At 45.7% G+C, this 138844-nt stretch overlaps 13 protein-coding genes, 1 long non-coding RNA gene, 1 other non-coding gene and 2 pseudogenes across 30 annotated transcripts in view; 7 read left to right on the top strand and 10 right to left on the bottom strand.

Annotated features, from left to right (window-relative positions):
• Positions 1-1007, top strand: part of LOC101782986 (GDSL esterase/lipase At4g10955) — a 3148-nt gene extending 2141 nt beyond the window's left edge. The window contains exon 4 of the mRNA XM_004969406.2: positions 1-1007. This exon is cut by the window's left edge and continues 211 nt beyond it. Coding sequence (XP_004969463.2) covers positions 1-831 — 831 coding nt within the window. The 3' untranslated portion in view covers positions 832-1007.
• A 135-nt stretch (positions 1008-1142) lies between these two features.
• TRNAR-ACG lies at positions 1143-1215 on the bottom strand. Its single transcript has one exon. It is a non-coding gene; the product is annotated as a tRNA-Arg (tRNA).
• A 246-nt stretch (positions 1216-1461) lies between these two features.
• LOC101782169 (high mobility group B protein 14) lies at positions 1462-4180 on the bottom strand. The gene is made up of 5 exons (XM_004969404.3): positions 3812-4180; positions 2947-3004; positions 2831-2875; positions 1835-1915; positions 1462-1760 (listed from the first exon to the last, which is right to left on the bottom strand). The coding sequence occupies exons 1-5, from the start codon at positions 4162-4164 to the stop codon at positions 1722-1724; spliced, it is 576 nt and encodes a 191-aa protein (XP_004969461.3). The 5' UTR covers positions 4165-4180; the 3' UTR covers positions 1462-1721.
• A 1117-nt stretch (positions 4181-5297) lies between these two features.
• LOC105914419 lies at positions 5298-6640 on the bottom strand (annotated as a pseudogene).
• Positions 6641-7592: 952 nt separating this feature from the next.
• On the top strand, positions 7593-11002 carry LOC101781369 (lipid phosphate phosphatase 2). The gene is made up of 7 exons (XM_004969403.3): positions 7593-8094; positions 8220-8307; positions 8457-8566; positions 8665-8758; positions 9961-10149; positions 10284-10343; positions 10681-11002. Exons 1-7 carry the CDS (start codon positions 7657-7659, stop codon positions 10815-10817), a joined length of 1116 nt encoding a protein of 371 aa, XP_004969460.1. The 5' UTR covers positions 7593-7656; the 3' UTR covers positions 10818-11002.
• Positions 11003-13400: 2398 nt separating this feature from the next.
• Positions 13401-14242, bottom strand: LOC101780959. The gene has a single exon (XM_004969402.3). The coding sequence runs from the start codon at positions 14023-14025 to the stop codon at positions 13555-13557; it is 471 nt and encodes a 156-aa protein (XP_004969459.1). The 5' UTR covers positions 14026-14242; the 3' UTR covers positions 13401-13554.
• Positions 14243-25161: 10919 nt separating this feature from the next.
• LOC101780554 lies at positions 25162-25544 on the top strand (annotated as a pseudogene).
• Positions 25545-51122: 25578 nt separating this feature from the next.
• LOC101779888 (probable WRKY transcription factor 48) lies at positions 51123-54074 on the top strand. Its single transcript, XM_004969400.4, has 3 exons — positions 51123-51869; positions 52862-53014; positions 53160-54074. The coding sequence occupies exons 1-3, from the start codon at positions 51385-51387 to the stop codon at positions 53677-53679; spliced, it is 1158 nt and encodes a 385-aa protein (XP_004969457.1). The 5' UTR covers positions 51123-51384; the 3' UTR covers positions 53680-54074.
• A 4046-nt stretch (positions 54075-58120) lies between these two features.
• Positions 58121-63512, bottom strand: LOC101779497 (ribokinase). Its single transcript, XM_004969399.2, has 5 exons — positions 62877-63512; positions 60298-60483; positions 59011-59206; positions 58776-58926; positions 58121-58402 (listed from the first exon to the last, which is right to left on the bottom strand). Exons 1-4 carry the CDS (start codon positions 63477-63479, stop codon positions 58826-58828), a joined length of 1086 nt encoding a protein of 361 aa, XP_004969456.1. The 5' UTR covers positions 63480-63512; the 3' UTR covers positions 58121-58402; positions 58776-58825.
• Positions 63513-64555: 1043 nt separating this feature from the next.
• LOC101779093 lies at positions 64556-67458 on the bottom strand. Of its 4 annotated transcripts, XR_002677565.1 has the most exons (5): positions 66870-67458; positions 66714-66789; positions 65734-65790; positions 65329-65624; positions 64556-65250 (listed from the first exon to the last, which is right to left on the bottom strand). It is a non-coding gene; the product is annotated as an uncharacterized LOC101779093 (long non-coding RNA). The 4 variants fall into 4 exon arrangements; XR_001164010.2 differs by having other exon boundaries at positions 64556-64925; positions 65175-65250; positions 65329-66789; XR_002677564.1 differs by having other exon boundaries at positions 65734-66789.
• A 9727-nt stretch (positions 67459-77185) lies between these two features.
• LOC101777600 (CTD small phosphatase-like protein 2-A) lies at positions 77186-82695 on the top strand. Of its 5 annotated transcripts, none has more exons than XM_012846468.3 (8): positions 77191-77338; positions 78281-78409; positions 78792-78956; positions 79376-79476; positions 80168-80273; positions 81128-81586; positions 81682-82019; positions 82280-82695. In XM_012846468.3, exons 3-8 carry the CDS (start codon positions 78800-78802, stop codon positions 82445-82447), a joined length of 1329 nt encoding a protein of 442 aa, XP_012701922.1. In that variant the 5' UTR covers positions 77191-77338; positions 78281-78409; positions 78792-78799; the 3' UTR covers positions 82448-82695. The 5 variants fall into 5 exon arrangements, with proteins under 5 accessions (XP_004969454.1, XP_012701922.1, XP_004969453.1 ...); XM_004969396.4 differs by having other exon boundaries at positions 78753-78956; XM_022826912.1 differs by having other exon boundaries at positions 77220-77338; positions 78294-78409; positions 78753-78956.
• Positions 82696-85191: 2496 nt separating this feature from the next.
• On the bottom strand, positions 85192-91302 carry LOC101776916 (mitogen-activated protein kinase 8). 2 transcript variants are annotated; one of them, XM_004969392.4, is made up of 10 exons: positions 90902-91302; positions 88942-89350; positions 88347-88474; positions 88205-88264; positions 87498-87647; positions 87270-87425; positions 86932-87143; positions 86711-86818; positions 86325-86395; positions 85192-86241 (listed from the first exon to the last, which is right to left on the bottom strand). In XM_004969392.4, the coding sequence occupies exons 1-10, from the start codon at positions 90941-90943 to the stop codon at positions 85808-85810; spliced, it is 1770 nt and encodes a 589-aa protein (XP_004969449.1). In that variant the 5' UTR covers positions 90944-91302; the 3' UTR covers positions 85192-85807. The 2 variants fall into 2 exon arrangements, with proteins under 2 accessions (XP_004969449.1, XP_004969450.1); XM_004969393.4 differs by lacking the exon at positions 90902-91302 and adding an exon at positions 90525-90658 and having other exon boundaries at positions 85808-86241.
• An 18579-nt stretch (positions 91303-109881) lies between these two features.
• Positions 109882-112048, bottom strand: LOC101776511 (eukaryotic translation initiation factor 3 subunit D). The gene has a single exon (XM_004969391.4). It carries the CDS (start codon positions 111927-111929, stop codon positions 110178-110180), a length of 1752 nt encoding a protein of 583 aa, XP_004969448.1. The 5' UTR covers positions 111930-112048; the 3' UTR covers positions 109882-110177.
• Positions 112049-118830: 6782 nt separating this feature from the next.
• Positions 118831-122395, top strand: LOC101776107 (probable receptor-like protein kinase At2g42960). The gene is made up of 8 exons (XM_004969390.4): positions 118831-119174; positions 119565-120325; positions 120398-120502; positions 120845-120964; positions 121066-121236; positions 121338-121467; positions 121546-121755; positions 121869-122395. Exons 2-8 carry the CDS (start codon positions 119670-119672, stop codon positions 121953-121955), a joined length of 1479 nt encoding a protein of 492 aa, XP_004969447.1. The 5' UTR covers positions 118831-119174; positions 119565-119669; the 3' UTR covers positions 121956-122395.
• An 861-nt stretch (positions 122396-123256) lies between these two features.
• LOC101774615 lies at positions 123257-127918 on the bottom strand. 7 transcript variants are annotated; one of them, XM_012846600.2, is made up of 9 exons: positions 127770-127918; positions 127576-127694; positions 126436-127139; positions 125393-125581; positions 125234-125325; positions 125029-125088; positions 124883-124952; positions 124011-124214; positions 123257-123901 (listed from the first exon to the last, which is right to left on the bottom strand). In XM_012846600.2, exons 3-9 carry the CDS (start codon positions 127114-127116, stop codon positions 123521-123523), a joined length of 1677 nt encoding a protein of 558 aa, XP_012702054.1. In that variant the 5' UTR covers positions 127117-127139; positions 127576-127694; positions 127770-127918; the 3' UTR covers positions 123257-123520. The 7 variants fall into 7 exon arrangements, with proteins under 7 accessions (XP_012702054.1, XP_022682946.1, XP_004969445.1 ...); XM_022827211.1 differs by having other exon boundaries at positions 127612-127694; XM_004969388.3 differs by having other exon boundaries at positions 127576-127657; positions 127770-127917.
• Positions 127919-129371: 1453 nt separating this feature from the next.
• Positions 129372-135243, bottom strand: LOC101774210 (carboxyl-terminal-processing peptidase 1, chloroplastic). The gene is made up of 13 exons (XM_004969384.4): positions 134785-135243; positions 134488-134607; positions 133886-134023; positions 133034-133138; positions 132767-132935; positions 132208-132284; positions 131815-131859; positions 131050-131133; positions 130605-130643; positions 130463-130525; positions 130225-130354; positions 130050-130137; positions 129372-129733 (listed from the first exon to the last, which is right to left on the bottom strand). Exons 1-12 carry the CDS (start codon positions 135130-135132, stop codon positions 130082-130084), a joined length of 1374 nt encoding a protein of 457 aa, XP_004969441.1. The 5' UTR covers positions 135133-135243; the 3' UTR covers positions 129372-129733; positions 130050-130081.
• A 2577-nt stretch (positions 135244-137820) lies between these two features.
• LOC101773535 overlaps positions 137821-138844 on the top strand; it is a 7802-nt gene continuing 6778 nt past the window's right edge. For both annotated transcript variants that reach the window (XM_004969383.3, XM_004969382.3), the window contains exon 1: positions 137821-138237. In XM_004969383.3, coding sequence (XP_004969440.1) covers positions 138054-138237 — 184 coding nt within the window. In that variant the 5' untranslated portion in view covers positions 137821-138053. The remainder of the gene's footprint in view (positions 138238-138844) is intronic.

Genomic DNA, 138844 nt, shown 5'->3' with positions numbered 1-138844 from the left:
CTCGCCGGCTACGCCCCGTTCCGCCCCGCCGGCGCGCCGGCCGCCGTCGTGGCGCTCCGGGGCACGCTCCTGAGCGGGGCCACGTTCCGGCGCGACGTCACGGACGACCTCCGGTTCCTCGCCTGGGACAGCCTCAAGGGTTCCGTGCGCTTCGCGGGGGCGCTGGCCGCGCTGCGCGCCGCGGCGCGCAGGCACGGCGCCCGCGGCGTGTGCGTGGGGGGACACTCGCTGGGCGCCGGGTTCGCACTGCAGGTGGGCAAGGCGCTGGCCAAGGAGGGCGTGTGCGTGGAGTGCCACGTCTTCAACCCGCCGTCCGTGTCGCTGGCCACGAGCCTCAGGGGGTTCGCCGAGACGGCCGGCGAGATGTGGGGCCGCGTGCGCGCATGGCTGCCCTACGTGGGCTCCACCGCGGCTGCGCAGCCCGCGGCGGAAGCGGGCGGCGGCGAGGCGGCGAAGGCGCCGACGACGCTGGAGCGCGCCGGGACGGCCAAGTGGCTGCCGCACCTGTACATCAACACCAACGACTACATCTGCTGCTACTACACCGACGCGACGGCCGGGACGGCGACGGTGACGGCCAGAGGAGGCGGCGGAGGAGGGAGCGGTAACACGGTGACGGCGGGAGGGGGCAACGGCATGGGCACGGGCAGGGCGGGGCTGGCGAGGATGGTGCTGGTGTCCAAGGGGCCGACCAAGTTCCTGGACGCGCACGGGCTGCAGCAGTGGTGGGCCGACGACGTCGAGCTGCAGGTGGCGCTCAACCACAGCAAGCTCATCGACCGCCAGCTCAGGTCGCTCTACGCGCCGCCGCCGGCCGCGCCGCAGATGTGAGGCTGTTGCAGTTTGACATTGACAAGGCTTTAGAGTTTGGGCAATAAAGACACGCCATTGGTGATGCTGATCTGAGCACACGGATGATGACTGATGAGCCCGTCCTGATTGAATGTTAGCATTCCAAATGCAAAATAGTTGTGTGCCAATGGTTGTGGCCAATTGAAATTCACATACAAGCTCGTGCACACCCCCAAAAATGCTTTAAAAAAAGGAATGGAAGACCCGCAGCAGCGCTGCTGGTGTGTTTGGTTCCGCAACGAATCACCCCCAAAACGATACAGAAGAAAAAGGTTAAAATAAATAAGAAACGACTCCGCTGGGGATCGAACCCAGAATCTCTGGTTCCGTAGACCAGCGCCTTATCCATTGGGCCACGGAGTCGTTGCTGAGATGAGTAATTGAGAAAACTATATAAACGTAATCAAATCAAACCTACCAGGCAACCATAATTTTTTTTTCTCAAACATCAAGAATATTATGTTACAGAAAAGAGGGCTAAAAAGAAAATCCCTCCCAAGCGCAACCGACACACAACCTTTAAGACACATTAGAACAGGACAATCGCGACAAACCCTATGCCCAAACACATACTAGGCAACCATCAAGCTGCAACTGCGATACGGTAGCTCAGATTTCTGGATAGGCTATACTTTGTGAAGTGTGAACAAATCGAGCAGTTGGCAAATTCTGTCCAGACTAGAACCACCAGTGACTCGGTGTCAGTTAAATACAACCAGTCTATTACAGATGATACAATTGTGCATGAACTGAAGGCTACTACTAGTACCTACAAATTGCCTTACAAATCACAGTTCTGTAATATACAATTCATTGATTCAACTAGTAATGGTGAACCATCTGGAATTGGAATAGCAAAATCTTCAGCTCTAGCCCGAATCTGAATCCTCAAATATTTCTCCACTTTCCTGATAGAAAAACAAAACAAACATGAGGATGTGGAAGATGATTATGATTTCACCCATAAGAAATGGGATTTCACCTTTTTCTTGTTATATTCAATCATCGCCTTCTCAAATTCTGCACGTTTCTCAGTAGCTATATCATAATACTTCACCTTTTCCTGTAAATGAATCAAGTGAAAACTAATATTTTCAAAAAGTCAAATTTCATAACCATATAGGAGCACTCAATATTTTTGGCTTGAAAGAATTCATAGGTTATCTTTATATTAGCAATCATACGGCTCATTGATGCAGTGTATAACATTGATGTTCTTATACTCTATCTACCAAAAATGAAAGGCAGAGCTTCCTGTCACTTTGCTTACCAAAAAAGAAAAAACAATCGCATTGTTTTTATTTTCCTTGTGGTCTGCTAGCATGCACATTAAGAGAATAGCTCGATTGCATCAAAGCAAGGTTGAGTAAACAATGTCTGCTCACAAGTGGGGAGCTCAAATACTGAGACAGGAACTAGCAACTATACACCACTTGACCAATACAAAATAACAGCAAACATGCCATAGTCCAACTGAATCAAAGCTACAGTGCCCAGAAAATTCATTTTGAGAATGTAGGTAAGGAAAGTTGACAGTTCAGACAATCCATGCCAACATCATATTCTCTAAAGTATAAACTCAACAATTAATTTGCTATACCTAGAGCAAATTAAACAATGAAATTAGTTCTACCACTTGGCCTATAGACAAGAAATACTTTAAATAAGAGATGGGCGCCAATGAAATTTGCTTCTTCACCATTCAAGGGAAAAAAAAAGGCAATAGCTTATGCTCTTTAAATTTTAAGCTGGATGTGAACCAAATTAAATATAATAAAGAGATTTTCTGATCCCCAAGTATTGTTTTCTGTAAACTGATCCATCAGGGAAAAAAATTATATGCGAAACATATCCACTCCACAGTGTTCAAATACGCACCACCATGATGGTGTTACTAACCAACTTACACCAGCAGGCAGCATTCTGTGTAAATACCTAATGCATCACTATTATCAGGCTGTAAGGAGGAAATACTGACCTCAAATGCCATTGTATTCCATTTTTCACCACATGCCTTCCCTATCTGCAGTGCAAGATATATTACTAGAAGACTACAAAGTTTAAAGATCCAACACTAAAGTGATGGAAACTTACTTCCTGCATTGACTTTACACTTGGATTTTCTTGCTTGTAAGTCTTCCGAAAATCCTCCCTTCAACACAACATACAGCTTCATTAAAAATTGGCATAGCGCACAAAGGCAAACAACAGAAAGAACTTTCACATTTGTGTTACACCTAAGGATATGTAAGAAACCTTGAGGAGGTGGATGGATGCAGCATAAAGACTTTAGGTTAAACAAATCGAATGCAATTATTGCCGTTATCTTCAGCAGCAACTTAAAACTCTGCAACCATAAAAAATTCTGCTAGCAACAACATATATGATTTTATTTATAAATCACTGATAAAGTCGACCAGTTCCCAGTATACTTTGGATTAAGTATAAAAGGCTGATTTCAATGGCAAGTCAGATGTTCTTCACATCAGAAAGACGGGCTGTGTCCATCTGAAATGGTGCCGTCTGGAAACGTCACTAATCTGATATTATCCAATAATCTCAGCTCTGAATTTCTGAAGCTGAGAGACGGAATCTCAAAAACTAAAACCTGCCTCTAGCCGATCTATGGCTAAGAGGCGAACTCTGACCAAGCACCAGGAGGATTCAAACTGCATGACCAAATAAAAGCTTCCAGTATCCTAAGTTCCTAACCTCCCAGCATCCCAAATCAAATGCAAGCAATTACAAATCGCCATCAGAGGGTAGCGAATAAACACATAGCACTAACATACACTTAGCTCTTACTGAGAGGTAAGTGCTGCAGAAAATCGCCATACTGTCAGCTTTCAAGAAAGCCCCTAATACCGCGAACCAGTCAATCCCTGAGCCGCGGGCAGAGCAGTAACACGCGCAGGTACAGAAGGGAAGAGACGGGATGCAGACGCAGCGGGGTACATACATGAAGTAGAAGAAGGCGGTGGGGGGCTTCTTGGGCGCCCGGGGGTCGCCCTTCCCCACCGGCTTCGGCCTCGGCCTCGGCCTCCGCTTGGGGCTGCCGGGCCTGGGCGCCAGCGCCACCATCTTGAGGGGCTTCGGCGCCGTCTGCGACCTCGTCTTCATCCCGCGGAGGCAAATCCCTTCCCCTCCGCGACGCGGGGGCTGGGGTTTACGCGAGGTTTGGAGCTCGAGGAGTGGAGAACGGCAGCCAGATGAAAGGAAGAGGCGAACGGGAAGAGGCGCACGGGGAAAGGTGGGGAGAACTGGAGAAGACGACTGAACGCTGGCTGAGCTCTCAGCCTCGCAACCTCTCATGGGCCAGACGCATCACCAGCCCATGGCACTTCTGACTGGGCTCTCAGTTGCAGCACGGAAGCCCAAATAAATGGTTGCGGGAATAGCCGATGGTTGTGCGGCCGATGGAGCGATGGTTTCGTTGAATTGTACCACATCGGCTAGCGAGGACGGGCGAGGGAGGGATTAGGGAATAAGAAGAGGGGTCAGGGCACGAAGAGAAACCATCTTTGCGCTTGGGGCAATGACGCAGCTAGTGAGGTCATACCGAGGCGCGTCAATTGCTGGTTGAAAACTATTTCCAAACCCCCTCTTTGGCCCTCTGGGCCACTGAGAATTTCTGGAAGGGCTCCACCTTTTCGAAGGAGGGAAAGCCCTACAATACCGAAGCAAAAATTTCTTCTGTGAAGTTATCTTGTCTTCATCCTCTTACTCGGCGTAACGTGAGAAGTGATTCAGTTTTTTTCAGTCTCTACACGTGCGTCCGTGGGTTGCTGCTCACCGACGGTAGAAGCGTTACGCGGTGTGTGTGTGTGTGGTGGTGGGGCGGGGGGGTGCCGACGGTAGAAGCGTTACGCGGTGTGCGTGCGCGCGCGTGCGCGTGTGCGTGCGCGTGCGCGTGTGCGTGCGCGCGCGGGCGATCAGGAGATTAATTAGGAGAAGTGGATCTTAGATTAATTAGGAGAACTTAGATTAATTAGGAGAACTAAATATTGGAGATTAGATCATGTCACATTGAATTTTTGGAGATTAATATGTCACATTGAATTTTTGGAGATTAATTAGGAGAACTAAATATTGAAGATTAATTAGGAGAACTATACGATTCTATTAAGTCTAATTAATTCATGACTAAGCTTAATTAATTCATGACTAAACATTATAGAATCAATTATACAGGTAGAAGCTAATTCGCGAGACGACTCTATTAAGCCTAATTCTCGCATCTATTAAGCCTAATTAATTCATGATTAAACATTATAGAGACTAATTAGCATATGTTTACCGTAGCATCACATTGTCAAATCACGGACTAATTAGGTTTAATAGATTCGTCTCGCAAAATAGCCTCCATCTGTGCAATTGGTTTTATAATTAATCTATGCTTAATACTCCTAATTAGTATTCGACGTGACAGGAATTTTAGTCCGGACTAAAGAACCAAACACCCCTGAGATTAGTGTTTGTTCGTTGTTACGTGCAAAAGCACAAACTTCGAAAATACACATCAGCGTCCTTAAACTTGCTAATGAGTTCACGTGAGGTCCAATCTCCATAATCTGTGTTAAATTGCAAGTATAGCATCAGCATCGTTAAACTTGCTAATAAGTTCACGTGATATCCAAATCTCCATCTCCATATTAAATTGCAAGCATAGCATGCTGACTTAGATATGACATGTGGACCTCATGTGAGGTCCACCAACCTTCTCCTCACCCACTTCTCACCTCGATCTCTTGCCGGCAGCGTAAGCGCACACATTTCCGCAGGACATTCAGTACCCTGTGTCGACGCCGAATGCGAACTAGCAGCCGCCACCGCCACCAGGGGCCGCATCCACGGCAACGTCGCCGCTGCTGTAAAACTCGTCAAAGTTGACGGCGTCGCGGCCGAACGAGCCCACGCCGTCGCCATCGAGCTGCAGCCTGGCCTGCTTCTCGCCGCCCTCCACAGTGGCCGGCTCGCCGGTGCCAGGCGCGACCCGGCCGCCCGGCCCGTGCCCGTCGCCGATGAGGCGGTGCAGCCTATCGCGGTCGTCGACGACCTCAGGAAGGCGAGCATCTGCTTGGGCCAGCGCTCGGTCTCCTGCTCGAGGCCACCCGGTCGTTGATGGTGCACTGCTTCTGCTTGAGGCGCACCACCTCCGTCGCGCACCATAGCCATGTCATCCGCAGAGGGCTCAGTGGACGCGGCGGCGTCCTTCCTCTTGCCGCCACCGCCTCCCGCGACGTTGCTGCCAGCTGCCGCGGCGGACGATGTTATGCAGGAGGTGGCCGCCGCTGTCATCCCCCCGCTGAGCCGCTGTCTTTTCTTCATCGTGAAGCCTTCTTCTTCTAACATAAACAACAGCGTGCAGCTCCTTGCCCCTCTGATCTCCATCTCCAATCGACCAAGCAAGCAAGCAGTGTAGCGGGAACCCATCTCTCCTCTGATTCCACTCCACCGTGCAAGCAAGCCATTAATTTCCCTCACGCATCTCTGTGATTTCTCTCCAATCTCTGAATTCCTCCACCGTAGGAATCAATCGACCACATCTAGCTGATTTCTCCCTCCTCTCGTTTCTCCATCACAAGAAAAGCAAACCAGCAGCTTGAGCATCCCCTTCCTCTGTTCTCTTTCCCTGAAATCCCGCGAAGGGCCACCGTCGACGTCCCTCCCGCCGCCGCCAGCTCCACCCGCGCCGAGGCATGGCCGCCGCCATGCGCCTGAGCAGAGCCACCGCCATCGTCCGCTCCACCCACGTGGGGTCGCGCGCGGCCGCCGCTGTCCCCCGCATCGGGCCGCCGTCTGCTCCACTGGCGCGGGTCCGCCGCCATCGTCGTGTGCCTGCGACAAGTCCGCCACCGACCCCTCGCGCTGCTTCAAGTGAGCGCCCCCACCCCGTACTCATGTTGTGGGAGACGAGGAAGAGGAGATAAGAGCGGACGAGAGGGTCAGGAGGTCCCACCTAGCTCCACGTCAGCCAGACATGTGGACATTTAATCTAAGTAACTGTGATTTGACCAACAAGTTTAAAGGTTTCAATGTGCATTTTAAAGTTCGGGAAACTGGATAACTACCGCCCATACATTTTACTGCCTGCAAAACGAACACCGGCAGGCTTACCAGCATATTTACCAGCCTAGGAAGAGGAAATTGGCCAACTGTTGCTCCGGATATGGACATATGGCCCTTGTTTACTTCCTAAGTTGGGAGGTGCCAAATTGGCATTTTGCCATAAATGCGACACTGTAGCGTTTCGTTTGTATTTGTGAATTATTGTTCAAATATTGACTAATTAGGCTCAAAAGATTCGTCTCGCAAAGTACAACAAAACTGTGCAATTAGTTTTTGATTTCGTCTACATTTAGTACTCCATGCATGTACCGCAAATTTAATGTGATGGGGAATCTTCTTTTTGCATAGTGTTAAAGTTGGGAGTTTGGAGGGAAGTAAACAAGGGGATGGTTGGAATCTGCCCGCTTTAGGGTTTGAAGCGACCTTTCCAAATATTTGAAACGACCTCTTGACCGTGGGAAGACTTGGGAGGGACAAGTCAATGCCCTGAAATTTCTTAGAAATTTGAGGCTGCCTTTCGAAGCACTCCTGCGTCCGGTCCTATCATACTGTACACACACTCTCCCGTGGACATGTGGTGGGCAGCGGCCACGCGCCCGAAACACGGCACAAACGCGTCGCGGACGCGGTGCTGCACTGGGCCGGAGCCAAAGCCAACTCGGCAGTAACATGCAGATGCTATCAATAGTAGTCAGGCCTTTATGAAGAGAGAAACTCCCCAGCAATCCCCCTCAAATGATGCCCATCGCCGCACCTGCGATCATCGTTTTCCGATCTCGTGCCCCTATAAAATATGGTATGATGCCGATTAGCCCAACAGATCGATCCGCCGCCAGCAAGAAGAAGAAGAGGAGCAGCCCGCCGAGGAGGACAGAAGCGCCGTTCGGTTGTGTTCGGTATTGCCAGATCGGGAGCGCGTCGGCGGCGATGGCATCGAACGAGGCAATGTGGGGCTCGACGAGCTCGGGCGGCGCCGCGGGGCCGTGCGCGTTCCCGACGGTGCCGAGGCTGCTGCGGTCGCACGTGTGTGACTGGATCGCGCTGTTCCTCCTGGTCGCCGTCGACGGGGCGCTCAACCTCGTCGAGCCGTTCCACCGCTTCGTGGGGGCCGGCATGATGGCCGACCTCAGATACCCCATGAAGACCAACACCGTCCCCGTCTGGGCCGTGCCGGTGCGGCAAACGATCTCACCTCTTTCCTCGCAATTTCTCGTTGATTAAGAACGAATGATATTCTTGAGGACGTACGGTGGCCCAATCGTGTTATTTTATATTTGTCGCCATGAATATATATGCAGCTCATTGCCGTCATTGGGCCCGTGGTCATCTTCCTAATGGTCTACATAAGGCGGAGGAACGTGTACGATCTGCACCATGCGATTCTAGGTAACTTCATTTTATTAGTACTTCCTCCAGGGTCAATGTGTACATTGTCACCGCTCCTTTTTATTACAGTGCTCATTGTATTGGGCTTTCAAAAAAGAGAGAGAAGTAATAGTGCTCATTGTATTACGGCATGGTGATCGCCGGAGCAGGTATCCTATTTGCCGTGGTGATAACCGGAGTCCTGACCGATGCGATCAAGGACGCCGTCGGCCGGCCGCGCCCAAACTTCTTCTGGCGCTGCTTCCCCGATGGAAAAGCGGTAACAAATAAATCTCACCTCGATCGCATGCTGCCGATTTCCACTAAAAAAATGCACTCGTTTTCCACCCAAAGTGAGTCCCTCTTGATGTCTACTAGGTGTACGACAACGTCACCACAGGAGTGATATGCCACGGCGATCCAAGCGCGATCAAGGAAGGGCACAAGAGTTTCCCGAGTGGCCACACCTCATGTGAGTCACAATCACACTCGACATATCAACCAGTGGATCCCCAAAATAGTCATCCTCTTTACTAAAACGATAAGAACACATTCTAAGAACCTCAAGAATCAAGCGATAAACAATAAAAAAACAACCTATAGCCAAGCATTTAAAGTAACTAGCCACCAGTTATAGGTCTTACAAAAATACAGTAGGGGGCCGATAGAAAATAAGGCTCCGTTTGGATACACAATGCTAAACTTTAGCACAGTGTTAAAATTAACACCCTCATATGGAGTGCTAAAGTTTAGCACTTGGGGTTGTTTGGATACAGTGCTAAAGTTTAGCACCTTGGGTGAGAAATGACTACATTGCCCTCATTTATGACTGGCTTGGGGAAAAGTGGAGAGGAGAGAGGGGGGCAACTAGGGAAAAAGGGTTTAGGGTACCACTTTTAGCACCCATTAACACCTTTTAGCACCCCTTGGGTGTGCTAAAAAAACAAGGGTGCTAAACTTTAGCACTCACCTTTTAGTACCTCTGTTTGGAAGTTCAAGTGTTAAAAGTGTGTTAAAAGTAAGGTGCTAAAGTTTAGCACCTCCTTCCAAACACCCCCTAAGTACACCGCATAAAAGTCTTTGTCTGTCTTCTGGGTTTGGAAAAGTGCCAATTTTAAGAACGTGAATCTTATGATATGGTGGGAATCTATTAGGATAATCATCCAAGCCTTAAACATATCCCAATGCTAGAAAGTTGGATAGGATGGCCCTTACATAAGGATTATATAACCACCAATTTCTATGAAATAATATAAGATGCTTTTAGAATAATAATAAATGCATGCTCACTTATATTAACACAACTCCAAATTTTATGCAAGTTAAGGAATATTTTGAAGTTCTGTTTCTAGACGAAACGCAATACCTATTACATTAGAACGAATTCCTATCATACAAAAGGGTCTGGATAGTCTGAGGCTCCGAGAAAAAAGGGAGATGACGATCTGCACTTCTTGCGGCCGCAGAAGAAGACGATTTGCACATTGAGGAACCTTTGTCAATGCAACATCATGAGGGGCTCGAACCCGAGTCCGGACATCCCACTCAAACCAAACGACCATCATCATTGGCAGCGGGAGGGACACTGAGAAATAGATTATGATCTACTACGGAGTAGTCCCTTGCTCGAGTGCAATAATGGCTAATCAACATTTTCGTGTTCCCTGTCATCAGGGTCATTTGCCGGCCTGGGGTTCCTGTCATGGTACCTCGCCGGGAAGATCACCGTGTTCGACCGTCGGGGGCACGTTGCCAAGCTCTGCGTTGTCCTCCTGCCTCTGGTCTTGGCGGCGATGGTTGCCATCTCGCGGGTGGATGACTACTGGCACCACTGGCAAGATGTCTGCGCCGGCGGCGTCCTCGGTTGGTGTTTCTCGAGCCATACCATACCATTGCGCTAGCTTACCAGCAGGCCCTTCGGTCACTGCTCTGAAACTCCCTTGATCGTCTTTCCTTGGTGCTGATGGGTCTGTCAACTGTCATGTACGTTCATGTAGGATTGGTGGTTGCTTCAGTTTGCTACCTCCAGTTCTTCCCAGCTCCGTCAGACGAGAAAGGTATACCTCATTTCCCTTTGCCTCAGTGCAGTCGCACATCGCACGTATCCTTGCGAGGTGCTGCATTGATGAGGATACTCTGATGAAAAAAGGGCTAAAACTAGAACAAGACATCTGATTGAACTCTGAAAACACGCCGAATCTTGAGGCTCTGCATGCGCCTGCCATATAATACAACATCATAACGAGCGCTACGATGCAAAATGTAGCAGAATTCTGAAATTTCAGCACAATAATGCTTCCAGACGCACGCCCGCACGTCCATTTGTTTGCCCTGCCATGGGTGAAAACAAGGTAGTAAACCAAACGCGTGCCCTGACTGTCTGCGTGATGGCAGGTTCGTGGCCGCACGCGCACTTCAGGTTCATCACCGAGCAGGAGGAGGAGAGCCGAACGCAGGTACCCACAGAAATGGGAGCGCCCACGAGCCACGAACTGGTTGCGTTGGAAGCCGGCCGGAGAGGCCAGTTGTAGCAGGAACAATATGGTGTACAGAAGTCCCCGTAGCTTTGTGTGACTACGTTAATTTGCAGGTCATCACTGACGAAGACTACTGACGTGATCCTCCCACGCATGCTCTGAAACTCCAGTTGTGAATATCTGTATTATTCTTTGGAATCTGTATATATTCGATTTTATGTGCAGCAGTTGAAATTTAATAAATGGTGTTTTTCCTACAAACCGCCACCGGATGGGTTTTTGTGCTGACCATATGGGCAGCTGCGTCTGACACGCTGCTCCAGTTTTTCAGCGTCTTCCAGATTTCCAATCTTGACTGCCCGTAGACCACTACTGCACCCCCGGCTGACCTGCTCGCTGATGACACCTCGCGCACCCTACCGGCCGACGGCCGTTGCCCAGCCTATAGTTTTCCCGTACGCTCGACCACCAGCTCTGCTCCTTCGGTTCCATCGCTGCTGATCGTACGCTTGTTATCCTTCTAGCCTCCTCTTCTCCCGCGCGGTGTTGGAAAGGGAAATGACTGCAGATAAGACCCCCTTTTTATCCCCACTAGCAAGAAGCCATGCTCCCATTCGTGATCTAGCTGAGCAAAAACAAGCCGGGGAGTTCCTCGATTTTCAGGTGCCCCGATGTGGACTCCACTACTGCAGGATATCTTAACCGCGCTGGCCGCGGTGGATATTTCGGTAGCGCACGGAGAAAACGACGTGAATTTGTAAACTACTGATTCCTCCGTTCCTGCCGATTTGATTCGACACACGGTAAAGGACGGTTTCGTTTCACCAGGGCGCCGGCCGCCGGGCATCAGCCCGGTTACAAATATCACGGGAGGGATGCGCTTTTTTTGCTGTGAAGACAAATACTGTGCTTCGGAGTCGGAATCACTTCGGTGAAGACAAACATGGTGAAAGTGAAAGCAGTATATGCATCACTATATCTTGGGCTACACTTAATGTTTTCTCTAGTCGATATTAACTCTGGCATAAACATCCCTAATCCCCCATGTAAAATAGAAATAATATCTTTTGATTTAAGTTTAACATTTCGCCTTTGGTATACGTTTAACGTACGTTTCGACTTTGGCCTTTAAGAATTGAAAAGGTTTCAATTAAAACTCTGTCCTAAACCCACCTTACAACCATCAGATCCTCTAAACTGCAATCCGGTCTTCTTTGAAGCCACTTGTGTGCACCCTAGGTTAAATTGTTTCTAACATGTCATGTTTTTCAAATTATATTTGTTACAACTCAACAAATGTAACAAAATATATAGACAACCTTTTTTTGCCGGACATGTGGGTTTAGAATACCGTTATCCCTATCGCTCCCTCAATTATTTGATTACTGTTTGGTACAACTTTATATTTGTATCAATAATTTATGTACTGATTCAAAAAATTCAAAAGATGGTTCTATAAAATAATTTTCTTTTAGCAAATTGTTCAGGAACATGGAGATATTAACATTGAAAGTTTAGAAAAGTTTAATTCTTTTCTAACAAAAATATGAAAGTTTTATGACACAACTAATAAAGAAAAAGGGGTAGTTTCAATGCTTGTGTTGACCAATCTTTCAATATCAGCAATTAGAATGTCATGTCGTGTCTATGTAGGCCTCATTGCCCCCTTATTGGCTCAATATTCGCCACCATAACTATGTTTTGTATGAGACTCAAGATATAGTTGAGGATTTAAACATGGTTGTATATGACTTAGAGTATAGTTGAGTGTTAAAATTTTATCTAGTTTATAAAAATATAAGGAATATATGATGATCAAAACTAAGAGGACATATGCCCCCACCCACCATAAATAGATTGATTTTGTTATGTTATTATGAAAACAGATGATATAGATTCTACACATTTGAATTGATGGACACATCACTCTGCAAAATCATGTGTTTCACTCTTGTTTTTCTTACAAGCTCAAATGCACGAGAAAAGAAATATTTCAGACTTTAGAGTCATATATCGTAAATATCAGACAAAATCTAAACAAAGTTGAAATAAAATTCAAACAAATTTAAACAAAGTTCAATGAAATATGGTAAACCTTGTACTCCCTCCATTCCAAATAATAAGTCATTCCAATTTTCTTGGAGAGTCAAAGCATCTCAAGTTTGACCAAATTTATACAATAAAGCACTAACATTCATGATACCAAATAAGGACAATTAGTTTCTTAATTAAATATATTTTATAGTATATTTATTCGGTGCCATAAATATTTGTGATTCTATCTATAATTTTGGTCAAATACAAAATGGTTTGACCCTTCAAGAAAGTTGGAATAACTTATAATTTGGAACGGAGGGAGTATATAATTTTTTACTAACGAAATACTTAGCGCTGAAAATTTCCCCCGCTGCCAATTGCAGAGATATCCGCCATAACGGCGGCGCAATCGTTGCTAGCGCAGCAGGCCATGGTGATCGGCAAACGTACTGACATACACCGTGTTCGCAGGCGGCGGCGCCGCCTTGGCAAATGTCGGACGCGTTATGCAAGCAAGCCCGGCCGTTCGCGCCCCGGAAGCAACGCGCGGTCCACGCCGCCGTTCTTTTTCATCCAAGAACGTTCGAAGGACGCATCAAGTAAATCGATGTCGCGAATGGAAATTTCAAGGATGCGAAACTTTACACCGTAATGAAAACAGCAAACAATAATTAGAGAGACCAGGCGAAAATTACATGCCCACCCATCGGCGGATCGGAAGAAGGCGAGCAAGAAGGGCGGCTGCGCGGTGCTATCATATCTGGCAGCCGCAGCAGCAGAAGAAGCAGGAGAGCGCGAGGCCGAGCACGACGGCCTCCACCACGTACATGACGCGGAACGCGGCGGCGTCGAGCAGCGCCGACGCGCAGCCTCCTCCGACGGACAGCCGCCTCGGCATCCGCTTCCACCGCGGGAGCCCGGCCGCCAGCCTCGACGGCGCGCCGCTCAGCAGCTTCCACCGCCGCCGCAGCGCGTGCTCCCGCGGCACCAGCCGACGCAGCCACCCGCCCCGCCGCGGCTTCCTCGCCACGCCGCCATCGTCGTCCGCAGCGGCGTCCACGGCAGCCGTCACCGCCCCCTGCTCGCGCTCGGCGACGCCCACGGGCGAGTACATCCGCCGGAGCCACCACCTGCGCTGCCGCACCGCCGCGCCGGTGGCGGCCGCCGGGGAGGTGCCCTCGGCCGGCGCTATGTCCATCTGATGATGATGCACGGCCATGGCCATGGACGCCGGGAAGTCGGGAGTCGGAGGAGTCGTCGGTGAAGGAGATTCTTTGACGGGACGGGAGAAGTGGGAGAGGCGACGTGCAGCGGTGCAGCTGCAGGGGACGGCGGGCGGGCCGTGCGGAGACCGGGGACGTCACGACTGGGGTTATAAAGGAAACCGGTTTCGCGCCGAGTCCCGGAGGCCGGAGTCCTCTGCTCTCGCGGCGGTTTGCATTTTGCACCCTGGGGCAGGGGTTTATACTTTATACGTACTCCGCTCCGTGTGTTGTACAAGGAGAGTACAGCTCATCGTTTATTGGCATGTTGCTGGCTTGGTTTCGAACCGTTGGTATCGCGACGGCAAACTGACCGATACGTATTTCTCCTGGAGATATGTATACGTGCAGTAACTCGGAGACATAAATTCGTGACCTTCCAGAAGCTAAACAATATCTCGTGAAAACGAAACCTCATTCGAGAAGGTAGAGTTTCAAACCGAATTTTAAAAAAGGAAAATCTTCAAGCGATTGCTGGCCGTCAAGCAAGAATCAAAAGAGGTCTGAAGTCGTGCAGTTCTAGACTTTTAAGTGTTTGATTAATTTTCGTTACTCTTTTCCTCTTGGTTCCCTTTGCCTCTGACTGATGCGAAAAAAGAACGTGAGGATGTATCTGAACGAAACAGGGCGTGCAGAACGGTCAGGTAGCAGTCAGCGGAAGTTTTTACAGGTGTTCGATGATTCGCAGGCACGAGCGCTGGCTGGGCCGGGATGCGCCAGGCTGGAGCCGAACTGGCTGGGAAGGATGGCATTCCGTGCCCACTTTGTTCGCTCTCGGCCGCCGCACGTTTTGTCACGGTTTTCCGACCTGGGGGGCGGCACGACGGAGCGGGATTGGAGAGGGAGTGGCCGGTAAGGATGGGAATGGTTTGGTCAGATACGAACGTTTGTTTTTGATCTTTTGGTGAGCGGGGATAATCCGATTTCGGATGGATCCGACGTACAACGACCAATAGGGGTGCTATGCCTTAGCGACAGCTACAACGGCTCTAATTTATTGTTGTTCTTATCGTGCTAAGAACAATTTTGAACTCACAAGCAAATCAAAAAACCAGCAAGAACAAGTGGACAAGCAAATAATGCACAGACCTTGCCCAAGAGATGAATATGATACACTCGAATTTGAGGTTCTGAATCAAGCAAATCGGATGGTCTAATCAACACACGTTTACAAGGAAATAGCAATAGCTAAACTTTCATCTAAACAAAATCCAACTATTTTTTGTGGCGGCTAAGGGGTATATGAACGTAGAAGGACGACCATCAGGGTGTTGGGGTCATGCTCCAACCCTAGGATGCGTCATTAATGGACCCAACTTGATACACTACCCATTGGGCCAAAATAAGATGACACAACACCATAAAGGCCTCTGTAGTAAAAACAATGATTGCTGCCGCCTCAGAAGAGATATGGACATGAGTCCGGATCCATATGAAAATAAACTTGATAAGGTTTCCATGAAATACTTGAACGTCCAAATCCGAGTACGTATACGACTGTGGTGACTGTCGTAATTTGGTGTTGTTCTGCAGTCTGAATCCAACTCCGAAACGTGTTGGATTTGATCTCTTTCTTTCCTTGGGCCAAAGTGACGTGGTGGCCTAGTGAGGAACGCTGGGAATTCTTGGACTTGGTCCCCAATCAATTTCTTTGGACCTCCATGCCTTCCATGTGTGTTTAACACTCTTTTTAATCCATGTGTGTATTTCTAAAAATGACAATGAACACACATCATGGTGCATCATCAATTCATCAAATGTATCAAATACAATCATGACAAAGAATTATTTCACCTTTGAATCAAAAGTTGCTAATATGGTTGCATCCGAGCAGGTGATGTCCTCATCATTCTCCCCTTCTTGGTTGCAAGTCGTCCTCGACTTACTCCAATGGTATTCAAAGGTGCTTGCTTTGATGTTGGAACATGGAGCGACGGCTATGCTGCACGGCCACAACCAGCAATGCTCCCCTTCTTCGGGCTGACCCTGTTGCACAGAGGAAAAATTGGGAAAACTTTGCAAGATATTATTAGTGTTAGTGCAGCTCCCTATTTGATCATGGTATTGCAGCTCAAAAGGATATTTGAGATTAGAGAAAAAAATAAACTTTATGCACCAAATATTCTCCTTTGTTGTTATATTTGCCAATTGCATGAAGCAAACAATGATTAAAACTTGGCAAATTAGAATCAAATTTAAGTTTCTCTTTTAGACAATTTAGATAGCACATAATATCAAATTCATTATAACCCAAAGTATTTAAAGTGGACAACAATTTTAGTTCATCTTGTGCAAAAGTAATAGGATGAAAAACTTATCTTCAGCACATGTGTATGGTTCCAAACTAATGTATCATATTTATTTACTACTTGTGATATAGGAGTAAAAGAATCATCAGTACACAAGTCCTTTTTATTACAAGGAACAGTAAGTAATTCATCTTGTAACAAAGGTAAATCAGCAGCGGGTTCTACTATTTGTTGCTCTTGATTAGCATATAAAGTGGACAAATTTGGAACATTATGGGTCACATCATTCTTGCAAGTATTCACAGATAATAGAATCTTCTTTTCAGCATTGAGAGCGAGATAAAATAATTGACGAATATTGCTATAAGAATTGCTAATCAACAAGGTTCGAATTTTAGAATTGAGCCCTCTCATGAACCTATTCATAACATATTCCATACATTCATCTAATCCACCATACATGATAGAAATTTTAAAATCATGTTCACAATCTTACTACCTTGTTTTAGTTTTTCCAGTTTGTTAAGCAAATGAACAACATAATATGAGGGAATATATGCATCTCGAAAAAGTATTTTAAAATCTTTCCAAGTTGGTGGAACTTTGTCGTGCCTACAAATATGTTTTCATTTAGTCAAAATATATTTCATTAAAGCACTTGCAGCAACTAAAATCATTTGATGTTCAGAAAAATCATAATTATCAAATTCATCATCTATCTTAAGCTTCCAATTAATGTATGCACGAGGGTCATCCCTCAAAAGAATGTAGAACATTACTGACTTCAGTTAGAACATCATCATGAACCTTCAGTGGGTGTGCTCCCATATGTTGTCGAGGTCGTGAACACTCATGGTGTAGGCTCCGAGCTCCCACGTGTTTTGTTGGGCCTGCCATTGTTAGCGGACAGTAGAAAAATTCACAAGAAGTTGCCTACCAACTAAAGAAAATAGGTAGTGGAGGATTGCTCCATTCAAAAGGTGTTGGCATCCGACAAGAACACAAATGGTAACACAAGCGCACCCCTATGATGTAGTAGATAATATGTGGAGCTATAGGTGGCTGCAAGTAAAATCAAGGAATATCTAGAGCCACATTAATCAAAACAAACTAAATAATCGTTCAACAATGGTACTATGCTGGTCCTAGGCTAAACCATGCTAGAGACGTGAGCCTAGGCACAAAGGTAGCCACTGAAAAAGAAAAGCTAGTACGGCACTAATAAAACAACAGATTCAAACTTAATGCACAAACATAACTAGCATAAGTCGTGCAAAATTTTAGAAACCAAGATTATGCTTCGAGGCTTGCCTTCTTGTCTAAGTTAGCCTTGGGCTCTTCCAAACTTTAGTTCGGGCCTTGGTTCATCTCGATCACGTTCAGCTCCGCGAGAGGGTATCCTTCTTCACATTCCGGGTCGAGCTCGTATGTTCTGTCAGCGAGGTTAGCTTCTACACGAGATGTATATGCATAAGATTTCATTTATAACCGTTCATGATGTAGATTGCATTTTGTAAACATTATAAAAGCTCACGGTGCACTTCGAACACATTCATCTAGACAAGCGTATAAACATTTCTTTTCTTCACACAACGAGTTTGGTTGGAAAGACAACATGGCTTTTATTTGATGGTGATTGTATACACATATAAAGTTTTAGTAACTTAGAATTCATCAAAGAAAGGTGGCAGCTATTTTGGTGTCGTTCATCATCCATTTGGATTTGGAAAGTTATTCTGTTTCTAAATTTTTAAATAGCATAACTAATCATTCACTATTTTACCCTTTATAACTAGAAGTTGTTATCATGCATTTAGCTAGCTATTAAACTTGATAAAATGCTTCTGGAAGCATTAGGTAAGATATGGTTCTGAAATTTTTGCAGAAGCTTCATTAACACTAACAGAGGCTACTGTAAATTTTTCAAAGTTTATTGAGCATGAAAACTATTTGTCATATTTTAAGTGTATTCAACCATATGCATTTATTTAAACAAGATAAAACATGTAGCATATAGAAGCTAGTATTTTTCCTAGTGAGACAGATGCATCAGGAACCTATCAAAAGTGATCTTGCATATTTATCCATTTTCTTCCATTTATAGTTCCAATAACAAGATTCAACTAGCATTTAGGCCTTTGACCCTAAAACAACATGAACATCACCTAGATTAGTAGCACAAGTTTTAGATCTTAAACATGCATGTCACAAGTGAACTAACAAAAGTGGTTTCACAATTTTTAAAGCACTATGTGTTTTATAAGGCACTTAATGGCTTTCACACAAAATAAATCATAGCTCCTACTGCAGAATAGTAACATGCACAAAAATCATTTTTGAAATAAACTAGATATCACAAGGAATCCAACAAAACAACAGATTCAACCCCTTCTTTCTTCTCTTTCTCTTCTTATCTTTTTTTCTTTCTTTTTTTCTTTTTCTTTTTTTTATGTTTCCTTCTTTCTTCCCCTCTTTTTTTTAAGAGGACTAAACTCTTTTGCTCAGTATCAAGACAAATTAAAATAAAAGGCTTACTGCACACAACCCCTTTGAATTAAATTTAACAACTCTAGTTTTAGACAACAGATCGTAAATCTTCAGCACAGTTGCGAAACGCTCAAAAGGAATTTGGAGGCATGGACAGATCCGTTAGAAAGAACACAAGATAAGCTTTACATATTGTATTTAAACGCAACAGAGATGTATATGGTGGTGGTGGATCTCATGGTGACCAAAACGTGAAATAACTCAAAACTCTAAAGGATTAAACACTAAGATCAACAGTTCTACACATTAAATGCAACCGAAAACTCAACAAGCAAAGATTAAGAAGAATAGCAAAGGCACAATCTTGTTGTCGGGAATTTAAGATCTAACCTATTTTTGGGGATTTTTGGACTGCAGGTAAAATAAAATGGGTAAATCAGTCACCAAAAAATCTCGCTCTGATTACCACATGATATGAACATGCTTGGGTTTGTTCCCGATCTTTTGTTGAGTGAAGGATAACTCGATTTGGGGTGGATCCGACATTGTGCTACCCGACTACAACGACCAATAGGGGTGCTGCGTCTTAGCGACAGTTACACCAGCTCCAATTTGTTGCTATTCTTGTCGTGCTAAGAACAACCTTGAACCTGCAAGCAAATCAAAGAACAAGCAAACAATGCACAGATCTTACCCCAAGAGATGAATATGATAAAGTCGAATTTGGGGTTCTAAATCAACAAATCAGGTGGTCTAATCGACACACGTGTTTACAACGAAGTAGCAATAGCTAAACTTTAATCTAAACAAAATCCAATTATTCTTGGTGGTGGCTAAGGGGTATATAAATGTGGGAGGATGACCACCAGGGTGTTGGGGTTGTGCTCCAACCCTAGGATGCGTCCTTAATGGACCCAACTTGATGCACGACCCATTGGGCCAAAATAAGGTGACGCATCACCATTGATAGAAAAAGGTCTCTGTAGTAAAACGACGTTTGCGGCCGCCTCAAAAAAGATATGGACATGAGTCCAAATTCATATGAAAATAGACTTGATAAGATTTTCATCAAGTACTTAAACACCCCAATCCGAGTACGTATGCGATCATGGTGACCGTCACAATTTGGTATCGTTCTGCAGTTTGAATCCAACTCCGAAACGTGTTGGATTTGATCTCTTTCTTTCCTTGGACCAAAAGTGACATGGTGGCCTGGTGGAAAACACTGGGAATTCTTGGACTTAGTCCCCAATCAATTTCTTTAGACCTCCATACCTTCCATATGTGTTTAACACTCTTTTTGATCCATGTATGTATTTTTAAAAATGACGATGAACACACATCAGGGTGCATCATCAATTCATCAAATGTATCAAATACAATAATGACTATGAATCATTTCACCTTTGAATCAAAAGTTGCTAATATGGTTGTATCCGAGCAGGTGATGTCCTCATCATGGTCTCAAACTAGTTTTAGTGGTTTGGTTTTCTTAATTGGTGTTGGTTAGTTTGGTGGACAATGAGGTGACATATATAATGGTTGGGTTTGGTTTAACAATTGTAATAGTTTGGGCGGTTGGAATTGGTTTGACTAATTCAAAATATTCAATAATAGTAAAATTAGTATGTCTATATGTGTGACCTAGTCAAAAGCTGGATCTAAAATTTAAATCTCGCGTTTACACCTAAAATTTTTAGCAAAATTGACTGAAATTTGTTTGAGATATCTCAGAATCATAGTCAGCTACTTCGTGCATATTGTCGTGGCTAGATCTACACGTGGGTCCCATGTCGAAAGTCGGACCCTAAAACTAAAACCTCGCGTTCACACCTTAAATTTTAAGCGAATTTGACTGAAATTTGTTGGAGATGTCTCATAATGATAGTCAGCTACTTTGTTTGTGCAGATTAGCATGCCTAGATCTACACGTGGATCCCACGTCGAAAGTCAGACGCTAAAACTAAAATCTCAATTTCACACCTTAAAATTTTAACAAAAATTTGACTGAAATTTGTTAGAGATGTCTCAAAATGACAGTCAGTTACTTCGTGCAAATTGGTACTACTAGATCTATATGTGGGTCCATGTTGAAAGCTAACTATAATATATATATATATATATATATATATATATATATAATAGATTTTAAGTGGCTTAGAACCAGTTTGAGATATGGGTTTGGTTTCATTTGTAGTTTTTTACACCACTTAGGGGCTGTTTGGCAATAGGGTGTTAAAATTTAACACCCGTCACATCGGATGTTTGGATGCTAATTAGGAGTATTAAATATAGGCTAATTACAAAACTAATTGCACAGATGGAGTGTAATTCGCGAGACGAATCTATTAAGCCTAATTAGTCCATGATTTGACAATGTGGTGCTACAGTAACCATTTGCTAATGATGGATTAATTAGGCTTAATAGATTCGTCTCATGAATTAGCACAAGTTTCTACAATTAGTTTTATAATTAGCTCATGTTTAGTTCTCCTAATTAACATCCGAACATCCGATGTGACACTGCTAAAGTTTAGCATCTCGAATCCAAACGTCCCTTTAGTTGGTTTGGTTTAGATATATAAGAGTAATAGGTTGGTTGATGTGGTTTGAAATTAATTTTCTATATATATATATATATATATATATATATATATATATATATATATATATATATATATATAGTTTGATCTAGTTTTGGGACGGTTCTCGGACCGTTAGTAGCCTTAGTGGCCGGTTCGAAATTTGAAGTCCCCTGACCGGGGCGCTGTTTGGTTGGTGGCCTCGAGCAGCGACGAGAACCGCTGGTCAAGGGCTCGAGGCTCAACCGCTCAACACACCTGTGTTTTGGGAGCAGTTGCCTGCCCATGGCTGTCGGCTCCTTCTGCTTTGGGCGGCAGTTTCTGCACGCCTGAAAAAATTTGTAGAGGTCACTAACCACGACCGCGGAAGGTCCAGCAAAACGGAGGCAATTGGCATTACCACCAACTTGTACAGTGCCGTTCATGATTCAGACCGTTGCCCAGCGCTGGAAGTTCGTTACACCTGCACGCCGGCGACCGGTGTGCGATCACTAAACCTGTGCAGCTGGGCGGCGGCAATCTCGCTCGGGCCCCAAACTCCCAAAGCCGATCGATGAGCACGACCACGAGTAGTGCAGCGCGCACAAAACTCGCGTCCGGTCGCATGAAACGAGGGCCGGTCACATGGCTAGCTAGCTGCATGGATGCACGGACACCACACACCAGCACCACCTACTACCCGCCTCCGATTCAATCACGCAGCTAGCGCTGTCCGTCCCCGAATAAGCTGCTGAAAAACACTGGCACGACGCCGACGTCTCTTTCAGCTCGGACTTATTTGGACGGGCACCATGCGTTTGTGATGGACGGATGGCTCGATCGGCAGCTGGAGCCAACAATTGAATGGCGTGTGTGATTTCTGGAACCGGGCGGGTTATTAGGCATGCGTTCTTCATTCCGTCTGTGTTTTTGCCGTCTGGGATGACGATCAGGCGACTGTAACCTGTCTAGATCGCTCTGTCTCCATCTGTGTATCCTCTCGGTTCACGTACGTACGCTTAAAACTGACTAGCGCAGCGGTGTTACGCATGAGAAAACTAATTAACTCACTGTGGAGTGTAGCACAACAATGCCAAATGGACCCTTGATTCTGGATGCAGGATAGTAGTCAATAGCCATGCTGTGTATTAATTACCTCATGTGCGCCCAGCTAACGGTCAGTAAGGTAAGGGCGGATAATTGCAGTCCACGACGATACAGAAGATCATTCAATTCTAATCGCACAGAGGAAGACAACATCTGCAAACGTCCAAGGCACGATCGATGCAAACCTGCTTCTGCTCCAAATGATAAGTCATAGCATAAAAGGTGCCCTATAATCAGTTTGTTTAATTTCCTGATGGTGGAGAGCTAGGTGACCAGACGAATAGGCCTCAAATTTACTCAAATGATTCTAAATCATTAGTAGAGGCTTCTTAGGAAGAAAAAAAAAAGAATCGCTGTCCCTCATTCAGATGATGTATGACGCCAGCCACCCCTCCCAAGCCGGGAACTTGGAGCTTAAGCAAAACCGTTAGCTGTCAACTAATCAGCGGTAGCCAAAGGTTCTGGGAGCAAAGCAAAGCAAGATCAATTCGACCGCGAACCAGCCGTCCGTCCCAATCATTTGAACGCGGTGCAGCCGTGTACAGCACCGAAGAATCTGGGGCCAGGCGGTCGATCGGGTCAAACCGGACGTGCGCTCAACGGCCGGCTCCTCTTCTCAGGGCTCGTGGTGGCTGCGGTAACGTTCCAACACACAGGCAGCTTCCCGAACGGAACTTTCAGAATCGTTTAGTTTCGTGAACGCGGCGAACCCCGATGGCGATGCGCATCGCGCTTTGGTCTGCCGGGCCGGGAGCGAGAGCCACGGCGTCCGCGGATGACGGTCCAGCTCGTGCCATCGTTAGGCACGGAGCATAACCGTTCGTTTTCAGTGCACTTCACCTGCTGTTGCAGCATCACCAGCTGCAGCTGAGAGCGAAGCCAACGCCCTGTGCGCGATGAGCAAATGGCACGCAAAAGTATGTCATGATGAAACCGACCTGTCGGGTCGAATATATGCGGGTATGGATCTCACAGGTCAGGTCACAGCGTACGCGCTCGGCACCGCGGAGATCCCTGCGCTGGAGATGACCACGCGTTGTTCTTCCTGTCTTCTCTGATTTGACGTTGTTCTGCAGAACCATGGGTGAGGACTGAGGGCGTGCATGTTTCTTTTCTCCTCCACATGCGTGACTGTTTCGGGCATTTGGGCCCCGTAGTTTTGATCCTTTTGGATCATCGGCCTGCCTGCGTTCTTCTCTCTCTATTGAACTAGAAAATTTGTGTTGGTAACACAGATTTGGCTCACGGATTCTCTCGGTGTGACGGGGGTAGGTCGGTTGAGTTTGAGTAAGCCCAGCCCACGCATATACCACCATGCTAAGTTTCGTTTCTTTCAGGCCTCAAATTTCTAACAAGCCCGCTCATCAACTTCATCAGGCCAACAAAATCGGATCCAACTTGGACCGGGCTCAGACTCAGGCTAGCTCGCCCATCATTTTTTAGTACAAATATAATTCATTTTTTAGTACAAATATAATTCATTTTAAGCTTATCGGTCCAAATTTTATTAGACCGCCAAAATGAGCAGCGCCACGCCTGCCTCTACAGCTTAAAAAAAGCAAAACCGAGTCAAAACGTCGTACGTCGGGTCCTCCGCTCAGTTTCGGTCCGCCCTCCCGCCAATGACCACCTCCGTCAGCGTGAGTCGCAGCGAGGGGAGCTCCGGCGCCCTCCGATCGAAGGAGAGGACCCCACCCGCACCCACGAACGTCTCTCCCCTTCGATCGTCCCGTTCCTTCTCACATCTTTCCCCACGCACTGCCTCTCCTCACTTTGATCCCCTCCGCCACCGCCGCGGCGCCGCCCGTCCACCACACCATCCACACAAAGTCGCGCCCTAAATCGCCACCTTGACGCCCTCCTCAATCGCCATCTCGACGTCATCCTCAATCGCCCCCGTTGTTCCCGTCGATCGGCTATCGTCCATCGCTTGACCGCAGCAACATCGCTTGACCGCAGCAAGGAGAAAGGTGCTTCGCCGCGGCCATCGTCCATCGCTTCACTGCGGCAAAGAGAAGGTTCCTTCGCCGCTGCCGTCATCCATCACTCCACCGCGGCCATCGTCCATTGCTTCACCACGTGTGGCCAGGAGAAGGGGTTTGTCATCCGTCTATCGTCCATCACCCCTTCTGCCTCCGTCTCCAATTCACCTCCCACGTACAGCCAATGCATCTGTTGTTTTGTCCTTCCTGCATGATCGCATAATTAATAGTTAGCGCTGGTGTTGTGCAGGCATACTCGTGATCGGAAAAAATTCCAGCTGATAACCATGAAGGAACTAGGTAAGGTTTTGCACATGAAACATGGTGTTTTTTGTGCTACCTTGGAATTCTCCAAAACTATATTGTATAGCTCATTGATGAACCCAGGTTGAATTAGAAAGCATCTAGAAGACAAAGTTACCTAGGAAACCATTCTTGTAGTAATGTAATACCATGGCATTTGATTAATCTGCAACATGTGCCTTATTATTAAAACTAATTGCATTAATTAATTTTGGTTTTGGGGTTTTCTCGTTTTGTTGATTTCAGCCCTTAAACTTCTTTAGAGCCTATGTGAAGAAAATCAGTTAAATGTGTAATTGCATTAAAAAAATATCACTTAACATGAACTAAACACCATACAACTTGAGTATATTGGTGAGATGGGCAAAGATTACATATATGCTGTCAGTCCCTTGCTCGAAGATGCTCTCATGGACAGAGACCTTGTTCACCGGCAGACTGCTGCATCTGCTACTAAGCACATCGCTCTAGGTGTTGCTGGCCTGGGTTGTGAGGTTGCTCTTGTCCATTGCTTAACTTTGTCTGGCCCAACATATTTGAGACATCTCCCCATGTCATAAATGCTGTCATGGAGGCAATTGAGGGGATGAGAGTCGCATTAGGTGCTGCTGTGATTTTGAACTATTGTCTCCAGGGCCTTTTCCATCCAGCAAAGAAAGTGCGTGAAGTTTACTGGAAGATCTACAACTCACTGTATATTGGTGCACAAGATGCACTTGTTGCTGCTTATCCTGCCTTGGAGGATGATGGGGATAATATCTTCAGCCGACCTGAGCTGACAATGTTTGTATGATCAATGTGAGTGTTGCTTATTTCATAGTCCCAACTTACATTGTGCAGTAATTATTCATATATCTTCAGTTATAAATTTGTAAGTTTAGATCATGCAGCATAAATTTGTTGTTTAAGTGTTTATTATTATAGTAGCAAGCCCTTATTCATCTATTGCACCGTCCGAATGATTCCTTTAGTTTGCTTCTTTGTGTTTCCATTCCACAATTTCTCTAAATGCCCTCTCTTGTATGATTCCTTAAGTTCTCCTTTTTGAAAAGTGTTTCATCATCCTGTACCATCCCTTTATAAATGATCATCTTCATGATGCACATGCTATTAGACCCTGAGATGACTATGGGACATGATGTTTAATTATACAAGGATGTCAAATTATGGACTTAAATAGCAGTTTTGACAACATCATCCTTGTCCTGCTAAAGATGTCAGTTTACTGGACCTAATGTCAGGGGTAGCAGTTATTCTGTGCTCTGTACTTTTTGTCTGTTCTTTGTTTGGTTGCAAAGGTCTGACATTGAAATGAATTGGCAGGCTGGGTGCCCATGTCCATGTATCGTCATTCGTATTCATGTGAAATTAACTGGGTAGTATTCGAGTTAAAGCTTGTAATTGACTTATTTGGTGTTACTGTTACATCTGTGATGATTATTATTGAAGTTTCACCTTTTTTGTATTTGCAGGATTCCTTCTGAAGGGGGTTGCATAATTACGAATTATTTTTCTTGTTTACTCTTGTTTTTCAATGTTTAAGAATTACTTTTTGGGTTTACTCTAATGCTAAAGTGTTGTATTTTCTGTCATTATCTGATGTACTAAGCATGTTGAAATTTCTGTTTTCAAGATTCTGGACCTGGTTTCTAAAGAGTTTCACTGGTTTTATAGACAACCTGAGGATAGGATGCCTTCTTGCCCGCAGCATGTCAACTTTGGCAACCTGGTGAAATGTTATGGCATGTCAGATGCTTCCCTTATGATATGCAAACTCACTATGCTTTGTAGGATGTTACATAATGTGATAAATCATTGACAATGTACTTCTCTGTGTTTTATCACCTGCACTGTTGGCATGCCTGGAAAAGTTGGGTTACTCATTTATTGTCTTTCTCATCATCTCATGCAGCGTGCCATGATCTTATCACTATTGTATCTTGCACTACACTATCACTGTGCTTGTCTCGTCCCTCCTGGTCGCTGAAGATTTTTTTTTAACGAACTGGTACAAGAATGTGGCCATTTCATATAATAGAGAAGAGTATGGTTGCTGAAGATTGTTGAATATATTTTTTTTTCGTGCTTTAAGATGATGAATAGTTGAAAAGCGTCGTCTAGCAGGGATGAATACCATATCATAGTTGATATGTGTGAATGGGGTAGTTATACAGCTACGAAATGGCAGAGCTAATTTTACATAGACAATTTACCCTTTGCACTGTGTTCTTACTTGCAAAATGTTCGTGGATGTTTGCTTGTTTCTAAATGGTTCCAACTTCACAGGATTGACTGCATGTTCTGATTCAAATGGCAACTGTGAATAGTGGATGTGTGACCCATGGCCTTTGCCATCAAGCAAGAAGAGGGCTGTCAAATGCGTCAGTTATGGGGCCTCATTACTTAGAAATAGTAAGCAGTATATACATCAGTTATAAGGTTGTACAGTACATCGAAGCAAAGAAAAACAGAAAGTCCATGACTGAAATGCAAAAAAAGAATCAGCACGATCAGGTTGTTTGCTGTTCTGATTTTCTCTCCTGTGGTTATTACTTCAATTCCCATCAATGCTAAAAACTAGTTTAAACTATCTGAATATTCAGTAGTTTATTCTGGAAAAAATTTTGTGGCCTGCTTTGTTGAACTTGCCATTTGCAATTTTCTTAATATTTGGTCTGAGATGGTTCTAGTAAGAGTTTTTTGTTTCTTCCTGAGCCTCTTTATATCTTTTAACCATATTCCAAATTTGGGAAACCCTCTTAGGCATGTTGGACATCTGAATTATGAAACTCTTATTGTTAATGCAGGTGGCTGGTGTGCTTTAGTCAGCTTCGAAATAAAAAAGAAAATGTGCTCTAGTCTTCGTTTTTCTCTTTCAACATTTCATCTCACTTTCCTTCATGTTTATTGGTGGGATAAACCTAATCTTGTTGCCATTTTTCACTCCTTGCATCTGACTGCTTTGTCCCTTTTGCCGGAATTATTAGGGGTGTTTGGATCCATAGACTAATTTTTAGTTCGGGTCACATCGGATGTTTGGATACCAATTAGAAAGACTAAACATGAACTAATTATAAAACTAATTGCATAAATGAGGGCTAATTCGCGAGACGAATCTATTAAACCTAATTAATCCATAATTAGCACATCCTTACTGTAGCATCACATGGACCAATCATAGACTAATTATGCTTAATAGATTCGTCTCGCGAATTAGCCTCATTTATGCAATTAGTTTTATCATTAGACTATATTTGATACTCCTAATTAGTGTACAAACATCTGATGTGATAGGCCTAAAGTTTAGTCTGAGGTATCAAACACCCTCTGATATTCATGCCACTTCTGTGGCAACAGTTTTCAGTGTTTTGGCGTCAAGCCTTTGATATCTGTAGATGTTCGTCACTGTATGCTTGTGGACAGTGGACTGATGAGCGACAAGGCATGGCTTGATGAACATCTGTTACCTATCTAGCAAAAGTCATACACAAGCAAAGCGCACGAGCTCTGCTTCCGGGTTTGCCCTAGTAGTTGGAGAAGATATTGCAATGTTTCTTCTCTGTTAACCTGCCGTCAGATACACTATTTTGCTCTACTACAGTGCTACCTGGATGATGCTCGCTCGCTCTGTCTCGGTATTAGAATGCTCTTTGCCCTTTTCGTTTTCCTTTTTTTTTTTCTTTCACAGAGTTTTTTTATCGCTTCTTTATGGGCCTGTATTTCGCCTTTACTTGTTGGGCCGAGTAATTTGGGCCTATGGTATCAAATACGTGCGTGGCACGGTCCAGTTACTAAATGAAGATCGACCTGGCTTCTGGCCTCATAAACATTGTTGTTTGATTGTTTCTTTTCTTTTGTTGATTGACAAGGGCATATCGAAAAGCGACACTGTTCGCTCGACATGCTTCAGGTACAAATTTCCAGGGCCAAACACGCCCGAGTTGAACCCTCAGGTTTCTAACTGCAATAGCTAGTCAGCTAATCGCACTTGTACGCAGACACCGAATCAGATCAGGGTTCAGGGGCACCGATAATTTTGCAGCACACACACATATCGGTAAGTAGTTCTTGACTCAAAACGCGATTAGCCCATTACGTATCGGTAAACTGAAGCCAAGACCGGAATTACCGCCGTAACAACCAGCGCTCTTTTTTTTACATGCCATCTTCCCCATTCAAAACAGTGAAACACCGACCTTCCTGCGAACGACAAGAACCCCTTACCAGTTTTCCTCGAAATGCCGGTTACAACTTGGGAGTTCCAGGCGCTAGACAAAACGGCGACCAAGCGTGACATGGCCTAAAATACTCGGGCGTTTGACTTTGTGCGCTACAGCTTCGATCTCCATACCCAAATGCAGTATATCCCGTTGCCCATACCCATCGATCTGGGGAAACAAAATATACTATGCTGCAGTCCACGAGCAGCAGCAGCCGTGGGCTTTGCTGATGGAGCCGACGGTTCGATCGACAGGATACACCCGCGGCTGCAGACACCGATGCTGCAGCCGCAGGCTAGCGGGCAAGCAGAATCATGGGCGCCACCACGAATCACGCGGGGAGCGCAGGCAGAGGCACCAACTCAGAGGCCGGCGAATCTCAGGCAGCCGGACAGACATCTCCCTCCCTCTGACCCTCTTCTCTCTTTTTGTCTGTTCGCACGGGCATCCATCGCGGCCTAGCTAGCGGACGCTACGCTACGCTCCAACAGGCGCCCGATCGAGATCGAAAGCTCGCGGGGCCAGGGCGTTGACATCTTCGCCTCGATCGCCTGTCCCCGCGCGCTGGCCGCAGGCGTCGCGTGGCAGCGCATAGCCATAGCATAGCATTGCGCGCCCTGACGCGATGGAACAGCGCATCCCGCAGCCGGCCGGCACGTCATGTGCCCGCCGCGTCCGCAGTACGTACACGCGTGTATCCCCGCGCCCCGGGACGCGCTTTCGCGTCGGTCCAGGCGGCTGCTGCCGTGCCTGCTGCCTGGCGTCTGCGCGCGGGCGCGGGGGGAGCCCATCCGTGCGCGAGCGGGCAGGTGCACACTGCGCTGCGCACGCATGGACGCATGGTTCGGCAGCCCAAGCGCACCGGCGCTGTTCGTTGCGCGAGTGGAGTGTCAACCAGGGTTTTGGCCGGGGGTTCCCGGCTTCCGGCCCGAGCTCGACCGGCGGTCCGATGACGAGCTGGGGATTGTGGAAGTGGGGAGTGGATGGTTGGTACGAGACAGGTGGGAAGGATTGCAGGTGGTTTCCGTATCACCGCGGTCGCTTTTGACGGCGACCGGACGCTGGTAAAAGTCCGGTCGTCAGTGCGAGATGGCTGATGGCCGATGGGATCTATCAGTGGGCGGCAGAACGGGGATGTGTTCCTGCCGTCGTGTCGAACTGGATGCCACCAGGTCCCTTTAGCTGTTTGTTTGAGTTGAAACAGATGGGTCTTGGGTTGTATGCTTTCTCCAATCAGGCAGGCTGCAGGCATACGGCGATCCCTGACTTCTTGTTGCACGTACAATGTGTAAAGTTTAGTAGAACGTGGCTGCCTACCTTAACTTACCACGTCTGTGTGTTAACTTACCACGTCTGTGTGTTGATTTATATAGGCAAGTACCCAAAGAGATTACATCAGAGTTTGTTTACAGAATAGTTGAACTCGAGTTACAACTCTATCTCTAAGAGAATCTATCTCAACCGAGTCCAGCCAAATCTAATTCATGGACGCAGCCATGTTTGTTACATTGTAGATTACAGATATTATTTAACACCCCCCAATCTAAACTACTTCTTCTTGCCAAGGTTTAGATTGTGTTTAAAGTCTTCAAACTTCTAAACCGAGAGAGCCTTTGTAAATCCGTCAGCAAGTTGATCTTTAGAAGGAATAAACTGAACCTCTAACTGCTTGTTGGTGACTCGTTCGCGAACAAAGTGAAAGTCTACTTCAATGTGCTTTGCCCTAGCATGAAAAACTAGGTTAACTGATAGATATGTTGCTCCTAAATTGTCACACCATAAGCAGGGTGGTCGATAAAGACGAACACCAAGTTCAGCCAATAGAGATTCCAACCAGATTACTTCAGCTGTCGCATTTGCCATTGATTTGTATTCTGCCTCTGTACTTGATCTAGAAACTATAAACAATAGCATGTTTTCTTGCACTCCAGGACACCAAGTTTGGACAAAAAATATTACAAAACCTCCTGTAGATCTCCTATCATCAATGCTATCAACCCAATCAGCATCTGAGAATGCACTTAGTAATGTAGAACTTGACTTTTGTATTATTAGCCCAACATCAAGAGAGTACTTAATATATCTCAGAATCCTCTTTGTTGAAGACCAGTGAACAGTAGTTGGTGCATACAAGAATTGGCAAACTTTATTTACAGCAAAGGCAAGATCAGGACATGTCAAGGTAAGGAATTGAAGAGCCCTCACGATACTTCTATACCTTGTACTTTGTTCTGGATTTAATTGCTCTCCTTCAAACTGAGAAAGCTTCTCTGAAGCTGAGAGAGGAGTAGGCGAGAGCTTACATGTCATCATACCTGATCGAGTGAGAATATCTCTAGCATGCTTCTCTTGAGATAGTACCACATGGTCTCCTTGTCTTACAACCTTTATCCCAAGAAAGTAATGTAAATCACCTAGATCTTTAAGAGCAAATTCCTCACCAAGAGCATGAAGTAGACGAGTGATTGCACTTTGAGAAGAACTGGTAACAATTATATCATCTACATAAATGAGCATATAGATTGTCACCTTTTCCTTGAGAAAAATAAGGAGTGAAGTTGGGAGTCTACGAGTTCATACTCAATGTACTGGCTCTTGAACTGCTCCCGAAGTTCATACTCAATTTGCCCCTCCGACTACTTCTGTATGGTCCATCCGGGGTTGGAGCTTCACTCTGAAGAACTTCCTGAATAACCAGAAGTGGGGCTGAACGCTCAGGAATGCCTCGCAGAGGTGCACAAATATCGCAATGTGCAAAATGGATTTGGGGTTGAGGTGGACTAGCTCCAGATTGTAGTACCTCAAAAGGCTCAGAAAGAAGTCGGATGACGGCAAACCCAATCCGCGCTCAATGAAATGCACGAAGATGACTGTCTCATCGGGGTAGCTTTCCAAAGGCTAGGGATTGCCGGCTGCTTCCCTCCAATCAATGAACTCCTTCTCTTGGAGTAGATCTGCATCCACCAGTGCTTGGACGTCTGCATCTTTCAAGACAGATTTCTTCCAAGCACAGGTCTGATTCGGCGGCACCATCTGGTCGGTCTTCCCATAATTGGGCGCCGGTAGCCAGATCTCTTTCTCCTTCTGGGCGGCCTTGCGTTTCTTCGTCTCCGCCACCTTGCTCGAGGATGCCTTCTTCGGTGCCATTGCTCCGATGGTCTTCTAGCGCATGATCTGGAGGGCTAGAGAGTGGGGGGTGGCGGCGCTCGAGCTTGGGAATGGCAGGTGGCGGCACTAGGGCTATAGTGCAGGAGGTGAACGGGCGCACTAGCTTGGGTGAAATGGAAGGGGATAACTCCCTCTGATATTTATAACCGCGGTACAGTTAACCGAGAGGCAAAAATTATGAGGAATATTCCATTTTTAAAGCCCTCAGTTATCACCGGAATGGTTTCCAATTTTTTTGAAGAGATAAGATTTCTGAAGGTGAACGGTCACGATGACCAGTGGTTGACCCTTATACCCAAACTAGTCGTGTAATGGCTCGGAGGATGTGTGCCACGTGCCCGTTGGACAAAAAGTTTTTTCTTTGGGTTTTAAGGGGAAAAAGATGTGACCCTTAGCCTGATTCTTTGATTCAACCTAAGGCTCGGGGGCTACTCCATATGGAGTGCGATTTTCATCGCACTTCCATATAAAATTCAAGATTTAAGATTCAAGAGCAAGTTAAATGAGGCTTGAGCATCTTCTAGCCGTATAGTAGTACTCGAGCACATTTGAAGAATCAATCCGTTGGAGTACTCAAAAGAAGCACCACAAACTAGTCGGAGATATTTACAAAAGTACTTGACTGCTGCATTTGACTAAAAAGTACTCGGGGGTTTGTCGACCATACAACTATGGGCCCACTGGGACGCTTGGGCGGTCCTAGATACGGGGTTGTACACCAAGACGTGTTAGACATGGAGACTACGGTGCAGGACGGCGTGGTCTACGTGGAGGAAAAGGACTAGTTGAGGATTAGGAAACTACTCATCGCAATTAGAGTAGGACTCTCTAGTCGAATCCGACTAGTACTCTTGTACAACATGACCTATAACCCAACCCCCGGCAATATAAGGCGAGGCAGGGACCCCCTCCAAACAATCATCAATCAATACAAATCCAACCAACAGACAGGATGTAGGGTATTACGCGACATAAGTGGTCCGATCCTGTCTAAATCGTGTGTTCGAGTTTACCTTTGAGTTTCTGGTCTTCGACAAACCCCACGCATAAAGCACTACCTCGGGTACCTTCTCGGTAGGTTGCCGGGTCTGAATACCGACGGAGGTTTACATGAAAAGGAAGCGAGGCATCCAACCAAAAGATACTAATTCCTCCTAAAATTCCTAACACATCGAATGTTTAGATACTAATTAGGAGTATTAAACATAGATTAATTACAAAACCAATTGCACAGATGGAGACTAATTGGCGAGACGAATCTATTAAGCCTAATTAATCCATAATTTGACAATGTGATGCTACAGTAAACATGTGCTAATGATGGATTAATTGGGCTTAATAGATTCATCTCGCGAATTAGCCTCCATCTGTGTAATTAGTTTTATAATTAAGCTCATGTTTAGTTCTTCTAATTGGCCTCCGAATATTTTCCTCACATAAGGACTTCGAAAACACCAAATTTAACTGAATAAGTAAAGAAAATGGGTTTATTAATTATTTTTGTACTTGTTGTTTTATTTTCCAATTATTTCTTCAACTGAGAGAAAGAAAAAGAGTAGTAATAATTCTCTTATCCCATTTGGAAGGATGGGACGTTAATTTTAGTCCGGATTATCCAAACACATCTGACAGAACTGTCACAGTGCCCGTATTCTCCCGTCCCGAACTTTATGAGCTCAGCACAGGTAATCATTGGAGCTAGGGCCCTCCCGAGCCCGAGCCCCAAGTGGAGAGGTGTGAACGGACCTGAATGAAGTCTTTTGGGAGAAGATTCTCTGCGGCCCCCGAAGGAGAAAGAGAGAGTAATAAAAAAATAAAAAGGCTTTATGTGTATAAAAACACTGCCTCCCCTCCTCGATCTACCCAACTGGTCAGGACTCAGGAGTGCAAGTCAAAGGGGCCCCAAGATGGTCAGTGGTAATAAACACCATGCACCTGCCACGCGTATCTATAAACAAACTCTGCAGGCAAATGGTCAGTGGTCAGTCCACTCCTGTAACGATCTTTGACAAGCACCAGTACTCTTGTCCTGCAAGGCTCTGATGAAAGAACCATTTTTTTTAAAAAAAAAGACAGGAAGAAGAAGCATCTTCCAAGTTAAGTGTAGCTTTTTTACTTGGTAAACCATGGTCACTTTGTGCAATTGATGAATTCAAAAGATCGTGCAAGGAGGAAATATTTCTGTGCATTACCTTTCTAGAATTTTTCCAAAAAAACGATAGTAGAGGACTAGAGGTACCATGCTATATCTTTTATAAGGAATAATTATGAATAACAATAAAGTAGTACATTGTAGGATTATTAGGTAGGAGTACCATCCAGCAGAGGAAGGGGCATCTGGCCGGTAGATTGCATGTATACCTGATGTAACTGAAATGCCAATCTGCCACCATAAATTATGGGATGGATCAGAGGGTTTTCTAAAGTAGCAGAGACAGGCCGATCACATGACGTTGAACCTGATTGAAAGCTTTCCCCGTCGATTGGCTGCTGGTCCAAAGGGAGCGAGTAAACAATGAGGCAAGTGGCTGTGGATCGCCACAGAATTTGCCCCTTGCCCCCTTGGACCATGCACGTTCCGTGACTTGTTTGACCAGATCAAATAAAACACTCACATGATCTGAGTAAGCTAATAAGCTTGCTAGTGCTAACAAAGCAGCCTGTTTCCATTCTCACTGTTGTGTACAACGTAGTATGAACCAGAAGCCGGGAAAGAGATCCGGGTAAATCCTGTGCCAAAAGCTGAGAGAGCCTAGCTAAAGGGGAATGTAGGCATGAGCGAACAGCAGTTCCAACTCCCAACTCAAACCCAGATGATCACATCACTTTCAGGATAAAACGTAAAGGGAAGTTGCCCATGGGCCATCCTTTTTCCACACCATCTTATCTGAGTGGGGGGCATGGAAACGAGGGGGCCTCCCGGCCTATGAGACCTCTCCACTTGCATGGCTGCATGCACTCCTTTCCTTCGCTTTGCCTTGCTTTGCCTGCCCGTGGCCATCAGAGCATACTACAGGAGGCCATGGTCAGGATTACGACCCGGTCAAATTGGTGGCTGGGTGATCTAGTCGGAAAAGTGAGAGGCATGCATGGCGAAACCGAGACATTTCAGCTTTCAGCTTTTTGGAGGAGTTTTGGATTCTTTTGACGGGATCAAAACGTGCTCGTTTAGTTTGGAAAAGGAGGGTTACCGGTAAGACCGTAAGACTATTAGACTAATGTCTGGCTGCTGTTAATCGTTATCGCACGAACACTGTTCGTGCACAGGTGACACATATCTGCAGGACTGAGTCTCTTTGAGCAAGAACAAGGTCCAAAATGACCCCAAAATATCAAAATTATTATATTTGTGGGGTGTATTTAATTTTTTTTATCAGGGAGCAGAGTGGTTATTTATGTGTAGTGATGTTTTTGTTAAAACAAACTGATAGGCATGAAAACAGAATGATCATTTACTAGTGCTACGACTATTTACAGTTAAACTAGTGCCTACACGGTGGTCGTACGTCATGCTCATGGGAGGCCGATGTCACACTGGTCCAAGCTGAGCATGTTGGCGGTCCAAGGGCAGCGTTTCACTCCTTCGACGATGGGTGGTTTGTTAGGTCTGTGAGCCTGTCTAGCTAGATCAAGTCAAGTCCATATGCAATAAACTATTCAATTCCCATGCCGTGGTTGTTCCATGCCGTGCAAGCATCAAATTCAAGTCCTCCCACGATCTACGTGCTCGGTAATAAAGCAAACTTCTCACCGTGCTTCATTCCACAAACCACAAAAAAATCTCCATTAGCTAGGCGATTAATCAAACACCTAACAAGAAAAATTAAGATACTACTAGCAGCTTGGGAACAACGCTATTATAGCTCATACATGGCAGTACGTGATCGACGGGCCAAGCTACGGATCGACACCGTACTGTTTGGTGCCGCTTTCCTGGCTCACTTTCACCCGAGTAAGTACAAGGGGTTAGAGTTGATTGCGGATGCTTTGCCGACCCCAGCAGGCAGCAGCTAGGGCTATATATGCGTTTGGCAGCCTAGCCACTTGATCACTGCTCACTCGTTCGTCGTAGGCTCGTAGCCTGAAGCCATGCCACGGCAAAGATATGTTGCGTGCACGTATACCTCCTTTCACAGGTGAGAGAAAGCTAGAGCTAGCACAGAATAAGTTGGCTCTTGGTGGCCGGCGGCTACTCATTCCGATGGAGACTGAGCATTGCTCAAACCATGCAAGTTAACATCGTGCGCATAAAAAGCGTAGTTTAATCTCGACATCTCGAGATACTCAGTGCTCTCTAGCAGCTAGGAGGAGGAGTAACTGCTAGCATCATTCTAGGTAGCCGTCTCTAGAGTCTCTAGGCTGTGTGCTGATTTCGTCGCGAGAGATACATGATCGAACTGATCCTGCGGTGGAGTAGTAGGTAGTAAGGCGTTGTTTAGTTCACCGTCAAATCCCAACTTTGACACTATACAAAAAGAAAATTTCCCATCACATCAAACTTGCAGTACATGCATGAAGTATTAAATGTAGACGAAATTAAAAACTAATTACACAGTTTTGTTGTACTTTGCGAGACGAATCTTTTGAGCCTAATTAGTCAATGTTTGGATAATAATTCATAAATACAAACGAAATGCTACAGCGTGCTACAGTGCTGGTACAGTGATTTTGACACTTCAAAATTGAGCAACTAAACATGGCCTAAACCTTTTTGGGGTACGGTTCGGCGCATGTCACGGTCGGTGGCTGCCTAGCCGTGCAAGGCTGATCGAACTGACGGCGGATTGCTGGCGCGCGCGGCGTCGGGGAGAACCACGTGTTCGCTCCCGCCCCCGCCGATGGATCAATCAGCGGCACGTCGTCTCCGGCCGCTTGCGTCCCCGCGCATGTCATCGTGCGTAAGCCGTGGCGAGGGGTGGTGCGCGCGCGCGCGAGCGAGCGAGAGAGCGAGAGAAATGGCAACGTGCCCAATGGGAGGTATTAGCGGGAGGCGTCTGCGGCGCGAACCGCGGACCAGCACGCTCGGTGCGGGGGCGTGCGTGTCCGCACGCGGGTGGTCCGCTCCGCCCGGCGCGCGCGCGACGAGGATGGGTGATGGATGGATGGATGGGCCGGTCGATGGCGACGTCGACGGGCGGGGGCGCCGCCGAGAGGGACGTGCGGCTGCTACCCGCGCCGGTCGATCCGTTTCGTTGGTCATGGGATCAGGCCGGACTTGGAGGTCCCGATCCTCGCCATGGGATTCGATTCGTGGGTGGGCAGCTTGAATCCACCGCGCGCAGCAACTGAGGGCGGCATTACTACTGTTACTAGGTCAACGTTGTCATGCTATCTAGTAGCTGCTACCTTACCTCTTGTCGAGACACAAACACTGCAGAAACGTACGCTGCTCGTGACAGTACACGCATAATACGTGTCGCCAGGGCCCAGGGATCGCTCCAGTTTGAATCAATCACCTGCCATATATCGGAGTAGATGCTCTGCTAATGTTGGGTAGATTCCCCACACGCGCCGAAACCTCGTCTCGAAAAGCAAACGCACGGTAAAAAGAAAAAAACTATGTCCAAAAATATGTGCATGAACCAAACAAAACAAAGCAGCCGCTCGGCGCGCATGCAATGCACCGGAATCTTTTCGTACGTGATGATGTACCGGAACGCCGCCGTGTCTCCCCGGCGACGCATTTTCAAACGCAAATATTCTCCGCAGTCGCGGCCCGGCAGGTCCAGCAACGTTCCATCGATGTGGAGCAGGTGAGACCACGCCATATTCTAAGTGATTTGATCTAAAGAAACAGGCGGATCCGACGTTTTCTAACGTTCTCTAGATTCGACGATCTCTATAATTTTCTTCCCGGAATGATACAACATCAGATTGTTATCATTCAATAATGTTTAAGACTAAGAACTAGAAGAAGAGACTTTGGAACAAGTCAAACCATGAGAGGGATTAGGTCGCTGGGACAGTAACATGAGTCACACTCACATGTCACAGGGGCGCGCTGCAGAGCGAGAGAGATTATAAAAGGATTGGACCCGGGCCAACTTGCTTGCTTGCTTGGGGGGCGGCGTCGTCTGAGGCTGATGAGCATAGGATACGCTGATTAGCGGTTGGTTTCTCTGCCTCCTCCGTTGACGGGTCTGCTGCGTGCTCCTATAGGATCATCGGCTGATAATCTATATGGGGGCGAAAGCGTCCTGCATCATGTGGCGCTTGTTCGCTTGCGCGCCTTCAGATTTACGATTTTGACCTTGGGCTTGGACGTTTCCCCAAGTTTAACTTCAGTTGTCAAAGCATCTACCGGATAATAGTGACATCCCTCCTACCGCCATAAACGCGCGCGGCTCTCTTGTTATCTTTTTGGGTTCTCTCTCTCTCTCTCTCTCTCTCTCTCTCTTTTTAATGATTTTTTTTAATGAAGGATGATCTTTGGTTCACAGTATAATCCATGGCTCTTGTGAATGAAGTAGTATGTGGTGATATCTAGCAAACATCGCATTCAATGTTTGAAATTGCAAAAACGACTAGAACTGCTACTAGTGGTGTTTTAAGATTGGACGAAACCATGACAAAAATAAAATCAATACAATTAAGCGTGGAACGAGCACTTGCCATGCCCAAAAAAATCATAGACTCGCTGTTCACGACAAGATCCAAGTTTTGGAGCTGGGGGGGCCCTGCGTCATGCTACTACTTTTCTTAGGCGGAACAAGCGGCAGCTTTCAAGTCCAAAATAGAGGCTACACATGCAGTCACGCATGCCAGGCCTCGTCTAAGAAAGGCCTTTTTTCCATGGACCGGACCAGCGTGGGGTGGACAACATGGCGGTGATCGGGAGTCACGTTTTTGCAGCTATGTACCACTAGCTAAAAGGAGGATAGATACCAGTTTCCCCATGTCAGCTCGGTCTTTTCTAGATGGCGTGGCTATAGTCGGCTAAGCACCCCAGTTTAGACCAGGGGTTGATGTGGTTTCACCCCCCTGCTCCCATGCCAAACTCGTACCGACTCCTTTCTGCACCCGGTTGGCCTTTCCCAAGGCGCAAGCTACACGTCTAGCTAGATATATCTGCCGGTGTAGATAGTGATACTAGTAGCAATCTCGATGGGTTTTGTGACGATCACCCACTCATCCTTTGCGCGAAAGATTGTTGAGATCATGTTATATTCCGGGCGCAGTGTGAACATTCTTCACTGCATAGTGTGATTAGTTTACCCGATGCCATCAGGTTATAATAATAAACTACCCCAGTCATACATGCTTAGTACTCATTTTGTTCCAAATTGTAGGTCGTTATATCTTTTCTAGGTTATCTACAAAAGCTAAAACGACCTACAATTTGGAATGGAGGGGGTATGTATTAACGTACTCCTACATGATAAAACTTCAAGTAGATCGGAGAGATCATACGGTCAAATTCTTCTTCTCTGTTTTTTTAGAAAGGTATAATACGGTAAAATTCGCCAGATGTCATCCATATTCAGGTCTACCATAATGTCGCGAGCCCAATTTCGCCACGCCCATACGTACGTTCGGTGTATTCAGAAAACAGCCAAAAACCGCACACCGGTCGCCCAATGAAGTAGCAGCTCTGTCGATGGGGGTGGATCGATCTAGGAATCGACGGCAGGAGTAGCCGCGCGGTTAAACAAAGCGGCCAGCCAATCAACGAGAGTCGAGAGACCTAGCCGATCGAAGCACGGAGCCGCAGGCGTGGGCGACCGACGTGGCCTGGTTGGCGCGCAACCGGCCAGTGGCTGGATCGGGGTACGGTAACGGTTGGACCCCGCGACCAGGGACCGACCAGCGCCCGTCGCCGTCCCCGGCTGGACCGGGCTTTCCGAGACAAAAAGCAGGCGCGCACCCACCAAACCACCCTTTCTCCTCTCCACCGCCCCGTCACCTGCCGCCTGCGTGAGCCCGCGCCTTAAATGCGGGCGCGCCGCAGGGGCCAGCCAGGGCCACACCACCTCACGTACGCCGCAGGCGCCATCGGCAGGCAGGCAGGGCCGCGCGCTGCCGATCCGCAACGGCCGCCCCCCGCCCCAGATCCGGAGCCGGCACGTACGCTGGTCGGTCGATCGGCGTCGGCCCCGCGCCCACCCGGCCGCGTGAACAACAGGTGCTCGTACTCCCCGGCCGGCGCGCTCGATCGATCGAGCCGAAACGAGCGCGGGATTCACATCGCGTCGCACCCTTGCACCCGGTCCGCGATCACACGGCGCGCGCGCCACGTTACGGCGCGGCGCCGGCCGCATTCAGACGCCTGCGGCGTTTTGTTAATTCGCTGCGGTCGGGAGGACACGGTTTTGTTTTCTGGGACGCCGAGGCTACGCTGCCTGGCCTGCCTGCCTCGCGGTGCTCCGCGTTTCACACCGGCAGTTGAGCGCCGCGTGCAGAGCTGGCGGGGGGCTGCGCGTTTGTTGTCTGGCCGTTTTGCCGGCCGCTGGCTTTGGCGGTGCGCTCGTGCTCGGCTGATGAGGCAACGAACAACGAGCGACCGACACACGAGCTGCCTGACCGCCATTTGGGGGTAGGGTAACACGTGATTCTTTGGATCGGATCGGATTTACACGCCTGGTACTCTCTTATTAGCGGCCCCGAGGCTTTTGACTCGAATTCTCGGACGGACGGACGGACGCGGCGTAACTCTGTGTGCACGTACAGTACCCAAAGGCCAAAGACATGTTTTCTACGCTGTTACGGCTTCCATTTCCTCTCTCCGGAGAATGGTCCGGTCCGAAGTGATAGACTGGTCGATCGTGGCCATGCATAGCCGTACCAGCGCTGTAGATCTCAACAGTTGGGTTCTGCGGCCAGAGGACCTACAAACAACAGACGAGCGGCTCGAAACTTTATGGGCTAGGAGTAGGAATTTGCTAAGATATTCCTAATTGATAATTATGTACCCATCCCGTTTGGATCCTTGAATTGAATTCTAATAATTATAATTTAGACACAAATTAATTAAGCTAATATAGTTGTATGTGGAATATATTTATATATTATTGTTGGCCATATGGGAAAGATACTTATGTGCTGCACTTTTGCTATAAGGAAGCGAGTCGAAGAGCGTGCTATAAGTTGCACATTAGAAACATAGCATGAGGATCTATAGAATCAATTTCCATCTCCCACCCCTATGAATTTAAGATAAGCTTATATCTAAACTTTGGAAAGTTGTGGAATGCCACATTCCAAGACAAATAGCCTACTCCATTAAGTAGATTCCAATTCCTTCAAAATGAAGGGATCCAAACGGTGCCTAAGAGATCTGTTCCACCTACATCTACTGTCTCTCGTGTGTTCTTCGTGTGTGCCGTGCTTGGGATTGGGAAGGGAGACGGGTCATCTACCATCTTCTCCATGCCTCATCTATTGCCGGGAAGGGAAAACGGATCAGGGGATTCGCAACGACCCCTACAACTTAACACGTTATCATTACCTCTACCATTCAAGGCATGTCGTTCGTGATCCTCGCCGAATCCTCCTCAGTAGACGGATTTAGATGATCGGTAGAACTTGTGGTTCTTAATTGCATAGGTTTTCAGCCCTTGTTGATTTTTCCCAGCATGTACATCTGCCATCTAGCATGCTTATTTAATAGATGCGTTCTATACGTGGATCCCGTAGCAAGCTTTTAGGGTGTTCGTGCTAATCTAGATTGCCAGTTCTTTGTAGATCGGTTCGTTGCATCTTTTTCTTTCACCATCTAGCTTGTGTAGAACCTTTGTAGATCGGTTCTTGTGCTCAAATATTCATTACTAGAGAAATGGTTTCCGTAGCGGTTGGGAACCCCCTTTAGTACCGGTTTCGCAACCGGTATTGTCAAGCGGTACTAAAGGGGTATTAAAAAATAAAATAAATTGAAATCCACCCGCCGGCCCCCGCCCCGCTGCCAGCCTCCCGTCGCCCACCATCGCCGCCGCCGCCTCACCTCGCCGCGCTGCTGCTCCTCACTGCCGGTGAGGGGCGAGCGGAAGGGGGATGGGAGGGGAAGCAAAGGAGGAGAGGAAGGTACCGGTGAGGGTGCTGAGAGAGAGAGAGAGAGAGAGAGAGAGAGGGAGGGAGGGGAGAGATAGAGATAGAGGAGGGGGGAGGAGACGGGATAAGAAGGATAGGACTGCCGGGAGCGGGTAGGGGGGAATGGATGGATAAGGTGGCGGACGGGAGTTTTTAGTACCAGGTGGGAGCTCCACCCGGTACTAAAGGTCACCTATTAGTACTGAGTGGAGCTTCCACCCGATACTAATGGGACTTAGGGCTTTTAGTACCGGGGTGGAGCTCTCACCCGGTACTAAAAGGGGTCACGAGGGGCATCTCGGGAACTATCCGTTAGGTCCGGTACTAATGCTCACATTAGTACCGGGTCTAATTGCAACTGATACTAAGGTGCTGGACGAAAGGTCATTCCCTAATAGTGATTGTTTCTGTCCTGGATGTTCCATCTAGTGCGGCTTAATTCTTTTAATAGATGCATTTGTTTTTCGGTGGCAAAATCTTTTTCTGCCATTAATCAAGGAACGCACCGCTTCATGTGGCTGTTGCTGGCTATCCCATCAAGTACTACGTGAACGCTAGCGGTTAATCATTCTTACGGCACTGGCCACCCCAACACGCATGCCCTTTGCCCGCTGCTTGTACGCCGACACCTTTACAATTGTGATCTTGCTGTCGAGCAAACTAGCCCTGTTCATGGTCCGGTTTGAAACCGGTGAAACCGTGAGACCAACCCGGATAAAACTAGTAGCAAAGTCATAGCGGCTCCGGTTTGGTTTGGTTGGAAACTGTCTAACCCGTTGACCACAGCGCATCATCGCCTTCGTCTTCCGATCCACACCTCCATTGCTCGTCCAAGGTATGCTTCCACCTCGGCTTAATGGAGGATGTGGTGGTGCTTCTCCAAACCGGCCACCACCTCCTCCTTGGCGGTGTTGCAAGAGTGTGGGTCAGAGGACAGTCTCTTCCCTTTTTTTAATATATACTTCTCCCTGTTTCCCTTCCCGGTAATGCCGATCTATTAGTTTGAACTCTAAAGAATATGCGGAGATGTTGCAATCCTCGATTCGTGCCACTTGACTTTGATGATGGAGGACAAGTAAAGGCTATGTAATTGCATTGCAATCTTAGAATTGGGCTGCCAGAGCCGGAGTCGGAGCTTCCCGTCCTCCATGCTTGTATAGATTAGAATGCCACCTCCGCTAGGACGCTAGTATGTAGACCGTGACGTCGCTGCCGCCGCCCTCACCTTCTCCCACGATGAGGCCTCGCCGTCCTCTGCCTCCTGAGTTAGCGGCACGGTGGGAACTCCCACACGTTCTTAGCCGAGTCGAAAGATGCCATGGATATGTCGGGGAGCTCGCCTAGAACGAGGACCACGCGGTACAGGGAGCCGTACATGGCGATAGCCTACAGTGCACCTACCGTGCTACAAGTAGGAAACCGACGCTCCGTCTGGTGACCCACCATCATCGGCCCCGGTGCCACTCCAGGCATGCCCAACCGACGCTCCATCCCCGCTAACGCTGCCACAGGGCGTGTGCAGAGATCTGTAGAGTTGAGTCCCATGGCGACGGTGCCCATGAGCAATCATTGTGCATAGCTAGTAAGGTCCCGTTTGGATACACAGTGCTAAAGTTGCGGTGCTAAACTTTAGCACAACCCTTTTCATTAGCACACCCAAGGGGTGCTAAAGGGGCCAACTTATGCTAAAAGTGGTCCCCAACTCCTCCTTTTATCCGATTGCCCTCGCTATCTCTCTCCTCCCTACCGCTTACCCTCGCTCTCTCTCTCCTTCCTCCCGCAGCGTCTCCCTCCCACAGCTTACCTTCCGCCGCCGCCATCTCCTCCCGCCGCGCAATACTCCAGCCGCCATCCCCGTCCTGCCCGTCCTCCCCTCCAATCCTCCCCTCTCTCTGGTCCTCCGCGTAGCGCCAGCCATCCCCTACCTTTCGCCGCTGCCTTCACCTCTCGCCCGCCCTCCCCTCCTGCCGCCATTCCCGTTGGAAGCTCCTTCCCCTCCCGACGCCTTTCCCTCCCGGTCATCTAGCCTTACCGCCGCCCGCAGATCCTCCTCTCCCCGTCCGCAGGTCCTCATCTCGGCGCTCGCACATCCACCTCTCCCCGCCCGCAGATCTCGTTTCTTTGATCCCCACACCGCCCCCTAGATCCACAAGTTTCTCACCGCCAGTAGTATGCCGGCGTGCCCCCAAAGTACCCCCAGTTTCTCATGGATGGCCACGACGATGATGGATTCAAGGACTTGTTTCCCCAGGCCGATCCACAATCCCCCCCCCCGGGCGGCTTCAATTTCTTCTCTCAGTCCGAATCTTCCCTTCCTCCCCATCAGACACCCGCGTAGGAGCTACGCGCCAGCAAAAAGGAGTGGTACTACAGGGGTAGTTAAGAGGAGTAAATGGGGGGTAAAGTTGATATTTTTCCTCTAAGGTGCTAAAGATTGGCACCCCATCAGTCAGGGATACATCCCAATACCCGCAAGGAAGGAAGAAGTCAAACTCCTACTAGGATTCCCCTGTAATCCTACTAGGACTCATCCCGTGTAATCGTACTAGGACTCATCCCGTGTAATTCTTCTAGGACTCCTCCTTGTAATCCGACTATTACTCTGCCCCTGGAGTATATAAAGGAGGGCAGGGGTACCTAGCTCGGCAAGGTCACATCTCAACACACAAGCGCAGGGCGCAATATACAAACACCCCTAAATAGGACGTAGGGTATTACGCTACTCTAGCGGCCCGAACCTGTCTAAATCCATGTCTCGTGTCCTCGCTTTTACCTTCAAGTTCCAGGTCCGGCGATCCCCCGGTATACATTCTGCTACCTCGGGTACCCCTTGGTAGACGGCCGGTATAAATCACCGACACCATCCAAACAACCTTGTACTAAAGTTTAGCACTTCCTATTTGAGGGTGCTAAAGTTTAGCACAGTGCTAAATTTTAGCACTTGCTATCCAAACGGGACCTAAATCAGGAAAACTGTTGAACCCGCCGGTTTCAAAACCGCACGACTGACTCCCTCGCGGCTTGGTCCGGGTTTTAACCAAAACCCGGTAAAATCGGACCACGTAGAGGGCTAGAGCAAACTAGCATAGATTAAGTGTCTATCTTGATCAGCATGTTAGCATGGAACCTCTGTAGATTGGTTTCATGACTAGTGTTACTTGATCGTACGACTGCTGCATGCGCAAAACTGCATTGCTGCCTGGAGTTGGCCTTGCAGTGTACTGCCTCCTATCAGTACTGCTTCGAGGCCATGCACCCTGCTACGTGCCTCCATGCACTGCCAATAGCCAGATGTGCTACGTGTTCAACCGCCTGTTGCCGGTTCGATCGCATTTTCGCGGCCGCTGCTTGTCGCAGACTAGGCTGTTGTATCTTCATCGTGAGCCGCCCGTCGCCGGCCTCACCATTTGCCGCTGTTGCGGCAACCGTCCACAAGGACCTCGCACCTGAAGTTGTTAATTCTTTTGCAGTATATGTTTCTGTTATCGTTTACATCTTAATAAACCCTGGAGTGTTTGTTAGTCACATGTTTTTAAGCAGCGATAAACTGGCAATGCAGTATAGTGTACATGTGACATTTTTTTTCTTGAAGCAGTTAACCCTGTTATATGTGTGGCTAGCGCATAATAGGTCCTAAAGTACATTACATATTTATACGATCGTTCTAAACATGGGTTTTCACATAACTGTTTTTAAATTGTTGCTGTATCCACGTGCTTCCATAATATATGGTTATTTGCGGTACCTTTTCATGGAAGCTTATGTGTTGCTCCCTTGCATTTATAACGTTGTTGTTTTTCTTGGCTTAATATAATGTTTATATTTTGCTTTGATCGTTATAATGCATGAACAACCAGTAGATTACATATCCCATTAAACTGACTAATCTAAGTTATATTCATGTATACTTACCTGAAGTGTATCACATGATCATATAGGCAATGGGTGACATCGCGGCAGGACAATTTGATTGGGATATTTAACTATTTGACATCCTTACGGATGGCACTTCTCCATTTGCTATCCTTACGGATGCGCTTACATATTTACCATCCCTCTACAAACGAAGCAACACATTTGCCATTTTCGCTGATGTGGCGCGCCAACTCACCCGTGCCAGCATGGATCGAGATGGGAAAAGACCAAAACACCCCTGCCTTATCCCTATCCCCGTCGTTGTGCCCCCTCGCCCGCGACTGGCGCCGCCAGTCGCTCGCGCGTGCCGCCAGGCGCCGGCTGCCCATGCTCCTCGCCCACGACCGGCGCCGCCAGGCGCCCGCGACCATCGTCCCCTCGCCCACGCACGCCGCCTGGCGCCAGCCCCTTGCTCCCATGGCCGGCGCTAGCCCTAGTGGCCGCCGCTCACCCCCGTGGCTAGCGCTAGCTAGGGCCGTCCGCCGCCGCTCATCCTTGTGGCCGGCACTCATCAGGGGCCGACCGTCGCCGCTCGTTCCTATGGCCAGCGCTCGCCGGGCTCCAGCCTCTGGTCCCGTGGTCGGAGCTCGACGGGGCTGGCCACCGCTCGCCGAGCGGCCGCCACTTGCCCGCCCCCCCCCTCGGGGCAGACTCTTCGCAGTCGTTGGCATGCGAGCTCGGTGGATCGAGAGGTTGAAGATGACTTGACGCATGGGTCCCACATGTCAGTGGCACGAGAGAGGGAAAGGGATGGGTAACAGGATAAAGGCAGGGGTATTTTGGTCTTTTCCCATCCTGATTCACGCTGGCACAAGTGAGTTGGCACGCCACGTCAGCGAAAATGGCAAATGTGTTGCTTCATTTGTAGAGGGATGGCAAATATGTATGTAAGGATGGCAAATAGTTAAATGCCCCAGTTTGACTGCCTCATGCTGAATGGCAAGAACTACAACCTGGGTTGTGGACTGTCGTTTCCACCTGGCAGCTATGCAGTTGACTCACACAATCACTCCATGTGCTGAAGCTGCTCCTGCTGTTCCACAGCATGAGAGTGCAAAGGCTTCGATACTCCTCAGGCACCACGTTGTTGTCGTTTGCTATTGACATACTTTTAGTGCCATTTAACTAGTGTTTTCATGCATATTCTTATACTAACCCACCACTTTGGCATCTGAAATAACCCTTTTTTGCATATGCAAGATATTTTGGAGGATATTCTGTTTTCGCAGGAAATTGGGCTAAATATACATTTTTTTGGATAAAGCCATGAACAAGCAGTGGACCAGAGAAAAACAAAGACCAGGAGGCACAAAAAGGGCCCATGCCGATCGACCTGGGGTATTCTAGCCTCCACCAATGCTCATTTTCTGCAAGTAATCCTCCAAGATGACTTAAGGGCTAAGTTTGTGAAGATATGGCAAGGATCACTTCAGGATCAAGGAGAAATAAAAAAAGATCAAGCAGAAATTTGGAAAGTTATTGAAGATCAATCTCATCCCAAAGGTACTGACGTGCCAGGACCACATGCATACAAAAATAAGGTTCCAAAACATTGAAAAAGACTTGGTGACGAAGCTGGACACGAGGGGGTAAAAGGAAGGGCCAGGTCGATCGGCCTACCCCTTTCCTTCGCACGTTCGCCTTCCAATTTAACCCACCTGTTCGCCTTCCAATTTAACCCACGGGCTCTCCAGAATATAAATACCCCGAAAATTCACCGAGCCTGGGGATCAATCCATCAGAAGTCGGCGAAACCAAGGGAGACACACCATAGGGAGCTGAGGGCCGTGCAAGTCTTTGAGGTTGTCTAGGAGATAGCTTAGGCTAGACCCTAGCCACCATGTTCGTCCCTGCGCGGCGAAGTCATGGTGGAGTTTCGGAGCCGAGCCTTGTGATCATCAAGGCTTATGTACACATGATGGTGATATCAATCTAATCTTGTCTTTACTTTGATCTACTATGATGAATGCTTATTCTCATATGTTCAGCTAGCATATGTTCTTAATATGAATAGATGTAATTATGGTGATTAGTCTATATCTTGCGGATACATATTAGTAGTGCTAGAAAGTCGGTGTGATTACTCTTGTGTGGTGACAGCATGCAGGAGGAAAAGGCCGAACGATTGCGTAATGTTGAGTAGGATTGATGGCGAGTATTGTGGGAGTCGTTGCAGCAGCTATCAAGAAGGAGAGCTTCGGATAAGAGCGCTTGATGGTTGTTTGAGGTAAAGCTTTAGGAAACCGGAGGCGTCAACACACACCTCGCAGTGGCGTCCATAAGAAAGTAGGCCGCTTGCGAGCCGCCTTTCTAAGAGATGACTCTTCATCAAGGTACGAGATAGATTGGTTACCACTTTGGCTGGAGCTACAACAACAAGACGATAGGCACATGCTACCCTTGGTTGTGTTACCACATATATACATGGATGCGATCTATTTATCCTATCTATAATGCTTATATCATGATTGGGTATATGTCAGATCCTCGTGATGTTAAATCTCAAACTCGTTTTGTATTTCTCTGTGGTGGTACAGCTATCTCATGGCGGTCATGTAAACAGACTTTGGTAGCAACATCTTCAAATCATTTGGAAATCATAGTGCTTTATGAAGCCACACGTGAGTGTGTTTGGCTACGACATATGATTAACCATATCCAGAAGTCCTGTGGCTTTAGGGGGTGTTTGGGAACACCATGCTAAACTTTAGTACCTGTCACATCGGGATGTTTGGATACTAATTAGGAGTATTAAACATAGTCTAATTGCAAAATTAATTGCACAGATGGAGTCTAATTCGCGAGACGAATCTATTAAGTCTAATTAGTCCATGATTTGACAATGATGGATTAATTAGCCTTAATAGATTCATCTCGCGAATTAGACTCCATCTGTGCAATTAATTTTGTAATTAGCTCATGTTTAGTCCTTCTAATTAGCATCCGAATATCCGATGTGACCCTGCTAAAGTTTAGCACCTCGTATCCAAACACCCCCTTAATATACCTGGTGCCCCACGGTTATCTACGAAGATAATGCAGCATGTGTTACACAAATGCAAACGGTTTATGTGAAGAGCAATTTAACAATATATAGCTCCTAAGTTTTTTTTATCCTCACGACGTCTAGAAGCAAGGTGAGATAAAAATACTGCAAGCCAGGTCATGTGACAATTTGTTCACTAAATCTCTTCCTGCCACTACGTTTAGAAAATTTGTTCGAGGAATTAGTATGAGATTTTTAAAAGACTTGCAGTGTTCAGGGGAGAACAACCCTGAATATTTACCAGATCCTGAAGATCCTGAACAGTAGCAGATTATATTATATCCTGAAGACATATGTTGTACTCCTTTTCCCTCTAGTGAGTTTCATGAAGTTTCTCACATAGAGTTTTTAACGAGGCAACAAGTGTAATATATTAGGCAGCAATCATGTACTCTTTTCTCCGTTCCTTTTTTCCCATTGGGTTTTTGGAAGGAGTTTTTAATGAGGCATGAACTAGTCGCGGTATTCGTCCAAGGAGGAGTGTTAAGATATCCCTTTGATTAGGGATAATTATGGGCTTATACCGAAGATACTCAAGGGTTGACCCTATATAATAGAATGTACCCATCCATTATTTAATAAGAGATCTGTTCCACCTACATCTACTGTCTCTCGTGTGTTCTTCGTGTGTGCTATGCTTGAGATTGGGAAGGGAGACCGGTCATCTATCATCTTCTCCACGCCTCATCTGCTGCCGGGAAGGGAACGCGGATCAACGCAATGAACACCTAAAACTTAACAGAATTCTCTATCCCAAAATAGCATGCATTCTACTGCTACCACTGTGCATCCGTCCAGTCCACATGCTCCCTGCGCTGCACCAAACATTTGAATGCGGTCGCAACAAAACAGAAACAAAGAAAAAGAAAAAGAAGGCGGATGGGTCGCTCAGACATGCGTTTCGCGCACTTTTCCATGATTGTTCGTGCTCGAAATAAATCCCGCGCTGAAAGAATCGGGGCCAGACCGAACAGCTTAGGTCCCCTGTCACCGCGACGCCTTTTCCATGATTGGATTTGCTGCTGCCGTGGTACGAGTCCTACTCCTACTACAAATCTCCTTCCAGAAACGAGAAACGGAGCCCTTTCCCGATGCCCCCTGACGTGCAGCGCCAGCGCCACGCACCGTCCGCGGAAGGAAACCCGTGCGGGCCCCGCCGGCCAGACGCCTTGACCGGAGGACCGGACCCCCGCGATGCGACTGCGAATGCCTCTGCCGTCTGCCTCGCCGCGCCGCGCCGCACATGTTTCTCTCTCTCTCTCCGGCTCTCGATCTCGCGGTCTCGCCTTCCAGCTGCAGGCAAGCATCAGCGGGCCGTCGGCTGGGGATCGGACGGGGGCTGAGGCCGGGCGGCGTCACGCTAGCGTCAGGGCAGGCTGGCCCGCCCGAAAGCGGGGCCACCAGGCGCGCGGGGTTGGGCCCGGTCAAACCGGCCACCGCCACGTGTCGGTGTGAACGGTCTGACCGCGGCGCGGCCGTTTGACCCGACGTGACCGGTTGCCGCCGGTGGCGCGCCCGCTGACTCATGGCCCGCGCCCGCCCCGTGACCGTGGACCGTTCCCTCCTCCCGCGCCGCGCCATTACTGTTGCTTCTTCTGCTGCTAATCCTGCATTATTACTATTGCTGACTGGTGTGGTGTGTGTGTGGTCTAGCCTAGAGAGAGAGGGTGAGGTCTAACCCACCGATAATTGTTGTGTCTTGCGATGGAAACAAGCGCATAACTCCAGGGGAGGGGAAAGAGGCCGGGAAATGGACATGTCGTTTGGGCCTAATCAATTAGTACTACTATTAGTTTCTGTCACAAAAGCTGGATCAATTAAATAAAAAGCCAACCCCAAAAGATGCTGGTAAGAGAGAAGGAGAAACAAAACAAAAAAAAAAATCCTCCCACCCAACCATCCATCCATCAATCTCTCTCCTCTCTCCCCATCACGGCGTCACCCCCATCCATCTCTCTCTAGCAGTATATCTGTAGGTACGCGCATCAGCTCGCTACACACCTAGTTATAGCCGTGCTCTCTTCGGCGCACACACATCACGTACACACAAACACCACCCCAATACCTTTCGTTCCGCTCGCCTCACTGCGTCCCCACTACCATATAGCCGTATACGCTCGCTTCCTTCCATTCCATCATCCCTTGGCCATCTTGATCCCTCCTCTCCCTCCCTCCCTGGCTCCCTCGCCCTTGATAAGTGAGCGAGCGCCAAGAACCAGCAGCAGCGGCGCGCCTTCTTCCACGCACGCGCGGCGCCCCCCATGTCGTCGGGAGAGTTCCACTTCCACGACGAGCTGGCGTCACTGTTCGCGCAGCGGCCGGCGCCGGGGCCGGGGGAGATGATGACGCAGCAGCAGCAGGCGCCGCCGGCGTCGTGGTTCGCGGACTACCTGCACGCGGGAGCGCCCGGCGCGGGCGGGATGGACTACGACCTGCTGTGCCGCGCGCTGGACCTGCCGGTGCCGGGGGACGACGTCGTCAAGAGGGAGATGCTGGTGGTGGACACGGGCGGGGGAGGCTTCGGCGCGCCCACGCCCACGCCCAGCGGGGGCGGCACGGCGCCGGTCACGCCCAACACCACGTCGTCGATGTCGTCGTCCTCCAGCGAGGCGGCGGGCGGCGGCGGCGGCGGAGCCGGTGGCTTCGGCGCCGGGGAGGAGGACTCGCTCAAGAAGGAGGAAGGGGAAGGGGAGGAGAGCAAGGAGCTTGGAAAGGGGGAGGACGACGCTGACAAGAGCAAGAAAGGGTAAGTAGTCTATGAGCTGGAATTCTTGTTCGTCAGTTTCTTGAGATTATTGCTGCTGCTTTGTCTTGCAAATATTGGGAACCTTCTTTCTAGCCTTTTTGCAGCTTCTCGCTAGATCTTTCGGCTAATCGGAACCTATCCTATCTATCTAGTGCTTTTGGGTGATCCTGCATCAAGATTAGGCGTCAGTTTCTGCGGCTTAGATTCTGCTTCCTTGCTTTGCCTGCTGGCCATTCAGTCATCCATTCCTCTTCTATTAAGTCTTTGTTCCTTCCTTTTGTTCTTGGTTTCTTTTTTTAAGGTAGCGGCAAGGCGAAGGTGTGAACCTGGGCTAGGGTTTCACACTCGCATGTCATAAGAAAACAAATACGGAAAAAAAAGTCGGTCAGTGTATTATATAGCATAATCTGCTAGCTGCATACCCCTCTCTCTTCTCTTTCCCTTTTGCTTTATGGATTTCATGCTACGCCTAGCATGAACATGCATCTTCTTCCACTTGGCCAAAAGATTTGCACCCTGAATTTTTTGTTCATTTATGGCTCCCTCCTTTTACTCTTTTGGTTCATCCCTTTTTACAAGGATCATACCCAAAAAAACCCAAAGATCTCTTCTGAATGGTCCGGTCTAAAAGCTGCAGCCCCCCCTTGCAGGCCAAGAGATATTCCTCCCCCTCAACTATAGGGATTTGCACAGCTCCCTTTCTGGTGCAATCTAGCATATGGCACGATCTCGATCGATACAAATCGGCCGCAGAGGCGGAAAAGGTGCGCTAGCAGAGGAAAAGGGGGTGTGCACACAGTGTGAACCTGTTAAAACCATGTGCACTACTCTAGCCTCGCTGATTCGCACGCCCAGGCTGCCAAGAGTTCGCCAACAACCGCGTTTGAACGGCTCGCAATCGTAGTATGAACGAAATCCGCGCCGATCCCTTTCCGCGCTGACCCGGCCGGCGGATGATGGAGGAGCTGACGAGATTGGTTGTTGTTCTGCAGGGCGGCGGCGGGGAAGGCCAAGGGCAAGGGCGAGAAGCGGCAGCGGCAGCCGCGGTTCGCGTTCATGACCAAGAGCGAGGTCGACCACCTCGAGGACGGCTACCGGTGGCGCAAGTACGGCCAGAAGGCCGTCAAGAACAGCCCATACCCCAGGTATGTAGTGTACACATTGGTATTATATTCATGCACGTATTTGTGCAGTACACTTGTTCATCTACCTGCACTGCACCACTGCTGCACCTGAATGGTAGCTAGACATGGTCTAATAATGGAGTGTGTGTGCACGCAACGGCTGCAGGAGCTACTACCGGTGCACGACGCAGAAGTGCCCCGTGAAGAAGCGGGTGGAGCGGTCGTTCCAGGACCCGGCGGTGGTGATTACCACGTACGAGGGCAAGCACACGCACCCCATCCCGGCCACGCTCCGCGGCAGCACCCACCTCCTCGCCGCGCAGCTGCACCACCACCACCACGCCGGCGCAGGCGGCCACCACCTCGGTGGCGTCTTTCCGCCGCCACCGCTGCCGCAGATGGGCGCGCCGCCGTTCGGGCGGGCCGGCGTCCTCGACGTGCTGGGCCTCCTGCCGCCCCGCGGCGCCCACCACGGCCACACCGTGCCGCCGGCGATAGGCCTCGCGTCGTCCCGCGGCATGAGCGGCCCGATGAGCACCGTCGCGGGCGCGACCACCGCCAACGCCTCGTCGTCTCCCCCGTCGCTCCAGATGCAGCACTTCATGGCGCAGGACTACGGGCTCCTGCAGGACATGCTGCCGCCGCCACCCTTCGTCCACAGCAACGGCGGCAACATTCAGCCCTGAATGAATTGATGGTCACCACCGCCACAGGCAAGCTAATGGAGAAGGAAGCTAGATAAGAGATAGTAGTACTTAATTTGGTTCTTGTTAATGCTTAACCTCTTTAATCTCCTCTTTTTTCACCGATTTAATCCTCTAGATATGATCGATGGATCGGTTCTTGATTTGTTTTTTTCCTTCCCTCCTGTGCTGCGAGACACATGGCGCTACAGAGGTTTTCTGGCGCCTGGTCTCGTACCATTTCTATGATCATCATCTAGCTAGTCCTTGCTGATAGTACTAGCGGTTCTTGTACATGTACCTAATCAACCAACAGCTCATGCATTGCACTCTAGCTATGCTGCTGCAGTACTGGCCATGGGCTATGATAATTTTATGCTAGCTCCTCTTTGCATTCCTCCTCTCTATCTCCATTAATACGACACTACTACATCTGGACACATGTTTGGTAGCCTCATTTCTCATTGCTCAAGCAGAGGCCATCATGGACAAATTACAACAAGCTTTTTAATTTCTTCAGATTTGCCAGATGATAATCGTGCATCGATTGATGAACGTCCTTAATCGCCTCTTGATGGCAGTAAGATGTACTGCATGAATCGATGGCAAGTAGCTATTTGTCATGCATGATGGGGTGCTGTTCGTGTGGTTGGTACAAAGTGAGAGTTGTTATGGAAAAGCAGCGAGCGTCATTTTGCTCCTTGTTTTATTTCGTGCAAGTACTAGTAGCTAGCAGCGGCCAGGTCGTTCCAAGAGCTAGTACTGGTACTACCCATGCATATAGTGATGTGAACCTGCCTACCTAGAACTAGAATGGCCGTGCGCCAGCGTATATGATTGATCAAGGATTTGGACGGGCCTGCACGTACGCTTTCAATTCAAGCGCGCGACACCAGATCGAGAGGTCGATTGATCCATCGTCGTGTCACACGGTCTGTGTTTTTTTGCTAGAATTGTGGCTGAAATAGCGAGAGGTAGGAGCTAGCTAGAGAAACGCCTAATTCTGAACATGGTAGAGAATAGAGATGTTTGGGGTTGGGACCTTTTACATCATGCATACTCTCCTTACTGTTCAATGATGTGTGCCGCTCGTTCTCGCGCAAGTTGTGTATGTGATGTGAAGCAGTCAATGAATTCTGCTCTTTCGTTCTAGCTCGATCGGTCACTCGAATTATATAATTCTCGACTTTTTGTTTGTCTCATGCAAGGAGATGTGTCGTTTGCACCGGTCAAACAGTACGCAGCATGAAATATGACAAAGATTTTGGGTGTACATGGAGTAAGTCAATAGGTGTGGTGACATGTGGCCTATTTTGCCTCGAAATGCATAATATCCATTTTTCTCAACATTGACTTCATGCCTTTCTCACGAAGCATCATGACCCATATCCCCTATACAATAGCTTTAAGATATTTTATATTGTTCGACTGAAAACAAAAAGAAATATTCAGACCAACAACATGAAATCGATACGCTTATCAACAGATCTCGCTAATGTTGAGCTTCAGTTTCTACTATGAACACACCGCGTTGCTAGAGACTCATCGTCAAATTGGGCCTAAATTTCGACAAGTGTGTGAATGGGCAGACCATTAGTAGTATAATCGTAATAAAAAAGTTCCAATATTCCAGCTTCACTGCATAATTTGCTCTCACGTCGTGCCGCGAGGACAAGAGTACGATATGTAGCAAACGTTTCTTATTTGGATAGTATCTAATTCCCCTGGATAAGTGTACTTCGTCAAACCAGTCAAGGAAGGATAACATTAACACACATGTGACAGAATTCACCTTTGTTTAATTAAAGGCTCTCGGCTCCTGATCAAGAGCAAATCTACACTTTGGTGACCATCCCATTAATTGGTGCGAGGCAAAAGCTATCTAGATGCCCTTCCACACAGTGCATGCGATTGTACTTTCAGAGACCGGAATCGTCAAGCAAGCAGGGCAATTATGCTTCTAGCTACTACAGCTGCCTTTGTTTTACAAGTAGCAGCACTAATCAGGGATTCTGATGGACCATTCATCGATCGATCAACCAAGCTTGACACGTTCTTGTCGAGTGGAGTAGCTTTAAGCCTTTGCTGCATGTAGCTTTATCACGCCTTTTGGCTAGCTCGTTCCTTCGAATTCGTACGTACCTTTTTGTACTGGCCGGTGCAACAGCAACTCATCTCATCGGAGAGGCCAGTCCATCTACATGAGATAGCACACTGTTCCTGTTTGTCTGAATGATGCATATCTAATTATTATGTAAATGCTGTACAGACTACACATAATCAAACTACAGAGAGACTAACTTTTAATTAAATCTTTTATTACTATAGCTGGATAATTACAAAGTGACGGTGATGGCCGGGTAAAGCCGTGGGAGATGAAGATGAGAGATGGAGGATGAGCGACATGGTTGGAAGTCCGGGGACGCAAGCAACATGCCCAATGGGGGGCTGCTGCTGATAGCTACCGGAACCGGACTACTAGAAGGTCAAAAGCATTAAAAAGCACAGCGCGAGGTGTGCACCAACTTGCTGCCCCAGCCCATCGAGCGAGGTACCGTACGTCCGCGTCTCTTTTCCTCTCCGGCACCAAAAAAAAATAATTAAGGTAAGCAAATTAAATACTCCGGCGTAGACCCGTGTTCAAAGTCCACGCGGAATATGTACATATACATACTTGTACGTCAAGGCTACAATAATAAATAAAGAAAATATTCAATGGAAACCACATCTATCGACCTTCCTTTTGCGAACACTTTATTTTGCTTTGGATTGATATTATTTGCCCACTTATTGCTTTGAAATGGTATATATTTTTCCAGAAGCTTACTACCAATTTTCTATGACTTGTTGGGCTAGGATGGTACCAAAATCTGAGTATTATTGTGTCCTGATAATGGATTCCAGCTTTACAGTCCCCAATTGCTCTTTCTGTACCCTCCTGTTCAGCACTGGTTTGCCGATCTAGCTAACCTGACATGAGTACCGGCATTGGCAGTGCTACCACGGATGCAGTTCGATCTGCTCAGTTCAGTACTCCTGAAGGGCACGCACGCAGTAACGGCACTATTTTGGATTGGTATCCTGTGTGGCAAAGCTTTAAGATATTTTTTTAATTGAACGAAAGATACGTTTAAGCTCGCCCTTTAACACCGGCGGTGGCAGCCGTTGCGTCGCCCATTAATTAGCAGGCAGCTCCAACAAAATAGCAGCTCGAGTGGTCGACCCTTGACTTTGAACGCAAGCCAACGCAGGTCAAGCCCACCGCTATAACTCCTGAAGGGCACCAGCAATCCGCTCGAGCACGTCCAGCTCCGAAGTCCGAACCCCTCCTCCTCCGCCTGGCTGCTAACCATCATCGGCAGATGCCATGGAAGCTTGACCGGCCAGGCGTGCTGGTCAGATAGGTAGCGGTCTCGCATCAGCGGCAAGACCAAGAGAGAGACAGAGGAGAGAGTCGCAGAAGAGGCTGCACAGGAGCAGAGAAGTTGCATGTGTTTTGTGCAACCTCTCTCTACGGCCAAGTATGCTGCCAGCGCCTGTCACGCTCAGGGCCCATACGCGCACGCCGCTGTCTGTCGCTGCGAGCACAACAGCCTCGCGGGCGCGTACACGACCTGGCCTGCTCTACGCTAGCTAAGCTTGGCCGCGCCTACACGTATCCGTCGTGGCGACGGGTTCCATAAATAGATATCGGTGCGACGTGACCGCGGGCAATTAACAAATCAATCGGAACCGATGGTGTTCGGAGGAAGCTGGATTGCTAAGCCATCTGCGACAGCGACGTCGCCGATCGCCTCGCCCCGCCTGCCGGTTCAACGCACCGATCAGACCATGCCTGCCTGGGGAGCCCCGGGGGGCGGCAGGAGGAAACGCCCTCAACCTCAAGAGCTTAATTTTAGCCTTGCGAAAGACTCAAAGTGGCCGCTGCGCGCGCCATCAGCCCATCAGAACAGACCAAACCCGCAGGAGGAGAGGCTGTAGCGCGGCGGGCAGCGGCAGGGTGGTGGTGGTACCCGTCGGGGGGCTTAATTGCGCGCGGCCGTGCGATGGCTCCGTCACAACAGTCGCCGGATTTAAACCCAGGCAGCCCGTATCCCCGTCCGGTCAAATCTTGGGCGGCCGGATGGGGAGCAGCCGCCGGCGTCGTACCCACCACCACGGCGGAGCGAAGCGTCGTGCGTCGGGTTTGGGCGATCGCGGCGCGAGCGAAGCCACAGGTCCTGGTGACGACCTGCCCGAGAGACGGATCGAGCCGGCCGTGCGCCGCTGCTCCCTCGGGCAGCGACAGGGGGGGGAGTCAGGGACGACCTTTTCACGGGTCAGATTACGCGAGCCGGGCGGCAGAACGGACGGTGATCCGCGGCGAGACACGACAGCCGGTGCTGACTGAAATCGACAGGGACGGGCTCGTTTCCGCGGCAGCATTCGAGTATCATCAGCAGGGTTGGGAGAGATCACGCATTGACTTGGGCCAGAGTAAATAACAGCGTCACCATCCGAGACAAGCTCCCGGGGAAAGGCAGTGTGAAACTGTTCATTGCGTTCACGAAACCAGGAGGATGTATTGGAAACGGTCGTGTGGCCTTGTTTTGTTTACTACCCTGGGCGGCACCGGGAAATGCGTTTCCGTTTGGAGATCACATTAGCATTATTCGGGGAGCACGCACGTGAAGGGGCGGCGAGACGCTTCATGGATCCCACGAATTCCGCGTACTGGAGAAGGGCCCTGCAATGATAATAAATGTAGGTGATGGTTAGATTTGGAGGTGGAAAACGACGTCCCACTAACTCCTCACTGCACCAGCAGTGTTTCCCAACAAATGGATACTGAAACTGACAGGGTTCCACAGAAATTCACTCTCCGGGCGCAGGATTGCGCGGTTTAATGGGATCGGCGTTGTTTTTGAATAGTAAATGTATGGCTCGAAACAGGAAAGGCTATAATAAACCTGACAAAAGACTAGAACTTATCAATCAGTGTTTCTATTAGGTACTTAGAAGCAGTACTGTTTTATCTTGTTTTTCTATACTGCTATCACACTACAAGACTCCAAATGTACACCAGAGAATGAGTTGTCAAGGAGCATGAAGGTGCTCACATTATCGCCGATGAATGAGGTCGGCTTTGAACGATCAACGCATTCTGCGGTTACTCAACTTGCACAGATTCCAGCAGCTTCATCACTGATTTTCTGTCAGGCATGCTGGGTATAGCCCCCTTCACTCGAACACACAAAGAGGCAGCAGCAGCTGGAGTTCAACAAAATATGAAGCCTCAAATCAAAACGTCAGCAAACAATTGATCAAATATTGAAGAGGACGCGCTTTTCGTACCAGCAAATCTCATGCACTCCTTCTTAGGCTTCCCCTCAACCAGAGCTACAGCAAAAGCTGAGGTGAAAGTGTCACCAGCCCCCGTGGTATCAATAACTTCTGTGGCAGGAATAATCGGCTGTCTGATTGGCTCCTCCCCCTCAACAAACAAAGCAGATCCTTGTGATCCAAGCTTTACTAGTACTTCTTTCACGCCCTGCACAAGGAAAAGATTAATAGTGTCTTAATCTGCTTAAGGTGATTACAGCCTCTGCGGGTGAACTGAATCCCTGTAAACGCTTGTGTCTCTGACAGAATGCTTAAAACAAAAGAAGTACTCACCTTTGGAGTCAGAAGACATTTAATTTGAACAAGTTATAGTAAAGATACAAAAATCACGATGACATGAAGCAATTAACAAGAAAACATTCCGTTGAAGGACTAAATCCGTACATTGGCAGCTTAAAGTGGAATAGGCAAATGCTGTTGAAGGCTAGCAGCATAAGAGCATAGTGACAACTGACTACAGCAGGTCTGATTCTATTAACAAAAGCTAAGGCAGTGATATACCGACAGAAAGATGTATTTCTCAATATATGGTGCTTTCATATGTTCAAACCAGATCAATCCTAGCACAAAAATTGCGAGCCTTCACAAATCTGTTTTTACACCAAGATCTAATTTACTATTTTATCATATATTTACAGCTATGCCCAGCAGTCTAGTTACAAAGCATATCAGGCTGAAGAAGAACCTTCCTGATTCAGAAGTTAAGAGCACATGCATTATGCATTCCAAATTTGAATATGAACATCTGCCAATTTCATGACCAGATGCTGTGCAAAAGCTCTACGGACACTAAGTACTGGTTAGGCCACCTAGATAGTGCAAATGGGAAAAGCGGTCAGAAGATCCTACTAAACCATGATTGTTAGCACGCATGTATCACTGGAAACCTTGATTCCCATGCATTCATTAAATACAAACAATAGAGTTTTCATAAATCTAACAAATCCATATAATGTTCACAGCCTATCTTGCAAATACATTAATCTAGATTTACAATCGACGCCTTTGAAAACATGCATACACCGATGTCAGTCCTACAAACCATACATGATACACATGTACATATACAAAATGGTAATGAAAGGAGTGCAATGCATTTCCTATAGATGCAGATACTTATTATCAGATAGCGTCACTGCACAGTATTATCAAAAGGAGTAGTATTTGAACCCAGAGGCTATGCCAGCTAAATTAGAAGCTACACTTGAATACAAAGGAAATCCAATTCAGACAACTCACCATTTTGTGGCATTGTCCTGCAGCTTGGTTGATCTGTTCAAATGATTCAGTAGGTAGACCAGTCAAACGTGCTAATTCTGTTTCATTTGGACTAAAAATGTCGACGAGTCTGAGTAGTTCTCCGGGGACAGGAGCATCCATTCCACCAGCATCCATGATAACAGGCACACCGGCACTTTTTGCAGCCTGGCAAAAATTTTATATATCAGTAATGGGCCGCTGCACACTTAGCAAACATAAAGACAAAAGGTTTTTGCATTTCCTATTCAGGAAAAGGTTTGGGTTTCTTACTGTACATGCTAATCTTAGAAATGTATAACAGGAGGAAACTATGATAAATATTTGGTTTATTCTGATGATAGACTGAGTCTTAAGTTACAGAGATGTTAACACAGGATCTGACATTCAGATAACAGGTGACTGTACCAAACGGAACCTCAAGGATGTTAATCTTCCTTGAATTGCTGAAATGAGACCAAAGTACATGTTGCAGTGTGTAAAGAGATTGGCTCATTGTACATGTGCATGGAAGCATGCTCCAGACTCTAGATATAAGGGCTTTTTTAAAGATATGCTTATATCTGCACCACTAGATCTCTTCCTGCTGTTTTTTCAGACAAAACATATGCATCTATCAAAAGCACCTTCATGACTTTGATTATAAAAGGTGGCGCCTACAGGTTATGAAAATGCCCGACACTGTTATGCATACGACCGGCATGTCCAACTCCCATCCAACAACATTCACAGCAAGGCAGTGGGCCCCACTAGCACAGAGCAAACACACACTTAATGGTACAGGAATCAGAAAGGACATGTATCAATTTCCTAAACACTAATACCAGAAATACGCCATGTACATTTATGATTTATTTCATTAATGACAAAAATGCTTGGGAGTCTGAAAGTTTCGAATTAATATCTAATGAAGGTGCAGTTGCTAGAGCTAAAAACATTTGTTTCTTCCAACTGTCATGTGGGAGGCAGATGTTACGAATCAACATTTGCCCCAATTAAGGAAAGAGATTGTGGATGGCAATGTCGTCAACAAAGTTGAGCTATATGTAACTAGGTTGCAGAGATGCAGTTATCAAAGATGACGCGAGGTCCTCCTGGCTGGCTAAGCTTACAAAATAACCAGAGCAGTCTGCTCTGGTGGTCATCCAGGTGAGAAAAGAAGATTGAGGCCGCAAATACATTTCAGAGAAAATGACAGGAGAGTAAAAACTCAAAGTCGCTGTTGTCAATATTGAACATAAGAAAAAAAAAACTAAACCAGGCCCAAAGACAGTCTGAATGTACACGAATATATACCATAATATACAATAGTCATTTCACAAACAGCAACATATAAGGTATTACTACTGAACTCCCAAATAATTTGTTACCATAAGCACAACATGGTCAACATCAATGTATGGCCAATCTGTTATTTTTTTTTACCAAACTGTTAAATACAAAGCAAGACTAGAAATATGACTGTCAATAAAGCAGGAAGGAAATTCACTGGAGAACAAGGTGCACCCTGAATAGTGAGCACCTCGTGAACCAAATGTTTATTTTCTTCCCTATAATACAATTAAGTGTTTCTGAGCTATCCCCTTCAAACCTCACACCAAATTGAAAAGCAGAGCAATAAAACATCAGAACATCCGCAAGTCAACCTAATAAATGTAGACTAATGTGTTAATTACCTGAGGAGATCACTATGAAAATTGCTATATCTGTATCCGAAGAGATGCAATGAAATGTTCGCCCATTAATAATGCGAAAAACGCTGCCATTGGCAAATGCCCTTATGTTGACTAAATGATGTCTAGTTATGCTAAAAAGACCTAGTATTCATCTCCCTAAATTGCAAATACTAAATGAAAAGGCAACCAACCTAACAAGCAAATAATTCTTCAGTAACCCTCTATTCTTTCTCTCTCAAACAGCACCTAGCACAGTATGGAACATTATCATTGCAGTGGAAATGATGAAAGTCACCAAAAGCACTTATCCCCTTTATGAGTGGTTCTTGTTGGCGTTTCATCTCTAGGTCACCCGCTTGGAGCTAATAGGCTTTGCTGTCGTTTCATGGTACTGTCCAACATATACTTGAGTAAAAAGAATAGAACCCGAGCTTTTCTCTCAATGTTGTTGCCAAAAACATTACCAAGCTACTTCCTCCGTCCCAAATTGCAGGTCCATTTGGCTTTTCTAGGTGCATAGTTTTTGCTATGCACCTAAATATAGTGTATGTCTAGATGCATACAAACATCTATCAACCTAGAAAAACCAAAACGACCTACAATTTGAAACGGAGGGAGTATATGTTATTAGCAATTTACTTGCATTGACTAAACAACACCTAACTATGCTAAAAATACTATCTTCTCTCCCAATTTTCAGAAACTAACTCAAAAGCATTTCACCTTACAAACAGTTATAACGATTATCAAACCCTCGCCTCTTTACGAACCAACAGTACGAAGCTAAGTATGAATTGCTACACCCTCTGATCTAATGCGATGAGAATCGTCAACAGGTACCAATTATGTTCCGAACCAATCCGAGAGATAGCTGAAGTAAAGCACCTGCGCAGCCTGCACGTTGACCCAATCGGGTATCTCCCTCTGCAGCAGCAGCACGCCTGCCTTTTGGATCAATTCCAGGTCCTCCGCGCCGATCCCCGCCGCCCAGCCCTCCATGTTGGCGCCGCCGACGATGATGATGGAGTTCTGGCCGTCGGGCATGAGCATGACGACGGCGTGTCCCGAGGGCGCGTCGGGCGCGCGCGCGACGCGGTCGGTGCGGACGCCGCCGGCGTCGGCCAGCGCGCCCTCGAGGAGCCGCCCGTTGGCGTCGTCCCCCACGCGCGCCACGAGGTAGGTGGGGCCCAGCGCGAGCCTTCCCCCGCAGGCCGCCTGGTTGGCGCCCTTCCCGCCCGCGAGGCTGCGGCCCGCGCGGGCCGCCACGGTCTCGCCGACGAGCGGGAGGCGGTCGACCTCGACGTAGATGTCGGCGTTGGCGGAGCCCACGACGACGATGGGGGCATTGGTGGCGGCGACGGCGGAGAGGGAGGCGGGGGCGCGCTTCGAGGAGAAGGGAAGGTGGGCGGGTCTTGGGTTGGAGCCCGAGAGGAAGGCGGTGGCCGGCGTTGGGCCGGCGGGAGGGAGGCGCACGCGTGCCTGAGCCATTGTGGGTTGTGTCTGTCGATCGAGTAGAGAAAACGATGGAGTCAACTGTCAATTATAAGGTCAGCCGATGCCGATGCTGACTAGGCAGACAAATTTTTGGCATAAACGGAGAGTACGTAGTTATCCATACCGATTGTAATCATAATCCCAGGTCTTGTATAAATGCTTTTAGTTAAAAACTAGTGTTTTTCCATAATTAAAAATTGTGATGGCCAGTTGGTTTCATTTGAAATGCGATGATGACGTTAAAAAATGGATAGGACTCCTTGGATCTCAGTAACATCTATGAGTCTAGCCATAATAATAAAGCAAAGGTTAGAGCTGCAGTTGATCGGTGTCACAATGGGCAAAAGGGTACAACAAAAATGCAGAATCAATACATGTTGCACATTGCTCCCCAACAAATCGGGATCATATCACGACACGACACATCTTGAATCTGGATCTTCCCAAAACGCAATAGGCAGTGCTGCACTGCCGTTACGCTTCTGCTTGGGTTGGGTTAACCGGGAGCCCGGAGCCCGGAAACTTCACGCGTTCAAGACTGAAGAAAATTCAGTGGGAACGGTTCGCAGAGTTCCTCCTGTGCGGACCCGCATTGGATGGCTGAGCGTGGATGTCCCAGCGATCCGACGATTTCTATGAACTCGACTCCCAGCATTCGGATGGACGCGGCACTAAAGAACAAGACTCGCTCGGCTCTCCAAGCGCAAATGCGATGGTTTCCCTTCCCTGCGGCTCAGCTCCTAACGCAGATGAGGGTGCACCTGCGCAGTGATACAGCTTCCATTCTCCCGCCGCCTCCTCCTTCATCCGCTGCCGCCGCAAGCGCCGCTGGCTGTGCGCTCGGTGCGCCGCTGACGCGCGTCTTGACCCTTCACCGTCGATACATGCGTGTACCCTCACCGTCGATACATGCGTGTACCCTCTCATCATTAGCAGATGTAGGAAGTAACTCCGAAGGATGTTGGAAGCAACTGAAACTCCAAATGTTCATAACGCTTCATTCAGAGTTGATGCTCCTGCTAGCTATTCTGTAAAACTAGAGTCTGGGGCACGCCTCCAGCGCCCCAATCTTCTGACCAATTATGTAAAATTTTCATTAAAATGATTGATGTTCATTAACACTTAACACAGCAAGCTAACAGAATCCAAAACGTGTACAAAGCATCTCAAATTACATGGCATATCTCTTTAGTGGCTACCTAAACGGTCTATACAAACACGGGATGATCAGCTCACAAAAATAAGGATGATCAACTATGAGTACAGGACAAATGTGCTACGACTATTGGCTGCTAGAATGTGCATCCAACTCATGCTGCGAAGGGATCCAAATTGTAGGGTCTGGACTGGTTCTCCGAGTCAGGATCTGGATTCACAGAATCTGTTGGCTAGACCAGATTGTGTGCCTGGAATGCTAATGGCCTCACCAAGTAGCATATACTGAATGTTACATAACAAAAAAAATTAAATTTATTACCACGAGGGCTGAATGTTTAATGAAACTAAGGTTGCTCATTATTCACACTATGTACACTCTGACTTCCAAAATAGTTCCCTTGAGTGCGATCAGGAGATTGAGAACAAACAACATTAGCTATGGGCATGATGTGCATCGAAGAAATAAAAACATACTGATATATGAACAACAAAAATTGTAATCAAGTTTTTAATCTAACATCTGCACCGTACCTCATGCCCATTGCTACTTCATAAATCTTGAAATTTCTGTAAAGCAACCTCGATGCTGTGAAGCCCCATACATTGCCTGCATAAATAACATGCACAATCAATTTGGATCTTTGAGACAACTCGAAATTGCAATATTTGTAACAGAGTTACCTACTTTTCTGAAGTTAATCTCTCAATAATTTCACCCTTCAACAACAAAGCTTTCTTCAGACTTCAGGTAACATCATTAAGGCACAAGACAACAAATGTCATGATTTTGATAGAAACTGGAGATCAAATATATGCAATTTATTTTAACTTAGTTAACGGATATTTCATCCAGTTGGGGAATAAAACAGTTGTTACGTTTCTCAGCCTCAAGGCGATCTTTCAACTCATATATGATCCTTGCCATATTTCGGAGTTCAAACCGGTAAGCACTGATTTTACTTTCCAAGAAATTAAGTTTCTCTGCATAAATAAACCATGAGAGTTAGTGAAAAATAGAAGATGAAAATGATCCACTAATACATATGAAAATCACAAACTGATCATGCAAGACTACAAGAAGCTGACACACCTACAAAATCTTCCTGAATCACAGTAACCCTTTGGACCTTATCCTTCAAGTCACAAACTGAAATAACAGTGAAAGGGACAATAATGCATAAAGAATACACATCAGAGAAGCATGGAAATGTAATAATCAAAATGAAGTTGCCAGATGATGGGAGAATGCAAGTGCCAGGTGTGATCATAATTGTATCTACACTTTCCTTCTCACCAACCAGACAATGCACATCACCTAGTACTTGTTTCACTGCTGGAACTTCCTTTTCTACCGAATTAAATAAAACAAGATGAGAACTCAACTTCTCTGAAATTATGGCAATCTATTTATCTTTCATCTGGATTATCCATTGCATAGACAAGTAGAGTCCTGCCTATGAACATGGTACGTGGGACAAATGTCAGTTTGTTTCCATGTCTGAAAAGAGAAGTTGAGGCCTGCCATATGACAGGTAGCAGGAAAAAAAACTTCAATGCCAAGGTTGTCAAGTATAGTTCAAACCTTTCTATCCGTAGAAGCTTAACAAAAGAACAGGAACATCAGTGCCCACACTAAAATTCCAACAGTTATCAAGGCGTGGAAAGTTTGTTAGACCAGTATATTTAACAAAAAAAATGAAAAAGCCTTCCTCAAGTAGTAGATCCAGGATACAGACCCTGTGTGACCTCAACAGCGGGGTTTCCTATCAAGTTTGATGTGTCACTAAAGAAGAAGTATTAACTTCCACAAATTGTTTTATGCCTAAACTATAGCCCACACTTACTCTCACACCCACCACATCATCCATTGATGGCCAACAATGTTCACTAAAGCCTGCAAACTTTATTTATCAGCCTCAATTTACCCACATCACAAGTATCTACCAATAGAATTTTGGACCAAATAGAAGCTCAACATTTCAACACTAATCTGTTAGGTCCAAACTTCCCTTAAATAATGTAGAACTACTATGTGATAACGTGTGCACAATTTTGGTAGACGAACCCCACCTCTCTTAACGAAGATGGTCTTCTAGGCCATGTTGGTTTGCAGTACTGCTTGCTCTCAGCATCGAACACCCAAATCCTGCAGATTAATGATAACCAGGGTCAAATCTCACCCATCCAAGCGTCACTTGCCATGGAGAGAAGCAAACAGAACCTAACCTTGGCGGCGATGGCCTGGTGCACGGAGGCGAAGAGGCCTCGAATCCCAAGAGGTCGGGAACCAGCAGCAGGTTGTGCAGCTCCCACTCATTAATGTCGATGGGGAGGCCCCTGCTGAAGATAGTGAGGACATCAGCGGCGGTGGCGGTGCGAGGTGCGTCGGCACGCGGGATGATCGTCGATGCCGGGGCTGGCCGACGCAAGTGGCCACTGCTGGTGGAATGCGTGTATGCCGGCGTCTAGGGTTCGACAGGGCTGGGTCGTGAGGAATCATAGGCAGCGAGGACGTTCGCAGGGGTTGAACAGTGGGGAGATGGAAAGCGGGAGGAGGGAGGGAGGACGAATGGAAGACGGGGGGCAGCCGTGGCGGCGGCCGAGGTCCGGGGAGGGAGATAGAGGAAAGGGAGGGGGCGGCTCGGGGTCGGGCACGTGGTGCGGCACAAGGGCGGCGAGGGTTTCCGGAACAACGAGCAGGGGAGGAAGGACGGGAGAGTGGCGGTGGCGCCGGAAGGCTTGAGCGGCGGCGGCGGCGGCGCTTGGAGCAGACGTTGGGCGAAGGAAAGAAGAGAGGGGAAGGGAAAGGGAGGAATGGGAGGGGGCGGCTGCTCGGGCCTGAGCACGCGTCGCGGGACAGAAGCGGCGGGGTGTTTTCCGCAAAAATGACGGCGGGCGTGTTTTCGCAAAATCGATGCGATTTCTGAATTTTCTTTCTTTAAGTTGAAATATTTTGGACTACAAGGGGTTTCGTGCAAGAAAAACAAACGTGTTTGCTGTTCATGAGGGACCTCCCTGGACTTGGAGTCGATTGATGAAAAGTTGAAGCGCGTGAGTGTAAAACATACCCAAAATGAATTCATACTGTTTAGAATGCTTTAGGGGGTGTTTGGATAGCAGGGGCTAAAGTTTAGCCCTGTCACATCGGATGTTCGGATGCTAATTAGGAGGACTAAACATGAGCTAATTATAAAACTAATAGCAGAACCCCTAGGCTAAATCGCGAGACGAATCTATTAAGCCTAATTAATCCATCATTAGCGAATGGTTACTGTAACACTACATTGTCAAATCATGGACTACATGTAATTAGCCTATGTTTAATACTTCTAATTAGTGTCCAAACATCCGATGTGACAGGGGCTAAAGTTTAGCCTATGCTTCCCAAACAGCCCCTTATTCAGAGTTGAGAGCATTAGGATTGTTATGCAGGGACATGGAGCCCATAACGTCAAGCATTTCGAATCAAATCAGAAGATGTGCATGTTTTGATTGGGATCTTTCTAGATGTTCAAGAGGTCTGCAGGCTTCAAGTTGGAAATCTTCTTTTTTTTTGGAAAGGATCCCTAGTCCATCTGCATTGCAATCAGGACGATCAGGCTTCAAGTTGGAAATCATGCCTCCCCTCTTCCCAAGCTGTCGCCTTTCTTTCACCTGCTTTCGCAAGGCAATAGTGTAGTGATCAAATTACTGATGTACATCTATTTTGTATTGACAGTATTAAGTGTCAATGTATTGTGCAATGACATATTTGTAGATGGTTTCACAGGTCGCCTGTACACATCATTTGCACTGTTATTGTTTTTGTCATCACTATGTTGTTGAAATGAACAACTACAGTACATGAAAAGGATCAAATATACATGAAGGTGAGCTCAAGGCTGAACTTAGTCCATCTATACATTCACAAGGTATGTATTCCGAAAAAACTGTAGAGATATGCAACAAAAGTTACTACAGCATGGAAGTCACAATGGTAGCTGTCAAGCAAATTATAAGAGTGGACAACCAAATTACAGAGTCAGGTGCAGTTCCCTTCGCATTTTCTCATCCGGGCATGGGACCGGCAAAGGCAGTGTTAAACTGCAAATGAACAAACAAACCACTTCCGACAGCTGCAAGCATGTGCATCCTGATTGCATCAGTTCAGAGTAGAATATAATGAACAGAGCCTTCTGATACCACATGATTTGGCCTTTCAAAATCAGCAGCCAATTTTTCAACTATCTGCAAATTGACTTACATAGATTGCAGATTGCTACTCTATGGGAATATGAACATTTCACCCACATCATGCATTTGGTACGGCATCCTAAATAATATTAATTGCTAAGCCTAATGTACCATGTACGAAAAATAAAACTGTACCTGATGTGATATACTCGAGAGCTTGTCGACCATACATCTATGGGCCCACCGAAAGGTTTGGATAGTCCTACAATACGGGGTTGTACACCGAGACGTGTCAAACATGGAGACTACGGTGCAGGACGGCGTGGTCTACGTGGCAGACAATAACTAGTCGAGGATTAGGAAACTACTCGTAGCAATTAGAGTAGGACTCTCTAGTCGAATCCGACTAGTACTCTTTTAAAACAACCAACCCGTAACCCTGCCCCCGACAATATAAGGCGAGGTAGGGACCCCCTCCAAACAGGTTCAATCAATACAACACACAGGACGTAGGGTATTATGCGACATAAGCGGCCCAAACCTGTCTAAATCGTGTGTTCGAGTTCACCATCGAGCTCCTGATCTTGGCAAGCCCCACGTATAAAACACTACCTTGAGTACCCTATCGGTAAGTTGCCGGGTCTAAACACCGATATATACTTCTAGATTGTTTTAAGCTATAAAGTGATCTCCAATTTCACACTATATGTGTTACATTCTTATGATTTAGGACAATAATTCATCAGGGAGTTTCATATAAATATTTGCAACTAGTGATCCTACATAAATATGCTTTCACAACATCTATTAATTTCATCAGCAAGTTCATACATGCTGCCATAGATATCAAGTAACGGAATGTGATTCCATCCATTATAGGAAAATAAGTTTCATGAAAATCGATGTCGGATCTCTATGTAAAACCTTGAGCTAATAGTCTTGCTTTATTCCTTATCATCTGGTTATTTTCGTTTATCTTTCGAATGAAAAACCCATTTATGTCATTTAGGGAATATCCCTTAGGGATTCGATCCAAATAAACTACTACTTTTGTTTTATTTACCAGAACAATTTAGCTACAATTGCTTCTTTCCACTTAGGCCAATCATAATGCTTCATGTATTTTGCTAATGATTTTGGATCGGGATCTAGATCAATTTTTCTAATCTTCTCAGCAAAATACATGTCAACTTTAGTTATTTTTCTATCATATATATTTCTTGTTTCAAAATAATTTGTTGAATTTTCCATTATTCTTTCACATTCATCCTGATAGATTGTTATATTTAAATCAAGAATTTTTGGTTTCCCAGTGTGAGCATTTTCTCTGCACATATTCTCACTGGGTTTTCCATCTTCAAGATGTTTCACTATAAGTGTACCTTCACTTTAATTCTTATTTTCATTCTGCGCTATCTTAATCCTTTAAGGACGTGTCCGTGAAGCTATTATCTGAGTAGATGCACCATTCTCTATTTTTGCATTTCTACTTTGTCTCCGCATCTTTAGGGTATGAGTCAGCGTAGATTTTACATGGAATTCCAATTCATCCACTTCTTGTAGCATTTCGATTCTTTATGTTGCGGTTTACTATAGATTCGTAAAAGTTCATAGTCTCGTTAGTATTAGTGAAGATTTCAGGTAGCTCATCTGCAATTCTTTGCAAAACTATTATACTATGAACTTCATGTTCAATTTCTTAAGTGTGAGGATCCATTAGGACCCCAGTGCTTTCCCATGTTGTTTCTCGACATTTGTCCCTAGCAAGATACTCTCCTCCTCGCTAATGTCAGGAAATTATCTTCAATAAATATATTATTAGTGAACCAAAGTATTATGGAGAACCCCAGTTAATGGCTGTAAATATTTAATTTTTTATGCACTTTCAAATCCTATAGTGAAGCCCAGTGAAGCCCCCATCGTGGTTCGTTGAGGTGATGGTATAGGAATATATACAACACATATAAATTTATGTAGATGGGAAATATTTGGTATAGAATTTTTCACAACTATATTGGTTACACTTCATGACATGCAGATGATCTTCAAGTGCACGAGTATATTGGTTACACTTCATGATATGCAGATGATCTTCAAGTGCACGAGATCCTTCTATGTCACTCAGTTGTACTATGAGAGAGAGAAAGAGAGAGACGAGAATCGATATACAAGAGTGCATACTACCGTCAAATCGCAAAGTTCCGTACGACTATAGCATGATAATTATCATAGTTGAACAATAATATTATGCTAACAGCAACATTTTCATTTAGTTACATCCGGAGCATGTTGTGATACCTTAACCAGTGTATACAAATGAAAAGCATAGGTTTAGGAGATATGTCAATGAATGCTTGTGCTATGGAAGTAGTAGTGAGGCATCATGTTGCTGATACAAAACCACACATGCAATCATCAGTGCCTTGGTCACCCATGTTTGAACTTTACATTCACAAGCACAGAGTTTTCTCAGTAGCTTCGGTGTCGCTTTAATGTTGAATAGAATATGAGTATTTGTTTTAGTGATAAAGCTTTTGAATGAATGTAGCAAAACTCACAATATGGATTGTTTGCTAAGGCGATAAATATGCTCTCATAATAAGAAATCTGCAATGCTTAGAGATAAAGAGAAAAACACATGAAAAGAATCAAAATGTGTGTTATCTCTACCTAGTACTTCTATACTTTTGGTGTTTCCGATGATTTTGATGTTGGGCTTGACATGATCTAATATAAGCTACTATGATTGCACCTTCAACAAAGAGCATTTCGATCTCATCAGGTTTTATATTTCGTTCCACGCTTAATCGCTACAACTATTGAAGTTGCAAAGCATGTCAATCTGACTTGTATACTTCCTAGATATCTGTACGCTTGGGTAAAATGGGCACCCTACACGCTATTGTATCGAACACTGCCCCTTTCACTAGATTTGCTATGAAAGTACATTACTTTTCTTCACTAAAATTTGGTGAATATATGTCTAGTGTAATTCTAATTGCTCCTACATGCATGTTAGATAGAGTATGTTTAAGATAACTTTAGTTTAGTTTAAGTCATTGCAAAATTATACCATTTGAAATATAGTCCATAAAACCATAAAAAATCTTCTCATATTATAAAAAATGTCATTTTGTTAGTAAACACTAACATGAATTGGCATCCATAGCCCACGTGTGAGATACATGTGTGCTCATAACTCCTTCCGCATCTTATTTTAGGCTCATGCATTTTCTAGAAAGTTCATTTTTGTGACAATGAGCAAAACTTGTGTAGTTCCATGGAATATGTTTAATAAGTGCGGTTATTGATATCTTATACTAGAAAAGTTATAGTTGCAAAATCCATTCTTTCAAGTAAATACTATTTCTCTATTCAACACATAAGAGTCAGAACTTGATCACACTTCTTACTAGTAGATAAGGAAGATATAATACACAAACTCTTAGTATAAATATGATTAGATTCTAAAGTATTAACCAAGCATTTTACTTCCTATGTATATGCATGCGGCATATAGGATATTGCTATGGTACTTGGAAATGAGTGTGGACCATTCATAGTTGGATCCAAAATGATTGAAAAAGGTAACCTATTGCCGCATAGGAAGTAATAGATGAATATAAGCTTTTTTTTCGAAAAAACTAGGGGGGAAAAATCTACCAATTAGATCTAACTTGTATCCATGGTCTTATTAGATCTTCATACCCTATGCTACATGACATGTGTGTTATGTGACCAGTAACATGATATTTTTCTACTATAACATTAAGAAAACCAATGTGATATATCATGAAGTACGTGATAAACTAAAAATAAAACATGTACGTGACCCTAAGCAGTTGTGAGTGCAAAAATCCGCCCGTTAGGCATTATGGATGTAGGTGTAGATAGGTGTGCCTGATCTCATCATGGGTGGATTTTTGCTCCACCACCTATTGCCATCCCTGGCAATGATTGGTTGACGTAAGGGTAGATCGATTGATGGTCTTAATTTTAAATAAAATTTTCTTTTAGATCACTCACCCTTTTAAAAATCTGTTCATAACATAGTATTAGTTTCAATTGATGTTACAAAATGATATCCAATACGTTATTTTTATTTTTAAACATTTTAATATTTTAATATATAATAAAATAGATGTGGGGTAAGTGAATGGCACAATAATTTCTAGTAAATTCCAATAGATAATTTTTGGTTTTTTAACAATGCACAAGTTGGTGAAAAGGTAAGGGAGGCAACCTGTGAGATTATTACCATCTAGACTGGGAATTGCAAAAGCTTGATTCAAAAGCTAACATGTTTGAGCCGGCTAGAGCCTTTAAAGATATACTCCCTCCGCCCCAAAAAGAATGTAACTCTCGCTTCTTGAGGTGTCGAACAGTTCCAAATTTGACCAAATTTATACAAAAAAGTACTAACATTCACGTCTCCAAATAGATTTAGTATGAAAATATATTACACGATTAATCTATTGATATTTATTTTGTACCATTAATGTTAGTAATCTATATCTATACCTAATATTAAAGCAAGTCAGGCTTCTGCCAAACTTTTTCGTACGTCGCTGATGTCATGATGACATCAGCATGACGTCGATCTGCTCAAGACCGAGCAAAGCTGAGGCGCACGCCGGCCGACTCGCAGAAGTTGATGTCCTCAACTGATCCGCTCAAGAATCTCACAGAGGCGCAGGTCGCGCAGCCCAACAACGGCTCGGGCCGAATCGAGCGGGGTCAATGCCGGCGACGCCCAGATCGGTGCCGGCAGCGAGACCTCGCCCTCCGCTTCGACCGCGGCGCCATGGATGGGGAGTAGGGAGAAGGTTTTACCGTGTCCGCGGGAGCCGGCGGTGGTGGGGTTGGATGCAGCGCCGACGGCGGCGGTCGGTGGGCCTAGGATTTGGTCCGGGTCGCACCGGGTAGATGCCAAGCCACCAGAGAGGGTAGCGATGTGGGAGGAGGGGAAAGGAGGAGGAAACGAGGCAGGTTGGGTGCACCTACGTGGAGGAAGAGGTGGCGGTGGCTGGGGCAGGGGGCGGGCGGGAGGTGGGCGAGAGGTAGCAGGAGGAGGGAGAGGTGAGACAGGAAGGAAAGAGGGAGGGAAACGGAGGCCTGGCAACATGAGCTGATAAAGCGGACGCGGCTGTCCCTCCAATTTGATGCGCGCCCTTCGCATCCGCCCGCGGCCCTCTGGAGAGTGAAGGAAAAAAGAAGTCAATTTCCAATATTTCACCATTAAATAACAACAGATTTTTTTATATAAAATCGGCACCTCTCCCACGGTCCTACTTAAATAAATTGCATAGAAAAAAAAGAGTGCAAAGGATTGAACCCATAACCTTCAACTCCGGCAGCAGCGGCGGGGCTCGAGGCGGTGGTGAGCTGGGGCCATGCACAGACCAAGAGCGAGCGGCATGCTCGAGGGTGGGAGACCGCGTGCGAGCGCACGCGCCAGCGACAGCGGCAATGGCGGGGTGCATGGGCAGCCGCCAGCCCCTCCTCTTCCTGCCTTCCTACGCCATATCCGGCGGCCGGGAGAGCACGCATGGTCGGCGGCGAGTGGTACAGCCAACAACAAATCCAGCTCGACCAGGCATGGATTCATTCAACTGGGCTTCGATTTCAATCATTCGTGAGTCAATTCATTGTATAGGCATCTGATTTATAGCCAGCACTTTTGATTTTCCATCGGTCACCAACCTCAAGGATGGCCATGAGGGCGCAACACAAGCGGCAGAGCCGAGCTCTCCATCACGGGCAGCGGCGGCGCCACCACTTCCCAACAGTAGGCCCGTAGGGAAGAAACTCCTCCCTCCCCGATGCACAACTCCGTGTCTCCGTACCTAAAGATTTTATTTTTTATCTTTATTTTTATCTTTATCTGTATATGTATCGTCCATATCTCAACCATGAATAAAATATTTAGCAATTGGCCTGCATAACTTGAAACAATTAATGATCCGCTGATAATTTGAAGAACACTTCTTTTACTCAGTTATAATGGTATGCATGAGGCCGAAACCATAAAGAATCGAATGAAACAATTAATAATTATTCTCAAATTACGACATTCTAAAATAAAAACTAATACGGCAATCACCTTTAAGTTATTCAAAATGTTCAAAAATATACATATCGGGATACACTACTACAAAATAAAATTTAACGTTGCGCATACACATTTATATTGTGATAATATATCCATATATTTTTTTGACTAAATACACATAAAATATTCTCCAGTTGCAACACACGGGCATATTTGCTAGTATTTTATATAAATCTGGTCAAATTGGTTGACTTCTTAGGAAGCGAGAGTTACAATTTTTTTTGGACGAAGGGAGTAATCCACAATATCTAGTTGATATAATCTGGCGTGCTTATAAAAGTAAGATGTACGCAAGATGTGGGCGCGTGTATTCTCATGTAAGTGTACGCCTATCTATGTGAGCGTATGTGACAATAGTGGGTTTTGAAAAAAAAAGTAGTATACAATCCAGTTAGAGAAATTAGTATCTTACCAATGACTTCTCGCGGATCCAATGTTTAGGGTGACAAAAATCTACTCTTGTTGGTGAGTGCACTATGATAAAATTCTACTTTAGTGGGTGAGTGCACTGTCTTACTCTTTTTAACGTTTGGGTGGGGCTAACACCTTGTATATTAGGTTGGATTTTGTGGGTGAGAATTTCATGAGGTTGCCATGTGAGGCTCCTCCATCTGTAAAAGATTTCCCGTTTTACAATGGTCGAAATAAATCCAGCCTCTCAAAATGGATCCTCGAACAGTTTTGTGTGTGCCAAACAGCTAAAAAAGAAATGGCTTTGCACATGAAGCACTTCGTGAAGTCATTTTGGGCTTCCACTGCGCAGGGTGTCTCTGCACAAGGGGAGTCAGAAATACGAGTGCTAATCAGCTCCTCCTCTTCAATCCTCATGTGAAGCACCTCATGAAGTCATTCTACCGAATGTTTCTCAAAACAGCTTTAGCTTCATAAAAAAGCCATTCTACCAGAGAAAATAGAGCCGAAATCTTTTTAGAAGGAGCCAAAGCTTTACCAAAGAAATCCTATGTACTACAATTGGGCAAGCCGGTGGGCCTTGAACACAATATGGGTTGGACTCACTTGGGCCCACGAAAGCAAACAACAGAGAGTACAAGAGGGAACAGCTACAACCTACAGGGAGAGGATCGTCAAACGACCACGAACTAAATCGGCGGTGGCGAGCTACGGCTCGAGGTGATCTTGGCTCGATCTGTTCCCTTCCCCTCTTCCTTCTTCCAAACCGGTAACATTATAGTAGTTTCTAGAACTCGAGTTACTGCATATATCTTTATTGGATTGTGAATCAAGCACTGGGTTGTTAACACCCTACATTTTCCGGACATTTAGGGAGTATTTAGATACGAGGTGCTAAACTTTAACAGTGTCACATCATATGTTCGGATGCTAATTAGGAGAACTAAACACGAACTAATTATAAAATTAATTGCAGAACCCTGTGCTAATTCGCGAGACGAATCTATTAAGCCTAATTAATCCACCATTAGCAAATGGTTACTGTAGCACCACATTACAAATCATGGACTAATTAGGCTTAATAGATTCGTCTCGCGAATTACACTCCAACTGTGTAATTAGTTTTGTAATTAGTCTATATTTAATACTTCTAATTAGCATCCAAACATCCGATGCGACGGGTGTTAAACTTTAACACGCGGGACTAAACAACCCTCAAACTCCGAAGTAAACAGCATTCCAAACGGCGGGTGCCCGTGCGAGCGCGACGGAGCGAGGCAACACCGCCTATCTTTCCTCGCCGGCAGAGTGCCGTGCGGAGCGAGACGACCAAACCGATGACTCAGACTCCGGTCACCTGAGCATCAACGGCTCGGATGCCGGCCACTCACCCGCGGCCTCCGATCTCGCCCGTCCACGTGCGCCCCAGCATTGACTTGACCTTCCCTCACCAAACCCGACACGCAACCTCCTCTCGTCCCAATGACATGTCGGCCCTGACAGCCCCTCCTCCTAGCCGCACGCGAGTCCCCTCACCGCCGCGATCCCTCACGCACGCGGCAGGACACAGCCTATGTCACTGACTTCATGGCCTCACAGGCTGCGGGCCCCTCTACTCAGTAAGTGTATACTAAAGCCGCCAGGTACCAGGACGGGTAGCGAAGTGTGGCACGTACGCAGGCCATCGACTCGCGGCGCTCGGCACGGCGCCGTGTTGTGAGAATGGACGGTGGGCCCTCGACCTTTAGCGGGGCCACGTGTCAGTGATTATTTAGGAGGCGGGTGAAGTGAATAGAACTATAGGAGGAATAGCGCGCTACCAAACTCGAGACCGACCCCTCATAATTCTCTCTTCCCCTCTCGCGATTTGGGTACTCTCCCCTCCGCCTCCGCGCACAGGTTTCCTCCCCCTCTCCTCTCTCCTCCTCCGCTCCAGAGAGAGAGAGAGAGAGAGGAGAGAGAGAGAGAGCTACCTGCTGCGACCTCGAGTATCATTTCGGTAAGCTTCGAGTCCCCCACGCGTTGAATTCGATCCGTTGATTTGGTCTGGCTAGATGGGGGAAGCTGTAGCAACCGGTAGCTGTGTTCGATTCGTCCAATTTCGGTTCGGGGGTTCGGCGTGCAGCGGGGTAGTCTAGTTCTTAGGGTTTTGACGGGCGATGGCGCGACGGCGTGGGGATTTGCTTCTTCTGATGTAGGGGTTTGGGTTTTCGTGATTCTTTCGGTGAATTTGAAGTTGGGGGGATGGCGATTCAGTTGGGAATATGAGTTTTTTGCTGCTTCGGGGGGCCCGCTGGGTTCAGAGTCTTGAGATCCTTGCTTGCTCCCATCGGAGGCTCTGATTTTGGGGGGTTTTGTTTTGTCCGCTTTGGGTTGCTTTGGTTTGTCTTTGCTTTGTTTTCGATGGAACTGTGCCTTGTTCGCTGTAGGGACTAGGGAGCGTGTAATTTCGAGTTAAATCTCTTAGTTGACTCGAAAGCTTGTAGGTTTCTAGGGCACGGAAGCGATCTGGGTGTTTAAGCGAGTTACTTTTGGGGCTTCTTCGCAGAAATTTCATGATGTTAGTTAAGAAAATAGTCTCGGGGGTAGCAAGTTGGGGGCAATTTGTTGGAAATGACTATCCTGGCATGAAATTATCAAATTTTACTCTCTCGTGTTGGTCTCACGTCATCTCACCTTGTTACTGAATATTTCATGGAATTTTGGGGGGTATTTGCTGCCGTTTGTTTTATAGTGTTTTGCTACAGATCTAGCTACTATCTATTGTCTGTATAGCACTTAGCACATATGATCTTGTAAGTTTACCTGGCTGTTCTGTTGCTTACATGCAGTCTCTGATACCCTTCTATGTGTCATAACAAAACACTAATAAACCTCTGCCTAATGTGTCTAGATTTGTGCGATATTTGAAATTTAGTGTACTAATTGAGCCGTTTTGCAGTTACCGCTTTTAGCTGGTAAAAGTCGACGGTTTTTGCGTATGCAGCAGGACACTTGCAGAAAGATGTGATAGAAGAGTAGAAACTGTTTGAAAAGGCTAGATCTTTGTTTAAAGGCAATGCCTTTTCGGGTAGGTTATTGTAAATTTCGCTTTTATATTCTTTCACATGTTTGGCCCTGGTCTGAATTGGCACTGGTCGTGTTGGACAAGTTTTAGGCCATTAAAATGTGGGTAGATGTAGGATGTTATAGAACTTTGATGTGGTATTTGTTGTTTAGAATGTTGGTTAGATGGTTGTGACACTTGTACTTTTGTTTACAGCATAAATGTCGCTGCCATTACTTTGTTAGTATGGGATTTTGGGTAATAAATTACTATTGGTATGGCACATAATATTAGCTTAAAAGCTAAAAATTTGGCATAAATGTCTTTACTCAAGTATGCATCAACTGACCGTTCTCTAACTTTCTAGTGAACACACAAAGAGTTCTGATTCACTGAACAAGTGCAGTGGTCAAGATGCCTGCACTGAGAATGAAGAGGATGCTCGAAGATACTGATTTTGCTAACGAGTTCAACACCAAGACCGTTAAATCCATGAAAATTTCGCATTTTCATGTCAGTGAGTTAGAGCAGTCGGCTGTGTTGAACTCGCCAGATAAAGTTCCTCAAGATGGTAAGTGATCTCATGGACATTCTATTTCTCTCTAAAAGAAGATAACTGCATGTGTATAGGCTAGCTGTCCATATCTCTTGAGAGTGTTATCGATTGCCTTTTCATTTTCCACGAAGTTTTTTTTAATTTTTTGAGGACATTTCGGTTAGTGTTTGTTGGCTCTCCTTGATGCTTATGATGTGCCTTCACTGCATATCGTTAGTTACACATTTAGAAGCTCCATTGACAGTCACACAATATATAGCTTAAGAATCTTTCTAATATTTGATAATTTGCTTTTTTTTTCGAATTGGTTTCTCACATGTAGGTTGGAAAACAACTATGTTTACACCATGCATTGTTAGTGACTAGCTTAGCAATATCATTGAGCATGTGTGTATGTGTATTTTATGGATTGACAGCATCTCTTTATTCTGCAGATTCGGACCCAACTATTCAGCTTGCTGACCAGGATATTAGGGTAATGGAAGCTTCGGGCTTGCATGATCTGCATGGAGGGAAATCCGTTGGTGTGTTCAAGGTGCTCCAGCATATTTAATCTCATATTAAGCACTTGATAACTAACTGTGCACTTGTCCTGGATTTTCTTCATAATTTCCATTTTTATTTATGCTTGTGGGTTCTTTTGTTTCAACGGTCTTAAGGATCAAATCCTTCATAGCCCTTGCAATATTGCCAAATTGATGTGCAAGTTGCGATCTGTTGCTTAGATGCTTCCTTACACACTTTGAATATTTGCTTTTATTACCGTCCAAATAGATGTAACAAATCATAATCTATCATCATTTTATATTCGGAAATGATTGCATGAATACTTTGTTCATCCTAGTCCTCACTCCTGACTAGTAAGTTTCTCAACTCTTTAAGTTTCCAACCTTGATTTCCATGTTGATTGAACCTGTGAAAAAGGGTGGGAATGATGCATAATGTATGAAACAATTGCAACCGATTGAAATATAATATAACCATTGCAATTGCCCGCTGCTTGTTATCATGTGGCCTTTAGCTTCAACTTGTTCCGAGTAAATGATTAATGTGGCTATTAGAAATCGCCTTTGTTTGGTATTGTTTGAAGTTTGATCTATAGTAAACGTTGGAGATTGGGTGCATTGCTTTATTATTGTGTTGTCTGTACTGTTTGATTTCGTTTTGGGGTCTCAAAATTTTGTATAAGCTTGTCTTGCAACCTAAGATTGTCCCTTTTATTTCAGGATTTAACATCTGGAGTGGTAGTTTCACCAAATTCAGAGGCTGATTCCTCTGCCAATTATGATGATGACGAGTCTCTGTTACATATCGTAAATTATGTTGACAAAGGTAAGTAGTAGTCATTTCCCCTATGATGATATGCATGTTAGCTTTAAATTTTAAATGTCGAATGGAGATGGGTACACAGATCTATAAAGAGAAGTTTTAGTAGCTTTCAATTTGATATGCACACTCCCATGAGTTCTGTTAGTTATGCTGTAATCAGTGCAGCATATGTGATTCGAGGTTATAGATTCTGTCATCTAGTAATTATATGAAATTCAATGCTGTCCAGATTTTTAAAATTGGACAAGTAATGAACCAAGTTATTTAGGCTATCCGACTTGCTTAGGACAAAGACTTGTCATTGCTTTTGTAATGAGTCATATTATGTCTTCAAAAGGTTTGTTATTATGCCATAGGTGCAAATTGAGCTTTGTTGTATCGTTCGCCTGTAGATATAATTTCCATATTATCTAGTTAGTCATATGCATGAGGCCTATGAATCAAATTATTTTTTCGTTTACGGTCGATTTCTTTCGGGTCATGGTGCACCAGTTGGTTGATGGTCTGTCACCAGCATCAAGTGAATTCTTTATCATTAAATTTATGCTTGTGCATGGTTTGGTGATCATACTCTAAACTTGTAGGTTTAGTTAGTGATGCACATCTAACATACTATACTTGTGGAAAAGGCCTGCCTGATCAGGAGTTAAGATTAATCAACTCAGGGATCATTTTTAAATAAAGAAAACAATGGCATAGAGTCCAGTCCAGTGGGTCACTAGCCCAGGGCATGGCTCATTTCCCCTGATTCACAAGCTACTTGTCTATGTTTACCTTACAAAAGCACGCGTTATTGTCAGTTAAATTTTTCCGTAATTTAATGCACATGTGTGTTCATTTATTATTTTCTATTACAGAGTTTGCAGATGAAGGTGTAGATTATTCAGCCCAGAGTTTTTGTGCTGTTAGTGATCATGAGGCAAGCTGGGGTCCAAATCAGTGTTGCAGCCTGCTGGATATTTACAGCCCAGATGGCGATTTCCATTTCTTGCTGGATAATCCAGCTGATCTTCTGCCTAGTTATACTGGACTATGTGAAGAGTTTGTATCAATTGATGCATTCATGAACGCGAGCAGCAGATGTGGCTCGTTCCCACTTATTGAGAGTGTGACAGAAGCCAGTATTGATAATAAGCCATGCTCACCTGAGGTTGATTTGTGCTTTAGTAACTCAGATGTGTTGGAGTGGCTTAATCCGCACCTATCTGAGGAAGATTTACCAGATCTTGTTGATTTTGCCGAGTTGAATTCAAATGCTATTCCTGCAACAAAAGAGCAAGGGACCAGGAAGGTCACTCTTGTCCTTGATTTGGATGGTATGTTGCTAACTTGCTAAGCATGCAGAAGCTAATCTTGGATGAGAGCATATTCCTGCCCTTGACAATAATATACTTTTTTCCTTTTAATGCAGAAACACTTGTTCATTCAACTATGGAGCAATGTGATGATGCTGATTTCACTTTTCCTGTGTTCTGTGATATGAAAGAGCATGTGGTATATGTGAAAAAGAGACCACATGTGGACATGTTCCTCCAAAAGATGGTGGAGATGTTTGATGTAGTGATATTCACAGCCAGCCAAAGTGTTTATGCAAACCAGTTGCTGGACATGCTAGATCCAGAGAATAAACTTTTCTCCAAGCGATTTTTCCGGGAATCATGTCTATTCACAGACAGTAGCTACACAAAAGATCTGACCGTTGTTGGAGTTGACCTTGCGAAGGTTGCCATAATTGACAACACTCCACAGGTAAAACTGCTATGATAGATTCGTCGTGACTTCTTGTTCTTCATCGAGTTGAAGTTGTTTATAGCTGTATTTCAAATCGTGATAGGTTCATCATCACTTTCTGTTTTTGATCAAGTTGAAGTTGTTTATAGCTCTGCTTCAAATCTTGATAGATTCAACTGTTATTGATTGAGTTGAAGTAGTTTATAGATGTGTTTCACTGGTTTATTAAGGTAATTTGCAAGTTGACTAATCATCTAATTATTCTCTGCGTTTATCAGGTTTTCCAGCTCCAAGTGAACAATGGTATACCAATAGAGAGTTGGTATAACAACCCTGCAGATGAGGCGCTACCTCAGTTGATCCCTTTCCTGGAGACTCTTGCTGTCGCGGATGACGTCCGGCCTATCATTGCCAAGAAGTTTGGCAACATAATAGATAGTTGCTGAAGTTTTTGAATAAGTTTTAGGGTTAGTCTTGTTTGCTCACATAGTGGAACAGAAAACTACATGACATGTTAACAGGACTAGTTGGGACTTGATTTTTCTCTTTACAACAAGTTGGTTTCATAGGATGAAGAGTCTTGGCACGGGGCAATTTCTTAGAACTGTACATATCCACAATTTTGGTTCTTTTGACTTTGTACATAGAATGCTAATGGAAATGAAAGACTGAAAGTGAATCTCCTTGCAAATTTCCTCTGTGTTCTTGCCATGTGTGCAAAGACTTTGTACAGGAAATTTGAGTTATGAGGTCGAGGGGAACGATCTTGTGATTGCTCGCCAATTTTCCTAGGAGGGAAACGGTCTACGAACAAGGCTGTGTGTGACAAAAATGTTCTTTTTCTTTTTCTTCATCATTGTTGTTTCATCATTGTGATAAAAATGTTATATCATCATTGTTGTTTCCTTTTCTTTTTCCAAACTTGCAATTGAATCTCAACTCAAAAAGTTGGATCTCATATTTTAGTTGAATATCGTGACTTTAGCAAGAAAATTCAAATTCCAATCAAGAAACAAATCTCCAAACCTTGTTCAATTGAAGGAATTACTTTCAACTCTGAAAAGTATCAACATGCTATTGCACTAGTCTCAAACAAGAAAAATATGTTACTGCAGCTAATACTTTCGACTAACAAAATCGTTGGGCCAGATATCCTCTTAAAATACAAAAAAAAAAATCACACTCCTCCGGCAGCTCCGGAGCGAAAGGGCGTTAGACTTAGACATGTGCTATAAGTCCAGGTTAGATATCCTTTGAAAACAAAAATACACAAACTCCTCAAAGCAAAGTAGGGAAAATTAGTTGTATAGCATTGAAAAAACATCATTTTTGAAAAATACCATCAAAAACTTAGTTGTATAGCATTGAAAAAACATCATTTTTGAAAAAACCATCGAAAGAACTCCGTTACGTAAAGCTATTATCTAGAAATAGCATTCCGTCAGTTTGCACTGCACGCCGTAAACTCCGTCGAGAATCCGCCTGGAAAAAAAAAAGAACACGAGACGCCCACAGATGGCCGTCCACGCAAGCACCGCTGCGGCGCTGCCCATCTCCAATAGTCACCCACGCCGGCGGAGTTCCTAGCGGGGACGCCGTGCGCGTCAGGCCGGCCGGCGGCCACACGCCACGCCTTCCGCGCGCGCTGCATCGAGCGCTGGCTTGCGGGCGGACGTTCCTGGTCCTGCCCGACGTGCCGCGCGCCGACCGCCGACCGCCTGCTGGGGGAGCCGAAGCTTCCTAGGCGGAAGTTGCCGCCGCATCATCTTGAAAGTCGAGGCTCCAGCATCCAGGCCCGCTGGTGCTTGGATTTTGGTAGCCGTACTACGGACGGAAGTAGACGGCTGACGGCGGCGGTGCTCGGAATGTTGGATTAGGGGGAGCTGCAGCAGGATGGTGTTTGGCTGGCGAGAGCACGTGATTGATTTGGTGCTACAGTGCCGGATTAGATTTTGGAGGGTGGAGTGCTGCAGCTGCTTTGCTCGGTGGAGAATATAAGCAGGAGAGAGATCGAGACTTGGAGCTCCTACTACGCAGGGCCGTTCCGGTATTAATGGAGGCCCTGTACCAAACTCTGAAATGGGAGGCATAATAGGCTAGTAAAATAGAATATCCAACATCCGTAATAGAAGTATTTCATTATCACCAATATTGTCCATTTGCACGTTTATGTTTTTAATAAGATCTTACTTAACCTCAAAATTATTTTTTGTCTATCTGACTCTTTACTATCAATTATAGAACTATGATCAAGTGTCTGATTGTTGGATAGCACTTGTGATTCTTCCATAATAAACCTATCCATAAGCCATAGCCCTTTTCATGAGATCAAGTTAAATACTCAAATCTTCATCCCGATCAGGAGACGAAGAACAGGCGTGGAGCCACCGACGCGGACAGAGAATTACGCTTGGGATGTTCAGGAGAGCGCTAGCGATAAGGAAAACAAGGTTTAGGCCAGGAACTGATGAGACAGACCGGAGACCCTGGAAAATGGAGGCCCTGCACGAACGCACGGCTCGCGCGCCCCTAGGGACGGGCCTGCTACTATGGTTGCTTCGGGTAGACCGGTGGAGGAAGAATAGAGATAGAGGTGGGTGGTGTGCAGGAGAAGGAAGAGCCGCTGCTGTCTTCTTACTTGGTGGAGAAGCAGATGAAGGTGGCCTGAGCTTGCTTTCCGTGGAGTGGATTGGTGAATCTGAGACTGCCTGTTCTTGCGATGGAGAAAGCAGGCAATATACGCGTGTTGGAGACGAAGAACAGTGCTGGAGGAAAGGAGAAGGTGAGGAGCAGCACGTTTCACACCATTACCTCCAAACTGTGACAGAATGTTATTTTAAGGTTAACAGTTGATTCTTTCGGTGGTATTTTACGTGGTGGAGGTCTTTCGATAGTATTTTCCGGAAACTATATTCTTTTCAATGCTACACAACCAATTTTCCCAAGCAACAACCAATTTTCCCAAGCAAGTAGGAAAGACGACCGAAATGTGCTGTAAGTCGTGGTGCAAAAGCCTGAACTTATATATCTGCTCTTGGCCTCTTGCAACTTCATAGGAACAAAAGGTAAACTTATGTTCTTTCATATGCTTTAAGAAATGATACGTAAGCATTGTTTTGTTTCACACTTAATATAGCCCCCAAACTGATCCATAACCTTAGAAACATCAGGAAAGGACACTAAATCTGGATAGAGGAAAGGGAGGAATATACTTAATGTTTAAACTAAATTTTCATTTCTAAAAAGAAAAAAAAGAAAAAGAAAATTCCAATTTAAACTGCCCTACCGTCCTGGCAATTCGCTTTGCTACTATGATATTACAGAGCTAAACGTACACAAAAATTCCACAGCGTTGAATTAAAGAGGCTGCTGCCACCAGCAGTAACATATAAATCAAGTCACTGTATATACAGAAGCTCACTATTTTTATTCCCACATATTTCCTTTCTAGCAAAGTACATAGATTCCCCTGTAATCTTCTCTGCCCCTTCTTCTACTCTTTATCAGCAGCAAATAACTGATGGCAAAGCCCTTTTCTTCTTTTTTTTTCCATTTTCGTGGGGTAATGGCATTCCATTTTCGACAAGCTGGACCAAATGGACAGGATGATGAATGTTGTTTTCCCGACATCTGTTTTCATTGAGACATCGCACTTCCTCCTTGATCCTTGATCCTCGATCCATGCTCTTTATCTTCGGCTCAAAGAGCCAGCAAGGCAGTTCTTTCATACCAACATCTTTTCGCTCTTTGCCATGTTATTACTTCAACTCAGCTGAGGATTTTGGAGATGGCCAATGCAACTGCAACTAGTACATCCTAGAAACTCCATATTGAACTGCATTGACCTTATTGTAGCCTCCTCCACCTCCTACAGCTGTGATGCCATTAAAAGGGGCAATTCCATGAATCATGCTGGAGTGCAACGCAGCTCTTTCCATGACATCAGCTTTTGGGACACCTTTCGGTATGTAGTAGGAAGACCTCAAGTCCGGAGACATCTGTGGCACTACCTTGGCATCCATGAACCGCTGTGCTGGCTGGTACTGCATGCGATCTTTTTCAAGCTCCTGTTGGAGCTCTCTGTCTGAGTTGTCAGACTTCCGGTGGTAAGTGTATGCTGCTAGATTAGATGTGACTGGAGGAAGTACTGGATTCCTTGCCACTCTTCGTTGGCTGTAAGGATCAACAACAGCCAAGTTCTCATATGGTATTACAGGGCCAACCACTCTTCCTGGTCTAGCTGGAAATTTTTTTGCAAAATAAAATTAGATTAGATTGCTGGCTTCTGAAGAATTTGCAAGGTTACTTGGGAGAAATTACCACCTGTTGGAATCCTTTGAGGAATTTGGGAAGTTCCATTTGGAGGGATCGGATTAGAATGAACTGTAGTAGTCCTGCAAGTAGCAGATCAAAGGTCAGCAGACAATTCCGACAGCAATCTCTAACTAGTATAGAAACAATTAAACAAAAGAGTCTAACAAGCAAAGAAGTTGCTGGCCTTTGACCTCACAGTATCCCATGGTCATCAAATATCAGTCCTTTAAACATGCAACTATGAGCCATTCATTTTACTCCCAGGAGAAACTAGGAAACTATTGCATTGAATCCAAGATATTTTATTCGCACAAAGTTTTTTTAGGTCTTTTATTCGCAAAAAAACAACAACTTTGCATAGTCAGCCATGGAAAGAGGAGAGGAAAGTTTGCCACCTTGGGAGGGAAACATGCTTCCTGTCTGATGATGGGGGGATGTGTGCCCCACTCTTTCCTCCATTTTCCTCCAAGTTAGCAAATTGCCTTCGGAAATTGTCAACAGCGCTGCATAATAAATATTAGGAAAATTAACCTCAGAAATGAATATGGGCACATAGCAGGTGTGAATAATTAGGGAAAGATTTGAAAAAGTAGATAGTTCACATGCAAATAAATACCTAGGATATAGAAAGCTTGTTTTTTCAGTTCCATTCATGTAATCCTTGAGGAGTTGAGGATGATACTCCAAGATCTCCCGGAATATAAGTTCCTTGACATCCTCTTTGGTCACCTTTTTCCGTTCAAACTCAAACTCCATTTTTGTAATTGGCTGGCATGATGGTTCTCTCTCTACTTTTGCGAGGCCTTTAAAATATGGATCAGCCAACGCCTGATTATGTACATCAGCAACCAAGCAAACATTATTGGAGTGAATTTTAAGGCATAATGATGGCTAGTATATTAATCAAATAGAAACGCAAAATATGATTTTGGATTCTACAGTTCAAACACTTGCCTCTTCAGCAGTTGGCCTATCCTTAGGGTCAAATGCTAAAAGCCTCTGCAAAAGTTTGAGTGCAGAAGGATCTGCTTTAGGGAACCTCTCAGAAAATGGTACTGGCTGTTTCTTCCTCATGCTAGTCAAGTACCTCCTTGCCTTCTCATTGCGAATCTGCAGTAGCCAAAGGATCATTGCTTGACAGTTCTCGAAAATTTACTTTGGAATAGGCATTAAAAGGCATACCCTGGAAACTGTATCGAGCGATGGAGTACCCAAGAGATCAGTCATCAGATCCAATTGGTGGACCACATTTTTTCCAGGAAACAAAGGCTTCCCGGTTAAGATCTCCGCAAAAATGCAACCAATACTCCATATGTCAATAGCTGGTGAATACTGCATAGAAAACAAAATAAGCATCATTGAATTGAAAAGAAAAAATAAATTTACGGAGAGAATAAAGCAGAAAATAATTCACAGCTAATATGTTACTTAGTTACAACTAACATTTGCCGCTCGTACCCAACGTTAGCCGCTCGTACTCGGCACTAGTCCCTAAAAAGAAGGGCATGATATTGTAAATGCTAATTCCCACACCTAACCAATAATATTACAGCTTATCTATGATTTCCAATGAAGGTAGAGTACCTACTAAAAGGTAGCAGTGCTAACTAGAATATCAACTTATGCAGAAGAATGCAGTTCCTAAACAAACAATTTGGAAGGAACGACCCTTGGCATGCGCTGGCTGGTAAATAGATAAATGGAAATCAGATGAAGTGAATGGTTGACGCAAAATCACGTTCAGCTATTGAAGATTGGGCATAAAAGGATAAGCTGCAGAACAACAGATAGTATGAAACAGCACATCTTGTTCACCATTGCCATAAGAATGTTCTGAAAGAAAGTAGCACTGCTCAGTAGCCCTATAGCGTAATGTGCAGATTGGTTACCTTAGAAAAGAAAGATCCGCACAGTTCAGGAGCCCTATACCATCTTGTAGCAACATAATCCTGAAAAATTTGTGAAACAGAGTATGAATGTAATCTGTTAAACAAAGTGCTACATGAATCTAGTCTACCAAAATCTACATACCGTCCAGAATACTGTTGTAGGAGTGTCATTGAATGCCACTCTTGCCAATCCAAAATCACATATTTTAAGTTTACAGTTAGCATTAGCCAATATATTCTTTGGCTTCAAATCACGATGATAAACATTAGCTGCAATCACATAAACATGCATATATCAGTTCTGGTACTTCTTGAGGATCTAGCAAATGAGCATGAGGTCTCAACTGTTCAACAGTGGAGGGCAGGAAGTAATTGTATAACTTAAAAACTCAAAAGTATATACTTTGTGGATACAGAGAATCAAATACGAGATAAGTGTCCAAATATTCATACAATGGTGCAAACTAAAGAGGAAGAACAGAAACAATCAACAATAAGAGCCCTGGTTAACATATTGGCACCAAAGTGATATATATGCATGGACACGCTACTCTGATCCTCCATGCTCCTAACATAGCACAATGAAGGACTGATAATAAAACCAGAAATAGAACCTGTCCCACTATTTTTAAAGAGAAATGGTCCCTAGACACGTGAAGAATATTATGAAAACCATAAAGAATTAAAGATAAAAACTGTACTCTAGCTAAAACAGAAATTTCTATATAGAAGCATACCAGTATGAATGTATTTGAGTGCACGGAGCATCTGATAGAGAAAGAACTGATGATGCTCTCTGGTTAAGTCATCATTTGCCTTGATGACTTGGTGGAGATCTGTATCCATCAGCTCAAACACGACATAGATATCTTTGAAGTCCCTCCTTGATGGAGGTAACATTATATGCTTGATCTCAACTATATCAGGGTGTCGTAATAGCCGAAGTAGTTTGATCTCACGAAGGATCCGGGCGGCATCAGATAAGTGCTCAAAGATATTATGTATTTTCTTGATTGCCACCTTGTCGCCCGTATGTTGGTCAATAGCTGAGCAAACAACACCATAACTTCCTTTGCCAATGACCTCTTGGATTTTGTATCTGTTAGCATCACCATATTCGCTAAAGAAGTCCATCTCTGATGAACCCTGAGCAAAGTTCAACATATTGAATTAACACTGTTCGGCAAAAAAGAAAATAAAAAAGAGTAATACGAAAAGAAAGAACATGCAATGACTAAAAGGGAAGGCCCAATTCAACTGAGTAGAAATGCAGGATCTGCTTCAAGGACTAAACTCAATGTCAGATCTCCCAGATTTCGCCCCCATGGTCAGAAAGAAGAGCATTAAAAAAGTTTGGATTGTTCCTTGGGTGATCATACATGGCACCCTCAGTAATTGTAAGAAGCAACGTTGATGAGAATAACTCGATACAAATCCCAAGATTTGAGGAAATATCACTAGAATACTCAATGAAACAGTTCGCAAGGAAAAGATTTGCAGATATATCACTAGAATACTGAAACAGTTCACAAGAAAACAGCATCAGACTATGTGAAGCCTGAGGCTGATGCTTTCTTCCTAGTTCCTACTGAAACAACTGCTAAAACAGCAGACTCATAAGTCATACCGGTGTTCAACTAACAGAGATTATAGCACTAACAGCAACTGGACTCTCATAGTTTATGTAATCAGATGCATAAAAGGTAGCTACACCTTCCCTCCAATGCAAGCCACCTATGTCTTCAGCAATGAGCAGAGCAGGGCTGATCAAGCGTTTAAGACTAAATGGTACTAGCAGAAGTAGTCTTTAAGGGAGTGTTCTTGGGCACAAAAATCAACATGCCCCCTGAGTGGGCATAGAATATGTTGGTAAGCTAATCCAGTGGAACAAATTAACATGATTGGCCATCCTTTTCTTCCAAGTAAAAGAAGGCAAGACAGGCCACAGAATGGATTAGGATAAACACAAACTACTCAGCGAATCTAATTCCTCATTTGTGATACCTCTAAGTCGCAACTGAATAAGCTTTTTCTGGCGTGCCATCACGGATTAGCAGGGTGGGGGGGAAGGCCTGGCCAGTCCTTTAAGGAGCAATTTGTATTCGACACAGTTGGAAAAGTTGCAATGGATGCCATTTCCTTTGGAGGGGCAGGAAAAGGGGTCGTCGCCCAACACCGGAAGAGTTCAGATATTATGGAGGAGAAAGCATCCACTTCCAAATCCAACAGAACCTTCCGGTAATTCAACAGCAAACTTCCGATCCAGAAAGAAACAACAAACAGAGACGAAACAAAAATTCTCGTCTGCAGACGCACGAACCTGGACTGTGGCGACTTCTCCACAGCTCAAATCCAGTAACAGCTCTACGCGATCGTCGGCAAGAAAGACTACGAAAAGTCGCGCAATGGCACGAGTAAATCCTCCCGGGTTCTCGTGCGCCTCGGGGAACCGAAATTTTCAGGAAAAGAAGGCACTTTTTTCCCAGATATATACGCGACGATTTCAGAGGTGATAATCGTCTCTGCGAGGTGGAGGTCCAACCCGGCAGGCCAACCGATCTCCAGACGCCAACAACCCAGGCGACCTCGCGTCCACCCGGACCCCAACCACCCCCCGCGAGAAAGAAACCAAAAAACCTCCCACCGACGAGAGAAGGCGAAACGAAACGAAACGAAACGAGAGCCCCTGCCCCTCACCTTCCTCCGTTGCTGCTGCTGGTGGTGGTCCATCGCCTGCATCGCTCCCCGGCCGCCGCCGCCTCACCTCTTCTCTGCCCGCGAGGCTACCCGCATTTGCCCCGCCGCGCCGCCGCATGCGACGCCCGCCCGCCCCCCAGGAGAAAGAGAGCGAGCGAGATAGAGATAGAGGCAGAGAGATCGATCTCCCCTCCCGTCCCGGATCGAAGCCCACAGCCGGAACGCTCGCTCCGCCCCGCTCTGTGGCCCGCCTCGCTGCGACTGAGCAACTCGCGGCGAGGGTGGAGGGGTGAGAGAGAGAGAGAGAGAGAGTTGTGGTGGCGTGGCGTGGCGTTGGATTTCTTTTGTGATGGTATGATGAAGCACCGCAGCGGTAGGGAGGAGGTTGCGTCGCGAGCTGGCGTTAAAACAGACGAGCACGAGCCCGAGCCCTTGCCCTGCCCTGTCTCTCTCTGCTTCGACCTCGTGCCGTGCGAGTGCGATGCGAGCGACCCTGGAGGCAGCCTCCGGTCGGATGAGGCTCCTCGGCAGGGGCTGCTATTGAGTCACTGAACTGCTCTCCGGTCGGGTTCGCCGCCTGCTGCTCCGGTTAAGTTAAAAAAAAAAAAGAGCAGCAGCGTTTTCTTTTCCTTTTTGACAGCGGCGCGGGTGGGCAACGTCCCGTGGCCCGCCGTGTGGGGACGGGCGCCCCGCGGGCGGCCCCACCTGTCCGACCGCCCCCACACTTCGGCCGTCGCCATCGCCACCGTGATTTCCATTTCCTGCCTCTCGCCGAGCCGGCGCGAGCACGTTCATAGCGCGGTGGCTTTTGGGTGCGCGCGGTGCCGTGCGCGCCTACCATTGTGCAATGCAGGGGGAAGCTTCCGGCGCTTTGGGGGTGGGGCGCGTGCCTGCCATGATAAGGCCACGCAATTATCGGTTGGTAGATCTGGATTGCGAGCTACCAGTACCAACAGCTTTCTAACAAAATAATACACCATGGATCGGTAGCCGAGTGCGAGCCTCCCGACCCCCTGCGTGTATGGCATGTGCGCTTAATCATGCACGTAGTATAGCATTGTTGCTGCTTTTGTTATTTTCCTTCTTCCTCTCTTCTTTCCATATAGTTTATCAGGGGGCAGAGTAACACACCAAGACCATCGGGGTTACTGCCCTTTGCACGCTGGGGTCAGCAACATGGCAACATTGATGGATAACAGTTTCCGTAGAAGTTACTATAATGTTGTGCAGGTATTCAGTCTCCGGCCGGGTTTACTCAGTTAGAAAAAAAAATGTGTTTTCTCTAACTGAGCACGTGTAATGTATCTCCAATTATTAGGCTGCAATTTCGTAATGGACACATTTGATATCTCATCGGTTCCATTAACATAGATCGGCAATGGTGACTCAGAAAAATCGAGCGATCCAGCCCCTGTTCTTCAGATGACTATGTATTAATGAGAACTCAATAATGTTACCCAGTCTTTTTCCCTCCAGAAAACTAGTTGTAAATGACAACTTCCAATAATGTTTACGTTTGTGAAGAGCCAATCATTTAAACAATCACTGCGCTTTGTTTGATTGCTCAACTTTTCTAACTGCTGTTTTCGTGCAAGATTGGAATGGGAAATGATGATCGACATTCTTATCGGTCATGTCTACAAAACGAATACGCAAGAATTTAAATTCAACAGAGCATGGAAATCATTTTTTTTCTTTATCCCAAATTATGTTTACAATAATTACGATAAGCGATTACTAGCCTTTTAGCAAAAAAAACTATTCCACGTTCTGTTGATTAATTTCCTGGTGAAGTAAATTACAATGAATTTAGTTTACTGGTTTACCCATAAGCACCGAAATGGTTCTCCGTACTAGTTGGTGTACCAATTAACCGTTGCGAAAAAGAGTCTATAAAGTTGCATCTCTGCAGCACTCCCGCGTGCAGCACAAGCACAAATTTGACATGATTGTTGGGTGTGCAGTCGTTGTTTACATATGTATAAGTTGGTGAGGTTTCATTGGTCATAAACAAAATTTCCCATCGAGCCCTGCCTTTTGAACTGCCCAATTTGTCGCAAGATCGGATCAATCGATACATTGCACAAAGGAGTGTCTACGTTACACCTCTTGGATCTTCAGAAAGCTTCTGTCCCGAATTGATGACAGATTGATCCATACTATATATAGGACTTTACGCGTAGATGCCAATTTCTACAGATGGATTCGATCGGGTTGGGTCGATCTCTACTCGACACCTGTGTGTTCTCATGGTTTCGTGCTTTTCCATCCTGTCGGTGTCAACTGATGAGTCGTGTTCCTCTGTTTGATAATACAAGCACGCAAACATAATATGGTGTGCGTGGATTGACAGTTGAAAGCGTTAGGGTGTTTGGTGCTAGGGACTAAAGTTTAGTCCTATCACGTTAAATGTTTAGATGCTAATTAGGAGTATTAAATATAGGTTAATTACAAAATTGATTACACAAATGAAGGCTAATTCGCGAGACGAATCTATTAAGCTTAATTAGTCCATAATTTGATCTTAATTAAGCTTAATAGATTCGTCTCACGAATTAGCCTTCATTTATGCAATTGATTTTGTAATTAACCTATATTTAATATTCCTAATTAGTATCTAAACATTCGATGTGATAGGGAATAAACTTTAGTCCCCGGAACCAAACACCCCCTTAGTCCACACATGGCTTCGTACCTTGACATTTGCGCAGTTTGCACGTAATCTAGTCAATTTAATTACTACTCCTTTCGTTCCGAATTGCACATCGTTTTGAGTTTTTTAGGTTCATAGATATTATCATTACAGGTAGGTGTGTAATATTATCTATTAACTGAAAAAGTTAAAACAACCTCAATTCTAAATTTAGAATGGAGGGAGTGCTTACAGCTTGCGTGTGCTCCACAGGGGAAAAAAAAAAAGCAGTGTCGCAAGTAGCGTCTTGCCGTGGCTTCCATGGCACCAGCGAAAACAAAATGCAACTGTGCATGGAACCACTTGAACACGCTCGGCAAGCAGTAGCGGAACAAAACTCGCGTTTTGGCTCTGCAGTACCCCTGGTTATTAGCATCTCCTGCGAGTGGATCACCACATGTTACATTTCCAGTAACTTGGCACGTGATGGCCCGCCGGGTATCGCAGCAACTTTTATTTTTTCTCCCTACCCAGTTCCGGTCCAACGCGTCACATGGCGCTGCGGCGCTAACCGGACAAGCCGGCGCATGAGCTGTCGCTGTTGCTCGAAAAGTGGCGTCCCCATCCATCTCGACACGCCCAGATCGACGACCCCACCATCCCGAGCGAGTTCACCGTTGGTTTGCATCGGGTCCTGAGCTAAGGCAGCTACGCTACAACCGGCAAGTAGCCGCCCTTGTCCTCGACCAGGTCGACGACCTCGAGGATCTGCGATCTTTTCTTTTAACGCTGCGTTGCGCTCGCCGTCGATCCGCAGGCGACGTGATGTGACGCGATACGATGCGATCCCGTGCGACGTAGTACGTACGCCACTTGAGCCCGCGTGGTGACACGCCGGGGAACCGTGAGAGCGCCGCCGTCCTGCAGCAAGATGCAAGCAAGAAAGCTGGAAAAAATATGCCATCTCGCGGAAGCGGACACGGGTGCGGCTTCCGGCGCGCAAAGCTAATTTTACCATCGACAGGACCGGCGGCAACTTGCGCAAATTGGCGGAAGCGGACGGCCGAGATCGAGCAAGAAATTGACACGAGCGACTCGATTGGCCGGGCGGGTTGGGAAGCGGACAATGCCGTGCCGGGCCGGGGGGCAGGACGTGCTGTGAATTGGGGTGGGGTAACGGGGAACTTGGCTGGTTTTCCTCCGTCGATCGCTCCTGGTTGCATGCTGATAAATAAGCTGGCCTTCGGGTGCTGGTTCTATCTTGGACGACGTCGCTGGAATGATTGCAATGATAACTAGTCTATAGTACTAACCTATCAGGGTGCCGTTGGTTTTGCGCTACTATTATATGTATGCGAATTTGTGTCGATGTGACAGTCTCGGTCCTTAGCATCAGACGGCCGGAAAGCCTTTCGTGGAAAAAAGGATATATTCCAGCGGGCTAATTTTCACACACGTATGCAAAAAGAGGATATTTGTATGTTTCATGGCCGGTGCGACAAGAAAAAGGCTACGATGCTACGTGCCTACTTAGTACATGGGTTATAGCTGCCTAACTCATCTTACAGGTGGTAAAGTGAATATTAGTCCCGGTTGGAGAGAGTCATATCTCTCGAATATCCAACTAGGACTAATCTTCCGGGGACTAAAGATCCCCTTCTTTAGTCCCGGGTTACTCACTCGGGTCTAAAGATCCTCTTCAGTCCCAGTTGGTATTACCAATCGGGACTAAACGGGCCGCCATGCAGGCGCATTGTGACGACCGACCCCTAATCTTCCGAGTTAGTCTTAATCGGAGCCCTTGATCATAGTCATCTACCTTGTTTTTACCGCGCCTGAGTGCTCAGCCTTCCGCCCGATCCCGACCCCGGAGACCCGACCCCTCCCCGTTTCGCTCCTCTCCCGACCCCGGCAAGCTCGGCCCGCAGTCGGATCCTTCTAAAATCTTCCCCAAACGTCCGTTCTATCCGCCGGTGGACCCGCGAGATCTTTTCCCCCAGATCCTCCGCGACAGGCGCACTCGAGTTGCATGCCCGCTTCAGAGTCTCCCTGCCGCGTGGCTCGTCTTCTCCGACGCCGCCGCTCAGTTTTGTCTCTGGCTAGCGACCGAGTGGGTTCTCGCGCCCCCTTCCCCAATGGCAGCGGAAGCCCCTCTGCAACCTTTCTGCAGAGCCTCGCCTCCCGCGCCCATCATCACTCCGCCAGATCCCGGCCCCAGAACCCGATGTCGCCCGTCTTTTCCGTCACTTCGACCACAGTCGCGCCGCCTGGTCTCCGCTACACGACGATTCCTCCATCGCCAACCCCGACCACGGCAGCGACAGGTCCTTTCCCCGCCCTGTCAGAAGCCGCCCGACAATCTGTTGCTCCGCGCTCGCCCGCGCGCTCGCGGCTGCCCGTCTTCTCACCTGTGCGCCCTCGATTCTAGCGCCGTTAAACCAGTCGCTTCTATCAAATCTTCCGCACGGCGACGCCCGCCTTCCGCCAAATCTCAACCACCGGTCTACCCGCTCCTACGCCGCCCTGACGGCAGAGCCCAATGCCCGCTGGCGTCACCCCCGGAGTCCTGCACCACCGCCCTCTTCGCTCAATCGCCGCCACGGCAGAGCACTCCATTGCTTCTCCCCGGCCTTCGCGCCGCTCCCCTTCTCTCTCTCCCGCGCCGCTTCCTTTCTCACTTCCAGCAGCTATAAAAGGAATGCACCAGCCGCCGGAGTTCCCTCCGCCATTGTTGCCTTCAGCCATTCTCTCGCTCCCTGCTCAAGCTCCTAGCGCCACCCACTAAGTTCTTGAGGAACTCTTCCCTCAGCTTCCCTCAGTCTTCTCCAAGTCACCCAGCAGCTTGCTCCCTCGTGCTGCGTAAAAGCTCTCTTGTGATCTGCAAGAAACACCGCCGCCACCGTAGCATTCCCAGTCTTAGCCCTTGTTCAAAGCTTTAGTTCCTCCGCCCAAGTTTGCTTCTTCCCGACCCCCAAGCTTTCCTTTCAGGAAGAAGGTAAGTTGCCGACCCTAGTCCGCTTCGCCCGACCCCTCCTGTCCGCCCGACCCCAGTTCCGTCTCGCCCGACCCTATCTATTTCGCCGATCCTTGTCCGCCTCACCCGAGGGCTCGGCTGTGATCTTTTTCTTCAACCCGAGGGTGTATGTGTAAAATTTAGGAACCCTTCAGCGCTTGCGTTTGAGGATTCCTAGTATACCACATCCTCCAGTTCAAGGATCAGATCATAAAGTTCCTTTCCGATCCTTACCTCTTGATCATCACCAGCTCTCTCGAACCTCCCCACCCTCCTGCTCCTTGTCGCGAGTTTCTGGGCTCATGCGAGCCAGCGTTGCTGTTGAAATAACCGTCTATGCTAACTTTTGCATTGCATTCGTGTAGAGCTGCACCTCGCCGACGGCTTCTACGAGCTACACCCGGCGCCAGAAGACGAAGGTGTAGCTGAGCTCCTGCCCGCCGAAGCCGAAGTCGCCCCCGAAGTCGAGCAGTTTTCTTCCTCTTTGCTCGAAGGCAAGCCCCGGTTGCATGAAAACCCTGCGTGTTTTACCAAACTTGCGCATGCCTTTTGTAACATGCTGGTGCATTTACGTACAGGAGTTGTTTGAAGCCCTAGATGCATAACTTAGTTATCCCCATGATCTGAGCACTAGCTGTTGGACCGAGTAGATGCATGGCTTAACTAGGAGACGGTAAAAGCCGAGTGATTCCGTGTCACTCGCGAGTTGTAGGAGTTGCATGTTTACCCTTCTGTTACAACTATAAGGACGATGGATGGGGCAGGGTTTTGGTAACTCTTTGGTGGTCGGATGGTTGCCCCGTCTGTCTATGAAATCTGCTAAGGCTCGACAGTGGTGGTGTTCGTGATCAAGTGTTTGAAAGTACTAGCCTCATACTTAGTATGGGATGAGGAAGCCTAGTACCGAATTGAACCTAGACGTGAGCGGTCGCCCCATTGTTCTTGGAACGGAGTTTCCCCTGCTGGTTGTCGCACGTGGTGGCAAGCGTGGTCACAGGACGGCAGAGGCCGGGTCTGTGGAACCTTGCACCAAAGGAAATGGGCCCGACACGGGTTAGGGGATTGATGGGGAAGGCCGACACAGGAAGCGACCTCCGGGTGCGCGGATGTCGTGAGGCTAGGTTCACCATGCATGGTTAAAGAACTCGAATCGATTCGTCTGCCTCTCACAGTTTGAGATTGCTTGATCGCTATGTCACCCTGAGTAAATGAGAAATCTGATGATGACATGTTTATTGATGTATATTCACCTCTTGTTTGGCTCTATGATTATTTAGAATAGGTTGCAAAACCTAGATCGGCTAATGAACTTAGAAACGGAGCTAAAACTTGAAAATAGGGTTTTACTTAGTGCTTTTGGCAAACAAAACTCCTCAGCCAAAGCCCTGCATGTCTAGAAGGAGAAGTAGTTTTACTCCTATCGGTTAAGTCTTGTTGAGCTTAGTAGCTCAGCCTTGTTGTGGCTCCTGTTTTGCAGGTGAAGTTGCTGCTCCCGACCCCTCTCTTGCTGGCGCTTGGCCGCCCCAGCTCCCGCCGGGCTGGACGGTCGACTGGGATCCCTCCTCGGACGACGAGGAGAGGAATCAGTGATGTCCCGGTTGGCCTCACCAGGACATCCGACCCCGACGAAGTCTTCCGCTAGTGTTTTCCTCTGTTGTTTCTTTGAACCTTGTAAAACTCTGATGTTGATTTTTATGGCCGAACTAAATGGGTCAACTTGCCTAACTCCGTGGACTCGTTGTATTCTCTGGAACCACTCACCTCATGTGAGGTTGCTAAACTCGATCCTGTTCAAGTGGTTAATCGGATGAAATCCGACGGTGCTTCGTGCTAACTCGGTTTAGGCAGGAGTGTCGTATGTTAGGCGGCTTAACCCTGTTTAACCAAGCTAACCCGAAGTGGATCCGCCACACGCATGCACGACCAACCGGGACTAAAGATCTTTTTTCTTTTTACCCTGAATTCTTTTCCATATTAATACCAATTGTCGCTTCACTTATACATACATGCATGCATACATACATACATACACACACCTATACGTATACATCCTTAGCGTACACTACTTACATATATACGCTCGTATTGTATGCATGTCGTATATATATTTCACGATAGTATATGCATAATATTAATTATAACTACTTTATATACCATTCTTAGTATATTATACACATCAAACTAATATTAACACAATTACTATATATATAATAATTTGTCCTCATAATTCTTAGGATCCTCTCATCGTGGTGTTGCTCGGTTCGGCTATTGAACGTTCATCGTAATAAAATTCTCCTTTGGGATTTATCACCTCATCCACCAGAAATCCTATGAGTGCTTCTTGGATTGCCAAAAGCCTTTCCTTCTCCAAGAGTTCTTCGCGAATCTACCACATCTATAATTTGGAAATATGTGAATGTTACACCAATAATTAAATAAAAGGAGCTCGAAAACGATTAATAATTAATAGGTTTATTCTACGTACAATTATATGGTCCAATAGCACCTTGTCCCTCACGAAATGGTGTATGTGCTCGCAGACGTAGTATCCATATAAATTATTCCCTTGTTCCTATCTCAAACACTTTAGTGGGAAAAAATAAGTTATGAAATATTCATATTATAGAATATACAAAATGTGCAAACTTCACGCATACCGGAAAAGATGTACTGAATGTATGTTTTTCTTTGAAATCACCACGGTGATATTTATGGAATCGTTTCCATGCGCTGCGAATTAAAATAATGAATATGATATAGTGTTAGGTGAAAAATTAGGAAACAAACTTTTGCATAGAGATAAAAGGTCTAAAATTATTACAAGTTAAGCATGTCTTGAACGTCTTGGTACTCGTCCTTTGGTTTCCTCAGCAAATCAAACATAATAACGTTGCTTTGATCAATCATAATTATAAGGAAAATCCAGTGGTAACTATGTACAGAAATATTCATATTAGAACTAACTAACATTAATTAGGTAAGAAAAGGAAAATAAAAATAGACGGTAACCACACTTACTTAAAGTGTACTAATTTCTTATGCATTTCCATTAATCTAATAAATTCTACTAATTTCTACTAAATTATACAAATTTCCTAAGCATTTATACTAAATTATAATTTCTACTAAATTATACTAATCTTCTAAGCATTTATACAAATTATACTAATTTCTACTAATAAAATATACTAATTTTCAAAGTATTTCCACTAATCTACTAATTTTTACTAAATTCTACTAATTTCTACTAATTTCTACTAATTTCCTAATATAATATACTAAAATCCTAATTACAAAAAACCCACCTTGCGTCAGCAAGCTGGGGGCTTGCGTCAGCGCCCGATTGGCGCCGTACGAACCGGCCAACGGGCGGCGGGGGCAAGCCGGGGTATCGGGACCGCAACGTAGGGGGGCTCCGGGTGTCGTCGAGGTCGCGCGGGTGTCGCAGAGGGGGCCGGCTCGAGGAGAAGGAGCGGCCGTCGGCAACGGCGAGGCTGGGGGCGCGGCGCTGGGCTGGGAGGGCGGCACCGAGGAGCCGCGGGGCGCGTTGGTGAAGGAGATCGAGGCCAGCAGCGCGATGGCGTGCGGGGTCGGGCCGGGCTGGCTGGGGCGGCGCTCGGGGCGGGGGTTGCGCCGGGGAGCTAGGGCGCGGAGATGACGGTGGTAGGCGGTGGCCAGGGAGCGACGACGATGTCGAGATGGACGCTCGCGGAGATGATGGCGGTGATATGAAAGCTTCAGAGGTGACGAGGATGACGAATGGGTGTGGCGGGCGATGAAAACGACTAAGTCCCGAGGAGGGAGAAGGGGTCGGGATATTTTATACCCTCCTAGTCCCGGTTGGTACCAACCGAAATTACCAACCGGGACTAAAAGAGTCTTTAGTCCCGGGTGGTATTAACGCTCGGGACTAATGAGGTCTTTAGTCCTGGGTTGTAATACCACCTAGGACTAAAGGGGGGTTTGCGCGCGGGAGATGAAAATGACTCCTTTAGTCCCCGATGGTATTACTAACCAGGAGTAAAGGGTATTCTCCCTTTTCACTTCCCACACTGTACCAGCAGTTTGATTAAATAGATTTGGTTTTTTCATATGTTTTAAATTGATTTTGTACTTCTATTATCTAAGAAAAATGGTAATATTCAATATTATGAACATGCAAAAATATATTAAATTATCAAATAATTATTTTTACACTTTCTTGATAAAAAAACTCTTGTAATAAATAATTTGATCATAAAAATGTATCCAATTGTTTTAAAGCTCGTAATAATTTTGAACTTGTTCTTGATGGAAGTTGTGATTTCCTCCCCTTTGCATTTCCCACACAACCTCGTAATAATTTGATCGAGTAATAATGTAATGACCCAAAAACTCACATAAAGCATATCTAGTGCATTACATAAATGAGTTTTTCACATCACTAAAATATAATAGAACGTGGTATTATAGGGAAATACTACATCACCTTCGCGGGAAACTCTCTTCTTGGGAGGCTGCCGCCCAACATCACCAGGATCATCTCGCCTGATCTTATACCACAGCACTTCGCACACAGGACAAGCATCCGATTTCTTGTATTCATCACCACAATAGAGGATACAGTCATTAGGACATGCATGTATCTTCTGAACCTCCACTCCTATAGGGCAAAAAAACTATTTAGCTTCATATGTTGTGGACGACAATTCATTATTCTCGGGAAGCATGTTCTTTACAATTTTCAATATCCCCTAAAATGCCTTATCGGACACACCATTTTTTGCTTTCCATTGCAGCATTTCCAATATGGTACCCTGTTTTTTGGCCCTGCTTGCAATCTGAGTACAATATTTTTTATGATCATCTATCATACATTGTAACTTTTCTGATTCCTTCTCAATTTTGCAGTCTTTTTGTGCATCGCGTAGCACCCGACTAAGATCATTAATAGGGTCGTCTTCTGCAAACTCTTTTTCATCAGCCTCGCCCATTGTAGTATTTGCAAAAGCTTGGCCTGCAGTCCAGTCCGGAATGTTATTATCATCCTCCTCTTCTTCGTCGTCTTCCATTATAACCCCTCTTTCACCGTGCTTGGTCCAAACCAAATAGTTAGGCATGAAACCGTATCTAAACAAGTGGCTGTGAAGAGTCCCTCAGGAAGAGTAGTCCTTCTTGTTACTGCATTGGAAGTTTGGACAACATATGAATCACTTCTCTAGCTTGTTGGCTTGGCCATTTCGAGAAAATAATGCAAGCCATCAACGAACTTTTTGGTCCGTCTGTCCGCATTGTACTCCATTGCCGGTCCATTTGCATCGTATTATATGAAAAATGGACATTAGTCTTCATACTAGATAAAGAACTTGATCAATATTGATAATTTGCACCAATCAACCTTCATAAAGATAAAAATAATTCACATGAAAAGTACACTAATCAACCTTCATATCATTCACTAGGTCGACAAAAAGAAAAATGCTAGAATTCTAGAACAAGATAATAAAGATATACACACACACATATATACACTAAAGATTACAGATGCTCCATAGTGTACTTCACGTAGTCAATAATCCTAAAATAATGGAACAAAATAGCAGAATGTTCGCCCTCCAAACCATCTCTACACATGACTCAATCTTCTCCGAAGTCTATGGAGAGTCACCTCCGCTCCTCCAGTACCAAAAAATAATGGTAGAACAAAAGATCTTCGAGTCCACAAACTCTGACTGAATATCATAACGGAATCTTGAATAATTATCCAAACATCTTTTAGAGCAAGTACCACATTTTCATAATAGAAGTATGGTGGCACAATAGCATGTCTAGGTAAAAGACCTGTGCACTAAGCATGGCCCATTTTGGCAAGCCAAAACTAACCAAAAACTGATGGGTCAAGGTCAGTGAACAAATCTTTGCCTGAACAAGCTATTGGACCCCATACTTCTATTATAAAAATGTGGCTCCAAAAGTCATTTGGAAAACTATTTCAAGATTCTTTTATGATATTCAGTCATAGTTTGTGGACTCAAAGTTTTTCTATTCTACCATTATTTTAGGATTCTTGACTTCGTGAAGTCCACTATGGAGCATCTGTAGTCTTTAGTGTATCTTTGTTATCCTGTTCCACAATTCTACCATTAAGTTGACCGGTGTAATTTTCATGTCACTCTAATTTAACATGCAAACTATCTAAAATATTAAAAACACATTTACTCTATTTTTCCCATACATAATATTGATCAAGATATTTATCTAATATGAATCATATATAACAAGCGAGCTATCCATCAAATTCTAGCTAAAAACATGTATAAATAAAAAATCCTCTCCATTCTTCCTCATCCTAAAAAACTTATTTTTTTCTCTATCTTTAAAGCATAAAATAAAGCATAATAACAATAAATGAAGGGAGGATGAAGTAGCTAACCTTTACAAGGTTTTGGATGAGTGAAATTCCTAGAAATTGAAGAAGAAAAATCGGGCAGCACCCCCTTAAGCTTGCTTGGTCGCCATGGAGAAGGAGCCTGAAGCTCTCGATCTGAGTGGCTCGGGCTCAGGAAGGAAGAAGCGGACTTTGATAGGCGAGGCATTTAGTTCCGGTTGGTGTTACACCAACCGGGACTAAAGGCCATGGATGGTGTTACCAACCGGGACTAAACGTCCCACCATATTCCCTCGTCACCATTAACCGTTACAACCGGAACTAAAGGGGCCTCTTTAGTCCCAGTTGATATTACCAACCGGGACTAAAACTCCCATCGTCGGTGGCCGTCCGTGGTGGCCGTTTGACCCGGGACTAAAGTTTCTTTAGTCCCAGGTCCAAAAACGACCGAGACATATTTCGCTGGATGGAAGATCATTTCTCTACTAGTGTTATGGTGGATATCAATCCAGGTCGTTGAAATAACTGTAAATGGGATTGTAAAACATTGGCCAAAAATTAGCTTTTAAGGCCATGTTTGGGGAGCTTCTAATAGCTTTTGCTTCCCAGGAAGCTCCATAGGCCACAAGCACTCCCAAACGAGGTTAGATTCTTCTAAAAGCAAAAGCTCCAAGAGCTCGTTTTACACTACAAGCGGAGAAGCTCCCCAGCACCACCTTCCCGAGCTTTTGCCCCTCCACCTCCTTTCTCCCCTATCATTCTTTTTTCACAAGCCGTCCTCCTCTCCGTGCAGGCCGCCGCCGCTCCTTGCCTATGCGCTGGCTATCATCATCTCACGCCGGCCCTCGCCGCCCTTCCCTCCACTCCGGTACCCACCGCCCCTCCCCTGCACTAGCTGCTGCTACTAGTGCCCGAAGCTTCCATCCTCGACGTCTACACCCGCTTCCCTCGATGGACGCCGCCCCGCTTCCCTCGACATCGACGCTACTCTGAGCCCTCCCCTCCTGGTGGCGCTCCTGCTCCAAGTCCCTCTCCTCCCGGTGGAGCAAATCGGAGAAGCTCCCCCAAATAGGTGGGTGTAGCTTGTCCCAGAAACAGCCTCCTAGGCCAGCAGGGTTTGCTTCTCCATGAAGCACTTCTAGAGAAGCAAAAGCTCCCCCAAACACGGGCTAAACCGTCAACCAAAACTTACATCTATAACCATTTCGTTCCACCTTGGTCCTCGATTAGCTTTGTAGTACAAGAAAAGTAAGACACCTCACAATCAATATTAGGATACACGCGAGATAACAATTAGCCACTCGGTTTTAAATTAATTTCTTATTTCCTCCCGAGAGGTTAGTTTCATGCTAGGCACCATGGTTATTAAGCATAACCAAAAGGCAAAGCATGACAGGTCCACTACTATATACTATTATATATTATTATAGGTTATTTTAGCTTTTATAGGTTCATAAACATTATTATACGTCTAGACTTACACTATATCTAGGTGTATATTAAAAATTATGAACCTAGAAAAATCAAAATGACCTGCAATTTGGGACGGAGGGAGTAAATGACATAGCTACTTAGCCCATAATTCTTCTCTAAATATCAAATCAAAATTGTTGAAATTACAAGATAAGTGCTACTATTTACATAGATACCGACGGCAAATGTTTGGTGGTGATGATTTTGTTAATCATTTTTAATACCAAGATTGTGAAACCCATACAAGTTTTGCATTTTAGTGTCAGCAAGCTAGGATTTTGCTGCTGGTACGAGTGTGACAAGAAAAAAGCTATAATAATGCTAGTACCTAGATACTCCTAGCTCATTTATTAGTCGGTGTCAATCCAAAAATCTGTAAATAGGATCCTAAGACTTTGGCCAATAATTAATCTACGCCATCAATCGAACTTTTGCCTATGACCATTCCATTCCACATTAGTCTTCGGTTAGGTTTCCAGTACTAGAAAATATGACATCTCACGTTCTCAATTAATATGGGTGTATTTTCTTAGTCAGTTTAACCGTATTCCCCCCCGAGGGGTAAAATAAGATATTTGTATGTTTCAATGTCAGTACCGTGGTTATTAGGATGACCAAATAAAATGAACAGAACAAGAAAATTGCAGAAAATGCGATACAAATGTGTTATAGCTGCCTAGCTCAGTATCATGCCACACCGAAAATGTTGAAATATTTGTTCTAGATAGTCTCAAGTTCGGCCAACGATCAACTTGCATGATTAAGCAATGTTTTGCCTAGCCATGACCATACATTCTATTTCACAATCGCCCTAGCTAAGTAGATTTTATAGTACCGTAGGTCAACGCATATGAATTTAACTATTTAACCTTAACATGTTATTAGTATGTATACATGAGATAGCATTCACTTCATTGTCCGTCTGAAATGACACTGAAATTGGACAACACCTCCCGGGTACAAGTACAATATTAACATATTTCAACAATATACTTGTCAACACCGCTGTTGTAACCGCAGGAACAGGTAAATAGCATCGAGAGAATAATTCTTCTTGATGTATCTGTGTGATAATTTTGTTTAATCCAATTAAAGCTGGTATAACAATCCTCGCAAAAAAAAAATGGTGCTATTCGTGGCGGCCAGCAGAGCCGGTGGACCATTTCTATTTGGAATTTTATGAAAAATATGTATGCACTACAAATTAGAGCATCAGGGCTTTGAGGTAATTAGCATGAGCAAGCAATTGATCACAACTCAGCAAGCATGACATGGACATGGACGCTCCTACTTGGCGTAGCAACTCCATCCAATAATTGAGAACGGAATTGATCCAAAATAGTTGCCCCACGCATGCCTCTGTCGGTCAGGGACATGATTGGCCGATATTGCTGACATAATACGAGAGCCAATAACTACCATGCGTGTTCCTTTCACAATGCTGATAATTACATATTGGCCATCATGCTGTTGACATTTGAAGAATAATGGCAGTATTTAGCAGAAGGCAATATCACAAGAGTGACGTGAAGCGACACTGCAGCAGTGACCAGTACGCATCACTGTGACGGTGCTGTGCATAGTGTATTTTGAACAATTACTACTTGTTCTATATGCCACTGAGGCAAATTCTCCCAACGGAAAAGGAGACACACGGGCTCCGGCCGACAGTAACAAAGCACGTTTTCAGTGGAGAAGAGGAAACACTGCCTATGGATCACCGTCACCCTTGCCCAAGGTATCACGCTGGGCCTCGGCGTGGAATCCAGCACGTGGTCCGCACGCCCGCCCTTGGCAGCACGCAGGAATGGTGTCTATCTCCTATGGCGTTATCCACCAGACAGGCACAGCCGAGAGCGAGACCGTGGACCGTGCCCCCCGGCCCTTCCGTTCCGTGCATGATTGACTCGGAAGGTTCTCGCCGGCCGTCTCGTGTGCAGTGGAATTCCACCATGTACAGGTTACAGCAAGCGCCCACTGTTTACAGTTACAAGCTGACCTGTTGTGCTAGCTAGCAAGCAACATTTGCATGGGCAGATGAACTCTTTGTTCTTTCTAGCAAGTGTATGCAGCTGCAGGTCTGCAGCAGACGATGATTGGATCAAGTGGCCCACACGCCGGACTCCATTTCTGGAAGACCCAATCATGCCCCCAGTAGAACGATCGAAGAGCACGGTCCCTTTCCTCCCCTTAATTTGATGAAAGAATGGTTGGATGCGTGGACCCCCGGCAATTATAATTGATCCCCATCGATCACCACGCACATTCAAAGCTCAAAAAAGCAACAGGTCGAAAGGACAGAAAGGCGCGCGAAGCCTAATTGTGGTTACCGGAGGGACATGCTTTTAACCTCCTTTCCCAGTACCATATGCTTTCGGTCACCCGGTGTGTGATTCTCATGTGTAAAAGCTCATAACAAAGCAACTGCGCGCTAAGCTTATCGGCCGGCGACTTGGTGGGTGCAGACCAGCATGGCGGCTCGATCGTTGCTTCTGGGCTAAGTAATTCTACTTTGCAAGCAGCTAAATTGAGTAACAGTAACTAACTAGAGTCTCTACAAGGCACATGGTATTTTTTCCAACTGCATACAGGCTGCAGGTGCCCTGACGGCAATGCTGCGCAATCGACGGCAGGTAATAGATGGGTTACAGTCCAGAACAGTGACCGGTGGCGGTATCCTACGTCTAACAGAGAGTAACATACGCGCACACAGAACGGCAGATCGACCTCAGCCAGCTATCCTATCCTCCATCCATTCATCCGGAACACGGAGAGCTAAGCGTTACCACCATTAAAACCCCATCCATCTCATCTACTATCACCGCGCGCACGGGCACGCACGGCAGCGGGCGACAGCGACGGGGTCGGCCATCGGCACGCGCAGTGCAGTGAAGCATGGCATGGGATCCACATCCACATCGGCAGCGGCCGGCAAGCCTATCCACAAGCCGTCGCCTCTTGCCTGCCTGTATGGACAGCGTGCGCCCGGCTTGGCAGGTGTGGCTGTGGAGTACCCCGGCCGGGGCCGGGGTCCCCTGCGGCAGGCGGGGCCGCTTGCCGAACTGGGCTCGTAATTCTCTCGGAAAGGGAGCGTTAAGGGCGGGCCACGGCTTGCCTGCCGGCCTGCTGGGTGGGTGTTGGCTCCACTTCTGGCACACCTTTGCCTTTGCCCTTTGGGAGAGTGCTAGCGCATCTACTCTAGATTCGCCGTTGCAGGCTTCTTGCTGTTTTTGTGCTATTCTTTCTTCACTCTCTTGCCTAGAAAGGCTTGCCGGTGGACTGCCGTTTACTTTGCTGTCCCAGGAGGGATCGTCTGGCCGGGCGCGCGGCCACTTGCCTGGACGTGCGATCCGGTGCCGAGGAACACTATCTAGGAACAGTGACGCTGTTGTGTTCGTGCTGGCCGCCACACCATCGATCTCCATTGAATACGGCAGGGAAGGCAATTGCTTTCACGTTTCTAGATTCCTGGCAGAAATGTTTGGTGGCGGACATGCGTTGGCTACCCGTCGTCACCTTGCCTTTTCTCCCTCCCTGTGTTGCCCTGTGCCTGTGGGCCTGCTCTGTCTCTGGGGCTCCCTTTGCCTGTAGGAAGGCCCAGCCATTTTGTCCTACTCCTATCCGCAAAATCGTGGCAGGTTTTATAACAGAAAGAGATTCTGAGCGGGACAGTTGTTTGTAGCTGCTGCATCTGTTTGGTGTTTCTATAGCCTTTTTTGAAGGAAATGTTTCTATAACTTTGCCCAGGAATTCGAGGCCTTTTGTCAGAACTTGCTTGGGGATGCACCAATCTTTTCAGCATCAGAGAACAAGATGCTCCCCTATGCAAATGCCACGACAATTTTCTCTTGGACTGCCAGTTGCACGCCTCCACAAATTCACCTGTGCTGTCATCGATCTATCCATTCGATCTGTGCGAGTGTGCCACCGATTGTCTTTTGGCGCACATGATTCATGTGATGGTAACCCGGAAGCCGCTAGAAGTGCGAACGATGTGGAAGGCGGGTGTGAATGATTGAACGAAAGCATAAGCCAACGCTCCGGTAGCCGCTAACCACCTGTCGTCACTGCAATCCATAGCTGACAGTAACTCGCTGGTGGAAAAACCAGGCAGAGGCATTACACATGGTCGATCACGCCGTCGACGTGCGCAAGCTCCAGCGGATGATGTGTTCGTCCCCCCGGCTCCGAAACCTGCGTCCCTCTGCGCCTCGCGCTCTGCTCAATGATCGACGCGGAGCAATAATGCGTGCGTCCAAAAGCGAGCGGATTTGGATATGCACGCCACGTAACCAGATCATGCTCGCGAAAGTGATCGAGCGCGTTTCTTGTGTGCGAGGCGGCGACGTGTAACCTCGTCCGCCAACCGAGAACGGCAAGGCGCACTCGCGATCGCGAACGTTTCTTTCTCAGGATTGCGCCCCCCGCGTGCTTGGTTTCCTTTCGTGGCTAGCTTCCGAGATGTGCTCCGCGACGCAACTTGGCTGGAACCACCCACAGATTCGATGCGCGGATTTGGGTCAAAAGGGGGAAGGGCTTCGAGAGTTGGAGTCCAAAACGGATTGCTTATCGTCCTGAAGAACGAAAGGAAGATGTGGCATTGTCGGCGTAGCAAGACTCAATCAAGCGTAGACGTGTAAACAATGGTGACTAGGAGAGGTCAGGGCAAGGAAACACAGAAAAACACCAAACACACGGCATTATGGCCTTGCATTCGTGGGTTGTGAGGAAATGCCGGTGCGAAGCAAAGAGGGGGATTTGCACAAGCTAGGAAAAACGAACAGATTGGGCTGAGCGGCACGTACAACCCGAATCCAGATGGGCCTCAGCACCTCCAGCCATTTTGCAGCCCAAAAGTGGTACTTTTGTTCAGCCCATACTGGCACCGCCTGTAGCAACGAAAAATAGGAGGGTTCCACCACAACTATTCCTAGCTTGTGCTGTGTTGAACTCAGCTATCAGATAATCCCGCAATGAACATGCACCAAACTAAACATAGGGTATGATACCTTCAACAAACCAGAGACAAGGCACTGGCACTTTCTCAGTGCCTCTCGCCATGGCTTCATGTGATCAAGTCTTCATACCAAAGCCCCAGATAAATGATCTGGCATTGAAGAGCAGCTCTGTTTCTTCTAACCCTGAACTTCGACTACAGATCTTCTTCCAAACCAATACTGGAAAAAAGGCTGTCTGCTCCAGGTTCTCAGTCCCAATAATGACGTGGGAACACTATTCTCTGTCTAATCAGCGATCGAACAGCCTTTTGCCCTGGGTCGCAGCAACCGCACGGTAGCCATGGCCCCGGCCTGTGAGAGCACAAGCTTCACTGGAATGGGATCAATATGTGCTATAGCCACGAGAAGAAATATACCGTGCAGATATGTTTTCTAGGTTGCTTTTGTACAGATACGAAGCCATGAATTCAGCATTATGAATTCACCCAACATTCTAGCCACAAACAAACATGAACTAATATTTGAATATGGCCAATCAGATAAATCACCAAAACTTAAATCATAGAAAAACAGTAATCTGACTACCCGCAGGGTATAACATTCTAAACGTGCAATGTATTATTGCAACAAGTAGTCTCCAAATTAACAGAAATTAGGACAGGTGCATACGATACATAGATAAACAATTCACTGGTTTGGTTCACCAAAACGACAATAGCATAACCTTTTATAGCAGAAACCTCAAACCTCTTCCCAAGCAGCCCTTGATTGTAAACAGCTAGCCAAGGTTACCTTTATTCAAGGCCCAAAGAGACCTCTGTAGCCTTCTGCCTTCATGCAGCCGCTGCTTCGCCACTCTTCCCAGCATCTCCATCTGCGCCTGCAGTTGTTCCAGTAGCCTCCGCCTCTGCAGCAGCATCCATTTCCTGTGCGGTAGCATCAACATCCTCGGAAAACGGACGCACTTGCTCCTCCTCAGGAAGTGGTTCCTCAACATAGTCATTCTCAAATGCGTCATTCGGCACTTCATAAAGCCGGACCTGAGGCTTCACTGGGTCCTTCACAAGAACATACTTGCCCTCCCCAAGCTTCATGCAGACATCCACAATTGACTTCACAATTCCCCACATGTTTGCAGTGTTGAGATTGATCTGTGCAGCAAAGTCCCTTGGCTTGTACCCAATAACACTGAGTATGGAATGGTTGTAGTGATCACGGGGGTGAAGACGCGAAACATAACCCAACTTCATCATGTCTGCACCAGCGAGCAATGCCTGGGCAGTCCAACGTGCAAGCTTGTTGGCATTGTTCTTGAGCTCAGTAGCAAGCACAGCTCCACGCTGGGTCTCAAGCTTCTTCCTCCAGTCAACACCAGTAACCTTGGGATCAAACTCATTCAGAGCATTGAGCGTAAGGAACTGGCGCTCACCACGTGGATCAACATTCACGGCATGAACCTCGCAGCGAGCAACCAAGCTGGTTTCATCATCAAGCTTCCAACGGCGGTAGCGATAAGCAACAGAAGCAGCTTCCTCCCCTTCAGTGGCAAACGGGTTGGGCTCATCAAAAGTGACCTTCTCACCATTGCGGAGCAGTACCTGCTGTGAGAAGTTCTGGTTGACGTATGTGGCCTCAACTGCAAGGGAATGTGCAGAGTTGATGTCTTCCTTAGCCTCAGGGAGTGGCTCCTGGGCGGTTTCGTTGACTGTGAGCAGATCAAGCTGAGAGCCATCTCGCTTGTCAAAGAACAGCTTGTTGCCCACACGCTGGATGACAATGTCCCAGGACTGGATGCTGCGGGGCGCGCACATGAGCGCGGCCAGGATGGTGTCGGTAGCAAAGACCGTGGCCGTGTCATTCTCAGCAAGGCGGCGGATGACGGGATCGTCGGTGGTGGTGACCTTGAAGAAGTTGCGCGACTTGAAGCGCTCCAAGCGGCGCTCCGCCCTGGGGGTGACGCGGTCATAGGCGCGATCGTAGAACTCGACGGCGCCGCAGACCAAGAGATCCTCAGGCTGGTCGGCGACAGCGAAGGAGAGCTTGGAGAAGGAGGAGAAGGGGATCTGCTCCTTCACCGACCACTCGGGCTGGATGTCGACCGACGACTTGGCGGAGGAAGATTGCCCGCCGCGGTTGAACTGATGGTGCGTGCGGCGGTTCTGCTGCCAGTGGCGGTCGCGGCGGGCGCGCTCCTTCTCGGCCTCGCGGCGCCGGGCCTCGACCTCCTCGTCGCGGCGCTGCGGGAGCTGGGGACGCTGCTGGAAGCGCCAGCGGGGCCCGAACCGCGGGTGCCGCGGCGGCGGCTTCCCGTCGACGAGGCGGAAGGAGGCGTCGTCCGCGGACGCGAGCCCGACGGAGTCCTCGAGCCCAGCGAAGTCGAAGACGGTGTCGCGAGCGGCGGCGAACGCCCCGGGGCCCGGTGGGTTGCGGGTCCAGTCGGCGATGCGGCCCAGCTTGTCGGAGCGGGAGAAGGGGGCGAAGGGGACGGACACGGAGCCCCCGCCCAGGGAGGCCGGCGCGGCGGCGGCCTCCGGCGGACCCCATCCATCGGGATTGTAGGGGACGAAGCCCACGTCGAAGCCCATCGTGATGCGGCGGCGGCGGCGGATGGGGGTGGCTCAGGCGTCTTCAGGAATTGGTTAGATCGGGTTGGGTGTGTGAGGAAAACGGCGGCGGCGCGAGGGTTTGGCAAGAATTAGGGTATGGTGTGCCACTGCGCTGCGCGAGGACGCGAGCGATGCTAAAGGGCGGGGCCACGCGTCAGTGTCCTAGTTATGTTATGGAAATTTCGTCAAATATCCTGATATCGTCTAAAATGTTACTCCCTCCGTTCAAAAAAAACTAGTCATCCTAAAATTGTTAGAACAGATTAACACAGAGGTAACTTAACCATTATTTATTAGCCATATTTGATGCTAATTGACTACTGCATACCCACATGCACGTGCACACATGCCACATCAAGTATAACGACTTGTTTTTGACAAATTTTGAATCCTACGATGACTTGTTTTTAAGACGGAGGGAGTACATGCTGCAACTAATTATTACGAATAATTAGTAGGGAAAAGTGTTTAGACGAATTTGTACATATCATATTGTCTCTTGATAAGCACTAAAAAACGAGTATGCGCATGCATAGTTTCATGCACTGTTATCAAGACAATAAATTTGATAACTGTGCTGTTGGGTTTTATGGGGATAAAACTCCTCTCTCATTTCATGAAACTACATCCTCTCTCGTCTCATAAAAATTTTACCAAGTCAGCAAAATTGCTGATGCGGCATAAAAATTAATGTCGATAAAACTCTCTATGAAACTTCCATCGAGACTTACGCGTGGCACAACCCTGTGATCAATGTATAATTTAAAACATTTATATTTAGTCTCAATCATAGTTAAAATATCTAAATGCTCTTGACGCCTCTGTACTGATTAATAATTTGCTGGAGATACAGGTACCTAACTCTAATGACTCCGATACTCCTGGCTTTTATTTCTGATGATAGTAGGACCTATTACACTTAGATTCGATTCTTTTATCTCACTCAGCTATCCTTTGAGTCAAGATTTACTTCCTCACCGGTCTATTTCTGATGATAGCAGAAGTTGCACTGTAGCAATCTTACTGCCAGTTGGCCGGTTGGGTCGGCGAAATCTCTCCCCTAGGCAGTACACTTTAAAAAAAATTATAACTAATTCATATGAATTCGGATGGAGATAAACTTTATGTGAAAATTATAGATCTTGACGAGATCTATAACTGTTCAAAAAATTATAACTAATATTCATATGAATTTGGATAGAGATAAACTTTATATGAATATTATAGATCTCAATCTATAAATTTTTTTGTTCAAACATTTTTCATTTGATGTCATCTTGGTGCTCAAATAATTGACATGAGTTTCAGATCTAAAATTCAAATTTTAGGTTGAAACTGGGTAGCACATTTTCAAAATATCATAACTAATTTATATAAACTTGGATAGAGATAAGTTTTATATGAAAATTGTAGCTCTAGACAAGATTTACAACTTTATAGTTCAAACTGTTTTCATTTGGAGCCATCTTGATCCTCCAATAATTGACACAATTTTTAGATCTAAAATTGAATTTTAGATTTGAAACTTTTATCAATTATGTGAGCACTAAGATGGATCTAAATGAAAAATATTTAATCTACAAAGTTGTAAATCTCGTAGGATGCTACAAATTTTATATAAAGTTTATCTCCATCTGAGTTCATATGAATTAGTTATGAATTTTTGAAAGTGTGTTGTCCAGAGAAGGTAAATTCAGTCGGTTCAACTGGTTAAGGTTGCTGCACCTTCCGCCGTTTCATTTGGCTATAGCCGTTTCAAATGGCGGTATAGGTATAAATTTGTAATTTTTTATTAGGACATATATTTTTGCAAAATACTAAAATAAAAATAAAAAAAATCGATTTACCAAGCTGTGCTTCCTTGCTCCCAATCATAAACATAATAAAAGGAAACATAACTTGTGCTTGTACTAGTCCCTCCATTTCAAATTGTAGATGACTCCAATCTTCTTGGAGAGTCAAATCATTTTATGTTTGACCAAAATTATAGAGAGAATTATAAAGATTTATGGCACCGAATAGATATACTATGAAAATATATTTAGTGAAGATTCTAATAGTACGTAAGTACTTTATTGTACATATTTATCAAACTTGAGATATTTTGACTTTCCAAAAAAGTTAGAATGATTTACAATTTGGAATGAAGGAAGTAATATTCTGCTGAACTGTTGGTCAAGGTCAATTTCGTATGCTCTTCCATATACGTCATTGTAAAGTGCCATAAACCAACGAGGAGTAGCTGCGTACGAGGGAGAGCTAAGCTCCAAGTGTTTGGTTTCGGGGACTAAAGTTTAGTCCCTATCGCCTCGAATGTTTAGATACTAATTAGAAGTATTAAATATAGGTTAATTACAAAACCAATTGCATAAATGAAGGCTAATTCGCGGGATGAATCTATTAAGCCTAATTAATCCATGATTAGCCCATATTTACTGTAACATCACATGGTCAAATCATAAATTAATTAGATTTTGTAATTATATTTAATAGTTCTAATTAGTATCTAAGGACTAAACTAACTTGAGTACCTGGAAAGCACCAAGCTGTGGATCACCAAGTGGCACATAAAGAATTCAGCCCTACCTAACTAAAAAGGCATGTGATGAGATGGATCTGACGACGACGCAGCGACATCCGCGGGGGACGCTGCAAAATTCCCCCGGCACATGCAGAGATCTCATCTGCCCATCCTCACCTACTCTAATTAACCTAACCTCATACCGGCCAAACACACACGGAGAATTACTTACCATCTCCGGCCTGCACATACATGCTTGTTATTACGCAGAGTACACAGCAGCGCTGATTGCGAAATTTCCTCGACCCACAATTCAATTCGTCTTTCTGGGGAGACAAGCTGACGCTTGGCCGTTGTAACGTCGGCATCAGTTAACGTCTCCGAACAAGCAAGCCGGTCTTTCTTTGCCGAAAACGAAGGGTGGCTTGGGATTGGGAGGACGTACGTGTGTTCCCCTTGTTGACGTCAACCTTGAGCAGTTAGCCAGTGACCGACACCATCAGGGTCCAGGGCGTCCATCCTCACCGCACGCTGTGTGCCACGAGCGTGTCGAGGCCGTCCACAGCTGGACGCAACCAAACGGCACGGTGACCCCGAGAAGCATGGAGTTGTAGGTGCGAGGCACGACGTACACGCTAGCGAGGTGTGCAACATGTCGCCCACACATCGCGTACGCTTGTAAGACACAGTCGCAGGAGTATTTTTCTCAGCTACTGCCAAAAATAAAATTCCTTATGTTACTTGCGTGCGTCGCATTGTGTCGGTCGTCTCGTGCAGGTGACCAAAAATCCGCAATTCGCGGCCCGCACATTTTCCACAACGGAGACGAGATGGAAGAAAAACCAAAAAAAAAGAAAAACAACTCGGACAAAGACGACGCGTACAGACCAGACCAGCATATGGTGGTGTCCGGCCGTCCGCTAGCTGTCGACTGAACAAAATCATGATTAGCCGAGTAGTAATATTTTAAGCGAGGGATTTGCCAATAAGTAATAAACCAGTTGGAGGATTTCGTTAGCTTCCACGGGGTGATGATTAGCAGAGAGCTAGAAAAGGTGATGCTGCCATGATCGATGATCTCCTGTCCACGAACCACCGCGCTGCTGTTCTCCCCTTTATACTCCCATCGCGCTTAAGAGGAAGTGTGTGTGCAGTGGGGGTGGTGTTGCGCTGTGCTGTTCCGTAGTGCTGCCTATGGCGACCATGATTAGCTAGCAAGGCGGGGTCATGATGGGGGGTGACACCAACAACTAACTAACTACTAATTAAGCATACACGCATGGGTCTATCAACAATAATAAAAAAGCTAATTAGGCCGGGGGCAGGTAGTGCACGTTATATTTGGTCGAGCCTGAGAGTGTCATCAACCTAATAATAACCTGCAAATACACATTATATTACTGTGTCGGTTTTTTCTTCAACTTTCAGTGACGTCGTAATTTTTTGAAAGACTGTACGTGCCCGCCTGATTATGCAGAGGTTGGGAGCGTTTTGAGTTTTCTTTTTATCAACTCGATGTAACGATTTTTGAAATTAATAAGACTCCTCATTTCGAAGCGCCGCTTTGGCCGCGACAGCGACTTCTGCCGTTCGATCAGGTGCTTCTTCCAGCTCCGTGCGTGGACCGGAGGCCGGGAGAGAAAAGGACTACGTGCTGTGCTGCAGGATCGGAGCAGCAGCTAGCAGGCAGTGATGGATGAGCGGCACGGCAACTGGTGAACGATGACGACCCCGCCCGTGTCATCTCCCCGCGAAGGCGATCGGACAAGGCCAGGGGCGCGGGGCGCGGGGGTGTGCAACTGATGTGACAGCAGGCGAGCGTCTTCAAGCGGCACCGAAAGATCCATATCTTCGTTCTCTTGATCGTCGCTATCATGAGACCACAGTGCCCTACTCGGCTACTACTTCACCAGACGTCCAGGCTCGACCGCTCGAGGAAACTGCTCGTAACGATCAGTACGCATGCATGCACCAAAGCGCGCACAACCTAATTTGCTTTTTGAGAAATGGCCAGTGGACTAAGTTTTTCCCCTTCTTTAAAAGCGGTTGTGTCGAAGTTGATTTTTAATATACATATATGCCATGCTTGTGTTCGATCTGTCCCTCTGATGCAAGGCTTATTAAACTTCATTTTCATTAGGATACACAAAGAATGATTTTTTTTAAATTTTCGTCACGCCACACCTGACTCGGCGAGGCTGACCATCACTGAGTTCTTTCCGTGCCTCTGTTTTTTGAACAAATAATTATTCTAAAGCACATGTAGTACAGGGCTTTGTATAATTTTTTTGCCCAGTCAGATTGACAAAATATGACGCAGACTCAAACAATGCAGGTGGTTGCTATTTTCATGAGGCCACATAATGATCTGAGATATTTTGTCACAAGATATGAATATAATGCAAATTAGTTTTGTACTAATCAAGAGTAAAATTATATCTATGTATAATTGACCAATTTTTTTCAGCGACCACATAACTTTAATTGTGTTCCCGGAACGATATACACTCCCTGTCATTTGTCTATGTAGAAATCCTACATGCTCAAAATAAAGGGTCTAGATCTCTTGTTACTTTATTAGCCCCCTATTATCGAATCCAATGATAAATGTATATCATATATACCGAATCATAAATTCACACTGTAGATGCACAAAAGGGGGCATGTGCCCCACCCCCAACTAATTTTTGCAGATTCCTTTTTGAATTTATAGTATTTAAATTAGACTTAAATAATTTGATATGACCATATATATCTTGCACATCAAAGACTTTGCTTGAAGCTTCACTGTTAACTACAGATTCTTAATGGACAAGGACTAAAAATAACTACCGTGCTATTGACAAAAAGATCTTCAGAATTATTTTATTTTCTAAAGGTTGTTTTGTGTCAAATTGTTCTTCTCTCATATCGGCTATTGTTTTTCTTGATAAATATCATATATGAAGTACTCTAATTTTTGGTGCCTTTCTCACAACAAAGAAAAAATCACAGTGCTTTTCCTAGCAAAATTGGTGGAAGTGCTCGCAAAGCGTTCAAAGGATTGAAAAGGAAACAATAAATAATCCAAATGTTTTGTTAATAAATGGGCTGACTGGAGCTGGAGTCACAAAAGAAGGGGCATGTCATTTAGTTGCAGCCGTGTGGTGTGAACTAGCTAGAGGTATAGGTCAATCCACATGTTTTTGTTAAAATTTGGGTTGCATGGAGATTTGTATGGAGCCTGAATCACAAATTCACAATACAAGGAGCATGACATCTGACTGTAGCTGTATGTTTTGTTTAGTTGCCACGCGAGATATGAACTCCCATGTCAATATAGCTCTTGGCAATCAACTAGGAATTCGCATGGTGAGCAACTCTATAAGCCATATTGACAACATAGACCGCACAATGACACGTAGAATATACCAAGGTTTACCAAAATATGTTAAATCTATGCGGTGTACAAAAGACGGTGAAATCATTTGAACAACCAAATTGCATATACTCCTAGATGGAAGATATGTAAGCTCTCACGCTAGTATTAGCTCTTGGCGATAGGTAAATCCACGAGTTTTTTGAAGTACGGGTTACATGGAATCTGAATCATAAAATAAAGGGCATAACATTCGGTTGTAGAACTCTGTGTTTTGCTACCTAGCTGACGACACGTGAACTCCCAAGCCAGTATAGCTCTCGGTAACAAACTGAAGGAAGTCACGCGACATTCAATTCTACAAAGTCATATTGACAAGATGGACCACATGATGACACATGTACTATGTTGAGATATCACTCATTATAATTTATCAAAACTATGTGCAATCAAATCCTTCTATTGTATCGGACAACCACACCATATAGACTCCTACGCCATAATATCACTACCAACAAATTACGCTCACAGTAGGTCACGCCCACCGAAAAGACTATATGTCCACATACGTTGTTTCGAGCTCATCATTAATAGATGTACGTGTCAGCAACTAAATTGAAAGCACGTCATAGCCTTATATAATGTTATTAGAGGGATTTCACCAACAAATTTCTACTAGGCACATCATTTTTCATCAAAAATAACGTGGGGCCAGATTAGTAATCCCATAGTGTGGTTTTGGGCTTTTGGCTGAGAGGAGCGGCATATCTTTTCCATGGGGCACAGCCGCCGGTCGCCAGCGAAGCAGCGCAAAAGCCCTGGACGTTTGACTTCCCCGGCTTCACCCGCCACATGCAGGCATGCAGCAGTCCATCCTCAACCTCAACCATCCCCACCATTAATTCAATCCCTCCCTCCCCTTCCCCTATTCTTATTTTCTTAATTAACTCCACCCTCCTCTTAATGGCCTCCTTCTTTTTCGTCGCCCCACCCCACCTTTAATTCCAAACACTGCAACCCCTTCTCTTCTCCTTCCCCTCCTCCCTTTGCTTCCCCTTTACTCTCTCTCTCTCTCTCTCTCTCTCTCTCTCTCTCTCTAGCCCTCCTCTCCCTTCATGTGTGCAGGTGCGCGCTGTGCTCGGCTTTGCGGCTTGCCTTCCTCTTTGGCGAAGGAGCAAAGGCCGCTCACCCTTCTCCAGGCTCCGCATTCCGGCGTCACCGGGCACAAGCAGGAACAGTAGCGCCGGAGCGAGCGCCCGGCTTCTCCGGTCCTGACTGGGGGGACGCGGCGGGAGCTCGTCGTGGAATTCTCGCTCAATGGGGCTTGATTCGAGGTGCTGCCAAGGTAAGTTCTTGCCCCCGTTCGTTTTCCTTGCCGTGGTCCATCTCTGGCTTAGGTGTTGACTTGTCCTGTGCGCTCCGAATTATGTCGAGTCTTGGATTTACGGTGCGTGCTGATGTCGGCAGGACTCCAAATTCCTGCACATTGTCGTGGTTTTTTCCCCCAAAATCCATGTATGGGTTGGCACTTGTTTTTGATATCTTGCTGTTTGATTAGTTTCCTTGCTTGCGTGCTTCCCCTGTTCCCCCACACATGGAAGTGGAGCAACTGTGCTCTCGAATGATGCGTAGCTTTCTTCTAGAGACAAAATTGCCCTTTTCCTTTGTGGTTTTGCTCATGTGCTACTTTAGATTCCTGAGTTGGCTAATGTGCCTTTTTTACTTTCTTGCGCAGATAAAGCGGTTGGGATAAGTTTGTAAATTCCTTCGTCAAATCAGAACAAGATTCTGAATTAGGGGAACATATCGCGCAGTTTGCTCATCAGACAGACTGAAGAACATGTCGTCACCTAACAATTCTATCAGTGCGGTTCTCTCACGAACAACCCCCGTGTTTCAGTTGAAAGTATGGGAATTGATTGCCATTGGTGTTGCGATATTCATGGCAGTTCTGTTCGTCATTGTACTGTGCCTTTCGCTCCGAAAGAAAAAGAAGGCAGTGAAAGGGTTTGACAACACTTCGCTGGCTGAGATCCCTATCGTGTCAAAGGAAATCAACGTGGACAGAGTTGATGCGCAGAGTCTACATGACAGCGAAGTGACCTTCAAGCCGGTGCATGATAAATATACGCAGATGAAGGGTGCTGGGCATTTGGGAGAGAGCAGATCTGTCGATGTCGATACATTCAGCCAGTGCAGCTCCGTGTACAACATAGAGAAGGCTGGGAGTTCATACTCTGAAGATTACAGTTACAGCAGCTCTGGGCCTGCTAGGAAAGGCAGTTCACCATATGCATATTCAGCATCGCCACTGGTTGGTTTGCCTGAGTTATCACACTTGGGCTGGGGCCACTGGTTTACCTTGAGGGACCTGGAGCTGGCGACGAATCGGTTTGCAAAGAGTAATGTCCTTGGAGAAGGTGGCTATGGAGTTGTCTACAAGGGTCGGCTGGTGAATGGGACTGAGATTGCTGTGAAGAAGATCCTTAATAATGTGTAAGTGTATGTTGTCTTGCTTGTTTTACCTTGTATTAACTTAGAACTAAGATTTGATATCTGGGTTTGCAGGGGACAGGCAGAGAAGGAATTTAGAGTTGAAGTTGAAGCCATCGGTCATGTTCGGCATAAGAATCTGGTGCGGCTTCTGGGATACTGTGTGGAAGGGATACACAGGTTAGCATTTCATACTTTTGGAACTTCCTTTCTGCTCAGTTCATTTACTTTTGTAATGGAAGATCATAAAAGCTACAAGGACCAGCATATATGCCCCAACTTCTGCAAGGTGTTTGTCATGATACCTGTACTAGACATTATGTTCTGAAGATTTTGACAGTGGAAAATAAGATAAGTAATTGATACAATGAAAAAAAAAGTTCTTCCCTGTTATACCTAATGCTAGTTTGAGCTTTTCCTTGTTTCATGTTTATTAGCTTTTCCCTTCAAACTATAGTAGTCATAGTTTTTCTACAGAAGACTTTCATTGCATACAAACTTGTTCTGAATATTTACCTGCAGGATGCTTGTCTATGAGTATGTCAACAATGGCAACCTAGAACAATGGCTTCATGGTGTGAATCAACGTGGTGTCCTTAGTTGGGAAAACCGCATGAAAATTCTCCTTGGCACTGCAAAAGCGTAAGTTCGGAGTTTGGACCTGTTTCACAATTATTTCCTGGAATCTTGCTTAACACAGGCTGTTGATGAGTTACATGCTAATGTGTCTTCATGATTTGCAGCCTCGCTTACCTTCATGAGGCCATAGACCCCAAAGTTGTACACCGAGATATTAAGTCAAGTAATATCTTAATTGACGATGAATTTAATAGCAAGGTTTCTGATTTTGGGTTGGCCAAACTTCTGAATTCTGACAAAAGCCATATCAATACAAGAGTGATGGGAACATATGGGTATAGCTCCGTTTTATGTCCTTTCTTGATGTCCTATTGTTAGTTCTTCTATTCATCTTGAAAAGTGGAAACTAGTTCTAACGTTCTGAATCTGATGTCAGGTACGTAGCACCTGAATATGCAAACAGTGGGATGTTAAATGAAAAGAGTGATATTTACAGTTTTGGAGTCGTGTTGTTAGAATGCGTGACAGCTAGGGATCCAGTTGATTATTCTAAGCCTGCAGATGAGGTACGGGGTTTTCCCATTTCAAACAATTGGGGTGATTGTGTTTCCAGTTAGTCCTTACACTTGTATTGTTTGCTTCAGGTGAATCTCATAGAGTGGCTTAAAATGATGGTTACCAATAAGAGGGCAGAGGAGGTAGTGGATCCAAACCTCGAGGTTAAGCCACCAAAACGTGCCCTTAAGCGGGCAATCTTGGTTGGCTTCAAGTGTGTTGATCCTGATGCTGACAAGAGGCCAAAGATGAGTCACGTTGTCCAAATGCTTGAAGCAGTTCAAAATGCATATTATCAAGTACGCATCTTATCCTAGCATCCATCTTTCTCATACTATTACTTTTTAATAGCACAGACCTGTATCCTTGGAGCATATTTTAACATCAGTGCATTTCTCTATCGTCAATGAAGGATCAGAGAAAGCTCAGCCAGGTGGGAAGCATGGATATTGAATCGCAGCAGTCGGTAGAGGAAACTTCAAACAACGCTGATGCCTGAAGCTCCAATTCTGAACCGGCACAGAAGAATAGGACACCTGAAATCATCTGATTACAACATTGATTCGATCGATGTTCGGTACTTTGTTAGATTGAGTGGATCAGATTTACAGTTTGCTTATACTGGAGGTGGTGGTTAAATCAATTAGGAACAAGCTGCTCATTTCCATTTACCCCTTTTCCCGGGTGTGCTTCTATACTCCCCTGAAAGATTTGCCTTCATCACTTTACTGTAGGATCTGTGCAGTTTTCCTTTAGGGGAGCATAGAAGCATCTTTTTCACCTATATTTATCATTTTAGTCACCAGGAGGGACTAACCTCAAAGGCATGACTATAGTTACCGGATTCCGTTACCCTTGTATAGAGGCTTTATGGAAACTTAGTTTTACCCTATAAAAACATAAATTTGTTGCTGTACAATATGAGCAGTGGATTCCTTATGTTCGGTCAATTCTTTACCCTGATCGAAGGCGATTGAGCAAGCAGAGAGACCTTCCTCGGGAACAAGATATAAAGCATGGTTGATGTCAGTGGGACTGGAACCCATCATCTGCATGATTCAGTATTGCACTTTCTCTCTTCATTGCTGTGATTGGAAGGCTGTCTGGCCCCCTGACACCTGGAGATAGATTAGTTTTAGGTTCCTGCGCGTGAATGATGGCAGGATACCAATGATTGGTGCCTACTTGGTTTACAAGTTTTGACACCGTCGATGATCCCTTTTCAAGGACTAGATGCCAATCATTGGCGCCTTTGTAGCTGGTTCTGTTACTGAACCTGCACTCCTTGCATTTTATTTTTCCAAACACATCATTCGTAGAGGCTTGTACTGTAAGCTTGCAAAATCCTCGTTTGCTAGCTGATGGCTGTGCGTATGCTTCACCGAAAGCATCGTGGTCGTGCTGGGCTTTTCTGACCACCAGCTCTCTCTCCGTGCAACCAATCTTGCCGTGTTTACCGTTTGGAACAGTGATCCCGATGGCAGCACGATGACGGCTGAAACCAAGAGGGTTTCCCAACCGATCAGGAGATAATCACCGTCGAAGTTTTCAGAACTGACGTCTGACAGTCACCGGCAAGGCGCTCGACGCCGGCGGCATTTTTGGAGGAATGGATCGGTCGCTGAAGGATGGCCGGTGGGAACCGTATGCGGAACGACTTCATGATGGACGACGCCGTCTCGCGCCGCAAACCACCAAACAGCGGCGTACGTCCGCGCAAGGTCCGGTGACGCAAACCAAACACCGATAATGTCATGTACCGCGCCGAGGCTCAGGGTTCGAGGTATATCGACGCTTATATTACTCCAACTGGAAATTCGATAAGAAATACTGTATCATCTAATTCAAGACAGTTTTCTCGCTCAACAGATACTAGAAAGTAGCAACTCTAGCAACAGCAGAGAGCCAACCTTGTGTTAGAATTATATCATCTAATTTTTTTTATGTCGGATTCCTCGATTACAGTTTTTAGAACGTGTACAAGTCTGCCACCACCGTGTACCCCCTTCTCTTCAGTTCCAGACTTTCAAACATGACTTTGCACGTTAACGAAGATCTCCAATCTCAGGAGATGAGAATGTACCCTTCATCTGAGTCTGCAGACGACCTCGGCGACAAACCATGCCGGCTAAGACCTTCCCTGACCTTGCCGTGCTGCTCTGCTTCATGCTGGAACATCGAAACCAGCTGCTGGAGCTCCAGCTTCCTCACCTTCACCTTCTCACTGCTAACTGGGTTTTGTAACCCAAGATACAACATTCCCACGACGACTAGGACGATTCCAAGAAAGAAGAGAAGGCCCGTAAACAAACCAAATGCATATGGTGTATTCTGTGCTCCTGGTATGCCATCGACGTTGATCCCGAAGAGTCCCGTGATTATGGATAAAACCATGCCACCACCTCCGAAAATAGCCAAATTGTGGGTGACTCGGAGGCTTCTATCCTGGAAGATGGTAAGATTTGGCAATCCCACCAATAGGCACGTTAACATTGTCACAATAAATGCAAAAAACGCTCTACTTCGAACTGATGTGTACCGGAACCATTCGAACCTGTAACCATGCACGGACAGTGCTTTGCATAACATCCTGAATAGTGAACAAGCGTCCACGCACAGCTTCCTGTTCTTCCAACATGTTCCTTGTACACTTTCTAACGCTATCCAAGATAACTCTTGTGTTATTACCCCTCAAATGTCTGACAAGCTCATGTAAGATCTCTTCCCTTGCATGAAGTGACCATTTCACCCTGATTACCTACAACAGGGAAGTTTATGTTCCTTTATGTCCCAGCTCATTAATAAATAAGATAAAATGAATAACAACATTCAAGAAAGCTATGTGCGAAAACCTTAGTGCTTCATTATGGATTAGAAAAGGATATAGATGCTTAATCTGCTAACTATAAATTTAGTTTCTTCTAATAGTGAAAAACAGTGTCACAGAAAAAAAAACTGTCAACAAACGGGCAACACATAGCTAATAAATTGTTGAAAGTTGAAAGACAGGCTGGGAGGAAGGAAGAGGTACCGAAATGCATAATATCTATGTGATGACTAAGGAATTAGGCATCAATCAGTCAGATGCAACTGAGCGATATCATGGTAAACCTGAGAACCTTTGAAGCCACTCTTATGAACTATTGTATACTGACTATTTTTATGGTCAATGAAATGATGAATTATATCTGGTGCTGCCAACAAAGAAGGTAATACTACTTGACTAGTCAATCAGTGCTAGTGTGCAATCCACTAGGAGCAACTGCATATATCTGATCCAATTTTTATAATATTGTTTATGTTTAAAAATAGTACAGTCACATCAACCACTCTAGTAAATGTCGCAATGAGAAATTTTTCAACATGAATTTGTTGACTTGTTGGTAGAAATAATACTGAAAAAGAAAATCAGCATAGCATGCTTACCTGTGTTGCTAACCTTCTGATTTCCTGATCCAGTATTATGCTGAGAAGATTCAGGTCTTCACGATTTCTCCTGTGAATTTGATGTTTTAAACATGTAGTAAACAAAATGTTATAATAATTGAGGCATTTTGGCACAGTATTCTTACCTATTCACAAATTTCAATTCAATTTCATCTGCCTCCCCAAAGATATATTTCCGGAATAATCTGCAGCAACAATGCAGAAGCAATTATTAATATTTTTATTGCAGGAGACAATATTTAGATATAATATGGAATAGAGTTCTACTACCCACTGTTCAAATATCAATAACCAAAGATGAAAAGGAAAAGAATATCGTGTGAATTGCACCTGTCATCCCAACGTGAAAGACGGCTGACCAAATGTGCAATTACTTCGTGCACTGATCTAGGTGTTTGGCTTCCACCAGCAAGAAGCAACTCCTGGACAGATTTTTGTAAGCATGTATTAAGCTGAAAGCTTAGAAACTAAAAACTTCCGATTTGGTACCTGCACTTCAGTCACTCCTAACACATTTATATTGGATGAAGGACCTTTGACATGCATTGCTGTTACAAGAAAATTTTGTGCTTGCCAAGACCGAAGCACAATTGGTATATCTTCCTCCTCATGATTTGGATCTCCGACCGACTGACCAAGAAGCTCAAATAACAGTCCTCCTGCAACTCTTACTGGAACCTGAAAAGCTAACAGAAAAATTATATAATAAATATGATATACACAGCACATTAACACAGAGTACGAATATTTTCTTCTAACACTAACATATGACAAAGTTGACAAAATGTACTGCAAAACAGACAGCACCACCATGGTTCAATAAACTACTAATTTGGTTATCTGCAATTATAATATAAAAATAAGGAATGTTTGACTAAAAGGTACGTATCTGCCTCCATCTTCAGTCAATCACTCTATCTATATTAAGTTTCAGGTGTAGAGATAGTACTCGAAGTGAAAACTATTTGTTGATGATTTGGCAAGTATATACATCACAATTGATCCATCCATTTAGTCAGGAGCAAAAAGTCCTGCAGCCTGGAGAGAAAAAAACTAGGATACATTATGTTGTTATTACTTCACAGATGATTTAACCACTCAATTAGGGTGTATATGATACTTCGCCACATAATCCTGAGTGAAAAAAGTGGGTATGATAAATTACTATGAGATGAGGCACAGATCAATCACAGTTAGCATATAAAAAAAAATCTGATAGCCAGAATATTGACAAAGAGTAGAGTTTTTCTTGGGCATGAACAGCTGGCAATATGTACATTACGAATAGTTATTGCAATTTAAAATATTAATGCAGTCTATTTCTCATTAGTTCAGGAAATATAGGTGACTGGACTCAGTAGAACTCAAGCAATGTGACATCAAAGAACCCATGTATACTTACATCAAGTTGAAATTGCAGGTAGAGACAAGTATACACACTTCAGATTCAGGTAATGAATTGCGAAACAGTAAAAAGCTGCAGATGGTTATAGGTGTCTTAAGTATTAGACAGACGAGATCAGAAAGAAAACCTCGTAGAGGAGGTACTTCATCCGGTCACTTATCAGTTTGCTCTCATCTCTTAGCGCAGTTCTGATGGCAGGATGCATCCAGTGAGCACTATTCAACCATGCATCGATAAAGGGATGACCTGCAGTGACATGGCACCACCACGTAGGCCCCACAGGACGCTGCCAGTATGGAGCTGCAAGATCAGCCACGGTGTAATCATCCTCACTATCACTGATCTCCGTCAACTCATTCTCCCAGCTGGAGTCTGATTGAACCCTCTGGACCAGTTCAGCGATCCTGGTCCATCCAATGGGTACCCATTTGTGGTCCAAAATCTCCCCGGCATACAATGGCCTATCTTTGAGCACTTTTGGATCATTACTGATTTCAGTCTGATGGGGATTCTCCAACACAATGCTCTCATCCGGTTTTGGAGCTATGATATGGTGCCCATTCCTTCTAGAGTGTTTCCTTGTGTACATAGTGGAGCCTTTCTCCTGCATCTGATCAATTGTTGGCCATGATTTGTGATGAACAGTCTTCCTGTGACCCTTGACCAGCTCAAAAGCGCAGATGAGCCCATCCGTCCAGAGCTCACTCCCTGGAATTGGCTCTTTCCCCAAACTGGGCTTGGGAGCTGTGTCTTGCATCTTGGACATGTTGCTGACCTGAGGCGGCTGCTCCTCCTCAGCACCATTCATCTTCCCATCAAAATTCTGTCTGTCTGTGCATGAAAAAATTAAACTCATTAGGCAATTTAGTCTACACTGATGAATAATGAATATGACCGATCCCTTCAGAGACTCAGCAGTTGAGGAACGGGATTCAAAAGAGTTAAAACAACTGTTCCAGGGAATTCGGGATGAAGTAGCAAATGTTCATGGGAAAAGAGGGTCACTAAAACTACAATTGAATCATCATCTGGTGATGATTATGATCGCAAAACCGAGCAGAATACATTTTTTTTCAGATGAGCATAAATACAAATTAGAAGAGGGACGAAGTAGCAAATGGTAATTGGAAAAGAGGGTCGCTAAAACTACAACTGAATCATCATCATCTAGTGATCCTTATGATCACAAAACGAAGCAGAATACATTTTTTTTTTCAGATGAGCACACATCCTACAGCTACCGCGGGATTCAGAACACAGCACCCACCGCAACACCGGGTAGCGCCAGAAGCAGGGGCCAAACCTTCGTAAATTTCGCCGGCAGACCCCCAGCCACCGCCCGCTACGTCCTGAGCACGCACGAGTACAGTGAGCTCGCTTCGCAGGCTAGAACAGCAAAAGGAAGTTTTAGAGGGGAGGCGGAGGCGGAGGGATATCACGGTGGGGTGCGGAGGCGGTTACCGGAAGAAAAGACGAAGGGCGAGGGGGTTCAGTGGCCGCTTCCAGAATCAGATGCGCGTCGCGGTCGTCTTCCACTCTTCCCTCTCGTCGCCGTCGTCGTCGTTTTCCTCTTTCTTTCGAGTAGGCCACTGGCCACACGTCCGCATCACGGCCGCTGCTCGTGCTCGCTTCGGATCTGATGCTGCTGCGGCTTTAACCGCGGCTTCGGCCGTGGCGCCGATCGGGAGCCCTTGCGAGATCATCCGACGTCTCAGAACAAACAAAGCCTCCTCTGCAGTACTGCACTCACGGTGGCTGCATGTGGGCCTGGTGGCACTCGGGGGCCCATGCGGCAGTGAGCTTTAGTCCTCTGCAGTACTGCAGAGGAGCTGGTTCCGTCAACGTCTAGACCACGGGAGGGAAGGATAATAGGGCGTGGGCCACGGCCCGGCGGCCGAATCATCGATCGCTTTCGGAGACCTCCTCGTCCTCGCCAAGGCCAACCGTGGCGTGCCGCAGACACTGCCACCGCGCCCCGCTCTCCGACGTATCCATGCGCCGTGGATGAGGTGTGCTTCCACCACGCACCACGGCACCACCGACCAAGATCACTAGGTCAGCGTTGACTCCTTCACATAATTCCAGATTTCCGGTAACGAGGGTTTAAGATTCTGCGACTTTTACAATTTTAAGTTACAACGGCTGAAAATCTACAGCTTCTGCAGGCACAAAGGTAGGGTTTCTCAGGTTGCGCAAGGGCACGGCATATGATGGCCGACAAGCAAGGCAGATGCAAATTTGCGCAAAAACCTCCTTCTGGAACAGCGGTTGGGTGCAAGGTCGGCGGCCGAGGGATATAACGCCGCGCATATGCTCAGTCTCTAGGAAAAATAACCGCAACCTGTGCGAGGTGTTGAACAATAGAAACTGGATCAAGGACATTAATCTCCAGCACGAAAGTTTCTCCGCGCAGCACCTACACGAACTAGGCATACTGTGGAGAGAGGTTCAGCAAGTTGCATTAAGGACGGGAATCCTGGACAAGATCTCATGGAAGTTTAGTCCGAATGGCATCTACTCCGTCAAATCAGCTTACAGTGCCCAGTTCATGGGTTCAGCGTCAACTAACTTTGATGGGTTAATCTGGAAGGTATGGACACCCAGAAGCTGCAAGCCTTTTTCCTGTCTGGCGATGCAGAACCGCCTCTGGACGCCTCTGGACAGCGGATAGGCTACAGGAGAGGGGTTGGCCAAACCAAACTGCCTGCCCGCTATGCCGCAGCACTCGAGAGACCGTCGTGCACCTGTTCTCCAGATGCAGGGTAACCAAAAGGCTTTGGGCCGCAGTGGCGGACTGGGTGGCTACCCCAGCGATTCATATTAAGGAGTGGGATCGTGAGGATACGGCGATGGCGATGGCGTCAAGGAATTGCTGCTCGAGGAAAGGTCATGATCACCTCGTGTACAATCTGGAAAAGAGTGGAATGTGCGGATTTTCAACCACACAGAAGCTACTAGCAATATGCTTCTTGCGAAGCTCCAGGATGAGGCATCCATGTGGTGCACGGCGGGTGCTAAGCATCTGACCGTTTTGCTGTCCCATTTTTGATAGGCAACAGTGTATAGAGTGTAAGTAGCTGTGCTTGGCACCTTTCGGTGCTTTGTATTTTCCAATCTGGAACTCCTTTATAATATAATTATACTATAATCAACAGCTCTCCTGCCCGGTTCGTTTCAAAAACAAAAATTGAGCATCTAGGTAACCGTTGAATACAGACCATTAGCTATTCACAGGTGTTGGTTTAACCGTGCTCAATTGAAGACAAAGCAGCCTTCAAATGGAAGGGCGTGCTCACTGCGCGGAGGCTTGTATTGATACTTGAATGTGCAGCTTACCATATCAGCGCGCCATGGAGAGAGTGTTGTTCAGTCAGGTGGAGCAGCATTTCTGTTCCATCACTCTACCGTATTGGGTCATCTGACACCTGCAAAAGTGAGGCATTCCAAAAAGGAAATTATTCGAAGAGAAATTATGACAGTAATGTGGATAATTAGGGCCATTCAAGCAACAGGCGTCCATAAGGAGACACCCTTGTGAGAGAAGCAAAGGCACAGTCAGAAACAAGTGCAAAACCATATATTGATGCCACCATTTCTGGGGGCCCTTGGTAGTGTGAGCAGTCGCTCCATGAACAACCACTGTGTAAATCTTTCCTTCTTCTTTTTCGAGAGTTTACTGTCTGAGCTTCTATGCACAACCCTAAGAACCAAGCATGCAACAGTAAAAAAAGGCTTTCTTACATTTTGAGAACCTTCAGAATAAAGTGCACCACTCAGCTTAATTCTTTAAGTCGACAACGTGAAAGGTAATCTCTGGCTTCATTGAAATCTGTCACAAAAAGAAAATAAGCCACCCGGAACTACATTGCATATACTTTAATTGTCACAAAAGAAATCGGGTGATTTCAAATACTACCAGGAAGACGATTGTAATCTGGTTCTATCCCATTTCCATTGATGTCCTTGTGGTCTGGTGTAACATACTTACCAACTGTGACGACAATACCAGAACCATCATGAAGTTCAAAAACAGATTGAATTAAGCCCTGAAAACACCCCAGACATTTAGTTGCCACACAAAAAAAGGGAATAACATAATCCTGTTGATCACAGAAAAAACACCATCATAGCATCCCCATTTGGGTGGTTCAAACCTTGCCAAAAGTCCTTTCGCCAACAAGAACAGCTTTGCAATTGTCATGGAGTGCTGAAGCAACCTAGAAAATTGTTGGTACCACGGTGAGCTTTGACTGTTCAACATTTCATTACTATCAGTGGGAGAAAATATGTACTTACTATTTCACTGGCACTTGCTGTCCTATTATTCACCAGTAACTGTCACAAAATGTAGGTAAATATATGAGAAATACAATCAGGAATCTAATGGTAACCTGATTATGTAGAAGATAATTAAAATATGGCATGGTTCAAAGAAATATTGAAATTGATGTATCTTTTTAACTAGAGGTTGCTAGCACAGATAATCTCAATAGTGTCATTTTTAAGACCAACCAATCAAAAAGTGTAAAATCAGAACAACCATGGTCCATGGACATGAATAAATGCTCTAAATAAAGTGTCCAAATTTCATCAGTGGACTTAATAATTTTAATGTGTAACTTCACACTTTTTCTGTTGAACAGTTTAACAGAACAGTGTAAGACTAGTTTTTGCTTTCTATTTCTTAGAACTATTGCTTCTTGAAGTCTGAAATAGTTGTATCACCATATCATAAACATACCATAAGGGGAGTAGCAATCATTGGTCCACTTTCAGCAACAATTGTGTTTTGGACTTGACGATCCCGGCCAGCAGTATAAATGACCTGAAAAACATAGGGACATGAATCCTGTGTTGCCTAAAAAATCAGTTCATAATATGGAGGACAAACTAGCAATGTTTTAAGAAATCAAATCCATGAAGCACAAAATTGTTAATATGCCTAGGAAAAATATTTGAATTTCAGAAAAGATTATATGGAAAACATATGACATCTATAGGTGCATATGCATGCCCTATACTTAGCAAACAAGGATATCAAATAAACAAAAAGTAAATAACAGTTCCAAGGTTGAGGGGCCCTCTCATATAGTCGACTATATTAGAGTAGCTGGGGTAGTGGCTCCATTTTGAGGTTTTGAACAAATTGTAACTTCAAACTCTGATCAAACTGCAAAGTGTAGACATCAGAACAAGAAAAACAGTGATTTGTTGTTCCTAACTTCCAACCAAAATCAAAAGCATCTTTGCACTTTTATTGCACTTACAATTTGGGAGAAACTGACTAATTGTTCATGAAGCTAAGGTCTAACTGAGACAAATATTTGAAAGTTACTTTGGCGGGTTCTTTCTGTAGGCATAAGGGTGTAGTTTTCATGGAACAATCAGTAACGTCGCCATTTTTGGCTCAAATGTGAAAGAAAAGAAAAGGAAATGCACAAATTTTAACAATGGTTACAGAAAACCAAATGAAGTCCAATATTTGGTAGCAGTACCGCATCCGTACCGTGTCTCCTTTATTCAGAAAAAGCTTTGCAGTCTCTATTCCAGCCTTCAAAATGAAAATAAAAATAAAAGCTGTAAACATCATGCCATAAGCCCATAGCCATATCAAACAAATTAAGTCTTGCTAGTTTCTTTCATGATGCATATGCATAAAACTTCAAACTGCTTTGAGAAGCTTGTGATGCATGAACATATTGAGGGGACAAAAGCTTGATCAACCTAGGAGGAACTATGTGGCATTGTAAATAAGAAGAAATAGACACCCAAATTCAAGTCAAAGAGACTCAAACCTGGGTGGTGGAGGTGTACACCCATACCTCCCACTAGGCTAAGTCTAGCAGGTCAAAAACAGGCATAGCATGATATATGCTTGGGATGAAAAGGGATGGCATACTTGAACTAGCCCACCAAGATTGTCCCTCAAATCCAGAACGAAATAGGAGGCACCTGAATTCTGGAGACGCTTTAGCGCTGCAAGAAAGAACATAAGTTAAATGGGCATAGCATGCTATATCCCAATGGTATCATAAAAAGGGATATCTACAACCAAAGATTACTAAAATTGCAATATAAAAACATGAACATCAAAGATGCATAACAATAAACGTAACATCCTTGATGCACATTCAGTTTGTAAAAGGGGAAGCGATGTTTGAAGTTTCTGGCCCTTTTTTTTTGAAGTTTTATGGATGCTCACAAAACTGAATCAGGATGAGATATATGTTTAGATATAAAGTATCAGTTTAGACAAGGTGTTCCCTTGGCTTTATCTTAGGAGAGGTGAGTACTGAACCCTTTAGGGAACTCACACGACCTGCGAGAACCTGGGTTCGAAGTTTAGACATAAGAATTAGACTATATAACAATCGGGCACAGATCAACTATAGAAACTATTACATCCAGAATATGCAAAAAAGTTGACAGATGACAAGGTTAACAAACCAGCAACACACCACTGACCAAATCTTTCTTGGCCACTGCATTGAACTCTTTAATGCGAATATATCCAACAGATGAATCATCATTTTCTCTTTTCTCCAAATGATAGAAAACTGGAGTTCGAGCAACCAGTTGTCTCTGCACCTTCATTGACTCAACAGGACCACAGTCACCATGCTTAACCTAGAGGTGGCGCAAGAAATTCTAAAATAGTAAGATAATTGGTACAAAGAGATCCAGACATAATCCAGATACAGATATTTATTTAGATTGGCCATTACCTTAATTGTAACAAACGTCTCCTTTGGACCTTGCAGCATGGATGAAGCATCAAATGCAGATTTACCCCTTACATCAATGCCATTCACTGATAAAAGCTCATCACCCTAATATTAGATAAATGAACTTAAACGAATTAGTTAACGTGTGCACCTTATCCAAACATAAGAGCTGTATCATTATTTAACTGATACACGCACATACAGTCACAAAGATCGGAAAAGTAGACACATCCGAAGATTTGATACCCTACTACATTACGGGGCAGTCCAAACAAATAGACACAAATATAACAAACAAGAGTGCCCCATGTTAATAATATTATCAATAACAAACTACCAAAAGGTGTGTGCTTAAACTAAAGGTTGAGAACAATAGAGAATGAAACTGTCCCAAAGACTCTAAATTGCAACATTTGTAAGTTTTACAATGAAAAAAAAAACAGCATGAGCTGAAAATATTCAGTGTAGCTCATTCAACCCCTTATAACCTACTTCTATGTAGACAAGGTTCCTCCTTTCTAGCTTCATTACTAACCCTTTTTAATATATGTAGGGAGAGGAATGTGTCACCTTCTTTGATCAGTTGGGCATCTTAATTGGGAGGGTAGTGAAATGCTACTCGTATCCAATTATATTAATTTTTAAATGGAATATGCAATTTTATTGATTAGTATATTATGAAGTTTGAGCGGTCCACTAAGTCAACATATTACATCAAGGTTCATTAGCACAATTACAGAACAAACAAACTTTATTAGTTCTATATGGATAATGGTGAAAGCAATTTTCTCATCAGAAAAAGTACATAACAAACAAACTCAGGTTAAGAGGTTTTATACAAATACTTGATACCTGTCTAACACCAGCAGAGTAAGCAGGCCCATCTAATAGTAGCCCTAATACCATCAACTTGAAAGAGCCATTGTCATCAGGAATCTCCCTCAAGTTTAATCCAATCCCGGTCATGTCATATTTTGACATCTTTGAGAACTTCAGCAGATTGATTAAACATATGCAAAATAACATCAGAGCCGCAACTACAGTTAGAACATGTATTCATAACAAATATCCGAGATAAGTAGAACCAGTGAAACAAAAGGCATCAAGACTTAATTTTGTCATATATCCTCAGTGTAAAAGCAAATAAATAAGGAATATGACATAGCAAGATAGCTGCATTGTTGAAAGAGAGAGTAACAATACACCAGAGGGTTTAGTAACCATTTGCACACATATACTGCTATATATTACAATGCAACAGTTTTCCGAATCCAAAAAAAAATCTTAACGATTTATATGCTATACCAAATGGCCAATTTTCCTTTTCAAAAGATTATTTATGTTAGTTTTAGCATCTATAATTGGTCTTGAGAAAGAAGGAAATGGAATGAGCTCAGTACATTGAACAGGAAAAATGTCTCGAGCCTGGATAACCAGCAGCACGCCAAACTTACTTCTGAGGGAGATAGAAACCTTGTATAAGGATCACCAAGGCTCGCTAGCATTTTTTGAATGATATCATGGGCTCTAGCACGGGATTTGATTGTGCCTTGGAGAATATCCTGCTTCCTTTGCTGCAGTGGATCAAGATCAACTTATAAATCTAAGGGGAAGACAGTGTGCTAACTGTAACTGCTAATTAACAGGTAAAATGAGCATTCTGACTTCAATGTCCGTAGAGACGTGAAGCTACGCAGCAGAGCCACTTGATACACCACACTCGTGATCACATTGCCGCAAGACAAACTCACCATCCACATCTCCGGCGACCACGGGCGGCTTCCGGCGTCGGGGAGGAAGCTCTCGTTGACCACCTCCCACGCCTCCTCCACGAGCTGCTCGTTCGTCACCGCCTCGGCCCTCACCTCCTCCACCACCGCCGCGACCCCATCCCTGCACACCTCGGTGGGCTGCGCCGCCTCCACAACAGCGCCCACGGCGTTGCCGGTGAGGAGGGAGAGGGAGACGGCAGCCGCAGCCGCCGCCGCGCGGAGGGCGTCGGGGAACGGCAGCGCGCACGGCGGCTGCCTGGGCCTGCGGCCGGGGCCAGGGCTCGCTCGCGACTGCGGCGCCGGCGGCGCGCAGGAGAGTGGCCGCATGGCGGCGCGGCTCTGGAGCTGTAGGCGAGGGAGTAAAGCCTCCGGTTATTATTAGTGGTCGGGGTTTGGAGTGGATGATGGTCGGAGGGGTCGGGCTGGAGCCTGAGCGGTGAGCCGTGAGCGCCAGCCGGCCAGAGAATCCATGGCTGAGGTAGTGGAAGGGGAATTTTGGGTTTCTCTTTTGCCCTTTTTTTTTCCTTTTTCGCATGAATTATTTACGCTTTATTCTTCCCTTCCTACTTTTCAGTATGGCACGCGAAGCTGCCGACTCAACTTGTGTACCATCGAGTTTGTGTAACATCTACACAACCATGTCCATTATTTCGTTTTCTCTATTTCTTTGCCGCGGAATTATGGTAGACGAGAGGGACAGTTTCACACTTTTGAAACTATTTTTAATTTCACATGTATAATGATTTTTTACATGGATAAATAAATTATTATGGATGCTCGTTATATTCCCTCCATCCCAAGTTGTATGTCGTTTTGGATTTTGTACATACATTATGTTTGCTATGCACCTAGATATAGTAAACACAATGTATCTAGAAAATGCAAAATGATATATAATTTGAAACGTATGGAGTATAATTTATGACAATAATGAGTATTTTATTGCTACAAAATGTTCATAATACGTTTAGCCTATAAATTTTGTGTCTTTTTTTAAAAAAGAACTAAACATAAACTTATGACACACCATCAAAAATATTTTTAAAATTGTTGGATTGTATTTACATGGATTTATATTATAATCATTTTGTTTAATTACAACGCATTCAAGTTCACCATTAGTTCTGTTTTTTGCAAACAGTTTTTCACTATGTTGTTGAGAAGAGCAACTCAACCTTCTTCATATTCATATGACTCGCTTGTTTCTCTTCCTCTCGTGTGAACAAAAGTTTAAGATCTTTTAACTTAACATAGGGTTAGTAGTTAGCATCAACACACCCATTATAAAAATATTGGCATGTTCGAACCACACGACGCAAAACCTTACCACAAGAATGTCTAGCCAAACAATATGCCACCCTATTCTAATTTCCTTGAACAATGAACAATTTTAATCTTCCTATGCTGTTAAGCAAGCACCTCCACTTCTTTCTTCATTAGTAATGCCTGCCTTTCCCAAAATTTACTTCACAAGAAATCAACTCCTTTTGGAACTTACGTTTTGCGTTCTAGTTACTCACTCCATTTTATTTGCTGAAAAAGTAGTTTCAGGTTTTTTCTCAAAACAATTGAAAAGGGTCTTCCTGTCCATATGGCTATGAATTAGCATAATAATTAGCTTGCTAAGGTACTGGGCCATAGGATAGAAAGAAAATACCTAGCTAATCATTAGAGTGGAAAGCGTTGAGATGATTTTAGGTTCTGGATTCGCCGAATTGCCTTGGTTGTTAGTATATAAGTATCACCATACGTAGCTTGACGATACTTCTACAAATGATGTCTAGTTAAAAATTGTACAATACTACTTTAGGTAAAAGTTCAACAACCAAGTTCATAAAAAGTAAAGGTGGCCGTTCCATGTTGGAAGAAATTTAATAAAGACAAACTTAAAATAGTCCTTATCTCTTCACCGGGAAGATAGAAAAATTGACATGACGAGAGCATAAACACCCAAAACATAAGGGGGTGTTTAGCTCCCCTAAGTTAAATTTTAGCTCATGTCACATTAGATGTTTGACACTAATTAGGAGTATTAAATATAGTTTAATTACAAAACTAATTGCACAACTCCTAGGCTAAATCACGAGACGAATCTTTTAAGCCTAATTAGTTCATGATTTGACAATGTGGTGCTACAGTAACCATTCACTAATGATGGATTAATTAGGCTTAATAGATTCATCTCGCGATTTAGCCTAGGGGTTCTGCAATTAGTTTTGTAATTAACTCATGTTTAGTCCTCTTAATTAACATCCGAACATTCGATGTCACAGGGTTAGGTATCAAATACCCCTTAAGCCGATGATCTCCCGGGTGCAAAAGAGGTCGAAAGAGAAAAAAAAGAAAGGATCGAGAGAATCTTTAACTAAATCTGGAAACACCAGGCGAAGTTGCCACTACGGGGGCGTGCAGATCTACACTCACTGCCCACCTAAAATCCTTTTCTGGTGAAAACCCCCGAAACCAAACGAAAAAGAAGCAAAGAATCCCACTGACTCCCCGCGTCACGCACTGGCACGCATACACGGATCCGAAAGGCCCAACCCATCTCGTACGCTATCCATCCCTTCCTCTGACGAGGTGTCCCCACCGCGTCAACCCCGCTCGAGGATAACCCATTTGCCACGCCGGTCAGACGAATGAATGACACGTGGGGCCATGGAATAATTGCCCCCACATGCTAGCCTCGGGGCGGAACTTTCCCGTCCCTGTTTGCGAGGGTTCACCACTCCGGGCAGGGAATCCCGTGCATGTTACAGCTACGTGACGCCAACTTACCCACCGAAGCAGCGGTGACCACGTGTGGGACCGAGGAATGTGGGCCCACTGAGTCAGGGTGACGCGTCGATGCGTGACCCCAGCGGATCAACGCCGCCGCGACAAGTGTACCCGGAGCGGATAGAGAGGAGGGGGAGGGAGGTTAAGCGCGGACAAAAAATGGAAATTATTTTTTAATCCATTTCTCCCCGGCCGCGGCCCCGTCGTGGTATATAAAGGTAGGCGAGGGCGAGGCAGGGAGGGTTTTGGAATTTGGCCGTCGTTTGCGTTTGCGTGGGTGGGGAAGAAGAGCAGGCGCAGAAGCGGACGCGGAAGCAGCCCAAGGCCCGAGCCGAAGCGGGGAGGCGACGCCGCCGCGCTACCACTCGCCCCGCCCGGGCCAGCGATTCGCCGCCTCGCGGGAGCCAGTTTTGGCGGCGGCGGCGGAGGCGGGCGGGAGTTCCCGGCGAGGGGTTCCGCTTCCGGCGAGGATGAGCGGCGGCGGCGGAGGGGGAGGGGGAGCGAGGGGGGTGGCGGGGCCCGTGCCGGCGTCCGCGAGGAAGCTGGTGCAGGGGCTAAAGGAGATCGTGAACCGCCCCGACGCGGAGATCTACGCGGCGCTGCGGGAGTGCGGCATGGACCCCGACGAGGCGGTCAGCCGCCTCCTGACCCAAGGTCCCATCTCTCACCGCTCCCTTTTTCCTCGCTGTTTCGTGTGGCTTTGTTCAGCCTGTACTGCTTTACTGGAGAGGGTGGGTGTCTGTGCTTCCGTGATTGGATTGGATAACTGAGCGCTTGGGGGTGGGGGGGGGGGGGGGTACTCCCGCGCGTTGTTGGGTTATGGCTTGAATCGTGTTTTTTTTTTGTCCCGCTTTGGTGATTTGCGGTGATTTATTACTGCTCTGTTGGAGTTCGGGGTTGAATGTGCTGCAGGCTAGTGGCAGCCTGGCAGGACGTGCTAGAGTTTAAGTTTGGCTTTGGATTGGTTTTGCGGGGATTTGAAATCTGCTTAGTTTTTTTTTCTAATTCAGGCCTTTGGTTTGGGAGCTTCTGGATTTGCTTGCTGCGTGAAAATTTGGTGCCATTCAAAGTGCTTATTTCGTGATTTATCAGTTCCAACCTGTGGCTCGCGAGAACTGTTTTGGAAAATGGGATTTGTTCCTTTACCCTGCTGCGATAGCGTTAAACTCCTGGGTTTGTAAGGAGGAGCACATGGTGTTTCTATGCACGAACTGGAACGAAGCGAAACAGTTTCTCCCTGTCATTGCCCTGTTCCCCATTT

The sequence above is a fragment of the Setaria italica genome, chromosome V, assembly GCF_000263155.2.
Source record: "Setaria italica strain Yugu1 chromosome V, Setaria_italica_v2.0, whole genome shotgun sequence".
NCBI classification, from domain to species: domain Eukaryota; kingdom Viridiplantae; phylum Streptophyta; class Magnoliopsida; order Poales; family Poaceae; genus Setaria; species Setaria italica.
The sequence above is the reverse complement of the archived record's forward strand: the minus strand, read 5'-3'. Positions and strand labels throughout refer to the sequence as shown.

Bases quoted from the DNA above. Each gene is read 5' to 3' on its own strand.
- LOC101782169 (XM_004969404.3), bottom strand. From the start codon at position 4,164: ATGAGAGGTTGCGAGGCTGAGAGCTCAGCCAGCGTTCAGTCGTCTTCT. The intron at 1,916-2,830 runs GTCAGTATTTCC...ATTCATTTACAG, and splicing joins GGAATACAATGGCATTTGAG to GAAAAGGTGAAGTATTATGA. The intron at 1,761-1,834 runs GTGAAATCCCAT...TTTTTCTATCAG, and splicing joins TTGAATATAACAAGAAAAAG to GAAAGTGGAGAAATATTTGA.
- LOC101781369 (XM_004969403.3), top strand. From the start codon at position 7,657: ATGATGCCCATCGCCGCACCTGCGATCATCGTTTTCCGATCTCGTGCC. The intron at 8,308-8,456 runs GTAACTTCATTT...TCGCCGGAGCAG, and splicing joins TCTGCACCATGCGATTCTAG to GTATCCTATTTGCCGTGGTG. The intron at 10,150-10,283 runs GTTGGTGTTTCT...ACGTTCATGTAG, and splicing joins CTGCGCCGGCGGCGTCCTCG to GATTGGTGGTTGCTTCAGTT.
- LOC101780959 (XM_004969402.3), bottom strand. From the start codon at position 14,025: ATGGCCATGGCCGTGCATCATCATCAGATGGACATAGCGCCGGCCGAG.
- LOC101779888 (XM_004969400.4), top strand. From the start codon at position 51,385: ATGTCGTCGGGAGAGTTCCACTTCCACGACGAGCTGGCGTCACTGTTC. The intron at 51,870-52,861 runs GTAAGTAGTCTA...GTTGTTCTGCAG, and splicing joins GCTGACAAGAGCAAGAAAGG to GGCGGCGGCGGGGAAGGCCA. The intron at 53,015-53,159 runs GTATGTAGTGTA...CAACGGCTGCAG, and splicing joins AAGAACAGCCCATACCCCAG to GAGCTACTACCGGTGCACGA.
- LOC101779497 (XM_004969399.2), bottom strand. From the start codon at position 63,479: ATGGCTCAGGCACGCGTGCGCCTCCCTCCCGCCGGCCCAACGCCGGCC. The intron at 59,207-60,297 runs GTGAGTTGTCTG...TTCCTTGTGCAG, and splicing joins CAGGACAATGCCACAAAATG to GGCGTGAAAGAAGTACTAGT. The intron at 58,927-59,010 runs GTACGAAAAGCG...GTTGAACTCCAG, and splicing joins GGAGTGCATGAGATTTGCTG to CTGCTGCTGCCTCTTTGTGT.
- LOC101777600 (XM_004969397.4), top strand. From the start codon at position 78,800: ATGCCTGCACTGAGAATGAAGAGGATGCTCGAAGATACTGATTTTGCT. The intron at 80,274-81,127 runs GTAAGTAGTAGT...TTTCTATTACAG, and splicing joins CGTAAATTATGTTGACAAAG to AGTTTGCAGATGAAGGTGTA. The intron at 82,020-82,279 runs GTAAAACTGCTA...TGCGTTTATCAG, and splicing joins TAATTGACAACACTCCACAG to GTTTTCCAGCTCCAAGTGAA.
- LOC101776916 (XM_004969392.4), bottom strand. From the start codon at position 90,943: ATGCAGGCGATGGACCACCACCAGCAGCAGCAACGGAGGAAG. The intron at 87,144-87,269 runs GCAAGTGTTTGA...GTACATAATCAG, and splicing joins ATAGGCCAACTGCTGAAGAG to GCGTTGGCTGATCCATATTT. The intron at 86,819-86,931 runs GTATTTATTTGC...TTTATTATGCAG, and splicing joins ACAAGCTTTCTATATCCTAG to CGCTGTTGACAATTTCCGAA.
- LOC101776511 (XM_004969391.4), bottom strand. From the start codon at position 111,929: ATGGGCTTCGACGTGGGCTTCGTCCCCTACAATCCCGATGGATGGGGT.
- LOC101776107 (XM_004969390.4), top strand. From the start codon at position 119,670: ATGTCGTCACCTAACAATTCTATCAGTGCGGTTCTCTCACGAACAACC. The intron at 120,326-120,397 runs GTAAGTGTATGT...CTGGGTTTGCAG, and splicing joins AAGAAGATCCTTAATAATGT to GGGACAGGCAGAGAAGGAAT. The intron at 120,965-121,065 runs GTAAGTTCGGAG...CATGATTTGCAG, and splicing joins CTCCTTGGCACTGCAAAAGC to CCTCGCTTACCTTCATGAGG.
- LOC101774615 (XM_012846600.2), bottom strand. From the start codon at position 127,116: ATGAATGGTGCTGAGGAGGAGCAGCCGCCTCAGGTCAGCAACATGTCC. The intron at 125,582-126,435 runs GTTTTCTTTCTG...TTAGCTTTTCAG, and splicing joins TGAAGTACCTCCTCTACGAG to GTTCCAGTAAGAGTTGCAGG. The intron at 125,089-125,233 runs GTGCAATTCACA...TTGTTGCTGCAG, and splicing joins CTTTCACGTTGGGATGACAG to ATTATTCCGGAAATATATCT.
- LOC101774210 (XM_004969384.4), bottom strand. From the start codon at position 135,132: ATGCGGCCACTCTCCTGCGCGCCGCCGGCGCCGCAGTCGCGAGCGAGC. The intron at 130,644-131,049 runs GTATGTTTATGA...ATTTTGTGACAG, and splicing joins TGATTGCTACTCCCCTTATG to TTACTGGTGAATAATAGGAC. The intron at 130,526-130,604 runs GTAAGTACATAT...ACAATTTTCTAG, and splicing joins CAGCAAGTGCCAGTGAAATA to GTTGCTTCAGCACTCCATGA.